The sequence below is a fragment of the Anomaloglossus baeobatrachus genome, chromosome 4 (assembly GCF_048569485.1).
Source record: "Anomaloglossus baeobatrachus isolate aAnoBae1 chromosome 4, aAnoBae1.hap1, whole genome shotgun sequence".
In the NCBI taxonomy this organism is placed as follows: domain Eukaryota; kingdom Metazoa; phylum Chordata; class Amphibia; order Anura; family Aromobatidae; genus Anomaloglossus; species Anomaloglossus baeobatrachus.
Window position 1 is genome coordinate 703,570,197 of NC_134356.1, and position 144,179 is coordinate 703,714,375.

Consider the following 144,179-nt stretch of genomic DNA (forward strand, 5'->3'; position numbering starts at 1 on the left):
TGCAGTGTATATATACAGAATAATACAGACACTGAGGATTACACCCAGTATACAGGACAGGAGAAGTGGTACTGTGCAGTGTATATATACAGAATAATACAGATACTGAGGATTACACCCAGTATACAGGACAGGAGAAGTGGTACTGTGCAGTGTATATATACAGAATAATACAGATACTGAGGATTACACCCAGTATACAGGACAGGAGAAGTGGTACTGTGCAGTGTATATATACACAGAATAATACAGATACTGAGGATTACACCCAGTATACAGGACAGGAGGAGTGGTACTGTGCAGTGTATATATACAGAATAATACAGACACTGAGGATTACACCCAGTATACAGGACAGGAGAAGTGGTACTGTGCAGTGTATATATACAGAATAATACAGACACTGAGGATTACACCCAGTATACAGGACAGGAGAAGTGGTACTGTGCAGTGTATATATACAGAATAATACAGACACTGAGGATTACACCCAGTATACAGGACAGGAGAAGTGGTACTGTGCAGTGTATATATACACAGAATAATACAGATACTGAGGATTACATCCAGTATACAGGACAGGAGGAGTGGTACTGTGCAGTGTGTATATACAGAATAATACAGGTACTGAGGATTACACCCAGTATACAGGACAGGAGAAGTGGTACTGTGCAGTGTATATATACAGAATAATACAGATACTGAGGATTACACCCAGTATACAGGACAGGAGAAGTGGTACTGTGCAGTGTATATATACAGAATAATACAGATACTGAGGATTACACTTAGTATACAGGACAGGAGAAGTGGTACTGTGCAGTGTATATATACAGCATAATACAGGTACTGAGGATTACACCCAGTATACAGGACAGGAGAAGTGGTACTGTGCAGTGTATATATACAGAATAATACAGACACTGAGGATTACACCCAGTATACAGGACAGGAGAAGTGGTACTGTGCAGTGTATATATACAGAATAATACAGATAATGAGAATTACACCCAGTATACAGGACAGGAAAAGTGGCACTGTGCAGTGTATATATACAGAATAATACAGATACTGAGGATTACATCCAGTATACAGGACAGGAGGAGTGGTACTGTGCAGTGTGTATATACAGAATAATACAGGTACTGAGGATTACACCCAGTATACAGGACAGGAGAAGTGGTACTGTGCAGTGTATATATACAGAATAATACAGATACTGAGGATTACACCCAGTATACAGGACAGGAGAAGTGGTACTGTGCAGTGTATATATACAGAATAATACAGGTACTGAGGATTACACCCAGTATACAGGACAGGAAAAGTGGTACTGTGCAGTGTATATATACAGAATAATACAGGTACTGAGGATTACACCCAGTATACAGGACAGGAGGAGTGGTACTGTGCAGTGTATATACACAGAATAATACAGACACTGAGGATTACACCCAGTATACAGGACAGGAGAAGTGGTACTGTGCAGTGTATATATACAGAATAATACAGGTACTGAGGATTACACACAGTATACAGGACAGGAGAAGTGATACTGTGCAGTGTATATATACAGAATAATACAGATACTGAGGATTACACCCAGTATACAGGACAGGAGAAGTGGTACTGTGCAGTGTATATATACAGAATAATACAGGCACTGAGGATTACACCCAGTATACAGGACAGGAGAAGTGGTACTGTGCAGTGTATATATACAGAATAATACAGGTACTGAGGATTACACCCAGTATACAGGACAGGAGAAGTGGTACTGTGCAGTGTATATATACAGAATAATACAGACACTGAGGATTACACCCAGTATACAGGACAGGAGAAGTGGTACTGTGCAGTGTATATATACAGAATAATACAGATACTGAGGATTACACCCAGTATACAGGACAGGAAAAGTGGCACTGTGCAGTGTATATATACAGAATAATACAGATACTGAGGATTACATCCAGTATACAGGACAGGAGGAGTGGTACTGTGCAGTGTGTATATACAGAATAATACAGGTACTGAGGATTACACCCAGTATACAGGACAGGAGAAGTGGTACTGTGCAGTGTATATATACAGAATAATACAGATACTGAGGATTACACCCAGTATACAGGACAGGAGAAGTGGTACTGTGCAGTGTATATATACAGAATAATACAGGTACTGAGGATTACACCCAGTATACAGGACAGGAAAAGTGGTACTGTGCAGTGTATATATACAGAATAATACAGGTACTGAGGATTACACCCAGTATACAGGACAGGAGGAGTGGTACTGTGCAGTGTATATACACAGAATAATACAGACACTGAGGATTACACCCAGTATACAGGACAGGAGAAGTGGTACTGTGCAGTGTATATATACAGAATAATACAGGTACTGAGGATTACACACAGTATACAGGACAGGAGAAGTGATACTGTGCAGTGTATATATACAGAATAATACAGATACTGAGGATTACACCCAGTATACAGGACAGGAGAAGTGGTACTGTGCAGTGTATATATACAGAATAATACAGGCACTGAGGATTACACCCAGTATACAGGACAGGAGAAGTGGTACTGTGCAGTGTATATATACAGAATAATACAGGCACTGAGGATTACACCCAGTATACAGGACAGGAGAAGTGGTACTGTGCAGTGTATATATACAGAATAATACAGATACTGAGGATTACACCCAGTATACATGACTGATGGACTAGTGAATTGCGCTCCTGGTAACCTAATAAATAAGACACCACACACTGCGTGACATGGATTAAAATTTTGGCCACAGCAGCCCTTTATTTTTTATAAGAAAAAACATCAACAAGAAAAAACAAGATTATCGGCCCAGAGATGTGGTTGTTATAAATCCCAGCCCCATATCCCCCTCCGCCGTGTACACCTAGCTCAAGGGGGAATCTGGGTATACCCCTTGATCATTTTCCTTGTGTCCGCTGAGCTCCTCCCCAGGGACCCATATTCCACTGTCCACTGAGCTCCTCCCCAGGGACCCATATTCCACTGTCCGCTGAGCTCCTCCCCAGGGACCCATCTATTCCACTGTCCACTGAGCTCCTCCCCAGGGACCCATATTCCACTGTCCGCTGAGCTCCTCCCCAGGGACCCATCTATTCCACTGTCCGCTGAGCTCCTCCCCAGGGACCCATATTCCACTGTCCGCTGAGCTCTGGCCCAGGGACCCCATTAAAAACATAATTCTCCAACCAACAAAGAGGGGGTTTAAACAACCACATCCCGCCAAGACTCGCTCTTGTGACACCTTACAAGAGTGAGTTCCTCCACAACTTAATGGCTCGTTCTACTCCTTCTTGTATTCCCAACATCCATATATCAATGCCAATGTCATTAAGATGTACCTTATCATCTCTCCAAAAATGTTCCTTTGTATTTTCCAGCATCTGGTGACGTATGGCCACCCCTCCGTTTTCCAACACAAATTTTGTTATTTTTTTATTAACCTTTATCCTTGTATTATTGATGCGAGCCACTGATCGCGCTGTTCTCCACATTTGTCTAGCTACTATATCCGACCAGACCACCACTGTTTCTGGGTAAGACCTCCATAAATTCAACATATCGAGCTTTATGTTCCTAACTAAATGTCTTGATGTTCTTATTGCTAAATCATTACCACCTAAATGGATAAGTAAGACGCCCGGGGGCGGTAGAACTCCACATGATACTGGATTTCTTTCAACAGCTGATGCCACTGCATTCCCCTCTTTCCTATCCATGTCACCCGTGCCAAGGAACTGGGCAACCCCAACTGTTTGCCATTAGGCCTGACTGCCGCACGTAAGGCCCCCCAAAAAACAAATGAATGTCCCATGATCCAAACCAGGCATTGCTGTTCAGCTAAAACAAAAAACAAAAAACACAATTATCACACAATTGTCTAAATGAAGACACAACTACTATAAGATTACCAAAATGTACACATATATATACATGTACGCCATTTATAATAAATGCAATCGAATGTAACTCTTAAATCTGCTCGATTCCCATCTCCCGATTTGTGTAACTATGTCAGGCTCTAAGCCCCATCTACAGCTTCTGTGGCTGCTCCTATCCTAAATGAGTGTGAAGTGAATGCATTTGGAGACTCTCCCAATATTGTCAGGCATTTTTTAAGAACTGCTGCGAATTGAAATTGTGACAATGACTTACAATCCTCATGAATTAGTAATGAACCTTGGATATTTGGCCTTATTGAGACATAGTTTCTAAAACAGATGACCGGGCAGGCCCTGGAACCGCTTAAAGGAAACAATGTGATCCATTTTCCTCTACCCTGTTGATCAGTTTTTGACTTTGCCAGAAAACATTCCAATCTATCTGTGTACTGATGCATGTCCTCGGCTTGTAGACCCCCTCTGTCTGTGTACTGATGCACGTCCTCGGCTTGTAGACCCCCTCTGTCTGTGTACTGATGCACGTCCTCGGCTTGTAGACCCCCTCTGTCTGTGTACTGATGCACGTCCTCAGCTTGTAGACCCCCTCTGTCTGTGTACTGATGCACGTCCTCAGCTTGTAGACCCCCTCTGTCTGTGTACTGATGCATGTCCTCGGCTTGTAGACCCATCTGTCTGTGTACTGATGCACGTCCTCGGCTTGTAGACCCCCTCTGTCTGTGTACTGATGCACGTCCTCGGCTTGTAGACCCCCTCTGTCTGTGTACTGATGCACGTCCTCGGCTTGTAGACCCCCTCTGTCTGTGTACTGATGCACGTCCTCGGCTTGTAGACCCCCTCTGTCTGTGTACTGATGCACGTCCTCGGCTTGTAGACCCCCTCTGTCTGTGTACTGATGCATGTCCTCAGCTTGTAGACCCCCTCTGTCTGTGTACTGATGCATGTCCTCAGCTTGTAGACCCATCTGTCTGTGTACTGATGCATGTCCTCAGCTTGTAGACCCCCTCTGTCTGTGTACTGATGCATGTCCTCAGCTTGTAGACCCCCTCTGTCTGTGTACTGATGCACGTCCTCAGCTTGTAGACCAGTCTGTCTGTGTACTGATGCATGTCCTCAGCTTGTAGACCCCGTCTGTCTGTGTACTGATGCATGTCCTCAGCTTGTAGACCCCGTCTGTCTGTGTACTGATGCACGTCCTCAGCTTGTAGACCCCCTCTGTCTGTGTACTGATGCATGTCCTCAGCTTGTAGACCCCGTCTGTCTGTGTACTGATGCATGTCCTCAGCTTGTAGACCCCGTCTGTCTGTGTACTGATGCACGTCCTCGGCTTGTAGACCCCGTCTGTCTGTGTACTGATGCACGTCCTCGGCTTGTAGACCCCGTCTGTCTGTGTACTGATGCATGTCCTCAGCTTGTAGACCCCCTCTGTCTGTGTACTGATGCATGTCCTCAGCTTGTAGACCCCCTCTGTCTGTGTACTGATGCATGTCCTCAGCTTGTAGACCCCCTCTGTCTGTGTACTGATGCATGTCCTCAGCTTGTAGACCCCGTCTGTCTGTGTACTGATGCACGTCCTCAGCTTGTAGACCCCCTCTGTCTGTGTACTGATGCATGTCCTCAGCTTGTAGACCCCCTCTGTCTGTGTACTGATGCATGTCCTCGGCTTGTAGACCCCCTCTGTCTGTGTACTGATGCATGTCCTCAGCTTGTAGACCCCCTCTGTCTGTGTACTGATGCACGTCCTCAGCTTGTAGACCCCCTCTGTCTGTGTACTGATGCACGTCCTCAGCTTGTAGACCCCCTCTGTCTGTGTACTGATGCATGTCCTCAGCTTGTAGACCCCGTCTGTCTGTGTACTGATGTACGTCCTCAGCTTGTAGACCCCCTCTGTCTGTGTACTGATGCATGTCCTCAGCTTGTAGACCCCCTCTGTCTGTGTACTGATGCACGTCCTCAGCTTGTAGACCCCCTCTGTCTGTGTACTGATGCACGTCCTCAGCTTGTAGACCCCCACTTCTGGTGGAGCTACTCGCCACCAACTCGCTGATTCTAAAAGCTCCAAAAAAGGCCAGTGTGAATGCACAACTAAAGAGTAACACTTCAAACGGACTGCTCCAGACTCGGCCTCGTACACTCAGTATCTGCTGCAATAACTGGAAAGAAATCGGACGCCGTTTATCTCTGGTCTTCTTACAACTTTTCCTGTAACCCTTTAGGGCCTGCTTAACTAAAAAATGCTTTGTGTAATCAGTGAAGTCGTGCAACTTAAACCAAAAAGCTAATCCAGACATTTTACTATCAATACTGGACAATGAAGTACCGTCCACAAAGGCCCTGCTAATGTAAAATAACAACAAGGAAACATTGTCATGTACACTGGCATCATGTGCCACTAGAGCACACAAGTCTTCCCATTCCCTCCATGCTGACTGGTACCTCTGCCATGTGCTTACACCCACAGACCGTTCTATCAGAGCGTATGCGGTGTCACTGGCAGTGACCACAGAAAAACCGGACACTTCTTGCCTTGTACCTCTGCCATCGGGGCTAACGAACGGAATCTGTCCCACTGAAAACGAGCCCGAGCATCAGCCACAGAATTGTAAACACCGGGGACATGCACAGCTGTAATCTGACAATTTGACTTTAAGCAGCGCAGCACTAGATGACGCAGCAACGTAACAACAGGCAGGGAAGACGCTGATTGTTTGTTGATGACTTCTACAACTCCCAAGTTATCACAATGAAATCTCACTTTTCGGTTTTGGAAAATATTGCACCAAATTTCACAAGCAACCACTATGGGGAACAATTCAAGGAGTACTAAGTTTCATGTTAACCCCTTGTTTCTCCAACTCTCTGGCCACCTATCTGCACACCACTGTCCCGAACAATATGCACCAAAACCAGTTGACCCCGCTGCATCAGTGTGGATGTCTAGATCAAAATTTGAAACCGGTGGTCTGATCCACAATGACCTCCCATTAAACTCCATTAAGAACTGTTCCCATACCGCCAGATCGTCCTTTAATGTTCTAGCCAGCCGCACAAAGTGATGTGGAAAGGTTATGCCTGAGGTAGCTGCAGCTAGGCGCCTACAAAAAACTCTACCCATTGGAATAATGCGACACGCAAAGTTCATTTTTCCTAACAGCGATTGTAGATCCTTTAATCTGATCTTACGGTGAGATCTAGCTTCTCTGACTGCCTCCAGCAGATCACTGACCTTGTCATCCGGTAATCTGCACTCCATGGCCTCACTGTCAATAAAAATTCCTAAAAACTTGATAAGTGTAGACGGGCCTTCTGTTTTATCTGATGCTAACGGTACTCCGAAACGCTTAAAAACCGACTGAATCACTGACAATAATGAAGCACAAACAAATGACTTTGGTGGACCAATACATAGGAAATCATCTAGATAATGCAGGACAGAACGCACGCCGGCTTCCTTCTTTACTACCCACTCCAAAAATGTGCTAAATGATTCAAACAAGGAGCATGAGATGGAGCAGCCCATCGGTAAACACAAGTCTACATAAAACCTGCCACTGACAACCCAAGAGATGGAAGCTTTCTGGATGGACTGGTAAGAGTCTAAAGGCAGCTTCAATGTCTGTTTTTGCCATTAAAGCTCCTCTGCCGTACTTCTGTACCCATGCAATCGCTGTATCAAATGAAGTATACGAGACTGTGCAAAGTTCCTGATCGATTCCATCATTAACTGAGCTTCCATGAGGGAAGGACAGATGATGGATCAGCCTAAACTTATTGGGTTCCTTCTTTGGGACCACCCCCAATGGAGATACCCTTAAGTTTTCTATTGGCATTTTGGGGAATGGGCCTGCCATGCGGCCCAGGTCAATTTCTTTGTTTAGTTTTGTGGAGACAATGTGAGAATATGTATAAGCTGAAGCAAGGTTACGAGAACAGGTTAATGGGCCCGAAGTAGATGGGATCTTAAAACCTTCTGAGAAACCCTCCCCCAGCAATTGTGCTGCTTTTCTATCTGGGTACCTGCTTAGATAGCCCACCATCTCCCCGAGTCTAATTGGGGTTTCCCCCTTTTTGGTTAATCTCTGCTGTTGGGGTTTTATTTCGTGTAAAGCATTTTGATAGGCTATGGTTTCCACTACAGAAGGTGCATTCATGTCTGTACCTGCATGTGTTTCCGAATCTGCACTGGCTATCATTGAACTGCCAGCAGCAACCTTTTCTGTTTGCTGCCGACAATCCGATTGCTGATGATCTGCCGACATAGCCCTGAAAGGGCTGATTAACCCCACGTGGCGCTGTCATGAGACGCATCCATAAACCAATATCTTTGTGATCCCAACGAATCCCTTGGCGACCAGCCTTTCGTTGGCGAAACTGCTCATCATAGCGCAGCCATGCTAAACCTCCATACACACGGTGCGCCTCCCCGATAGAATTCATGTAACAAAATAAGGCAGAGCAATGTTCAGGAGTTTTTTGGCCTATTACACTTGCTAATATGGCAAAGGCCTGGAACCAATTGGCAAATGTTTGGGGGATGAGACGATACCGTCTTTCTTGTTCCTCTCTTTTCCTCTCATCAAACCTGACTCTATCCAAGTTATATTTTTCTAAGGGCAATAATGAAAATATTTCCACATATTCGTCGGCCCAAATCTTCTCCCTAACCTCCTGTTTCAAATGAATTCCTAGAGGACCCTCAAAACATACATATAATTCTCCTTTTGCTGCATCAGATAATGTAACCCCTTGTGAAATGACTGCGTCCTCCTGTGTCTCTGGGTCAGCACACGCCTGACTTACCACCTCCGATGTCCGGCGACCATTTCCACACCATGCAGCAATAGGAGAAGAAGTTATGGGTAAGCTAGACTGACTCAAAGCCTCCTTAACCCCTGACACTAATTGCTGTACTACTGAATTAAGATCCCATCCTACATTGCCGGGAACTGTACCCCCAACTGCGCCCACTGGACTCATTACAGGTGTTGTTACACTAGATATAGGACAAGAAAAAAAGTGTTCTCACCAATACCTGGCTGCGTCCTAGGTTGACCAGCCGTCCCTCACCAATACCTGGCTGCGTCCTAGGTTGACCAGCCGTCCGTGACGTATTAGTTATAGTCTCTACAGCCCCTTCATTATTGAAGTGCTGCGTGCTGCTGCCCTCTACTGGGGAGTCGTTATCTGTGTCATAGTCATTGTCTGGAATCTCTTCTGAGTCTTGTAGCTGTAGATTTATTGCCTGACTCACATCCTGAGCCGGCCGATGAAGTCTTTGTCTGGTTAAAGTACTTTTGCGCAGTTGTCTTTTTGGATTCCTACCACTCCTCGTGTAATGAGAACCCGGATCCGGAAATGTTGTGTGTCCTAAGCCCATCCCCCCGTGTTGGTTAAGTTCCTGGGGTGAGGCCGTATGATGTCCTCTAGAATGATGCAAAGATTGTTGAGGAAGTTCTAAGGATTCATGGTGGGCTGTGGTCACGTCAGTTGTAGCTTGTGTGGCTGCTTCTCTGGCTGGCACCTCAGTAGAGCTGGACTTTCTCCTTGCACTTCTTGGTGTCTCTCTGGTTAGATGATCTGGCTCTTTTCTCTGTACCTTGTTATTCTTGTACTGTAGTTTCCTTCCTGGTTTGTAAGAAGGATCAGAGGCCGTGCTGCGCTTTGCTCTTTTCCTAGAAGTAACAGAAGGACTTATGATCCTATTGTGAGTCCTATTGGCCATTTCAGAAGTTAGTCTCTCAGGAGGTCTTGATCTTCTTAGAGTTTGATGTTCAGAAAGTTCAGAAGGGACAGATGCTGTATCCCGGGCATTCTTCAGCAATTCGTCTAGCTGGGCCTGAATCCATTCGGGCCTACACGTCAAAGCCGCAGCCTGAACCCTCCTCAGCAAGGCATCCATACTGCTGGTTCAGTCTTTGAGTCCAGGACAAAGGAATGACACCTTAACATGGGACCTATTTCTTATATGGCCCCTGCCCCCCATCTCTCCTCCTGCTCGCTGACCCCCCACCACATTCCTTAGGTAAAAACCCCATCCCTTACTCCTTAACCCTTTCCCGGATCTATCACTGCCTCAGTCATGTACGTTACGGCTATCTGCCTTCACTCTGCTGGACAGGAGAAGTGGTACTGTGCAGTGTATATATACAGATACTGAGGATTACACCCAGTATACAGGACAGGAGAAGTGATACTGTGCAGTGTGTATATACAGAATAATACAGATACTGAGCATTACACCCAGTATACAGGACAGGAGAAGTGGTACTGTGCAGTGTATATATACAGAATAATACAGATACTGAGGATTACACCCAGTATACAGGACAGGGGAAGTGGTACTGTGCAGTGTATATATACAGAATAATACAGATACTGAGGACTACACCCAGTATACAGGACAGGAGAAGTGATACTGTGCAGTGTATATATACAGAATAATACAGATACTGAGGATTACACCCAGTATACAGGACAGGAGAAGTGGTACTGTGCAGTGTATATATACAGATACTGAGGATTACACCCAGTATACAGGACAGGGGAAGTGGTACTGTGCAGTGTATATATACAGAATAATACAGATACTGAGGACTACACCCAGTATACAGGACAGGAGAAGTGATACTGTGCAGTGTATATATACAGAATAATACAGATACTGAGTATTACACCCAGTATACAGGACAGGAGAAGTGGCACTGTGCAGTGTATATATACAGAAAAATACAGATACTGAGGATTACACCCAGTATACAGGACAGGAGAAGTGGTACTGTGCAGTGTATATATACATAATAATACAGATACTGAGGATTACACCCAGTATACAGGACAGGAGAAGTGGTACTGTGCAGTGTATATATACAGATACTGAGGATTACACCCAGTATACAGGACAGGGGAAGTGGTACTGTGCAGTGTATATATACAGAATAATACAGATACTGAGGATTACACCCAGTATACAGGGCAGGAGAAGTGGTACTGTGCAGTGTATATATACAGATACTGAGGATTACACCCAGTATACAGGACAGAAGAAGTGGTACTTTGCAGTGTATATATACACAGAATAATACAGATACTGAGGATTACACCCAGTATACAGGACAGGAGAAGTGGTACTGTGCAGTGTGTATATACAGAATAATACAGATACTGAGCATTACACCCAGTATACAGGACAGGAGAAGTGGTACTGTGCAGTGTATATATACACAGAATAATACAGATACTGAGGATTACACCCAGTATACAGGACAGGGGAAGTGGTACTGTGCAGTGTATATATACAGAATAATACAGATACTGAGGATTACACCCAGTATACAGGACAGGAGAAGTGGTGCTGTGCAGTGTATATATACAGAATAATACAGATACTGAGGATTACACCCAGTATACAGGACAGGAGAAGTGGTGCTGTGCAGTGTATATATACAGAATAATACAGACACTGAGGATTACACCCAGTATACAGGACAGGAGAAGTGGCACTGTGCAGTGTATATATACAGAATAATACAGATACTGAGGATTACACCCAGTATACAGGACAGGAGAAGTGGTACTGTGCAGTGTATATACACAGAATAATACAGGTACTAAGGATTACACCCAGTATACAGGACAGGAGAAGTGGTACTGTGCAGTGTATATATACAGAATAATACAGATACTGAGGATTACACCCAGTATACAGGACAGGAGAAGTGGTACTGTGCAGTGTATATACACAGAATAATACAGATATTGAGGATTACACCCAGTATACAGGACAGGAGAAGTGGCACTGTGCAGTGTATATATATACAGATACTGAGGATTACACCCAGTATACAGGACAGGAGAAGTGGTACTTTGCAGTGTATATATACAGAATAATACAGATACTGAGGATTACACCCAGTATACAGGACAGGAGAAGTGATACTGTGCAGTGTATATATACAGAATAATACAGATACTGAGGATTACACCCAGTATACAGGACAGGAGAAGAGGTACTGTGCAGTGTATATATACAGAATAATACAGATACTGAGGATTACACCCAGTATACAGGACAGGAGGAGTGGTACTGTGCAGTGTATATATACATAATAATACAGATACTGAGGATTACACCCAGTATACAGGACAGGAGAAGTGGTACTGTGCAGTGTATATATACAGAATAATACAGATACTGAGGATTACACCCAGTATACAGAACAGGAGGAGTGGCAATGTGCAGTGTATATATACAGAAAAATACAGATACTGAGGATTACACCCAGTATACAGGACAGGAGAAGTGGTACTGTGCAGTGTATATATACACAGAATAATACAGATACTGAGGATTACACCCAGTATACAGGACAGGAGAAGTGGTACTGTGCAGTGTATATATACAGAATAATACAGATACTGAGGATTACACCCAGTATACAGGACAGGAGAAGTGGTACTGTGCAGTGTATATATACAGAATAATACAGATACTGAGGATTACACCCAGTATACAGGACAGGAGAAGTGGTACTGTGCAGTGTATATATACAGAATAATACAGATACTGAGGACTACACCCAGTATACAGGACAGGAGAAGTGGTACTGTGCAGTGTATATATACAGAATAATACAGATACTGAGGATTACACCCAGTATACAGGACAGGAGAAGTGGTACTGTGCAGTGTATATATACAGAATAATACAGATACTGAGGATTACACCCAGTATACAGGACAGGGGAAGTGGTACTGTGCAGTGTATATATACAGAATAATACAGATACTGAGGATTACACCCAGTATACAGGGCAGGAGAAGTGGTACTGTGCAGTGTATATATACAGATACTGAGGATTACACCCAGTATACAGGACAGGAGAAGTGGTACTTTGCAGTGTATATATATACAGAATAATACAGATACTGAGGATTACACCCAGTATACAGGACAGGAGAAGTGATACTGTGCAGTGTATATATACAGAATAATACAGATACTGAGGATTACACCCAGTATACAGGACAGGAGGAGTGGTACTGTGCAGTGTATATATACAGAATAATACAGATACTGAGGATTACACCCAGTATACAGGACAGGGGAAGTGGTACTGTGCAGTGTATATATACAGAATAATACAGATACTGAGGATTACACCCAGTATACAGGACAGGAGAAGTGGTACTGTGCAGTGTATATATACAGAATAATACAGGTACTGAGGATTACACCCAGTATACAGGACAGGAGAAGTGGTACTGTGCAGTGTATATATACAGAATAATACATGTACTGAGGATTACACCCAGTATACAGGACAGGAGAAGTGGTACTGTGCAGTGTATATATACAGAATAATACAGATACTGAGGATTACACCCAGTATACAGGACAGGAGAAGTGGTACTGTGCAGTGTATACTGTATATATAGAATAATATAGATGCTGATTACATCTAGTAAGTTTGCAGATTTTCCGAATACCCTGATTAGATTTGTGTTTTATCTTCTTTCGTAGAAAAAAAAATTTTTTTTTTGTAACATGGGAAATAAGTTGCATAGTAAAGAATGTGCACTCTCAGCTATTTATATATAAACTTGGCTTTTATTGATACAAAACATTTAAGCCAAGTTTATCTATAAAGATAAATGTCCGTCTCCTGGTATATATGTCCCTTTCTTGGGCCCTTCCTTGTTTATATACGTCCACCGCCTGGTATATACCAAGAGAAGCCAAGGATGGGGTATACCGTGGGGAAAAAGTCATTAGTCAGCCCCCAATTGTGCAGGTTCTCCCCCTTATAAAGATGAGATTCTCCTGTAATTGACATCAGAGGTGACCACAACTAGGAGAGGGAAACTGAGAAACTCCAGGAAATCCCCGCATCTGATTTGTCAATATTTTTTTTTTTTTTTTAAATTATGGTAGAAAATAAGTATTTGGTCAATAACAAAAGTTGATCTCAATATTTTGTTCTCTATTCTTTGTTGGCAATGACAGAGGTGACACGTTTTCTGTCTTCACAAGGTTGGCACACACTGTTGGGGGTATGTTGGCCCATTCCTCCGGTTGGCCCATTTCTCCGGTTGGCACACACTGTTGGGGGTATGTTGGCCCATTCCTCCGGTTGGCACACACTGTTGGGGGTATGTTGGCCCATTCCTCCGGTTGGCACACACTGTTGGGGGTATGTTGGCCCATTCCTCCGGTTGGCACACACTGCTGGGGGTATGTTGGCCCATTCCTCCGGTTGGCACACACTGCTGGGGGTATGTTGGCCCATTCCTCCGGTTGGCACACACTGCTGGGGGTATGTTGGCCCATTTCTCCGGTTGGCACACATTGTTGGGGGTATGTTGGCCCATTCCTCCGGTTGGCACACACTGTTGGGGGTATGTTGGCCCATTCCTCCATGCAGATCTCCTCTAGAGCAGTGATGTTTTGGGCCTGTCACTGGGCAACACAGACTTTCAACTCCCTCCAGAGGTTTTCTATGGGGTTGAGATCTGGAGACTGGCTAGGCCACTCCAGGACCTTCATGTGCTTCTTATGAAGCCACTTCTTTGTTGCCCTGATGGTGTGCTAGGGATCATTATCATGCTGAAAGACCCAGCCACGTGTCATCTTCAATGCCCTTGCTGATGGATGGAGATTTGCACTCAAAATATCACGATACATGGTCCCATTTATTCTTTCATGTACACGGATCAGTCGTCCTGGTCCCTTTGCAGAGAAACAGCCCCAAAGCATGATGTTGCCACCTCCATTTCTTCACAGTAGGTATGGTGTTCTTTGGATGCAACTCATCATTCTGTCTCCTCCAAACACTACGAGTTGTGTTTCTACCAAACAGTTCTACTTTGGTTTCAGACCATATGACAGTCTCCCAATACTCTTCTGGATAATCCAAATGCTCTCTAGCAAACTTCAGACGGACATGTACTGGCTTAAGCAGGGGCTACGTCTGGCACTGCAAGATCTCAGTCCCTGGTGGCATAGTGTGTTACTGATGGTATCCTTTGTTACAATGGTCCCAGCTCTATGCTGGTCATTCACTAGACCCCCCGTGTGGTGTGGGATGTTTGCTCACCGTTCTTGTGACCATTTGGACCCCATGGGGTGAGAGCTTGCGTGGAGCCCCAGATCGAGGGAGATTATTAGTGGTCTTGTATGTCTTCCACTTTCTTATTATTGCTCCCACAGTTGATTTCATCAGACCAAGCTGCTTGCCTATTGCAGATTCAGTCTTCCCAGCCTGGTATAGGACTACAATTTTTTTCTCTGGTGTCCTTGGACAGCTCTTTGGTCTTCACCATAGTGGAGTTTGGAGTGTGACTGTTTGAGGTTGTGGACAGGAGTCTTTTATACTGATAAGTTCAAACAGGAGCCATTACTACAGGTAATGAGTGGAGGACAGAGGAGCCTCTTAAAGAACACGTCAAAGGTCTGTGAGAGACAGAAATCTTGAATGTTTTTAGGTGACTAAATTCTTATTTTCCACCATAATTTGCAAAAGAAAACCTTCCCAAATCAGACGCGGTGATTTTTTGGATTTTCTCATTTTGTCTCTCATAGTTGTGGTCACCTCTGATGGCAATTACAGGCAAATCTCATCTTTACAAGGGGGAGAACCTGCACAACTGAGGGCTGAATATTATGACTCACCCCCCCCCCACTGTATATACCAAGAGTAGCCCAGGATGGGGGCATATGTATATGTCCCCCTCCTGGTGTATATGTCCCCCTCCTGGTATATATGTCCCCATGGCAGTTAATGTCTCTGTTCTGTTTAGAATGCAAAAAGAAACAAGAAAAATCATTTTACTCGCCCTCGTTGACTTCTTCGTTGCACGGCTTCCTCTTTGCTGCAATGCATTTCAGCTGCATGGGCGCCCTCAAATGCACGTCCAGCTGAGGCTAGGGATGGGGACCCATCATTACCCCTAAGAATGTGAAAAGAGCGTCAGCACACCAATAATGAAATAAAATGGTAGATGATCAAAAACTGGTTTGGTTTATGGGCAGGTGTCTCAAAGTATCAGTCTAACCTTTCGACCCTCTATGGGTCTTTTTCAAGGACACAGAATCTCTGCTGAATAGGGAAAAAAAATAATAAAATAAATAATATTTTCTTTCGGACGAGGTGTGCATAAATATTTCTGTTCACATTAGGGTTTCAGCTCCTTCATGGAGTGCTTACCGTTTCCCACCACGTCCGCACCATCTTCACGTTGTCTGCTGCAGTGTGATGAGGTGGTAGAGTGATGACCTCATCTCACTGCTGCACGCTGGCTTGTGGGATGATGCGCCCTGCTCTGCCCCTGGTGCCAAATGGCTAATTTGCATATGATGCACCTAAAGCGCTTCACATGCAAATTAACAATGTGTAGTGCGACACATTGGGCCACCTCTGCTGCAGCCATAATTTTTTTTTTTTTTTTTTTTTTTTATACAGTGCATGGCCTGGGGCTTAATAAAGCATCCTGGACCCGGTCAAGCCCCCCCCCCTTTACACTGGGCCCCATATACCAGTATGGGCTGTAATACACTGACTGAGGTCCTGGGAGCAACGATCACATAACCATGGATGTGCAGGCAATGTATCCATCCATCTCTCACAGTGTAGCCATCACTGCTCATTATGGATGAAGTGATCGCCAGTGGATAACCATGGATGTGCAGGCAATGTGTCCATCCATCTCTCACACTGTAGCCATCACTGCTCATTATGGATGAAGTGATCACCAGTGGATAACCATGGATGTGCAGGCAATGTATCCATCCATCTCTCACACTGTAGCCATCACTGCTCATTATGGATGAAGTGATCACCAGTGGATAACCATGGATGTGCAGGCAATGTGTCCATCCATCTCTCACACTGTAGCCATCACTGCTCATTATGGATGAAGTGATCACCAGTGGATAACCATGGATGTGCAGGCAATGTATCCATCCATCTCTCACACTGTAGCCATCACTGCTCATTATGGATGAAGTGATCACCAGTGGATAACCATGGATGTGCAGGCAATGTGTCCATCCATCCCTCACACTGTAGCCATCACTGCTCATTATGGATGAAGTGATTGCCAGTGGATAACCATGGATGTGCAGGCAATGTGTCCATCCATCTCTCACACTGTAGCCATCACTGCTCATTATGGATGAAGTGATCGCCAGTGGATAACCATGGATGTGCAGGCAATGTATCCATCCATCTCTCACAGTGTAGCCATCACTGCTCATTATGGATGAAGGGATGGCCAGTGGATAACCATGGATGTGCAGGCAATGTATCCATCCATCTCTCACAGTGTAGCCATCACTGCTCATTATGGCTGAAGTGATCGCCAGTGGATAACCATGGATGTGCAGGCAATGTGTCCATCCATCCCTCACACTGTAGCCATCACTGCTCATTATGGATGAAGTGATCGCCAGTGGATAACCATGGATGTGCAGGCAATGTATCCATCCATCTCTCACACTGTAGCCATCACTGCTCATTATGGATGAAGTGATCGCCAGTGGATAACCATGGATGTGCAGGCAATGTATCCATCCATCTCTCACAGTGTAGCCATCACTGCTCATTATGGATGAAGGGATGGCCAGTGGATAACCATGGATGTGCAGGCAATGTATCCATCCATCTCTCACAGTGTAGCCATCACTGCTCATTATGGCTGAAGTGATTGCCAGTGGATAACCATGGATGTGCAGGCAATGTGTCCATCCATCCCTCACACTGTAGCCATCACTGCTCATTATGGCTGAAGTGATCGCCAGTGGATAACCATGGATGTGCAGGCAATGTATCCATCCATCCCTCACACTGTAGCCATCACTGCTCATTATGGATGAAGTGATTGCCAGTGGATAACCATGGATGTGCAGGCAATGTATCCATCCATCCCTCACAGTGTAGCCATCACTGCTCATTATGGCTGAAGTGATGGCCAGTGGATAACCATGGATGTGCAGGCAATGTATCCATCCATCTCTCACAGTGTAGCCATCACTGCTCATTATGGCTGAAGTGATGGCCAGTGGATAACCATGGATGTGCAGGCAATGTATCCATCCATCTCTCACAGTGTAGCCATCACTGCTCATTATGGCTGAAGTGATCGTCAGTGGATAACCATGGATGTGCAGGCAATGTGTCCATCCATCCCTCACAGTGTAGCCATCACTGCTCATTATGGCTGAAGTGATGGCCAGTGGATAACCATGGATGTGCAGGCAATGTGTCCATCCATCCCTCACAGTGTAGCCATCACTGCTCATTATGGATAACCACGGATGTGAAGTCATGAAATATACAGATTATTCTGTGATACATTGTTTCAGTCATGTGACAATTTTTATTGCAAAATAATTATTTCATTTTTCTGACTGGTTTAATCTTCATGGTCATCGCTGCAGCACGGGGGCCAAGATGTCACCAGCACTCGCAAACCTATACATAGCTACATAGGTGAATGAAGCCCCCGCTCCGTCCTGGTCACCTTCCTCCACCATTATACATTTCATCACAAAATCATTTATATCCAACAATGCACTGAGGAATCCTCCGCCCTGATATAAAGCTGTTATAGTATCGGCCATTACTACCTCTTGTGGTCGCATTCCACAGTCTGACTGCTCTAACTGTAAAGAACCCTTCCTATTCAGCTGCTGGAATCGCTTTTCTTCCCCCGCAGTGACTGCCCCTGGTCCTTAGTATTGTCTTCCCCCGCAGTGACTGCCCCTGGTGCTTAGTATTGTCTTCCCCCGCAGTGACTGCCCCTGGTACTTAGTATTGTCTTCCCCCCGCAGTGACTGCCCCTGGTCCTTAGTATTGTCTTCCCCCGCAGTGACTGCCCCTGGTCCTTAGTATTGTCTTCCCCCGCAGTGACTGCCCCTGGTCCTTAGTATTGTCTTCCCCCGCAGTGACTGCCCCTGGTCCTTAGTATTGTCTTCCCCCCGCAGTGACTGCCCCTGGTCCTTAGTATTGTCTTCCCCCGCAGTGACTGCCCCTGGTCCTTAGTATTGTCTTCCCCCCGCAGTGAGTGCCCCTGGTCCTTAGTATTGTCTTCCCCCGCAGTGAGTGCCCCTGGTCCTTAGTATTGTCTTCCCCCCGCAGTGAGTGCCCCTGGTCCTTAGTATTGTCTCCCCCGCAGTGACTGCCCCTGGTCCTTAGTATTGTCTTCCCCCGCAGTGAGTGCCCCTGGTCCTTAGTACTGTCTTCCCCCGCAGTGACTGCCCCTGGTCCTTAGTATTGTCTTCCCCCGCAGTGACTGCCCCTGGTCCTTAGTACTGTCTTCCCCCACAGTGACTGCCCCTGGTCCTTAGTACTGTCTTCCCCCTGGTCCTTAGTATTGTCTTCCCCCCGCAGTGACTGCCCCTGGTCCTTAGTACTGTCTTCCCCCTGGTCCTTAGTATTGTCTTCCCCCCGCAGTGAGTGCCCCCTGGTCCTTAGTATTGTCTTCCCCCGCAGTGAGTGCCCCTGGTCCTTAGTATTGTCTTCCCCCCGCAGTGACTGCCCCTGGTCCTTAGTATTGTCTTCCCCCCGCAGTGACTGCCCCTGGTCCTTAGTATTGTCTTCCCCCCGCAGTGACTGCCCCTGGTCCTTAGTATTGTCTTCCCCCCGCAGTGACTGCCCCTGGTCCTTAGTATTGTCTTCCCCCCGCAGTGACTGCCCCTGGTCCTTAGTATTGTCTTCCCCCCACAGTGACTGCCCCTGGTCCTTAGTATTGTCTTCCCCCGCAGTGACTGCCCCTGGTCCTTAGTATTGTCTTCCCCCCGCAGTGACTGCCCCTGGTCCTTAGTATTGTCTTCCCCCCGCAGTGAGTGCCCCTGGTCCTTAGTACTGTCTTCCCCCGCAGTGAGTGCCCCTGGTCCTTAGTATTGTCTTCCCCCCGCAGTGACTGCCCCTGGTCCTTAGTATTGTCTTCCCCCCGCAGTGACTGCCCCTGGTCCTTAGTATTGTCTTCCCCCCGCAGTGAGTGCCCCTGGTCCTTAGTACTGTCTTCCCCCGCAGTGAGTGCCCCTGGTCCTTAGTATTGTCTTCCCCCCGCAGTGACTGCCCCCTGGTCCTTAGTGTTGTCTTCCCCCGCAGTGACTGCCCTTGGTCCTTAGTATTGTCTTCCCCCGCAGTGAGTGCCCCTGGTCCTTAGTATTGTCTTCCCCCGCAGTGAGTGCCCCTGGTCCTTAGTATTATCTTCCCCCGCAGTGACTGCCCCTGGTCCTTAGTATTGTCTTCCCCCGCAGTGACTGCCCCCTGGTCCTTAGTATTGTCTTCCCCCGCAGTGACTGCCCCTGGTCCTTAGTATTGTCTTCCCCCGCAGTGAGTGCCCCTGGTCCTTAGTATTGTCTTCCCCCGCAGTGACTGCCCCTGGTCCTTAGTATTGTCTTCCCCCGCAGTGACTGCCCCTGGTCCTTAGTATTGTCTTCCCCCGCAGTGACTGCCCCTGATCCTTAGTATTGTCTTCCCCCGCAGTGACTGCCCCTGGTCCTTACTATTGTCTCCCCCCGCAGTGAGTGCCCCTGGTCCTTAGTATTGTCTCCCCCCGCAGTGACTGCCCCTGGTCCTTAGTATTGTCTTCCCCCGCAGTGACTGCCCCTGGTCCTTAGTATTGTCTTCCCCCGCAGTGACTGCCCCTGGTCCTTAGTATTGTCTTCCCCCGCAGTGAGTGCCCCCTGGTCCTTAGTATTGTCTTCCCCCGCAGTGACTGCCCCTGATCCTTAGTATTGTCTTCCCCCGCAGTGACTGCCCCTGGTCCTTAGTATTGTCTTCCCCCGCAGTGACTGCCCCTGGTCCTTAGTATTGTCTTCCCCCCGCAGTGACTGCCCCTGGTCCTTAGTATTGTCTTCCCCCGCAGTGACTGCCCCTGGTCCTTAGTATTGTCTTCCCCCCGCAGTGACTGCCCCTGGTCCTTAGTATTGTCTTCCCCCGCAGTGACTGCCCCTGGTCCTTAGTATTGTCTTCCCCCCGCAGTGACTGCCCCTGGTCCTTAGTACTGTCTTCCCCCGCAGTGACTGCCCCTGGTCCTTAGTATTGTCTTCCCCCGCAGTGACTGCCCCTGGTCCTTAGTACTGTCTTTGGAAGAAATAAGTCATGTGCCAGTCCTTTATATTGACCACACATGTATTTATACATATAAATGAGATCTCCTCTGAGACGGCTTTTTCCACCTCCCATCGCACGGGCAGCCTCCAATTCCTCATCATGCATGCGGGCGGCCTCCATTCCTCATCATGCATGCGGGCGGCCTCCATTCCTCATCATGCATGCGGGCGGCCTCCATTCCTCATCATGCATGCGGGCGGCCTCCATTCCTCATCATGCATGCGGGCGGCCTCCATTCCTCATCATGCATGCGGGAGGCCTCCATTCCTCATCATGCATGCGGGAGGCCTCCATTCCTCATCATGCATGCGGGAGGCCTCCATTCCTCATCATGCATGCGGGCGGCCTCCATTCCTCATCATGCATGCGGGCGGCCTCCATTCCTCATCATGCATGCGGCCGGCCTCCATTCCTCATCATGCATGCGGGCGGCCTCCATTCCTCATCATGCATGCGGGCGGCCTCCATTCCTCATCATGCATGCGGGCGGCCTCCATTCCTCATCATGCATGCGGGCGGCCTCCATTCCTCATCATGCATGCGGGCGGCCTCCATTCCTTGTAGTAGTCTAGTTGCCGCCTTTGAGCTGACTATTTTTTTATGTCCTTTTCAAAATCTGGAGCCCACAACTGGATCCCATATTCCGGATGTGGCCTCACCAGTGATCTATAGAGGGGTAACAATACGTTGGGATCACGGGATCTTCTCTTTTTCTTCTTCCTTTTGCAGCTGCTGCTCAACTTACTTGTCACCAGAATCCCCCTGGTCTTTCTCCTGTTCTGTGGTCCCCCGCCGCTCCCGGCACAGATCCCCGCGGTCCCCACGTTGTTCTCGGCACAGATCCCCGTGGTCCCCCGCCGCTCCCGGCACAGATCCCCGCGGTCCCCACACCGCTCCCGGCACAGATCCCCGCGGTCCCCACACCGCTCCCGGCACAGATCCCCGCGGTCCCCACACCGCTCCCGGCACAGATCCCCGCGGTCCCCACGCTACTCCCGGCACAGATCCCCGCGGTCCCCACGCTACTCCCGGCACAGATCCCCGCGGTCCCCACGCTACTCCCGGCACAGATCCCCGCGGTCCCCACGCTACTCCCGGCACAGATCCCCGCGGTCCCCACGCTACTCCCGGCACAGATCCCCGCGGTCCCCACGCTACTCCCGGCACAGATCCCCGCGGTCCCCACGCTACTCCCGGCACAGATCCCCGCGGTCCCCACGCTACTCCCGGCACAGATCCCCGCGGTCCCCATGCTACTCCCGGCACAGATCCCCGCGGTCCCCATGCTACTCCCGGCACAGATCCCCGCGGTCCCCATGCTACTCCCGGCACAGATCCCCGCGGTCCCCATGCTACTCCCGGCACAGATCCCCGCGGTCCCCATGCTACTCCCGGCACAGATCCCCGCGGTCCCCACTGCTCCCGGCACAGATCCCCGCGGTCCCCACTGCTCCCGGCACAGATCCCCGCGGTCCCCATGCTACTCCCGGCACAGATCCCCGCGGTCCCCATGCTACTCCCGGCACAGATCCCCGCGGTCCCCATGCTACTCCCGGCACAGATCCCCGCGGTCCCCATGCTACTCCCGGCACAGATCCCCGCGGTCCCCACTGCTCCCGGCACAGATCCCCGCGGTCCCCACTGCTCCCGGCACAGATCCCCGCGGTCCCCACTGCTCCCGGCACAGATCCCCGCGGTCCCCACTGCTCCCGGCACAGATCCCCGCGGTCCCCACTGCTCCCGGCACAGATCCCCGCGGTCCCCACTGCTCCCGGCACAGATCCCTGTGCTCCCCACTGCTCCCAGTACAGATCCCTGCGGCCCCCACTGCTCCCAGCACAGATCCCTGTGCTCCCCACTGCTCCCAGTACAGATCCCTGCGGTCCCCACTGCTCCCGGCACAGATCCCCGCGGTCCCCACTGCTCCCGGCACAGATCCCCGCGGTCCCCACTGCTCCCGGCACAGATCCCCGCGGTCCCCTCTGCTGACCATAGCCCATTTAGGGAATGGACCATTTATGACGACTCTTTGTTTCCTCTTGTACCTCACCCATCTGCTTATAGTTTCGCCCGGTCGCGGCTTCTGGAGCGTCAGTATAAGTTATGTAGCGCTGGGTCAGATGGCTTTACTCGTACACACAACACTCACAACAGAAAATATGTGTACAGGGGGAACAGAGAAAAAGGGGAGGCAGTAACACACAACAGGGGAACGTACACACCACTCAACATCGCAACACAACTCACCATGATCCCCACCAAGCTCAGGATCACTGGAGACACCATCGGCACACACTGGAAGAAAGCCATGCTTAATATAGGAAGCAGACAGCTCACATGGCAATTACCAACCTGAGCTCATAGCTCCTACTCACCATTCTGCAGGAATTAACTCCTGCAGAGCTGAAGACCAGTGAACCTGAATCAGCCGACGCCCGGCTCTGGCTGAACAATTCAAGCCTTAGGGTATGTGCGCACGTTGCTTTTTACCTGCTTTTTACCTGCTTTTTTGCTGCTTTTTCTTCTGCGCTGTTTAATGCCAAAACGGATGTGTTCTTCTATTCAAGCAAAGTCTATGGGAATTTGGGTTTCTTGTTCACACTATGTTGTTCAAAATGCTGCCTTTTTGTGGCAGAACTTTGGTCAAAAACTCAGCTTTTCAAAGAAGCAACATGTCAATTGTTTTTGCCATTTGGGTTTTGCACTGCAAAGCTGAGTTTTTGACCAAAGTTCTGCCACAAAAAGGCAGCATTTTGAACAACAATAGTGTGAACAAGAAACCCAAATTCCCATAGACTTTGCTTGAATAGAAGAACACGTCCATTTTGGCATTAAACAGCGCAGAAGAAAAAGCAGCAAAAAAGCAGGTAAAAAGCAGGTAAAAAGCAACGTGCGCACATACCCTTAGGCTATGTGTGCACAGTGCGTTTTTCGCGGCCAAAAACGCAGCGTCAAAAAGACGCAGTGTGCGAACCTAGCCTTAGGTTGCTTGGCAGATTTTGTGGTGTGAAACGACGCCATACCACCAGGTGCGTGTCTAGCACCCCACGGGGCAGGTGGTTAACCTGTCACGGGGTTGTTTCGGGTCGGGTCAGATGTTGTCACGGATGGCCTTGCCCAGTTCCGTTGCCCCGAGGCGTACAGTAAATGGTGGGGAAGCGGGGTGTTGGGGAGAGTTTGTTGTGACGCCCCCTGTGGTATGCGGCCAGTTGTAGCCACCGCTGCAGGATTTCTCTCCGGGGCAGGTGTTATGGCAGAGCGTGCTCCGGGTGGATGATGAGGGTTGTAATGGCCATTGGCATCTAAGCACTGGGCGGTGGCGCTGGTAAGGATGAGCCAACACGGTCTCTGCAGGTTCAGGGTGTAGATTACTCACAGCTTCAGCTGCCAGCCACGTCACACTGGTCACTGCGGTGATGGGCTCCGGTCAGTCCCAGATCCGGTCACACTGGTCACTGCCGTGATGGGCTCCGGTCAGACCCGGATCCGGTCACACTGGTCACTGCGGTGATGGGCTCCGGTCAGTCCCAGATCCGGTCACACTGGTCACTGCCGTGATGGGCTCCGGTCAGACCCGGATCCGGTCACACTGGTCACTGCGGTGATGGGCTCCGGTCAGTCCCAGATCCGGTCACACTGGTCACTGCGGTGATGGGCTCCGGTCAGTCCCGGATCCGGTCACACTGGTCACTGCGGTGATGGGCTCCGGTCAGTCCCAGATCCGGTCACACTGGTCACTGCCGTGATGGGCTCCGGTCAGACCCGGATCCGGTCACACTGGTCACTGCGGTGATGGGCTCCGGTCAGTCCCGGATTCGGTCACACTGGTCACCGCCATGATGGGCTCCGGTCAGTCCCGGATCCGGTCACACTGGTCACTGCCGTGATGGGCTCCAGTCAGTCCCGGATCCGGTCACACTGGTCACTGCCGCGATGGGCTCCGGTAAATCCCAGATCTGGTCACACTGGTCACTGCCGTGATGGGCTCCGGTCAGTCCCAGATCCGGTCACACTGGTCACTGCCGTGATGGGCTCCGGTAAATCCCAGATCCGGTCACACTGGTCACTGCCGTGATGGGCTCCGGTCAGTCCCAGATCCGGTCACACTGGTCACTGCCGTGATGGGCTCCGGTCAGTCCCGGATCCGGTCACACTGGTCACTGCCGTGATGGGCTCCAGTCAGTCCCAGATCCGGTCACACTGGTCACTGCCGTGATGGGCTCCGGTCAGTCCCAGATCCGGTCACACTGGTCACTGCCGTGATGGGCTCCGGTCAGTCCCGGATCCGGTCACACTGGTCACTGCCGTGATGGGCTCCGGTCAGTCCCGGATCCAGTCACTGCCGTGATGGGCTCCGGTCAGTCCCGGATCCGGTCACTGCCGTGATGGGCTCTGGTCAGTCCCAGATCCGGTCACACTGGTCACTGCCGTGATCGGCTCCGGTCAGTCCCAGATCTGGTCACACTGGTCACTGCCATGATGGGCTCCGGTCAGTCCCAGATCCAGTCACACTGGTCACTGCCGTGATCGGCTCCAGTCAGTCCCGGATTCGGTCACACTGGTCACTGCCGTGATCGGCTCCAGTCAGTCCCGGATTCGGTCACACTGGTCACTGCCGTGATGGGCTCTGGTCAGTCCCAGATCCGGTCCCACTGGTCACTGCCGTGATGGGCTCCGGTCAATCCCAGATCCGGTCACACTGGTCACTGCCGTGATGGGCTCCGGTCAGTCCCAGATCCGGTCACAGTGGTCACTGCCGTGATGGGCTCCGGTCAGACACGGATCCGGTCACACTGGTCACTGCCGTGATGGGCTCCGGTCAGTCCCGGATCTGGTCAGTCCCGGATCTGGTCACACTGGTCACTGCCGTGATCGGCTCCGGTCAGTCCCAGATCCGGTCACACTGGTCACTGCCATGATGGGCTCCGGTCAGTCCCAGATCCAGTCACACTGGTCACTGCCGTGATGGGCTCCGGTCAGTCCCGGATCCGGTCACACTGGTCAGTGCCGTGATGGGCTCCGGTCAGTCCCGGATCCGGTCACACTGGTCACTGCCGTGATGGGCTCCGGTCAGTCCAGGATCCGGTCACACTGGTCACTGCCGTGATGGGCTCCGTCCGGTCAGTCCCGGATCTGGTCACACTGGTCACTGCCGTGATGGGCTCCGGTCAGTCCCGGATCCGGTCACACTGGTCACTGCTGTGATGGGCTCCGGTCAGTCCCGGATCCGGTCACACTGGTCACTGCCGTGATGGGCTCCGGTCAGTCCCGGATCCGGTCACACTGGTCACTGCCGTGATGGGCTCCGGTCAGTCCCGGATCCGGTCACACTGGTCACTGCCATTAAGGAATAACGTTTGGAACTCCATTCTATGTCTGAACTGGGTGCAAAAAACCTAAAAAACATCACTATGGGGAGATAAGGTATGCACACCAGTGACTATGGAAGGGGAATACATGGAATAGCAGAAACTGCTGTGTGAATACTGACATGAAAAATTCAATAGCTATTTGTAAGAATGAAATGTGAAAAATGGAACCTGCATTACTGCCATGAATATATGAATAAAGAGAAATTTAGCTACTGAATTGATCAATGCAGAAGACCCCAACACTACGCCAAAGTATTTCTCTACGTTGGGGTCCCTAGCTTGTGTGTGTCCTCTCATGCAGTTAAAAAACTTACCGTGTATGGGACGCTGAGACCCAGGCTATATATGCGTATAATGTGGATTGGCAATAGGTGTGTATGGGGAGGGTTCACAAACGAAAAACTACTAACATTAAGGAATAACGTTTGGAACTCCATTCTATGTCTGAACTGGGTGCAAAAAACCTAAAAAACATCACTATGGGGAGATAAGGTATGCACACCAGTGAAATAGCAGTTTCTGCTATTCCATGTATTCCCCTTCCATAGTCACTGGTGTGCATACCTTCTCTCCCCATAGTGATGTTTTTTAGGTTTTTTGCACCCAGTTCAGACATAGAATGGAGTTCCAAACGTTATTCCTTAATGTTAGTAGTTTTTCGTTTGTGAACCCTCCCCATACACACCTATTGCCAATCCACATTATACGCATATATAGCCTGGGTCTCAGCGTCCCATACACGGTAAGTTTTTTAACTGCATGAGAGGACACACACAAGCTAGGGACCCCAACGTAGAGAAATACTTTGGCGTAGTGTTGTGGCTCTATTGCATTGATCAATTCAGTAGCTAAATTTCTCTTGATTCATATATTCATGGCAGTAATGCAGGTTCCATTTTTCACATTTCATTCTTACATATAGCTATTGGATTTTTCATGTCAGTATTCACACAGCAGTTTCTGCTATTCCATGTATTCCCCTTCCATAGTCACTGGTGTGCATACCTTATCTCCCCACACTGGTCACTGCCGTGATGGGCTCCGGTCAGTCCCGGATCCGGTCACACTGGTCACTGCTGTGATGGGCTCTGGTCAGGGGCCACCACCGGTGTTTTTGAGAAGGAAGGAGAGAGACAGTCCTATTTCTAAGGTGTCCCCGGCTAAGCTCCTGCTCCAAGCCCCGGGCCCAGTGAAGTCCCAGTTTTCCAGAGATGTCTGCCGGAACAATGGTCCCGACAGATCTGTTGTTGATGTGTGTGCGTTGAGCCTATTTCTACCCTCAGGCGGCTGCTTCAGAGACCAGGAAGTCCCATGTATCATGATGACCACCCTCCGTCTACCCTGAGCCAACCCACCCTGTGTGAAGGCTCCTGAGCTGTATGTAGTGTGTGAATGTGGAGCACCAGTGATTAACCCCCTCCTTACCTGTTATAGACACCGCACCTTAACTGAGGCGCAGTACCCTGTGGCAACCAGAGCCTCAGGGGCGCCACACGTGCAGAGCCAAACATCACATGACAGGAACATAACGAGTGGCAAAGTAGAGTGTGGCTGGTGCAGAAACACGTGGAACTCTGCTACTCACACAGGGGTCACCTTACATTGTATTGTAACGCTCTGGTGGGCGAGTATGTGAGCACGCGCGTGCTACCCCTCTGTGTGCAGGAACACACAATCATAGATAGCCGCCTGCTACACAGCGGATACAGCACGGCCATTACAAGACAGCAGGATGGAAACGGAGATGTGAGATCCCTACAAGTGATCACATTGGAGCGAGATCACACAGTGCGGAGATGTGAGATCCCTACGAGTGATCACATTAGAGAGAGATCACACAGTGCGGAGATGTGAGATCCCTACGAGTGATCACATTGGAGCAAGATCACATAGTGCGGAGATGTGAGATCCCTACGAGTGATCACATTGGAGGGAGATCACACAGTGCGGAGATGAGCGCACCCTACGAGTGATCACATTGGAGGGAGATCACGCAGTGCGGAGATGTGAGATCCCTACAAGTGATCACATTGGTGGGAGATCACACAATGCGGAGATGTGCGCTCCCTACAAGTGATCACATTAGAGGGAGACCACACAGTGTGGAGATGTGAGATCCCTACGAGTGATCACATTGGAGCAAGATCACACAGTGCGGAGATGTTAGATCCCTACGAGTGATCACATTGGAGCAAGATCACACAGTGCGGAGATGTTAGATCCCTACGAATGATCACATTGGAGGGAGATCACACAGTGCGGAGATGTGCGCTCCCTACGAGTGATCATATTGGAGGGAGATCACACAGTGCGGAGATGTGAGATCCCTACGAGTGATCACATTGGAGCGAGATCACACAGTGCGGAGATGTTAGATCCCTACGAATGATCACATTGGAGCGAGATCACACAGTGCGGAGATGTGCGCTCCCTACGAGTGATCATATTGGAGGGAGATCACACAGTGCGGAGATGTGCGCTCCCTACGAGTGATCATATTGGAGGGAGATCACACAGTGCGGAGATATGTGCTCCCTACGAGTGATCACATTGGAGGAAGATCACACAGTGCGGAGATGTGCGCTCCCTACGAGTGATCACATTGGAGGGAGATCACACAGTGCGGAGATGTGAGATCCCTACGAGTGATCCCATAGGAGCGAGATCACACAGTGCGGAGATGTGCGCTCTCCACGAATGATCACATTGGAGGGAGATCACACAGTGCGGAGATGTGAGATCCCTACGAGTGATCCCATTGGAGCGAGATCACACAGTGCGGAGATGTGAGATCCCTACGAGTGATCACATTGGAGCGAGATCACACAGTGTGGAGATGTGAGATCCCTACGAGTGATCACATTGGAGGGAGATCACACAGTGCGGAGATGTGAGAGCCCTACGAGTGATCCCATTGGAGCGAGATCACACAGTGCGGAGATGTGAGATCCCTACGAGTGATCACATTGGAGCGAGATCACACAGTGTGGAGATGTGAGATCCCTACGAGTGATCACATTGGAGGGAGATCACACAGTGCGGAGATGTGAGAGCCCTACGAGTGATCACATTGGAGGGAGATCACACAGTGCGGAGATGTGAGAGCCCTACGAGTGATCACATTGGAGGGAGATCACACAGTGCGGAGATGTGAGAGCCCTACGAGTGATCACATTGGAGGGAGATCACACAGTGAGGAGATGTGAGATCCCTATGAGTGATCACATTGAAGCGAGATCACACAGTGCGGAGAGGACACAATACCCTGCAGATGATCCCTATCTCCAGTGACAGTGAGAGTGGGAGTGAGAGAAAGAAAAGTGAGAAAGAGCGAGAGACGGCACGAGGAAGGAAAAGAGCGAGAGACGGCACGAGGAAGTAAAGAGCGAGAGACGGCACGAGGAAGGAAAGAGCGAGAGACGGCACGAGGAAGGAAAAGAGCGAGAGACGGCACGAGGAAGAAAAGAGCGAGAGACGGCACGAGGAAGGAAAAGAGCGAGAGACGGCACGAGGAAGAAAAGAGCGAGAGACGGCACGAGGAAGGAAAAGAGCGAGAGACGGCACGAGGAAGAAAAGAGCGAGAGACGGCACGAGGAAGGAAAAGAGCGAGAGACGGCACGAGGAAGGAAAAGAGCGAGAGACGGCACGAGGAAGGAAAAGAGCGAGAGACGGCACGAGGAAGAAAAGAGCGAGAGACGGCACGAGGAAGAAAAGAGCGAGAGACGGCACGAGGAAGAAAAGAGCGAGAGACGGCACGAGGAAGGAAAAGAGCGAGAGACGGCACGAGGAAGAAAAGAGCGAGAGACGGCACGAGGAAGAAAAGAGCGAGAGACGGCACGAGGAAGGAAAAGAGCGAGAGACGGCACGAGGAAGGAAAAGAGCGAGAGACGGCACGAGGAAGGAAAAGAGCGAGAGACGGCACGAGGAAGGAAAAGAGCGAGAGACGGCACGAGGAAGAAAAGAGCGAGAGACGGCACGAGGAAGAAAAGAGCGAGAGACGGCACGAGGAAGGAAAAGAGCGAGAGACGGCACGAGGAAGGAAAAGAGCGAGAGACGGCACGAGGAAGGAAAAGAGCGAGAGACGGCACGAGGAAGAAAAGAGCGAGAGACGGCACGAGGAAGAAAAGAGCGAGAGACGGCACGAGGAAGGAAAGAGCAAGAGACGGCACGAGGAAGGAAAAGAGCGAGAGGCGGCACCAGGAAGAAAAGAGCGAGAGACGGCACGAGGAAGAAAAAGAGCGAGAGACGGCACGAGGAATAAAAAGAGCGAGAGAAGGCACGAGGAAGAAAAGAGCGAGAGACGGCACGAGGAAGAAAAAGAGCGAGAGACGGCACGAGGAAGGAAAAGAGCGAGAGACGGCACGAGGAAGGAAAGAGCGAGAGACGGCACGAGGAAGAAAAAAGCGAGAGACGGCACGAGGAAGAAAAGAGCGAGAGACGGCACGAGGAAGAAAAGAGCGAGAGACGGCACGAGGAAGAAAAAGAGCGAGAGACGGCACGAGGAAGGAAAGAGCGAGAGACGGCACGAGGAAGGAAAGAGCGAGAGACGGCACGAGGAAGAAAAGAGCGAGAGACGGCACGAGGAAGAAAAGAGCGAGAGACGGCACGAGGAAGAAAAAGAGCGAGAGACGGCACGAGGAAGGAAAAGAGCGAGAGACGGCACAAGGAAGGAAAGAGCGAGAGACGGCACGAGGAAGAAAAGAGCGAGAGACGGCACGAGGAAGGAAAGAGCGAGAGACGGCACGAGGAAGGAAAGAGCGAGAGACGCCACGAGGAAGAAAAAGAGCGAGAGACGGCACGAGGAAGAAAAAGAGCGAGAGACGGCACGAGGAAGGAAAGAGCGAGAGACGGCACGAGGAAGAAAAGAGCGAGAGACGGCACGAGGAAGAAAAGAGCGAGAGACGGCACGAGGAAGAAAAAGAGCGAGAGACGGCACGAGGAAGGAAAAGAGCGAGAGACGGCACAAGGATGGAAAGAGCGAGAGACGGCACGAGGAAGAAAAGAGCGAGAGACGGCACGAGGAAGGAAAGAGCGAGAGACGGCACGAGGAAGGAAAGAGCGAGAGATGCCACGAGGAAGAAAAAGAGCGAGAGACGGCACGAGGAAGAAAAAGAGCGAGAGACGGCACGAGGAAGAAAAGAGCGAGAGACGGCACGAGGAAGGAAAGAGCGAGAGACGCCACGAGGAAGGAAAAGAGCGAGAGGCGGCACCAGGAAGAAAAGAGCGAGAGACGGCACGAGGAAGAAAAAGAGCGAGAGACGGCACGAGGAAGAAAAGAGCGAGAGACGGCACGAGGAAGAAAAAGAGCGAGAGACGGCACGAGGAAGAAAAGAGCGAGAGACGGCACGAGGAAGAAAAGAGCGCGAGACGGCACGAGGAAGGAAAGAGCGAGAGGCGGCACCAGGAAGAAAAGAGCGAGAGACGGCACGAGGAAGGAAAAGAGCGAGAGACGGCACGAGGAAGGAAAAGAGCGAGAGACGGCACGAGGAAGAAAAGAGCGAGAGACGGCACGAGGAAGGAAAGAGCGAGAGAAGGCACGAGGAAGGAAAGAGCGAGAGACGGCACGAGGAAGGAAAATAGCGAGAGACGGCACGAGGAAGAAAAGAGCGAGAGACGGCACGAGGAAGGAAAAGAGCGAGAGACGGCACGAGGAAGGAAAAGAGCGAGAGACGGCACGAGGAAGGAAAGAGCGAGAGACGGCACGAGGAAGAAAAGAGCGAGAGACGGCACGAGGAAGGAAAGAGCGAGAGACGGCACAAGGAAGGAAAGAGCGAGAGACGCCACGAGGAAGAAAAAGAGCGAGAGACGGCACGAGGAAGAAAAAGAGCGAGAGACGGCACGAGGAAGAAAAGAGCGAGAGACGGCACGAGGAAGGAAAGAGCGAGAGACGGCACGAGGAAGGAAAGAGCGAGAGACGCCACGAGGAAGGAAAAGAGCGAGAGACGGCACGAGGAAGAAAAAGAGCGAGAGAAGGCACGAGGAAGAAAAAGAGCGAGAGACGGCACGAGGAAGAAAAAGAGCGAGAGACGGCACGAGGAAGAAAAAGAGCGAGAGAAGGCACGAGGAAGAAAAAGAGCGAGAGAAGGCACGAGGAAGAAAAAGAGCGAGAGACGGCACGAGGAAGAAAAAGAGCGAGAGACGGCACGAGGAAGAAAAAGAGCGAGAGACGGCACGAGGAAGAAAAGAGCGAGAGACGGCACGAGGAAGGAAAGAGCGAGAGACGGCACGAGGAAGGAAAGAGCGAGAGACGCCACGAGGAAGGAAAAGAGCGAGAGACGGCACGAGGAAGAAAAAGAGCGAGAGAAGGCACGAGGAAGAAAAAGAGCGAGAGACGGCACGAGGAAGAAAAAGAGCGAGAGACGGCACGAGGAAGAAAAAGAGCGAGAGAAGGCACGAGGAAGAAAAGAGCGAGAGACGGCACGAGGAAGAAAAAGAGCGAGAGACGGCACAAGGAAGGAAAGAGCGAGAGACGCCACGAGGAAGGAAAAGAGCGAGAGGCGGCACCAGGAAGAAAAGAGCGAGAGACGGCACGAGGAAGAAAAAGAGCGAGAGACGGCACGAGGAAGAAAAGAGCGAGAGACGGCACGAGGAAGAAAAAGAGCGAGAGACGGCACGAGGAAGAAAAGAGCGAGAGACGGCACGAGGAAGAAAAGAGCGCGAGACGGCACGAGGAAGGAAAGAGCGAGAGACGGCACGAGGAAGAAAAGAGCGAGAGACTGCACGAGGAAGAAAAGAGCGAGAGACGGCACGAGGAAGGAAAGAGCGAGAGACGGCACGAGGAAGGAAAAGAGCGAGAGACGGCACGAGGAAGAAAAAGAGCGAGAGACAGCACGAGGAAGGAAAGAGCGAGACACGGCACGAGGAAGGAAAGAGCGAGAGACGGCACGAGGAAGGAAAAGAGCGAGAGGCGGCACCAGGAAGAAAAGAGCGAGAGACGGCACCAGGAAGAAAAAGAGCGAGAGACGGCACGAGGAAGAAAAAGAGCGAGAGACGGCACGAGGAAGAAAAGAGCGAGAGACGGCACGAGGAAAAAAAGAGCGAGAGACGGCACGAGGAAGAAAAGAGCGAGAGACGGCACGAGGAAGAAAAGAGCGAGAGACGGCACGAGGAAGGAAAGAGCGAGAGACGGCACGAGGAAGGAAAGAGCGAGAGACGGCACGAGGAAGAAAAAGAGCGAGAGACGGCACGAGGAAGAAAAAGAGCGAGAGACGGCACGAGGAAGGAAAGAGCGAGAGACGGCACGAGGAAGGAAAGAGCGAGAGACGGCACGAGGAAGGAAAAGAGCGAGAGACGGCACGAGGAAGAAAAGAGCGAGAGACGGCACGAGGGACAAAAGAGCGAGAGACGGCACGAGGAAGGAAAGAGCGAGAGACGGCACGAGGAAGGAAAAGAGCGAGAGACGGCACGAGGAAGAAAAAGAGCGAGAGACGGCACGAGGAAGAAAAGAGCGAGAGACGGCACGAGGAAGAAAAAGAGCGAGAGACGGCACGAGGAAGAAAAAGAGCGAGAGACGGCACGAGGAAGAAAAGAGCGAGAGACGGCACGAGGAAGAAAAGAGCGAGAGACGGCACGAGGAAGGAAAAGAGCGAGAGACGACACGAGGAAGGAAAAGAGCGAGAGACGGCACGAGGAAGCAAAAGAGCGAGAGACGGCACGAGGAAGGAAAAGAGCGAGAGACGGCACGAGGAAGAAAAGAGCGAGAGACGGCACGAGGAAGAAAAAGAGCGAGAGACGGCACGAGGAAGGAAAAGAGCGAGAGACGGCACGAGGAAGAAAAGAACGAGAGACGGCACGAGGAAGGAAAGAGCGAGAGACGGCACGAGGAAGGAAAGAGCGAGAGACGGCACGAGGAAGAAAAGAACGAGAGACGGCACGAGGAAGAAAAAGAGCGAGAGACGGCACCAGGAAGAAAAGAGCGGGAGACGGCACGAGGAAGAAAAGAGCGCGAGAGTAAGAGAAAGTAAGGCTGTATCAGACGACTGTGTTTAATCAGGTACAAGTCACACGCATGGTTAAGGTCATACGTGTCATCAGTCACACGTACCGGAGAAAACAAAGGTTTTTAAATAAAAAGATGTTCTATATTTCACCTGTATCCAGCGATGATGTCTTGGGCTCTGCTGCCTCCCGCTCATTATATTCATTATTCAAGCAGTGAGAAGCTGGAAGCCGGAGCATCGCGGGAACTGCACCGCCGAGGACAGCACCGCCGAGGACAGCACCGCCAAGGACAGCACCGCCAAGGACAGGTGAGTATTCACAAGGCAATGTGTGTGCAGTGACATCCAGGAGGTTATTGGAGTTCCAAATGACCTCTGATGACCCCCCCATGCTACAGCTTCATGGGTTCATCAGAGTTCATTGGGAACTGATGAGTCCCCGATGCTCTGGCTTCCAAGTCCTCATCACTACACACACACACACACACTATGTTATACACACATGGATACAGCGCGCGCACACACACACACACACACACACACACACACACACAGCTGGATACTCACCTGTCCCTGAAGTCCCCGGGATGCTCCGGCTTCCAGACCCACAGGGCACTGAATATTCAGTGGGTATAATGAGCGTGGGTGAGGAGCGGGAGGCAGCAGAGCCGGAGACAGCATCGCTGGATACAGGTGAATATAGAAAATATTTTTATTTAAAAGACCCGTGTTTTCTCCGGTACGTGTCACACTGATGTCACATGGATCACTTCAGTGTGCGATCCCTGTGACGCCCGTGCTGCCGGAGAAAAAACGGATGTCTGTGTGTGCAGGGGCATGAGAGGTCACACAGTCCATGTGAAAAAACGGCCGTGTGAGTAACAGAACAGAATAACATGGGTACGTGTAGCATCCGTGTTAAAAACGGATGTCACATGTACCTGAAACACGGACGTCTGAAAGAGGCCTAAAGCAGAGGGAGTGGGACAGAGAATGAGACAGATTGAGAAAAAGAGATGGAGGGGGAGAGAAAGCGAGAGAAAGAGAAAGACAGATGGAGGGGGAGAGACAGAGAGAGACTCAGAGAGAGAGAAAGACAGATGGAGGGGGAGAGACAGAGAAAGACAGAGAGAGAGATGGAGGGGGAGAGACAGAGAGAGAGACAGATGGAGGGGGAGAGACTCAGAGAGACAGAGAGAGAGATGGAGGGGGAGAGACAGAGAGAGAGATGGAGGGGGAGAGACAGAGAGAGAGACAGATGGAGGGGGAGAGACTCAGAGAGAGACTCAGAGAGAGAGAAAGACAGATGGAGGGGGAGAGACAGAGAGAGAGATGGAGGGGGAGAGACTCAGAGAGAGACAGATGGAGGGGGAGAGACTCAGAGAGACAGAGAGAGAGATGGAGGGGGAGAGACAGAGAGAGAGATGGAGGGGGAGAGACAGAGAGAGAGACAGATGGAGGGGGAGAGACTCAGAGAGACAGAGAGAGAGATGGAGGGGGAGAGACAGAGAGAGAGATGGAGGGGGAGAGACAGAGAGAGATGGAGGGGGAGAGACAGAGAGAGAGACAGATGGAGGGGGAGAGACTCAGAGAGAGACTCAGAGAGAGAGAAAGACAGATGGAGGGGGAGAGACAGAGAGAGAGATGGAGGGGGAGAGACAGAGAGAGAGACAGATGGAGGGGGAGAGACTCAGAGAGAGACTCAGAGAGAGAGAAAGACAGATGGAGGGGGAGAGACAGAGAGAGAGATGGAGGGGGAGAGACTCAGAGAAACAGAGAGAGAGATGGAGGGGGAGAGACAGAGAGAGAGACAGATGGAGGGGGAGAGACTCAGAGAGACAGAGAAAGAGATGGAGGGGGAGAGACAGAGAGAGAGACAGATGAGGGGGAGAGACTCAGAGAGAGACTCAGAGAGAGAGAGAAAGACAGATGGAGGGGGAGAGACAGAGAGAGACAGATGGAGGGGGAGAGACTCAGAGAGACAGAGAGAGAGATGGAGGGGGAGAGACAGAGAGAGAGACAGATGGAGGGGGAGAGACTCAGAGAGAGACTCAGAGAGAGAGAGAAAGACAGATGGAGGGGGAGAGACAGAGAGAGATGGAGGGGGAGGGACAGAGAGAGATGGAGGGGGAGGGACAGAGAGAGATGGAGGGGGAGGGACAGAGAGAGAGAGAGAAAGACTGATGGAGAGAGAGAGAGAGAGAGAAAGACTGATGGAGAGAGAGAGAGAGAGAGAGAAAGACAGATGGAGGGGGAGAAAGAGAGAGAAGGAGGGGGAGAGACTTAGAGAGAGACAGACAGATGGAGGGGGAGAGAGACTGATGGGGAGAGATGGAGGGGGAGAGACTCAGAGAGAGAGAGAGAGAGAGAAAGACTGATGGAGAGAAAGAGAGCCAGATGGATGGGGAGAGAGAGACAGATGGAGGGGGAGAGAGAGAGAGAAGGAGGGGGAGAGACTCAGAGAGAGAGAGAGACAGATGGAGGGGGAGAAAGACAGATGGGGAGAGAGAGAGGGAGAGAAGGACAGCTGGAGGGGGAGAGACAGAGAGAGAAAGACTGATGGAGAGAGAGAGAGAGCCAGATGGAGGGGGGAGAGAGAGAAAGACAGATGGAGGGGGAGAGTCTCAGAGGGAGAGACAGATGGAGGGGGAGAGACAGAGAGAGAGATGGAGGGGGAGAGACTCAGAGAGAGAGACAGATAGAGGGGGAGGGACAGAGAGAGAGAGAGAGAGAGAGAGAGAGAGAGAAAGACAGATGGAGGGGGAGAGACAGAGAGAGATGAAGGGGGAGAGACTCAGAGAGAGAGACAGATGGAGGGGGAGGGACAGAGAGAGAGAGAGAGAGAGAGAGAGAGAGAGAGAAAGACTGATGGAGAGAGAGAGAGAGACAGATGGAGGGGGAGAGAGAGAGAGAAGGAGGGGGAGAGACTTAGAGAGAGACAGACAGATGGAGGGGGAGAAAGACAGATGGGGAGAGAGAGAGAGAGGAAGACAGATGGAGGGGGAGAGAGAGACAGACAGATGGAGGGGGAGAAAGACAGATGGGGAGAGAGAGAGGGAGAGGAGAGATGGAGGGGGAGAGACAGAGAGAGAGAGAGAAAGAATGATGGAGAGAGAGAGAGAGAGAGACCGAAAGACAGATGGAGGGGAGAGACTCAGAGAGAGAGAGAGAGAGAGAGAGACAGATGGAGGGGGAGAAAGACAGATGGGGAGAGAGAGAGGGAGAGAAGGACAGATGGAGGGGGGGAGAGAGAGAGAGAGAGAGAGAGAGAGAGAGAGAGAGAGAGAGAGAAAGACTGATGGAGAGAGAGAGAGAGAGAGAGAGCCAGATGGAGGGGGAGAGACTCAGAGAGAGAGAGAGAGAGAGAGAGAAAGACAGATGGAGGGGGAGAGACAGAGAAAGACTGATGGAGAGAGAGAGAGCCAGATGGAGGGGGAGAGAGAGAGAAAGAAAGAGAGATGGAGGGGAGAGACTCAGAGAGAGAGAGAGCCATATGGAGGGAGAGAGAGAGACAGATGGAGGGGGGAGAGAGAGAGAGAGAGAGAGACACAGATGGAGGGGGAGAGAGAGAGAAAGACAGATGGAGGGGGATAGACTCAGAGAGAGAGAGAGCCATATGGAGGGAGAGAAAGACAGATGGAGGGGGAGAGACTCAGAGAGAGAGAGAGAGCCATATGGAGGGAGAGAGAGAGAGAGACAGATGGAGGGGGAGAGAGAGAGAGAGCCATATGGAGGGAGAGAGAGAGACAGATGGAGGGGGAGAGAGAGAGAGAAAGACAGATGGAGGGGGATAGACTCAGAGAGAGAAAGACAGATGGGGAGATAGAGAGGGAGAGAAGGAGAGATGGAGGGGGAGAGAGAGAGAGGAAGACAGATGGAGGGGGAGAGAGAGAAAGACAGATGGAGGGGGAGAGAGAGAGAGAGAGAGAGAGAGAGGAAGACAGATGGAGGGGGAGAGAGAAAGACAGATGGAGGGGGAGAGAGAGAGAGAGAGAGAAAGACAGATGGAGAGAGAGAGGGAGAGAAGGACAGATGGAGGGGGAGAGACCCAGAGAGAGAGAGAGAGCCAGATGGAGGGGGAGAGAGAGAGAGAGAGAGAGAGAGAGACAGATGGAGAGAGAGAGGTAGAGGAAGACAGATGGAGGGGGGGAGAGAGAGAGGAAGACAGATGGAGGGGGAGAGAGAGAGAGAGAGAGAGAGACAGATGGAGGGGGAGAGACTCAGAGAGAGAGACAGATGGAGGGGGAGAGACTCAGAGAGAGAGAGAGAGAGACAGATGGAGAGAGAGAGAGAGAGAAAGACAGATGGAGAGAGAGAGAGGGAGAGAAGGATAGATGGAGGGGGAGAGAGAGAGGGGAAGACAGATGGAGGGGGGGAGGGAGAGAGAGAGGAAGACAGATGGAGGGGGAGAGAGAGAGAGAGAGAGAGACAGATGGAGAGAGAGAGAGAAAGAGAGATGGAGGGGAGAGACTCAGAGAGAGAGAGAGAGAGAGAGAGAGAGCCAGATGGAGGGGGAGAGAGAGAGAGACACAGATGGAGGGGGAAAGACACAGAGAGAGAGAGAGAGAGAGAGAGAGAGAGCCAGATGGAGGGGGAGAGACTCAGAGAGAGAGAGAGCCATATGGAGGGGTAGAGAGAGAGAGAGACACAGATGGAGGGGGAAAGACACAGAGAGAGAGAGAGAGAGAGAAAGACAGATGGAGAGAGAGGGAGAGAAGGACAGATGGAGGGGGAGAGAGAGAGAGAGCCAGATGGAGGGGAGAAAGAGAGAGAGAGAGAAAGACAGATGGAGGGGGAGAGACAGAGAGGGAGAGAAGGACAGATGGAGGGGGAGAAAGAGAGGGAGAGAGAGGAAGACAGATGGAGGGGGAGAGACTCAGAGAGAGAGAGAGAGAGAGAGAGAGAGAAAGACAGATGGAGGGGGAGAGACTCAGAGAGAGAGAGAGAGAGAGAGGAAGACAGATGGAGGGGGAGAGACAGAGAGAGAGAGAAAGACAGATGGAGGGGGAGAGACTCAGAGAGAGAGAGAGAGAGAGAGAGAGAGAGAGGAAGACAGATGGAGGGGGAGAGACTCAGAGAGAGAGAGAGAGAGAGAGAGAGAGAGAGAGAGAGAGAGAGAGAGGAAGACAGATGGAGGGGGAGAGACTCAGAGAGAGAGAGAGAGAGAGCCAGATGGAGGGGAGAAAGAGAGAGAGAGAGAGAGAGAGAGAGAGAGAAAAAAAGACAGATGGAGGGGGAGAAACTCAGAGAGACAGAAAAAGAGAGAAAGATGGAGGGGGAGAGAGAGACAGACAGAATAACAGGTGGAGGTAGAAGAGACAGACATCCTAATTCTATGGAGAATACGTAGCAAAGCTAAAGGCACAAAGGCAGCGGATTACTGCAGAGAGGAGGAGGCGTGCTGAGGGCGGGTCCGGTTGCTTCCTCTATCGTGCTGTGCGTTCGTCCCATCACCGCTGTGTCCGGATCATATCGGCGGCAGATACTGCTGGACTTTCCGCCGCTCGGTGATGCGCCGTTACCATGGTGATAACAGAGTAATAACCTTTATTGTCAGTATATATAATATAATAGACTAGTCGGTAGAAAACACGGCAGCTCATACAGATAAGTGTAAACGTCAGAGTACATGAGTGGGGAGGGGGACACGGGTGTAAACTGCAGATATGAAGATGGCGGCAGCACAAGGCGGCATTAGCCGATCACCGTGTGGCGCTCCTTCTTACTTCTTGACCTCTCAAAGAACGCGTAATCCTGGAAAGAGAGGAAAAATATGGTGTCACCAAGGACGAATCCACCGGAGGGCAGACAAAGACATAGTCGTGTGCCACGGATACTGCGGCCACCACGTATATGGCAACCACAGCCCACACCAACCAATAGAGCGCAACATTAATAGCCACATCTCACATAGTACAGAGTGATGGATACATGGTATATTACACAAATGCTGATAATGATACACACAGTATATACAGTACCGACCAAAAGTTTGGACACACCTTCTCATTCAAAAAGTTTTCTTTATTTTCATGACTCTGAAAATTGTAGATTCACATTGAAGGCATCAAAACTATGAATTACGACATGTGGAATGCAAAGAAGATCTGGGCGGTCGGGGAGACGCCAGGGAGTGTCGCCGAGAAGTTGGAGAAGCTCTGGGTACCAGACTCTCCTGGGCCATTCCAGGGCCACGAGGATCACCGGGATTCCCTCCGCTTTGATTTTCTTGATTACTCTCGGAATGAGAGAAAACGGAGGGAAGATGTAGGGCAGGCGAAACTGCGACCACGGAAAGACTAGAGCGTTGGAGCCGAGCGCTAGCGGGTCTCTCGACTGGGATATGAAGGGATGTATTTTGGCGTTCATCCGAGACGCCATGGAGGTCCACATCTGGGAGTGGAGGGACCATTCCCCTGCCGCTAGACCTTGCCTGCTGAGGAAGTCTGCGGCCCAGTTGTCTACCCCCGGAATATGGACAGCTGAAATAATGGGAATGTGCATCTCTGCCTATCTCCTCTGAATCCTGGATACTTCTTTCATCACTGCCCTGCTGCGAGTTCCTCCCTGATGGTTGATGTAAGCCACAGCCGTGGCATTGTCTGACTGGATCCGAACAGGGAGGCCCAATAGCAAGGGCTGAAAGTTCTGAAGGGCCAGAAATATGGCTCTGATCTCTAGAACGTTGATATGAAGGGAGCGCTCGGAAGGAGACCGGCATCCGTGAACAGTGTGGTGGAGAAACACCGCCCCCAGCCTAACAGGATGGCATCCGTCGTGACTACTTGCCAGTGGACAGGGCGGAAGGACTTCCCTTGAGATAGGGATGAGGCTTGAGTCCAACAGACGAGGGAGCTGAGCGCAGACCGAGATAGGCGGACTGACCGGTCTAGGGAAGCTGGATTCTTGTCCCAGGAGGATAGAAGATCCAGTTGTAGAGGGCGCAGATGGAATTGGGCAAAAGACACGGCTTCCATGACTGCCACCATCTTGCCTAACACTCTCATCCCATTCCGAAGGGATGTGGGACGGCGGGAGCGGAGGGATTGGGCGGCCCGGATCAGGGAAGACCTCTTGTCTTCTGGAAGAAAAACCGGGACTGAGCCGTGTCTATCAGCATACCTAAAAAGGTGATGCGCTGATGAGGAATGAGGGATGACTTGTTGAAGTTGATAAGCCACCCTAGGCTTGACAGCGTGTCTAGGCAAATCTGCACACTTTCTGAGCAAACTTGAGGCGAGCTCCCCTTGACAAGTAGGTCGCTCAGATAGGGAACGACCAGGGCGCCTCTGGGGTGCAAAATGGACATGACAGCCGCCATGACCTTTGTGAAGACCCGAGGCGCAGTGGCCAGTCCAAAGGGGAGGGCCCTGAATAGGAAATGACAGTGTCCTACGGCAAAACGAAGGAACCGTTGATGAGAGACACATATGGGAATGTATAAATAAGCATCTTGAACGTCTATGGAAGCTAGGAATTCTCCCGGTTCCATGGCGGCTAGCACTGCTCTTAATGATTCCATTCGGAAGGTCTGAATCCGTACGGACCTGTTTAGCCTTTTGAGGTCCAAGATAGGGCGGACAGAGCCATCTTTTTTGGGAACGACAAAAAGGTTTGAATAGAAACCTTTGCCGCGCTGTTCCAGGGGCACTGGAATTATAACATTTGCTTTCTGTAAGGAGGCTATGGCCTGAAATAAGGCCTGGCTTTGCGTTTTGGACTTTGGAAGACGAGAACACAGAAACCTGTTGGCCGGCAGGGAATGGAAATCGATCTTGTAACCTGAGGTGACGATTTCTCGAACCCAAGCATCGTGAGTGTGGTCTAGCCAGATATCCCGAAAAAGCAGAAGCCGCCCTCCCACAGGAATCGGATCTGAGGGATACCTGGCGTCATGCTGAGGGGGCCTGTACAGGGCGAGGTCCCTTAGGTTTAGGTTGCTTGCAGTGGGAACGCCAGGAAGAGCCCCTTGAGGGACCGGATCCACGAGCTGAGCATTGGGATGATCCTTGTGCTGATGGTTTTTGGGCAGTGGGCCGAAAGGACTGCCTGCGCCAAGAAGATTTTTTTAAAATTTCTGGATACAGGCCGCTTTTGTGGTAGAATGGTACTTTTTCCACCCGTCGTCTCAGATATGAGTTTGTCCAGGGATTCTCCAAACAGACGAAGGTCATGGAAGGGGAGTGTGGACAGGGATTTCTTGGAGGCACTGTCCGCATTCCATATCTTTAGCCAAAGGACTCTGCGGGCAAAGACAGCATTGGCTGCAAAATAATTAGAGGCTAGAGAGAACAAATCAAGGATCTCAAAAGCCTCTAGAGGAATATTACAAGAGCGAAGCATCCTGCGTAGGTTCTTACTCCACACACCTATTGCTCTCGTGACCCATGTCAAGGCAAACAGGGGACGAAGAGAGGAGCACGAAGCCTGGAAAATAGATTTGACCGCAGCATCGACTGCGCGGTCGGACGAATCCTTGAGAGACGCGTTGTCTGAAAGAGACATAACCGTGTGTTTAGCCAGCCTGGAAACTGGCGGATCCACAACGGGGGGTACTGACCAGGTCTTAACCATTTCAGATGGAAAGGGATAAGCGAATGAAGAGAAGGGTTTTTTATTAAACCTTCTATTAGGGTGATCCCACCGTTTAGATATGATTTGACGAAAAACCAGATCCTGGGCAAAGGAATTAGGAAACTTCTTGGCCCGCTTGATTGCCGACTGAGAAGTCGGGTACGGAGGCTGATCAGAAATCGACAGAGTGATTGACAGCCGAAATTAGTATGTCTTCTATATGCCTAGACTCAGAAGGGACATCTGAATCAGAATCTTGGGAATTGTGACTACTAAAAGCCACGGAGCCTGGGTCAGACTGGCCATCGTCCGAGTCAGAAGAGGCGTAGAGGTCGCAATGGCACCTTTTGGAAACAGCCTTTTTACGTTCTGGGGAAGAGAGACCAGACGAAGCAGGCGGGCTCCTCTGAGGGAGCTGAGCCGGGGGAAGGCTGTGGGAGCCTGAGGACGGCTGGGATATCTGAGCGGCAAGGTCATCTAACCTTTTAGACATTAGAAGAGCCCATGCAGGAATAACGTCATCAGACGGGGTGCTGCCTGGCCGGTGGCTGGAGCAGAATCCAAAGACTGCGCGGCCTCCTGGTCAGACAACGGGGTCTGTTGTAACACGGTAGTAGGGGCATCGCAGCCCCGGCATAGTGGATAGCTTCGGCCATTAGAAAACGAGCGTCCACAGGTGGTACAGGCATAGTACAGGTCAGTAGAGGACGCCTGGGAAGCTTTATCACCCTTGCGGTTACGCATGTCAGCAACAGAGTCCTACAGCCCTATAGGTGATAGGGATACTGTTTCTATGAGTGAGGAGCCACTAGCAGTATTATACAGTGACTGCTATGCACAGCCGGTATATACCGTAGCAAAATGGCATATACTGTCAAACAGCCGGCATATACCTGCAAGCAGAGCCAGTATATACCGCTAATAGCTGATATACACAGCTAGCCAGCAGACACACACCGCTAGAGAGACAGCGATATACCGCTGAGCAGAGCGGTATATAGTGCTGCAGAAGTGCAGAGCCAAGGAGGCGATCTCACCCGTGTCTGCTCCCCATGTGGAAAATGGCGTCCAGTGTTCCTGGCAGCATGGAGGAGAAAGACGGCCCCCGGAGACTGATTGGTCCCAGGGCTGGGACTAAGCGTGACGGCCAATCGGAAAGGAGCTGCTCCTGAGTGAGGGAGCGGCTTCCAGAGCAGTGAGAGGGGGCGTTGCTAGAATGCAGGCCGAAGCCGGGGGCTAAATTAATGATGCTTCCCCGGGATCACGGCCTGCATCGCCCCACCGGCGCCTTTTTAGGCGGCGGTTTGGATGCAGGGGACAGATGACACGTCGTCTCCCCACCTGCTCCTGGCTCCGTCTGAAGACGCGTCGGTGATGGATGCGGGGATCTCGGGGATGCATCTTCGGCTCAAGGCTGAAGCAGGTCCTCGGCTCTGCTAACCCTCTGGAGCTACCTTGGTGTGCGGTGCTTCCAGGGAGCCTGGAGGGGTACACAAACCCGACCACTTGGGCGCGAGGGAAGACTGACTGCTTGTGCACGCCAGGTTTCCTCTGCCCGTATACGGGGTAACGGGGGTGGCAAGGCACCCTGGTATTGCCCCATAATAAAAATAGGAAAAAACAAAATAAAAATAATCTGGCCTGGGGCTCAGTCCAGACATGTCAGCCTCCCTGCTGACACTAGAAAAAACTGAGCTAGTTCCCGCCTAGCTGGGGTATATGCTGTGGGGGGAGGAGCTAACACTTTTTCAATCTAGTGTCACGCCTCCCCTGGAGACACCATAATACCCACTGTCTGGACCCCCCCAATGAAAAGGCGAGAAAGGAACAGTATATATATAGTATGGAGGGATGGATATGTGGTATATTATACAACTGCTGATAATGATATAAACAGTATATATAATATGGAGTCATCGATACATGGTATATTACACAGCTGCTGAAAATGTTATATATCGTACTGGTATATATATAGTATGGAGTGATGGATACATTTTATATTACACAACTGTTGACAATGATATATAGTCTGGAGTGATAGATATGTGGTACATTACATAACTGTTGATAATGGCATCCAAAGTATATCTAATATGGATTGATGGATATGTGATATATTACACAACTGCTGATAATAACATACAGTATATATAGAATAGAATGATGGATATGTGATATATTACACAACTGCTGATAATAACATGCAGTATATATAGAATAGAATGATGGATATGTGGTATATTACACATCTGCTGATAATAACATACAGTATATATAGAATAGAATGATGGATATGTGGTATATTACACATCTGCTGATAATAACATATACAGTATATATACTGTAGTATGCAGTGGTGAATATGTGGTATATTACCCAACTGCTGATAATGATATAAAAAGTATGTATAGTATGGAGTGATGGATATGTGATATATTACACAACTGCTGATAATAACATACAGTATATATAGAATAGAATGATGGATATGTGGTATATTACACATCTGCTGATAATAACATATACAGTATATATACTGTAGTATGCAGTGGTGAATATGTGGTATATTACCCAACTGCTGATAATGATATAAAAAGTATGTATAGTATGGAGTGATGGATATGTGATATATTACACAACTGCTGATAATAACATACAGTATATATAGAATAGAATGATGGATATGTGGTATATTACACATCTGCTGATAATAACATATACAGTATATATACTGTAGTATGCAGTGGTGAATATGTGGTATATTACCCAACTGCTGATAATGATATAAAAAGTATGTATAGTATGGAGTGATGGATATGTGATATATTACACAACTGCTGATAATAACATACAGTATATATAGAATAGAATGATGGATATGTGATATATTACACAACTGCTGATAATAACATGCAGTATATATAGAATAGAATGATGGATATGTGGTACATTACACATCTGCTGATAATGACATATACAGTATATATTACGTAGTATGCAGTGGTGGATATGTGGTATATTACCCAACTGCTGGTAATGATATACACAGTATACATAGTATGGAGTGATGGATACATGGTATATTGCACAACTGCTGATAATGACACATAGTACACAGTGGGAAAAAAAGTCATTATTCAGCCCAATTGTGCAGGTTCTCCCACTTATAAGGATGAGATTTGCCTGTAACTGACATCAGAGGTGACCACGACTAGGAGAGGATTGTCTGATTTATAAATACTCTGCACATTATTACAGGAAATAAAGGCCGCTTTACACACTGCGATATCGGTACCGATATCGCCAGCGTGCGTACCCGCTCCCATCGGTTGTGCGACACAGGCAAATCTCTGCCCGTGTCGCACAACATCGCCCGGACTTACCTTCCTTGCGACGTCGCTGTGACCAGCGAACCGCCTTCTTTCTAAGGGGGCGGTTCGTTCAACGTCACAGCGACGTCACAGCTGCGTCACTGAACCACCGCCCAATAGAAGCGGAGGGGCGGAGATGAGTGGGACGAACATCCCGCCCACCTCCTTCCTTCCGCATTGTGGCCGGGAGGCAGGTAAGGAGACCTTTCCCGTTCCTGCGGTGTCACACGGAGCGATGTGTGCTGCCACAGGAACGAGGAACAACCTCATTACTGCTGCAGTAACGATATTTGAGAATGGACCCCCATGTCACCGATGAGCGATTTTGCACGTTTTTGCAACGATGCAAAATCGCTCATAGGTGTCACACGCAACGGCATCGCTAATGCGGCCGGATGTGCGTCACAAAATCCGTGACCCCAACGAGATAACTTGAGCGATGTTGCAGCGTGTAAAGCCCGCTTTAGTATCTGACACAATAAAAATCAAAACTGAATATTTGGTAGAATCTTTGCAGTTACAGAGGTCAGACGTTTCCGGTAGATCTTCACCAGGTTTACACACACTGCCGTAAGGGTTTTGGTGACGCCTCCATACAGATCTTCTCCACATCTTTCAGGTCACTCCTCCATACAGATCTTCTCCACATCTTTCAGGTCACTCCTCCATACAGATCTTCTCCACATCTTTCAGGTCACTCCTCCATACAGATCTTCTCCACATCTTTCAGGTCACGCCTCCATACAGATCTTCTCCACATCTTTCAGGTCACTCCTCCATACAGATCTTCTCCAGATCTTTCAGGTCACTCCTCCAAACAGATCTTCTCCACATCTTTCAGGTCTCTCCTCCATACAGATCTTCTCCACATCTTTCAGGTCACTCCTCCATACAGATCTTCTCCACATCTTTCAGGTCTCTCCTCCATACAGATCTTCTCCAGATCTTTCAGGTCACTCCTCCATACAGATCTTCTCCACATCTTTCAGGTCTCTCCTCCATACAGATCTTCTCCAGATCTTTCAGGTCACTCCTCCATACACATCTTCTCCAGATCTTTCAGGTCTGTCCTCCATACAGATCTTCTCCAGATCTCTCTGGTCACTCCTCCATACAGATCTTCTCCACATCTTTCAGGTCACTCCTCCATACAGATCTTCTCCACATCTTTCAGGTCACTCCTCCATACAGATCTTCTCCACATCTTTCAGGTCTCTCCTCCATACAGATCTTCTCCAGATCTTTCAGGTCACTCCTCCATACAGATCTTCTCCACATCTTTCAGGTCTCTCCTCCATACAGATCTTCTCCAGATCTTTCAGGTCACTCCTCCATACAGATCTTCTCCAGATCTTTCAGGTCACTCCTCCATACAGATCTTCTCCAGATCTTTCAGGTCACTCCTCCATACAAATCTTCTCCAGATCTTTAAGGTCACTCCTCCATACAGATCTTCTCCAGATCTTTCAGGTCACTCCTCCATACACAGATCTTCTCCACATCTTTCAGATCTCTCCTCCATACAGATCCTCTCCAGATCTCTCAGATCACTCCTCCATACAGATCCTCTCCAGATCTTTCAGGTCACTCCTCCATACAGATCTTCTCCAGATCTTTCAGGTCACTCCTCCATACAGATCTTCTCCAGATCTTTCAGATCACTCCATACAGATCCTCTCCAGATCTTTCAGATCACTCCTCCATACAGATCCTCTCCAGATCTTTCAGGTCACTCCTCCATACAGATCTTCTCCAGATCTTTCAGGTCACTCCTCCATATAGATTCTCTCCAGATCTTTCAGATCTCTCCTCCATACAGATACTCTCCAGATCTTTCAGGTCACTCCTCCATACAGATCTTCTCCAGATCTTTCAGGTCACTCCTCCATATAGATTCTCTCCAGATCTTTCAGATCTCTCCTCCATACAGATACTCTCCAGATCTTTCAGGTCACTCCTCCATACAGATCTTCTCCAGATCTTTCAGGTCACTCCTCCATACAGATCTTCTTCGGAGTTTTCAGGTCACTCCTCCATACAGATCTTCCAGGTTTCGTGGCTGTCACTGGACAACATTGAGTTTCAGCTCCTCTAGAGATTTTCTATTGCGTTAAAGTCTGGAGACTGGCTAGGCCACTCCAGGACCTTGGAATGCATCTTATGGAGCCGCTCCTTAGTTGTTCTGGCTGTGTGTTTCAGCTGATTTTCATGCTGGAAGACCCAGCCATGACCCACCTTCAATGCTCTTCCTGAGGGAAGGAGGTTGCTGGTCAAAATCTCACTCACGACACTTGACCCCTTCCACCCTCCCTTCTTTACAGTGCAATCGTCCTGTCCCCTTTCCAGAAAAAAAACCTCCCCCCAAAGTATGTTTCTACACCGTCGTGTGAGGACATCAACTCTATTAGAATATTGTCACAGCCAGGTGCTTTGCTTTTTGACAGGAGCTTTATTGCAGTAATGACTTCTTCAGGATGCTCAGCTCTCTATCATTTCCAGTCTCAGTTTCTTCGTGTATCCCTGAGTCTTTCTTGTACAGGTGCTCGGTGTATACTTTCCATTCTTCCTTGATCTCTTCTGGCTCGGTTACTTTCTTCCCGTTGGTGTCTCCCCACAGTCGCACTCTTGGTTGAAGCTTTCATCATCTCTGATGTCTGGTGCCTTCTGGTCTTGCCCTTGTTCGTTTTTGATCTCTATACATGTCTTTTGGTTATATAGTTGTTTGCTCAAATGGCTCTTTGGTCTTTTGCTGATGTGGTCTATGTCCTGCTTGTTACCTTGTGGTTTTACCTTGTGGTTTTGCGATTTGTCTTTATTAGATGATCTTCTTCAGTTATGTTGGTCAAATTGAAGTTGGAATCGACCTGTTTTCTAGTCCTTTTGCGCAGCCTGACTTTATTCTTTGCTGTCAAAGGTTCATGATCAGCTAATGGCCTGGCTTCAAAGTAATGATCGACGATCTCCACCGCTGGCGAGCATAAGTAGCCAATCTGATTCTTATTGGCCCGATTCTATGATCTCCATGAGTAGAGTCTCAGTTTGTGATTTTGGAAGAGGGAGTTCATGGACAGTTGATTTGTCGTACAAAGGTCAATGATTCGTCCTCCAGCCTTGATTTGGTCTAAAGTTTCCAATGATGAATCCTTGTTTGCTGTGGCCAGTCTGGCATTCTAGTCCCCCATGATAATGAGTAAAGGCCCTGTCACACACAGAGATAAATCTGCGGCAGATCTGTGGTTGCAGTGAAATTGTGGACAATCAGTGGCAGGTTTGTGGCTGTGTACAAATGGAACAATATGTCCATGATTTCTCTGCAACCACAGATCTGCCAAAGATTTATCTGTGTGTGTGACAGGGCCTTAAGTCTTGTCCATTTCTTCTGCCGTTGATGGTAGAATTGCTCACCGTCCTCCTCGGAACCTGTTGTCAGTGTGTAGACTGTATACCTGTGACATGGATCGGTTCCTTGTAGTCGTACTAAGATGACCATCACTGACTGCATTGTCTTCAGGACATGGCCGGACAATCTTCGGATGATAATAGAAGGAACACAGTTTCCTCTTTGGTAGAGATAAGTGGACTCGTGGAAGTTCGGTGGGTTCATCCGCACTTTAGATAAAGTTTGGTTTGGGACCCGAACTAGACCTGAACTGTGATGGAAGTCACCAATTGGGCAGTTCAGGTCTCCGTCTACACTTCCGGGTGAGGGTGGGCAGAGTTTTTCCATTTTTTGTGTGGTGCACGCTACAGCCGATCATGCTGTGCGAGACGTCCTGGGCTGAGCACCGAGCGTACCCGAGCAGTTAGCGTACTCAAGGACAATGATGCTCCTGCGAGTGGTGCTCATACGTAAAGCACCAGAACTCAGGGTTTTGGTTTTTTATGATAAGTCGGTGTTTGGCACACTTTGGGTCACTCATGTCTGCTCTTCAGTTATCATTGCCAGAATAGGAGCCCCGATGGTAGTTTGACTTGGAATGTCCGGATTGTGTCCATCTTAGTTCGCTAAGTCCTCTCCGTCTCGGCAGTGACCACCTTCACTTTACCTTGGTTCATGGTTCGCACATTCCAAGTTACAAACTTTATTATATCTTTGCAGCTTTTGACCAAGTGATATCAGCACCGACATGTCCTCAGCCTTGACTGAAACGTGATCACACTCGGGTCCACCATCAGCTCTTCTCCAGGAGCTTGTTAAGGGTCTTCTGACCTATGGGAGCATCTGCCAGCACAGTATTGACTTCTCTTAGCTGTGTTCTCCATTAAGCTTTCTTCTTGACTCTTGACATCATATCAGCAGTTATGTAATATACCGCATATCTATCACTCCTTACTATATATACTGTATATGTCATTATCAGCATGACTCACCATAGGCCTCCATACATGATAACGTCTCACCATAGGCCTCCATACATGATAACATGTCACAGTAAGCCTCCACACATGATAACATCTCACCATAGGCCTCCATACATGATAACGTCTCACCATAGGCCTCCATACATGATAACGTCTCCCAGTAGGCCTCCATACATGATAACATCTCACAGTAGGCCTCCATACATGATAACGTCTCACAGTAAGGGTACCTTCACACTTTAGCGATGCAGCAGCGATCCGACCAGCGATCTGACCTGGTCAGGATCACTGCTGCATCGCTACATGGTCGCTGGTGAGCTGTCAAACAGGCAGATCTCACCAGCGACCAGTGACCAGCCCCCAGCCAGCAGCGACGTGCAAGCAACGCTGCGCTTGCACGGAGCCGGCGTCTGGAAGCTGTGTACACTGGTAACTAAGGTAAAACATCGGGTATGGTTACCCGATGTTTACATTAGTTACCAGCGCACACCGCTTAGCTTAGCGCTGGCTCCTTGCTCTCCTAGCTACAGTACACATCGGGTTAATTAACCCGATGTGTACTGCAGCTACATGTGCAGAGAGCCGGAGCCGGCAGCACAGGCAGCGTGAGAGCTGCGGAGGCTGGTAACTAAGGTAAATATCGGGTAACCACCTTGGTTACCCGATGTTTATCTTGGTTACAGCTTACCGCAGCTGCCAGATGGCGGCTCCTGCTCGCTTCATTTGTCGCTCTCTCGCTGTCACACACAGCGATCTGTGTGTCACAGCAGGAGAGCGCCTTTGAAGAAAACGAACCAGGGCTGTGTGTAACGAGCAGCGATCTCGCAGCAGGGGCCAGATCCAGTGTCACACACAGCGAGATCGCTAATGAGGTCACTGCTGCGTCACAAAAAGCGTGACTCAGCAGCGATCTCGGCAGCGAGCTCGCTGTGTGTGAAGCACCCCTAAGCCTCCACACATGATAAGATCTCACAGTAGGCCTCCACATATGATAAGATCTCACAGTAGGCCTCCACACATGATAAGATCTCACAGTAGGCCTCCACACATGATAAGATCTCACAGTAAGCCTCCATACATGATAACGTTTCACAGCAAGTCTCCATACATGATAACGTCTCATAGTAGGCCTCCACACATGATAAGATCTCACAGTAGGCCTCCACACATGATAAGATCTCACAGTAGGCCTCCACACATGATAAGATCTCACAGTAAGCCTCCATACATGATAACGTCTCACAGTAAGGGGTGCTTCACACACAGCGAGCTCGCTGCCGAGATCGCTGCTGAGTCACGCTTTTTGTGACGCAGCAGTGACCTCATTAGCGATCTCGCTGTGTGTGACACTGGATCTGGCCCCTGCTGCGAGATCGCTGCTCGTTACACACAGCCCTGGTTCGTTTTCTTCAAAGCCGCTCTCCTGCTGTGACACACAGATCGCTGTGTGTGACAGCAAGAGAGCGACAAATGAAGCGAGCAGGGAGCAGGAGCCGGCGTCTGACAGCTGAGGTAAGCTGTATCCAAGATAAATATCGGGTAACCAAGGTGGTTACCCGATATTTACCTTAGTTACCAGCCTCTGCAGCTCTCACGCTGCCTGTGCTGCCGGCTCCGGCTCTCTGCACATGTAGCTGCTGTACACATCGGGTTAATTAACCCGATGTGTACAGCAGCTAGGAGAGCAAGGAGCCAGCGCTAAGCAGTGTGCGCGGCTCCCTGCTCTCTGCACATGTAGCTGCATTACACATCGGGTTAATTAACCCGATGTGTACTGTAGCTAGGAGAGCAAGGAGCCAGCGCTCAGTGTGCGCGACTCCCTGCTCCCTGCACACACAGCTGTGCGCTGGTAACTAATGTAAACATCGGGTAACCATACCCGATGTTTACCTTAGTTACCAGTCTCCGCAGCTTCCAGACGGCAGCTCCGTGCAAGCGCAGCGTCGCTTGCACGTCGCTGCTGGCTGGGGGCTGTTCACTGGTCGCTGGTGAGATCTGCCTGTTTGACAGCTCACCAGCGACCATGTAGCGATGCAGCAGCGATCCTGACCAGGTCAGATCGCTGGTCGGATCGCTGCTGCATCGCTAAGTGTGAAGGTACCCTAAGCCTCTTTTTGTGATGATATTTCCTCATTATCTCGGCAACCTGGCAGGTTGTGTAATGACTCATGGTCCCCATACACTCATTCTTCTGGTAGGCATGCCCCATATAATATTTCTCACCAGTAAGAAGCAGGCACCGATGAGCACGGCCTTCATCTTTACATCCAGATCTTTGGGGAACTGGATTCCAAAGTTATCGGCATCTGTGAATATTTCCTTGGGTAGCCCACTCCACTGCTTACTGATTCGGCCCACGCTGCGTGACTCGCATAGTGGTTTAACCTGGAGAAAGAGTGGGGGGATGAAATGGCATCAATGGATGAAAAGATGTGTGGGAGGCAAAACGAACAGTGAGGGTGAGAGGAGGAAGAATGCCCGGACTAGCTGGACACACCGGCTGTGGTAAAGACGAAGAGAATACTACATGAGGAACATGAGGACAAGGCTCTGGAGGATGGTGGACCGCTGAAGAGAAGGAGGCAACTAAGGAGGAAACCAAGGAAGTGAAGAAAGAAGAAGAGAAGGAGGAGGCAGAGGAGGAAGGACAGATGAAGCGCAAGGCACAGCATGGAGGAGGAAGATGAGATGGCGCGCAAGGCACAGCATGGAGGAGGAAGATGAGATGGCGAGCAAGGCACAGCATGGAGGAGGAAGATGAGATGGCGAGCAAGGCACAGTATGGAGGAGGAAGATGAGATGGCGAGCAAGGCACAGCATGGAGGAGGAAGATGAGATGGCGAGCAAGGCACAGCATGGAGGAGAAAGATGAGATGGCGAGCAAGGCACAGTATGGAGGAGGAAGATGAGATGGCGAGCAAGGCACAGCATGGAGGAGGAAGATGAGATGGCGAGCAAGGCACAGCATGGAGGAGGAAGATGAGATGGAGCGCAAGGCACAGCATGGAGGAGGAAGATGAGATGGAGCGCAAGGCACAGCATGGAGGAGGAAGATGAGATGGCGAGCAAGGCACAGCATGGAGGAGGAAGATGAGATGGCGAGCAAGGCACAGCATGGAGGAGGAAGAGGAGGAAGGACAGATGGAGAGTATGGCACAGCATGGAGGAGAAAGATGAGATGGAGCGCAAGGCACATTATGGAGGAGACAGAGGAGAAAGACGAGATGGAGTTCTTCCATTTCCATACTCTGTAGAAGAGCATGCAGGAGGAAGATAACGAGAAGAAGAGCATGGAGAATGAAGACTCTAGAAGACAAGTCGTAGGACACTGATGGATATAAAGGAAGAAGGATAAAGAAGAGATGCAGGACACAGACAACATGGAGGAGGAGGAGGAGGAAGATCAAGTGAGAATTGTTATTATATAAAGTTGGTGGAGGAGCGCGGTGCAGTCAGCAGAAGATTTGAGGAGAAGCTTGGACACCTCCATCCTCACCTGGAAATTCACATCTCCGCAACAACTGGACATCAGACATGGCCCGACCACCTTCAGCACCGGCTCCCGGCTCTCGGTGAGGAGGCAATACTTAGGGACAAAAGGATGCCAGCTCTGCACAATGTACCCAATAGTGTGACCCGGGGGGCTCTGAACCTCGAGCTGTGGACATAGAGACAAGGCATTCAGAGGGTGGGGAGCAGAGCTGTGAATGCGAGGAGCAGTAGAGTGCTACCGGATGGCGGTGTAGAGCAGAGGTTACCTCTTGTAAACAGCAGGGGAAGCAGCAGCTGGTACATTTCAGGGGGCGGATGAAGTGGATGACCTCCCGTCCAGTGTAGTCGCACACCTGCAGGGTTAGCGGGCGGAGAGACCCGCAGCACCACCGGGCGCACACTGTACTCCTCTCCTGCGCAGTGAAGATCCGCTGACCCATGATATTTCGTAACTCATACTGATTGCACGTCTCAAAGCCCGTGACCGCTGGAAAAGAAGAGGGGACAGGTCACTGCAGGATGAGGGTCTATCACATAGGAGGGTAGGGGGATGAGAAAAGTATGTGCCCCCTCCTGACCCCGGTGTTGGGGAGACGCCGGGCTCACAGTCTCCATTATAGGAGGGGGCGGGGGTCCGGGGTCACAGTCTCCATTATAGGATGGGGCGGGGGTCCGGGCTCACAGTCTCCATTATAGGAGGGGGCGGGGGTCCGGGCTCACAGTCTCCATTATAGGATGGGGTCCAGGCTTACAGTCTCCATTATAGGATGGGGCGGGGGTCCGGGCTCACAGTCTCCATTATAGGATGGGGCGGGGGTCCGGGCTCACAGTCTCCATTATAGGATGGGGAGGGGGTCCGGGCTCACAGTCTCCATTATAGGATGGGGCGGGGGTCCGGGCTCACAGTCTCCATTAAAGGATGGGGAGGGGGTCCGGGCTCACAATCTCCATTATAGGACGGGGAAGGGGTCTGGGCTCACAGTCTCCATTATAGGAGGGGCGGGGGTCCGGGCTCACAGTCTCCATTATAGGAGGGGCGGGGGTCCGGGCTCACAGTCTCCATTATAGGACGGGGCAGGGGTCTGGCCTCACAGTCTCCATTATAGGAGGGGCGGGGGTCCGGGCTCACAGTCTCCATTATAGGAGGGGCGGAGGTCCGGGCTCACAGTCTCCATTATAGGAGGGGGCGGGGGTCCGGGCTCACAGTCTCCATTATAGGAGGGGCGGAGGTCCGGGCTCACAGTCTCCATTATAGGATGGGGCGGGGGTCCGGGGTCACAGTCTCCATTATAGGATGGGGAGGGGGTCCGGGCACACAGTCTCCATTATAGGATGGGGAGGGGGTCCGGGCTCACAGTCTCCATTATAGGATGGGGTCCAGGCTTACAGTCTCCATTATAGGATGGGGCGGGGGTCCGGGCTCACAGTCTCCATTATAGGATGGGGCGGGGGTCCGGGCTCACAGTCTCCATTATAGGATGGGGCGGGGGTCCGGGCTCACAGTCTCCATTATAGGATGGGGCGGGGGTCCGGGCTCACAGTCTCCATTATAGGATGGGGAGGGGGTCCGGGCTCACAATCTCCATTATAGGACGGGGCAGGGTTCTGGGCTCACAGTCTCCATTATAGGAGGGGCGGGGGTCCGGGCTCACAGTCTCCATTATAGGAGGGGGCGGGGGTCCGGGCTCACAGTCTCCATTATAGGAGGGGGCGGGGGTCCGGGCTCACAGTCTCCATTATAGGAGGGGGCGGGGGTCCGGGCTCACAGTCTCTATTATAGGAGGGGGTGGGGGTCCGGGCTCACAGTCTCCATTATAGGAGGGGGCGGGGGTCCGGGCTCACAGTCTCCATTATAGGAGGGGGAGGGGGTCCGGGCTCACAGTCTCCATTATAGGATGGGGTCCAAGCTTACAGTCTCCATTATAGGATGGGGCGGGGGTCCGGGCTCACAGTCTCCATTATAGGATGGGGCGGGGGTCCAGGCTCACAGTCTCCATTATAGGATGGGGAGGGGGTCCGGGCTCACAGTCTCCATTATAGGATGGGGCGGGGGTCCGGGCTCACAGTCTCCATTATAGGATGGGGAGGGGGTCCGGGCTCACAATCTCCATTATAGGACGGGGCAGGGGTCTGGGCTCACAGTCTCCATTATAGGAGGGGCGGGGGTCCGGGCTCACAGTCTCCATTATAGGAGGGGCGGGGTCCGGGCTCACAGTCTCCATTATAGGAGGGGCGGGGGTCCGGGCTCACAGTCTCCATTATAGGAGGGGCGGAGGTCCGGGCTCACAGTCTCCATTATAGGATGGGGCGGGGGTCCGGGGTCACAGTCTCCATTATAGGATGGGGAGGGGGTCCGGGCACACAGTCTCCATTATAGGATGGGGAGGGGGTCCGGGCTCACAGTCTCCATTATAGGATGGGGTCCAGGCTTACAGTCTCCATTATAGGATGGGGCGGGGGTCCGAGCTCACAGTCTCCATTATAGGATGGGGCGGGGGTCCGGGCTCACAGTCTCCATTATAGGATGGGGAGGGGGTCCGGGCTCACAATCTCCATTATAGGACGGGGCAGGGGTCTGGGCTCACAGTCTCCATTATAGGAGGGGCGGGGGTCCGGGCTCACAGTCTCCATTATAGGAGGGGCGGGGGTCCGGGCTCACAGTCTCCATTATAGGAGGGGCGGAGGTCCGGGCTCACAGTCTCCATTATAGGAGGGGGTGGGGGTCCGGGCTCACAGTCTCCATTATAGGAGGGGGCGGGGGTCCGGGTTCACAGTCTCCATTATAGGAGGGGGCGGGGGTCCGGGCTCACAGTCTCCATTATAGGAGGGGGCGGGGGTCCGGGCTCACAGTCTCCATTATAAGAGGGGGCGGGGGTCCGGGCTCACAGTCTCCATTATAGGAGGGGGCGGGGGTCCGGGCTCACAGTCTCCATTATAGGATGGGGCGGGGGTCCGGGCTCACAGTCTCCATTATAGGATGGGGCGGGGGTCCTGGCTCACAGTCTCCATTATAGGATGGGGCGGGGGTCCGGGGTCACAGTCTCCATTATAGGAGGGGGCGGGGGTCCGGGCTCACAGTCTCCATTATAGGATGGGGCAGGGGTCCGGGCTCACAGTCTCCATTATAGAATGGGGCGGGGGTCCGGGCTCACAGTCTCCATTATAGGAGGGGGCGGGGGTCCGGGCTCACAATCTCCATTATAAAATGGGGCGGGGGTCCGGGGTCACAGTCTCCATTATAGGAGGGGGCGGGGGTCCTGGCTCACAGTCTCCATTATAGGATGGGGCTGGGGTCCTATCTCACAGTCTCCATTATAGGATGGGCAGGGGTCCGGGGTCACAGTCTCCATTATTTGATGGGGCGGGGGTCCGGCCTCACAGTCTCCATTATAGGATGGGGCTGGGGTCCGGGGTCACAGTGTCTATTATAGGATGGGGCGGGGGTCCGGGCTCACAGTCTCCATTATAGGAGGGGGCGGGGGTCCGGGCTCCCAGTCTCCATTATAAGAGGGGGCGGGGGTCCGGGCTCACAGTCTCCATTATAGGATGGGGCAGGGGTCCGGGGTCACAGTCTCCATTATAGGATGGGGCAGGGGTCCGGGGTCACAATCTCCATTATAGGATGGGGCGGAGGTCCGGGCTCACAGTCTCCATTATAGAATGGGGCGGGGGTCCGGGCTCACAGTCTCCATTATAGGATGGGGAGGGGGTCCGGGGTCACAGTCTCCATTATAGGATGGGGCGGGGGTCCGGGCTCACAGTCTCCATTATAGGAGGGGCGGGGGTCCGGGCTCACAGTCTCCATTATAGGATGGGGCGGGGGTCCGGGCTCACAGTCTCCATTATAGGATGGGGCGGGGGTCCGGGCTCACAGTCTCCATTATAGGAGGGGGCTGGGGTCCGTGCTCACAGTCTCCATTATAGGAGGGGGCTGGTGTCCTATCTCACAGTCTCCATTATAGGATGGGGCGGGGGTCCGGGCTCACAGTCTCCATTATAGGATGAGGCGGGGGTCCGGGCTCACAGTCTCCATTATAGGATGGGGCAGGGGTCCGGGGTCACAGTCTCCATTATAGGATGGGGCGGGGGTCCGGGGTCACAATCTCCATTATAGGATGGGGCGGAGGTCCGGGCTCACAGTCTCCATTATAGAATGGGGCGGGGGTCCGGGCTCACAGTCTCCATTATAGGATGGGGAGGGGGTCCGGGGTCACAGTCTCCATTATAGGATGGGGCGGGGGTCCGGGCTCACAGTCTCCATTATAGGAGGGGCGGGGGTCCGGGCTCACAGTCTCCATTATAGGATGGGGCGGGGGTCCGGGCTCACAGTCTCCATTATAGGATGGGGCGGGGGTCCGGGCTCACAGTCTCCATTATAGGAGGGGGCTGGGGTCCGTGCTCACAGTCTCCATTATAGGAGGGGGCTGGTGTCCTATCTCACAGTCTCCATTATAGGATGGGGCGGGGGTCCGGGCTCACAGTCTCCATTATAGGATGAGGCGGGGGTCCGGGCTCACAGTCTCCATTATAGGATGGGGCTGGTGTCCTATCTCACAGTCTCCATTATAGGATGGGGCAGGGGTCCGGGCTCACAGTCTCCATTATAGGATGGGGCAGGGGTCCGGGGTCACAGTCTCCATTATAGGATGGGGCAGGGGTCCGGGTTCACAGTCTCCATTATAGGATGGGGCGGGGGTCCGGGTTCACAGTCTCCATTATAGGATGGGGCGGGGGTCCGGGTTCACAGTCTCCATTATAGGATGGGGCGGGGGTCCGGGCTCACAGTCTCCATTATAGGAAGGGGCGGGGGTCGGGGCTCAGTCTCCATTACAGTATGAGGCGGGGGTCCATTATAGGAGGGGGCTGGGGTCCGGGCTCACAGTCTCCATTATAGGATGGGGCTAGGGTCCGGTCTCACAGTCTCCATTATAGGAGGGGGCTGGGGTCCGGGCTCACAGTCTCCATTATAGGAGGGGGCTGGGGTCCGGGCTCACAGCTTCCATTATAGGAGGGGGCTGGGGTCCGGGCTCACAGTCTCCATTATAGGATAGAGAAGTGCGATTGGACTCCGCAGTTATGGGGTCCGTAGAGCGGTGGGGATTTTTAAGTCCTGTGCTCCTCAGCACTCAGTGACCCTGCTCTTTGGGCTATGGTGCCGGATGTTATACACTGGGAGTGGGGACAGTGGAGTCGAATGTTATATACCGGGAGTGGGGGCAATGTTGGTGGTTGTTAGAGACTGAAAGAGAAGCTGGAATTCCATGATGAATATGTAGTCCCAGGACTTTTTACCATACAATCTTAGGATTAGCAGTGTATTCTTCTGCCCTCTTTCTCCCTCGTACCCCGCCTCCGAGGAGTGAGGTGTAATTGATCTCCCGTACCCCACCTCCGAGGAGTGAGGTGTAATTGATCTCCCGTACCCCGCCTCCGAGGCATGAGGTGTAATTACGCTCCCATACCCCGCCCTCAAGGGGTGTAATTGCTTCCTGTACCCTGCCCCCGAGGAGTGGGGTGTAATTAATCCCCCCATACCCCACCCATGAGGAGTGGGATGTAATTGCTCCCCCCATAACCAGCCCCTGAGCAGTGGGTGTAATTGCTCCCCCATACCCACCCCAAGGAGTGAGGTGTAATTGCTCCTCGTACCCCTCCCCCGATGAGTGGGGTGTATTTGATCCCCATACCCCACCGAGGACTGAGATGTAATTCCTTCTTGTGTTGCGCCCCTGAGGAGTGGGGTGTAATGCTTCCCCATACCCTGTCCCCAAGGAGTAGGGTGTAATTGTGCCCCCGTACCCTAAGGAAAGGGATGCAATTGCTCCCCTCGTACCCAAGGAGTGAGGTGTAATTGCCCCCCTTACCCCGCCCCTGAGGAGTGGGGTGTAATTGCTCTCCATGCCCCACCCCTGAGGAGTGGGGTGTAAATGCTTCCCCTGTACCCCGCCCCTGAGGAGCATAGTGTAATTGCTCCCCCCCGTACCCCGCCCCTGCTCAGTCACGTACCTTCCAGCAGCTCTGTCTTTTGATGGATTAATATTTGGTCTATCTGCAGAGAGAAGATTGTACAATGATCAGCTGATAATATACACAGATCATGTGACATAGATGGGGGTCAGTGACTAGAACCTGTCCTCGGCATGCGCCACTGACAGTTCGCTGTCCTTATGACAACTCTGATTGGCAAACTATAGAGCAGCTCTTCCTATTAGTTCTCAAAATGCTGGTAGACTCATTACAACTCCCATCATCCAGAGAGGCCTGCAGCAAGGGAGGTGATTGTTCCCTCCGCCCACTGACAAAGCTCTGTGCTCAGTGAGGAACGTCCCCCTCCCCCGCACTTATAATAAACAGAGAAACAGTGAAATCTGAGTGCAAAAAGGAGGAAGTGGCCCACGAGCGAGAGCCGAGACCGAGCGAGAGCGGAGACCGCGAGCAGAGACTTAGTGAGAGCCAGAGACCGAGCGAGAGCCAGAATCCGAGCCGATACCCGAGCGAGAGCCGAGACCGAGCGAGAGCCAGAATCCGAGCCGATACCCAAGCGAGAGCCGAGACCGAGAACCATGGACCGAGCGAGAGCCAGAATCCGAGCCGAGATCCGAGCGAGAGCCCGAGCCAGAGACCGAGCGAGAGCCAGAGACCGAGCGAGAGCCAGAGACCGAGCGAGAGCCCGAGACCGAGCGAGAGCCCGAGACCGAGCGAGAGCCCGAGACCGAGCGAGAGCCAGAGCCCGAGCGAGAGCCAGAGCCCGAGACCGAGCGAGAGCCAGAGACCGAGCGAGAGCCAGAGACCGAGCGAGAGCCAGAGACCGAGCGAGAGCCAGAGACCGAGCGAGAGCCAGAGACCGAGCGAGAGCCAGAGACCGAGCGAGAGCCAGAGACCGAGCGAGAGCCAGAGACCGAGCGAGAGCCAGAGACCGAGCGAGAGCCAGAGACCGAGCGAGAGCCAGAGACCGAGCGAGAGCCAGAGCCAGAGACCGAGCCCGAGCCAGAGACCGAGCCCGAGCCAGAGACCGAGCCCGAGCCAGAGACCGAGCCAGAGACCGAGCCCGAGCCAGAGACCGAGCCCGAGCCCGAGCCAGAGACCGAGCCCGAGCCAGAGACCGAGCCCGAGCCAGAGACCGAGCGAGAGCCAGAGACCGAGCGAGAGCCAGAGACCGAGCGAGAGCCAGAGACCGAGCGAGAGCCAGAGACCGAGCGAGAGCCAGAGACCGAGCGAGAGCCAGAGACCGAGCGAGAGCCAGAGACCGAGCGAGAGCCAGAGACCGAGCGAGAGCCAGAGACCGAGCGAGAGCCAGAGACCGAGCGAGAGCCAGAGACCGAGCGAGAGCCAGAGACCGAGCGAGAGCCAGAGACCGAGCGAGAGCCAGAGACCGAGCGAGAGCCAGAGACCGAGCGAGAGCCAGAGACCGAGCGAGAGCCAGAGACCGAGCGACAGCCAGAGACCGAGCGACAGCCAGAGACCGAGCGACAGCCAGAGACCGAGCGACAGCCAGAGACCGAGCGACAGCCAGAGACCGAGCGACAGCCAGAGACCGAGCGACAGCCAGAGACCGAGCGACAGCCAGAGACCGAGCGACAGCCAGAGACCGAGCCAGAGCCAGAGACCGAGCCAGAGCCAGAGACTGAGCCAGAGACTGAGCCAGAGCCCGAGCCAGAGACCAAGCCCGAGCCAGAGACCGAGCCAGAGACCGAGCCAGAGACCGAGACCGAGCGAGAGACCGAGCGAGAGACCGAGCGAGAGACCGAGCGAGAGACCGAGCGAGAGACCGAGACCGTGACAGAGACCATGACTGAGCCAGAGACCGAGACCGTGCCAGAGACTGTGCCAGAGATCGAGACAAAGACCGAGCCCAAGCCCAAAACCGAGCCCCAATCAGAGACAGAGACCGAGCTCGAGCCCGAGCCAGAGCCTGAGTCAGTGCCAGAGACCGAGCCAAAGACCGAGACCGAGCCAAACACCGAGCCCTAGCCAGAGACCGAGCCCTAGCCAGAGACCGAGCCCTAGCCAGAGACCGAGCCCTAGCCAGAGACCGAACCCTAGCCAGAGACCGAGACCTAGCTAAAGACCGTGCCAGAGACCGAGACCGTGCCAGAGATCGAGACCGAGCGAGAGCCAAAGACCGAGCCAGAGACCCGAGCAAGAGCCGAGACTAAAAGACCGAGCCAGAACCAGAGACCGAGAGCCAAGTTATAAACCGAGCCCGAGACCTAGCCCAAGACCGAGACCGAGACAGAGCCAGAGACAGAGAGCCAGAGACCGAGACCGAGCCAGAGACCGAGCCAGAGACCGAGACCGAGCCAGAGACCGAGCCAGAGACCGAGACCGAGCCAGAGACCGAGACCGAGCCAGAGACCGAGACCGAGCCAGAGACCGAGCCAGAGACCGAGACCGAGCCAGAGACCGAGACCGAGCCAGAGACCGAGACCGAGCCAGAGACCGAGACCGAGCCAGAGACCGAGACCGAGCCAGAGACCGAGACCGAGCCAGAGACCGAGACCGAGCCAGAGACCGAGACCGAGCCAGAGACCGAGCCAGAGACCGAGCCAGAGACCGAGACCGAGCCAGAGACCGAGCCAGAGACCGAGACCTAGCTAAAGACCTGCCAGAGAACGAGACCGTGCCAGAGACCGAGACCGAGCCAGAGACCGAGACCGAGACCGAGACCGAGCCAGAGACCGAGACCGAGCCAGAGACCGAGCCAGAGACCGAGACCGAGACCGAGACCGAGCCAGAGACCGAGACCGAGCCAGAGACCGAGACCGAGCCAGAGACCGAGACCGAGCCAGAGACCGAGACCGAGCCAGAGACCGAGACCGAGCCAGAGACCGAGACCGAGCCAGAGACCGAGACCGAGCCAGAGACCGAGCCAGAGACCGAGCCAGAGACCGAGCCAGAGACCGAGCCAGAGACCGAGCCAGAGACCGAGACCGAGCCAGAGACCGAGCCAGAGACCGAGCCAGAGACCGAGACAGAGACTGAGACCGAGCCAGAGACCGAGCCAGAGACCGAGACCGAGCCAGAGACCGAGCCAGAGACCGAGCCAGAGACCGAGCCAGAGACCGAGCCAGAGACCGAGCCAGAGACCGAGACAGAGACCGAGACCGAGCCAGAGACCGAGCGACAGCCAGAGACCGAGCGACAGCCAGAGACCGAGCGACAGCCAGAGACCGAGCGACAGCCAGAGACCGAGCGACAGCCAGAGACCGAGCGACAGCCAGAGACCGAGCGACAGCCAGAGACCGAGCGACAGCCAGAGACCGAGCGACAGCCAGAGACCGAGCGACAGCCAGAGACCGAGCGACAGCCAGAGACCAAGCCAGAGCCAGAGACCGAGCCAGAGCCAGAGACTGAGCCAGAGACTGAGCCAGAGCCCGAGCCAGAGACCAAGCCCGAGCCAGAGACCGAGCCAGAGACCGAGCCAGAGACCGAGACCGAGCGAGAGACCGAGCGAGAGACCGAGCGAGAGACCGAGCGAGAGACCGAGCGAGAGACCGAGCGAGAGACCGAGACCGTGACAGAGACCATGACTGAGCCAGAGACCGAGACCGTGCCAGAGACTGTGCCAGAGATCGAGACAAAGACCGAGCCCAAGCCCAAAACCGAGCCCCAATCAGAGACAGAGACCGAGCTCGAGCCCGAGCCAGAGCCTGAGTCAGTGCCAGAGACCGAGCCAAAGACCGAGACCGAGCCAAACACCGAGCCCTAGCCAGAGACCGAGCCCTAGCCAGAGACCGAGCCCTAGCCAGAGACCGAGCCCTAGCCAGAGACCGAACCCTAGCCAGAGACCGAGACCTAGCTAAAGACCGTGCCAGAGACCGAGACCGTGCCAGAGATCGAGACCGAGCGAGAGCCAAAGACCGAGCCAGAGACCCGAGCAAGAGCCGAGACTAAAAGACCGAGCCAGAACCAGAGACCGAGAGCCAAGTTATAAACCGAGCCCGAGACCTAGCCCAAGACCGAGACCGAGACAGAGCCAGAGACAGAGAGCCAGAGACCGAGACCGAGCCAGAGACCGAGCCAGAGACCGAGACCGAGCCAGAGACCGAGCCAGAGACCGAGACCGAGCCAGAGACCGAGACCGAGCCAGAGCCAGAGACCGAGCCAGAGACCGAGCCAGAGCCCGAAACCGCAGCCATCAGCTGGATCACAGCGTGCTGCACGACCGAGCACGATACCATACAACAGCGCTCTCCACAGTGCCCCCATAATAACAGCGCCCTCCACAGTGCCCCCATAATAACAGCGCCCTCCACAGTGCCCCCATAATAACAGCGCCCTCCACAGTGCCCCCATAATAACAGCGCCCTCCACAGTGCCCCCATAATAACAGCGCCCTCCACAGTGCCCCCATAATAACAGCGCCCTCCACAGTGCTCCCATAATAACAGCACCCTCCACAGTGCCCCCGTAAAAACAGCGACCTCCACAATACTCCATAATAACATATAGCAGGTGCGTGGTGCAGTAGGTGGGTGATGTATACCTGGCTGAGGTACTCCAGTGCACTGGGGGTGCTCCCGCTGCTCACTGGCATATACGGGGCTCCCCCAGCGGGAGGGTCCGGCTGGGGATGAGGAGCGGGGTGCATGTGATGCTGAGGGGGGATGCTGCAGCCCGGTCCAGGGTAGTCATGGAAACCAGGAGTTGGAGGTGGTGGTGGAGCAGAGGGGCTGCTGGGATATGGAGCGGATGGATATGGAGGGCTCGGGTATCCAGCAGCGGGTGAAGGGTAACCTGGGTAATAAGAATAGACAGACCCTGAGTCACTGCCCTCCTGGGGACGAGACCCCCGCCCAGCACCGGTGTGTTACCTGGAGCCGCCATGGTTAGTCCTGGTCTCTGTGATGCATCCGGTGACCTGAAGAATGAAGAGAAGAGAAGTGATGACCTCAGGCGAGAGGCGGCCATTGGAGCCAGGGTTCCTAGTCACACCAGGCCTCTGAGATAGTTTTGCAGCTGCCCCCTGGCATTCTCCTGGACAGATACTATCTGGGGACAGACGGGGCCTCACTTAACCCACCGCTGTCCTGGTTAAAAGAAACAAGGACCATGTTTTGTGCCCTCAGCTGCATGATCACCCATCATCTGCTCTCCACCCACAATGATCCCCAACCGGTTCGGCGAGGTTTCTGTGGGTGAAGCCAGATCAGTCAGCAGCTTCCCTGGCCGGCGAAAAAATCAGCAGCCTGATACTGCTGATCTCAGGGAGCACTGGAGGTACTGCCACCACGAGACTGCCGGCTGTTCTGTGTGGACTGTCATGTGGCCGATCTCTCGGGTGTGCGGTGTCTCTGGACAGGAGGTGCTTCAGGTTTGGTTCATCAAACTTAAAGAGCAAAATGATGCGAGTGAGGTGAAGGGGAGTGTGAAAGCCCCCACAAAGGATATATGCAGACTGACCAGAGGTACTGAAGGTGATGACATCGAAAATGGGAGCGGGAGAATAAAAAGACAATCGGGAGAGGGAGCGAGAGCCACTGCCGTCATCGAGAAAGGGTGCCGCTAATAACATTGAGAGAGAGAACAAGAGCCAACGACAACATCGAAAAAGGGAGCGGGAACCCATGACAACATGAAGAGACGAAGCAAGAGCCACGGACGTTATCAAGAGAGGGTTCCACTAATATCATCGAGAGAGAGAGAACAAGAGCCAACGACGACATCCAAAAAGGGAGCGGGAACCTATGACGACATGAATAGACAAAGAAAGAGCCATGGCCATCATCAAGAGAGGGTGCCACTAATAACATCGAGAGAGAGAACAAGAGCCAATGACGACATCGAAAAAGGGAGCGGGAACCTATGACAACATGAAGAGACGAAGCAAGAGCCACGGCCGTCATCAAGAGAGGGTGCCGCTAATAACATCGAGAGAGAGAACAAGAGCCAATGACGACATCGAAAAAGGGAGCGGGAACCTATGACATGAAGAGACGAAGCAAGAGCCACGGCCGTCATCACGGGAGGGTGCCGCTAATAACATCGAGAGAAAGAACAAGAGCCAACGACGACATCGGAAAAGGGAGCGGGAACCTATGAAGACAATCAGGAGAGGGAGCAAGAGCCACGGCCGTCATCGAGAGATGGTGCCACTAATAACATCAATAAATATAAAAATAAGAAGCGCTGATAGTGTAACACCAGATGAACAAGTGCAGTATATAGGAGATATACACTCACCTAATTAGGTTGTAAGAGTCACAACCACTGATAAGCATAAGATAATGGCGTCTGCTGCAGCCCCACGTGGATGAGCGTTCAAAATGGAGTAGAGAAGGGGTTAACGCCACGCATCAGCCAAATGAAACGGTAGAGAAGTTGATGAATAATATCTTTCTTTTATTTCATCGGTCTACGCGTTTCGAGATCGAAACCTGTTCCTCAGGACCAGTACATCAACAGTTGATGTACTGGTCCTGAGGAAGAGGTTTCGACCTCGAAACGCGTAGACCGATGAAATAAAAGAAAGATATTATTCATGAACTTCTCTACAGTTTCATTTGGCTGATGTGCGGCGATAACTCCTTCTCTACTCCATTTTGAATGCCAATAACATCGAGAAAGAGAACAAGAGCCAATGACGACATCGAAAAAGGGAGCGGGAACCTATGACGACATGAAGAGATGAAGCAAAAGCCACGGCCATCATCAAGAGAGGGTGCCGCTAATAACATCGAGAGAGAGAACAAGAGGCAATGACATCGAAAAATGGAGCGGGAACCTATGAAGACAAATCAGGAGAGGGAGCGAGAGCCTATGATGAAATCAGGAGAGGGAGCGAGAGCCTATAATGAAATCGAGAGGGGGTGGGAACTACCACCGACATCAAGAGATGGAGCTGGAGATGGCATTGAGAGGAGTGGGTGCCAATGATGACATTCAGAGCGAGCGAGAGCCATCGCCGTCATCACGAGAAGGTTTTGCTAATAACATTGAAAGAGGGTGCAGGAGCCTATGACGACAATGAGATACAGTGGGAACTGCCACCGACAATGAGAGCGAGCGCAGGAGCCGACATTGAAAAAGGGAGCGGGAACTGAAGACAAGATCGAGAGAGAGAGTGGGAGCTGATGACATTGAGAGTGGAAACTGTTATCGACATAGAGAGACGGAGCAAGAGACGACATCAAGAGAAGGATCGGGAACAAATGGCGACATCGAAAGAAACAGCAGAAACCGACAACGAGGCAGTTAGAACTGCTATCGACATCAAGAGAGGGATCATATGTTGACATCGAGAGGGAGCGGGAACTGCCAACGACATCGAGGGAGGGAGCAGATATCGAAAGAGGGAGCAGGAACCAAAGACAATATCGAGAGAAAGAGTGGGAGCCGATGACATTGAGAAGGAGTGGGAGACAAAGTCGACATTGAGAGGGAGCAGGCGCCAACGACAACATTGAAACAGAGAGTGGGAGCAGAAGATGACAGACAGGAAGCCGGAGGCACCACCATCATCGAGAGAAGGTGCTGCTACTGATTACATCAAAAAGGGAACTGCCGCTGACGACATCGAGAGAGAGAGAGAGAGAGAGAGAGCAGGAGCCGCCATCGAGAGGGAGTGTTAACTGCTATTTATACCAAGAGAGAAAGCTTGAGCCTATAACGACATCAAGAGAGGGAACAAGAGGGAACAAGAGCCAAAAACGACATCGAAAAAGAGAGCGTTAGCTTATGAAACAAATCGAAAGAGGGAGCGGGAGCTTATGATGACATCGAGAGGGAGAGGGAACTCCTACCGACCTCAAGAAACGGAGCAGGAGCAGACATCAAAAGAAGGAGCAGGCGCTGAAGACGACATCGAGAGATGACAACATTCAGAAGGAGCGAGAGCCACCGCCATCATCAAGAGAAGGTGCCACTAATACAGAGATGGAGCAGGAGCCGACAATGACATCGAAAGAGGGAGCAGGAGCAGATATCGAAGAAGGGAGCGGGAACCGATGACAATATCGAGAGAAAGAGCGGGACCAAATGACAACACTGAGAGGAAGCCACCACCAACATCGAGAGAGGGAGCACAAGCCAACGACAACATCGAAAGAGGGTGCAGACGCCGCTGCTCACATTGAGAGAGGAAGCGGTAGGCGACGACGACATCGAGAGAAAGTGGGAACTGACATAGAGAGGGAGCAGTAGCCATCATTTGCTCCCTCTCTGCAATGTCATTGTCGTCGCCTTCCCCTCCCTCTCTCTCTCAATGTTGTTGACAGTTCCCACATACTCTAGATTTCGGCAGCTCCTACTCACTCTCTCGATGTGGTGGCTAATGGCACCTTCTCTCGATGATGGCATTGGTTCTCACCGCTCAATTTTGTCATTGGTTCCTGCTCCCTCTTGGGTAGGAGCGGGAGGCAACGACATTGAGAGGGAGTGGGAGGCGACGACATTGAGAGAGGGAATGGGAGGAGACATCAAGAGAGGGAGCGGGAGTCGACAACGACATCATCGAGAGAGGGAGCTGCAGTCAACGACGACATCATCGAGAGAGGAAACGGGAGGCAACAAAGACATTGAGAGAGGGAGTGGGAGGAGACGACAATATCGAGAGAGGAAGAGGGAGGCGACGACAATATCGAGAGAGGAAGAGGGGGGCGACGACAATATTGAGAGAGAGAGGAAGGCGACGACAATATTGAGAGAGAGAGGAAGGCGACGACAATATTGAGAGAGAGAGGGAGGGAGGCGACGACAATATAGAGAGAGAGAGAGGGAGGCGACGACAATATAGAGAGAGAGAGAGGGAGGCGACGACAATATAGAGAGAGAGAGAGAGAGGGAGGCGACGACAATATAGAGAGAGAGAGAGGGAGGCGACGACAATATAGAGAGAGAGAGAGGGAGGCGACGACAATATAGAGAGAGAGAGGGAGGCGACGACAATATAGAGAGAGAGAGGGAGGCGACGACAATATAGAGAGAGAGAGGGAGGCGACGACAATATAGAGAGAGAGAGGGAGGCGACGACAATATAGAGAGAGGGAGGCGACGACAATATAGAGAGAGAGGGAGGCGACGACAATATAGAGAGAGAGAGGGAGGCGACGACAATAGAGAGAGAGAGGGAGGCGACGACAATATAGAGAGAGAGAGGGAGGCGACGACAATATCGAGAGAGGAAGAGGGAGGCGATGACAATATCGAGAGAGGAAGAGGGAGGCGATGACAATATCGAGAGAGGAAGAGGGAGGCGACGACGACATCGAGAGAGGGAGCGGGAGGCGGCGACGACATCGAGAGAGGGAGCGGGAGGCGGCGACGACATCATCGAGAGAGGGAGCGGGAGGCGACAACGACATCATCGAGAGAGGAAGAGGGAGGCGACGACGACATCGAGAGAGGGAGCGGGAGGCAACGACGACATCATCGAGAGAGGGAGCGGGAGGCGACGACAATATCGAGAGAGGAAGAGGGAGGCGACAACGACATCAAGAGAGGGAACGAGAGGCGATGACGACATCATGAGAGGGAGCGAGAGGAGGCGGCGACGACGACATCGAGAGAGGCAGCGGGAGGCGACGACGACATCATCGAGAGAGGAAACGGGAGGCAACAAAGACATTGAGAGAGGGAGCGGGAGGCGACAACGACATCATCGAGAGAGGGAACGAGAGGCGATGACAATATCGAGAGAGGAAGAGGGAGGCGACAATGACATCAAGAGAGGGAACGAGAGGCGACGACATCGAGAGAGGGAGCCAGAGGAGGCGATGACGACATCGATAAAGGGAGCAGGAGGCGACGACGATATCAAGAGAAAGTGGGAACTGACATAGAGAGAGGGAGCAGTAGCCATCATTTGCTCCCTCTCGATGTCATTGTCGTCGCCTTCCCCTCCCTCCCTCAATGTCATTGACAGTTCCCACATACTCTAGATTTCGACAGCTCCTACTCACTCCCTCGATGTGGTCGCTAATGGCACCTTCTCTCGATGATGGTGGTGGTCCTCAATTTCGTCATTGGTTCCTGCTCCCTCTTCGGTAGGAGCGGGAGGCAACAACGACATCGAGAGAGGGAACGGGAGGCAACAACGACATCGAGAGAGGGAGCAGGAGGCGACGACGACATCATCGAGAGAGGGAGAGGGAGGCGACGATGACATCATCAAGAGAGGGAGAGGGAGGCGACGATGACATCATCAAGAGAGGGAGACGACAATGACATCATCGAGAGAGGGAGAGGGAGGCGATGATGACATCATCGAGAGAGGGAGAGGGAGGCGATGATGACATCATCGAGAGAGGGAGAGGGAGGCGATGATGACATCATCGAGAGAGGGAGAGGGAGGCGATGATGACATCATCGAGAGAGGGAGCGGGAGGCGACAACATAATAGTTTTATTTCTATAGCGCCAACATATTCCGCAGCGCTTTACAATTAAGAGGGGACATGTACAGACAATATGAGACAATACAAAATAACAAAATTAAGATCCCAGGAGGAGTGAGGGCCCTGCTCATAAGCTACAGTCTATGAGGAAATAGGGGGGCACAAAAGGAGAATGGGGGGGGGGAAAGCTTGTCATATATGGTCCAGCCATCGATTTAATAGGGGATTCACACCCAGCTGCATGGACCTGTCATTGGCCAGAATTTATACCGGTACAGAGTGTAAAAAAGTACATCATCGAGAGAGGGAGCGGGAGGTGACGACTACATCGAGAGAGGGGGCATAGGAGACGGGGTGTAGTACGGGGGCTGCGTACACGAGACGGGGTGTAGTACGGGGGCTGCGTACACGAGACTGGGTGTAGTACGGGGGCTGCGTACACGAGACGGGGTGTAGTACGGGAGCTGCGTACACGAGACGGGGTGTAGTACGGGGGCTGCGTACACGAGACGGGGTGTAGTACGGGGGCTGCGTACACGAGACGGGGTGTAGTACGGGGGCTGCGTACACGAGACTGGGTGTAGTACGGGAGCTGCGTACACGAGACGGGGTGTAGTACAGGAGCTGCGTACAGGAGACTGGGTGTAGTACGGGAGCTGCGTACACGAGACGGGGTGTAGTACGGGGGCTGCGTACACGAGACGGGGTGTAGTACGGGAGCTGCGTACACGAGACGGGGTGTAGTACGGGAGCTGCGTACACGAGACGGGGTGTAGTACGGGAGCTGTGTACACGAGACGGGGTGTAGTACGGGGGCTGCGTACAGGAGACGGGGTGTAGTACGGGGGCTGCGTACAGGAGACGGGGTGTAGTACGGGGGCTGCGTACAGGAGACGGGGTGTAGTACGGGGGCTGCGTACAGGAGACGGGGTGTAGTACGGGGGCTGCGTACAGGAGACGGGGTGTAGTACGGGGGCTGCGTACACGAGACGGGGTGTAGTACGGGAGCTGCGTACACGAGACTGGGTGTAGTACGGGAGCTGCGTACACGAGACTGGGTGTAGTACGGGAGCTGCGTACAGGAGACGGGGTGTAGTACGGGAGCTGCGTACAGGAGACGGGGTGTAGTACGGGAGCTGCGTACAGGAGACGGGGTGTAGTACGGGGGCTGCGTACACGAGACGGGGTGTAGTACGGGGGCTGCGTACACGAGACGGGGTGTAGTACGGGGGCTGCGTACACGAGACGGGGTGTAGTACGGGGGCTGCGTACACGAGACGGGGTGTAGTACGGGGGCTGCGTACAGGAGACGGGGTGTAGTACGGGGGCTGCGTACAGGAGACGGGGTGTAGTACGGGGGCTGCGTACAGGAGACGGGGTGTAGTACGGGGGCTGCGTACAGGAGACGGGGTGTAGTACGGGGGCTGCGTACAGGAGACGGGGTGTAGTACGGGGGCTGCGTACAGGAGACGGGGTGTAGTACGGGGGCTGCGTACAAGAGACGGGGTGTAGTACGGGGGCTGCGTACAAGAGACGGGGTGTAGTACAGGGGCTGCGTACACGAGACGGGATGTAGTACTGGGGCTGCGTACACGAGACGGGGTGTAGTACGGGAGCTGCGTACACGAGACGGGGTGTAGTACGGGGGCTGCGTACGCGAGACGGGGTGTAGTACGGGGGCTGCGTACGCGAGACGGGGTGTAGTACGGGAGCTGCGTACATGAGACGGGGTGTAGTACGGGGGCTGCGTACACGAGACGGGGTGTAGTACGGGGGCTGCGTACAGGAGACGGGGTGTAGTACGGGGGCTGCGTACAGGAGACGGGGTGTAGTACGGGGGCTGCGTACAGGAGACGGGGTGTAGTACGGGGGCTGCGTACAGGAGACGGGGTGTAGTACGGGGGCTGCGTACTTTAGATGGGCTGGCTATGGACAGTACAGAATGTAGGGGGGTACTTAGCAGTGAAAACTAAGTAGAGTTGGGGCAGGGGCTTTAGAGTTGGGGCAGGGGCTTCAGAGTTGGGGCAGGGGCTTTAGAGTTGGGGCAGGGGCTTCAGAGTTGGGGCAGGGGCTTTAGAGTTGGGGCAGGGGCTTCAGAGTTGGGGCAGGGGCTTCAGAGTTGGGGCAGGGGCTTTAGAGTTGGGGCAGGGGCTTTAGAGTTGAGTTGGGGCAGGGGCTTCAGAGTTGGGGCAGGGGCTTCAGAGTTGGGGCAGGGGCTTCAGAGTTGGGGCAGGGGCTTTAGAGTTGGGGCAGGGGCTTTAGAGTTGGGGCAGGGGCTTTAGAGTTGGGGCAGGGGCTTTAGATTTGGGGCAGGGGCTTCAGAGTTGGGGCAGGGGCTTTAGAGTTGGGGCAGGGGCTTCAGAGTTGGGGCAGGGGCTTTAGAGTTGGGGCAGGGGCTTCAGAGTTGGGGCAGGGGCTTCAGAGTTGGGGCAGGGGCTTTAGAGTTGGGGCAGGGGCTTCAGAGTTGGGGCACTTCCTACCTTGTGTCCCTCCCCCCAGGGTGCAGCTGTGGGGTCCCCCCTGAAGGTCTCGCTCCTGTGTCTCTTGGTGTCGCTCTATTTTTGCTTTGTTGGGGGAGGTGTCAGGAGAAAGAGGAGGCGCAGGGCGAGGCCCCCCCTCAGGGAGGAAGACTGCAGGGGGCGGGGGACAGCCGAGACACGGAGGAGGGCAGAGACATGGAGGAGGGCAGAGACATGGAGGAGGGCAGAGACATGGAGGAGGGCAGAGACATGGAGGAGGGCAGAGACTAATGAAGGAGGGCAGAGGAGACGTAATGGAGGGAGGACAGAGACTAATGGAGGGAGGGCAGAGACATGGAGGAGGGCAGAGACATGGAGGAGGGCAGAGGAGACGTAATGGAGGGAGGACAGAGACTAATGGAGGGAGGGCAGAGACATGGAGGAGGGCAGAGACATGGAGGAGGGCAGAGACATGGAGGAGGGCAGAGGAGACGTAATGGAGGGAGGACAGAGACTAATGGAGGGAGGGCAGAGACATGGAGGAGGGCAGAGACATGGAGGAGGGCAGAGGAGACGTAATGGAGGGAGGACAGAGACTAATGGAGGGAGGGCAGAGACATGGAGGAGGGCAGAGACTAATGAAGGAGGGCAGAGGAGACGTAATGAAGGAGGGCAGAGGAGACGTAATGGAGGGAGGGCAGAGGCTGCTGGGGCGCGGCAGAGACTAATGGAGGAGGGCAGAGGCTGCAGGAGGAGGGGAGACAGCCGAGACATGGAGGAGGGCAGAGGAGACGTAATGGAGGCAGGACAGAGACACAATGGAGGGAGGGCAGAGGCTGCGGCCAGGGTGTGGGGTCCGGAGGGAGGGGACAGCTATTCCTTATACCAGGGCTCCCTCCAGTGGCCATTCCTGGGATTGCCGCCATTATCACCTCAGTTTCTCAATCAGGGATTTTGCAGGAATGAAATCTTTTTGTACTCCCCACTAGAGAAAATGCCACAGATCATTGGTGCCCCCCGGATCCAGCTCTTCACCGCTGCCTCTGATGTTTCATGACAGGCTGCAGTGGTGACATCAACAGCGCTGCAACCAATCATTAACCCCCCATCACTGAGAAGTGGCAATTGCAGTTTAATGTAGATAAATGTAAGGTCATGCACTTGGGTAGAGGAAATAACATTTATGATTATGTACTTAATTGTAGAACACTGGGTAAAACAGACACAGAAAAAGACTTGGGTGTATGGGGGGATGGTAAACTTCACTTTAGTGGCCAGTGTCAGGCAGCTGCTGCCAGGGCTAATAAAATAATGGGATGTATTAAAAGAGGTATAAGTGTTCATGAAAAAAATATAGTTCTACCTCTGTACAAGTCACTAGTGCGACCGCACTTATATACTGTGTACAATTCTGGTCACCGATATATAAGAAGGACATAGCTGAACTGGAGAGGGTGCAGAGAAGACCACCAAGATTATTAGAGGAATGGGTGGGCTGCAATACCAAGACAGGAAAAACGAAGGCTTAGGGGGGATCTAATCACAATGTATAAATATATGAGGGGACAGTACAGAGACCTTTCCAAAGATCTTTTTACACCTAGGCCTGCGACTGGAACACGGGGGCATCCGCTACGTCTTCAGGAAAGAAGGTTTAATCATAATCACAGACGAGGATTCTTTACTGTACGAGCAGTGAGACTATGGAGCTCTCTGCCGCATGATGTTGTAATGAGGGATTCACTACTAACATTAAGCAGAGCCTGGACGCCTTTCCTGAAAAATGTAATATTACCAGTTATGTATATTAGATTTTATGACAGGGTATTGATCCAGGGAACTAGTCTGATTGCCGGATGTGGACCAAGGAAGGACATTTTTTCCCCATTGGAACTTGTTTGCCACATTGGGGTTTTTTTGCCTTCTTCTGGATCAACATGTTAGGCTACGGGGTGAACTAGATAGACTTAGGGGTACTTTACACACTAAGACATGGCAAGCCGATGCTGAGCGCGATAGGCCCCGCCCCCGTCACAGCTGCGATATCATTGTGATATCTGCCGTAGCGAATATTATCGCTACAGCAGCTACACATGGACTCACCTGTCCTGCGACGTTGCTCTGGCCGGCGACCCGTCTCCTTCTTAAGGGGACCGGTCGTGTGGCGTCACTGCGACGTCACGCAGCAGGCGGCTAATAGGAGCAGAGGGGCAGAGATGAGCGGGATGTAAACATCCCGCCCACCTCCTTCCTACCGCATATCCTACGGGAGCCGCAGTGATGCAGGTAGATGTTCCTCGCTCCTGCGACTTCACACACAGCGATGTGTACTGCCGCAGGAACGAGGAACAACATCGGACCATCGCGTCAGCATAATTATGGAATTCGACGACGCTGCACCGATGATACGATTACGACGCATTTGCGCTCGTTAATCGTATCATCTAGGATTTACACACTACGATATCGCCTGCGAGAGCGGCCTCAGATATACTCTCATCACTCTGCCCTCGTCCTGTGCTGTAGAGTGTGGAGAGGAGAGCGGCCTCAGATATACTCTCATCACTCTGCTCCCGTCCTGTGCTGTAGAGTGTGGAGAGGAGAGCGGCCTCAGATATACTCTCATCACTCTGCCCCCGTCCTGTGCTGTAGAGTGTGGAGAGGAGAGCGGCCTCAGATATACTCTCATCACTCTGCCCCCGTCCTGTGCTGTAGAGTGTGGAGAGGAGAGCGGCCTCAGATATACTCTCATCACTCTGCCCCCGTCCTGTGCTGTAGAGTGTGGAGAGGAGAGCGGCCTCAGATATACTCTCATCACTCTGCCCCCATCCTGTGCTGTAGAGTGTGGAGAGGAGAGCGGCCTCAGATATACTCTCATCACTCTGCCCCCGTCCTGTGCTGTAGAGTGTGGAGAGGAGAACGGCCTCAGATATACTCTCATCACTCTGCCCCCATCCTGTGCTGTAGAGTGTGGAGAGGAGAGCGGCCTCAGATATACTCTCATCACTCTGCCCCCGTCCTGTGCTGTAGAGTGTGGAGAGGAGAGCGGCCTCAGATATACTCTCATCACTCTGCCCCCGTCCTGTGCTGTAGAGTGTGGAGAGGAGAGCGGCCTCAGATATACTCTCATCACTCTGCCCCCGTCCTGTGCTGTAGAGTGTGGAGAGGAGAGCGGCCTCAGATATACTCTCATCACTCTGCCCCCATCCTGTGCTGTATAGTGTGGAGAGGAGAGCGGCCTCAGATATACTCTCATCACTCTGCCCCCGTCCTGTGCTGTAGAGTGTGGAGAGGAGAGCGGCCTCAGATATACTCTCATCACTCTGCCCCCGTCCTGTGCTGTAGAGTGTGGAGAGGAGAGCGGCCTCAGATATACTCTCATCACTCTGCCCCATCCTGTGCTGTAGAGTGTGGAGAGGAGAGCGGCCTCAGATATACTCTCATCACTCTGCCCCCGTCCTGTGCTGTAGAGTGTGGAGAGGAGAGCGGCCTCAGATATACTCTCATCACTCTGCCCCCGTCCTGTGCTGTAGAGTGTGGAGAGGAGAGCGGCCTCAGATATACTCTCATCACTCTGCCCCCATCCTGTGCTGTATAGTGTGGAGAGGAGAGCGGCCTCAGATATACTCTCATCACTCTGCCCCCGTCCTGTGCTGTAGAGTGTGGAGAGGAGAGCGGCCTCAGATATACTCTCATCACTCTGCCCCCGTCCTGTGCTGTAGAGTGTGGAGAGGAGAGCGGCCTCAGATATACTCTCATCACTCTGCCCCCGTCCTGTGCTGTAGAGTGTGGAGAGGAGAGCGGCCTCAGATATACTCTCATCACTCTGCCCCCGTCCTGTGCTGTAGAGTGTGGAGAGGAGAGCGGCCTCAGATATACTCTCATCACTCTGCCCCCGTCCTGTGCTGTAGAGTGTGGAGAGGAGAGCGGCCTCAGATATACTCTCATCACTCTGCCCCCATCCTGTGCTGTATAGTGTGGAGAGGAGAGCGGTCTCAGATATACTCTCATCACTCTGCCCCCATCCTGTGCTGTATAGTGTGGAGAGGAGAGCGGCCTCAGATATACTCTCATCACTCTGCCCCGTCCTGTGCTGTAGAATGTGGAGAGGAGAGCGGCCTCAGATATACTCTCATCACTCTGCCCTCGTCCTGTGCTGTAGAGTGTGGAGAGGAGAGCGGCCTCAGATATACTCTCATCACTCTGCCCCCGTCCTGTGCTGTAGAGTGTGGAGAGGAGAGCGGCCTCAGATATACTCTCATCACTCTGCCCCCGTCCTGTGCTGTAGAGTGTGGAGAGGAGAACGGCCTCAGATATACTCTCATCACTTTCCCCCGTCCTGTGCTGTAGAGTGTGGGGAGGAGAGCGGTCTCAGATATACTCTCATCACTCTGCCCCCGTCCTGTGCTGTAGAGTGTGGAGAGGAGAGCGGTCTCAGATATACTCTCATCACTCTGCCCCCGTCCTGTGCTGTATAGTGTGGGGAGGAGAGCGGCCTCAGATATACTCTCATCACTCTGCCCCCCTCCTGTGCTGTATAGTGTGGAGAGGAGAGCGGCCTCAGATATACTCTCATCACTCTGCCCCCCTCCTGTGCTGTATAGTGTGGAGAGGAGAGCGGCCTCAGATATACTCTCATCACTCTGCCCCCGTCCTGTGCTGTAGAGTGTAGAGAGGAGAGCGGCCTCAGATATACTCTCATCACTCTGCTCCCGTCCTGTGCTGTAGAGTGTGGGGAGGAGAGCGGCCTCAGATATACTCTCATCACTCTGCCCCCCTCCTGTGCTGTATAGTGTGGAGAGGAGAGCAGCCTCAGATATACTCTCATCACTCTGCCCCCATCCTGTGCTGTATAGTGTGGAGAGGAGAGCGGCCTCAGATATACTCTCATCACTCTGCCCCCGTCCTGTGCTGTATAGTGTGGGGAGTTGAGCGGCCTCAGATATACTCTCATCACTCTGCCCCCGTCCTGTGCTGTAGAGTGTGGAGAGGAGAGCGGCCTCAGATATACTCTCATCACTCTGCCCCCGTCCTGTGCTGTATAGTGTGGAGAGGAGAGCGGCCTCAGATATACTCTCATCACTCTGCCCCCGTCCTGTGCTGTAGAGTGTGGAGAGGAGAGCGGCCTCACATATACTCTCATCACTCTGCCCCCGTCCTGTGCTGTATAGTGTGGGGAGTTGAGCGGCCTCAGATATACTCTCATCACTCTGCCCCCGTCCTGTGCTGTATAGTGTGGAGAGGAGAGCGGCCTCAGATATACTCTCATCACTCTGCCCCCGTCCTGTGCTGTATAGTGTGGGGAGTTGAGCGGCCTCAGATATACTCTCATCACTCTGCCCCCGTCCTGTGCTGTATAGTGTGGAGAGGAGAGCGGCCTCAGATATACTCTCATCACTCTGCCCCCGTCCTGTGCTGTATAGTGTGGGGAGTTGAGCGGCCTCAGATATACTCTCATCACTCTGCCCCCGTCCTGTGCTGTATAGTGTGGAGAGGAGAGCGGCCTCAGATATACTCTCATCACTCTGCCCCCGTCCTGTGCTGTATAGTGTGGGGAGTTGAGCGGCCTCAGATATACTCTCATCACTCTGCCCCCGTCCTGTGCTGTATAGTGTGGAGAGGAGGGCGGCCTCAGATATACTATCATCACTCTGCCCCCGTCCTGTGCTGTAGAGTGTGGAGAGGAGAGCGGTCTCAGATATACTCTCATCACTCTGCCCCCGTCCTGTGCTGTAGAGTGTGGAGAGGAGAGCGGTCTCAGATATACTCTCATCACTCTGCCCCCGTCCTGTGCTGTAGAGTGTGGAGAGGAGAACGGTCTCAGATATACTCTCATCACTCTGCCCCCGTCCTGTGCTGTAGAGTGTGGGGAGGAGAGCAGCCTCAGATATACTCTCATCACTCTGCGCCCGTCCTGTGCTGTAGAGTGTGGAGAGGAGAGCGGCCTCAGATATACTCTCATCACTCTGCCCCCGTCCTGTGCTGTAGAGTGTGGAGAGGAGAGCGGCCTCAGATATACTCTCATCACTCTGCTCCCGTCCTGTGCTGTAGAGTGTGGAGAGGAGAACGGCCTCAGATATACTCTCATCACTCTGCTCCCGTCCTGTGCTGTAGAGTGTGGAGAGGAGAGCGGCCTCAGATATACTCTCATCACTCTGCCCCCGTCCTGTGCTGTAGAGTGTGGAGAGGAGAGCGGCCTCAGATATACTCTCATCACTCTGCTCCCGTCCTGTGCTGTAGAGTGTGGAGAGGAGAACGGCCTCAGATATACTCTCATCACTCTGCCCCCGTCCTGTGCTGTAGAGTGTGGAGAGGAGAGCGGCCTCAGATATACTCTCATCACTCTGCCCCCATCCTGTGCTGTAGAGTGTGGAGAGGAGAGCGGCCTCAGATATACTCTCATCACTCTGCCCCCGTCCTGTGCTGTATAGTGTGGAGAGGAGAGCGGCCTCAGATATACTCTCATCACTCTGCCCCCGTCCTGTGCTGTAGAGTGTGGGGAGGAGAGTGGCCTCAGATATACTCTCATCACTCTGCCCCCATCCTGTGCTGTAGAGTGTGGAGAGGAGAGCGGCCTCAGATATACTCTCATCACTCTGCCTCCGTCCTGTGCTGTAGAGTGTGGAGAGGAGAGCGGCCTCAGATATACTCTCATCACTCTGCCCCCCTCGTGTGCTGTATAGTGTGGAGAGGAGAGCGGCCTCAGATATACTCTCATCACTCTGCCCCCGTCCTGTGCTGTATAGTGTGGAGAGGAGAGCGGCCTCAGATATACTCTCATCACTCTGCCCCCGTCCTGTGCTGTAGAGTGTGGAGAGGAGAGCGGCCTCAGATATACTCTCATCACTCTGCCCCCGTCCTGTGCTGTATAGTGTGGAGAGGAGAGTGGCCTCAGATATACTCTCATCACTCTGCCCCCGTCCTGTGCTGTAGAGTGTGGGGAGGAGAGCGGCCTCAGATATACTCTCATCACTCTGCCCCCGTCCTGTGCTGTAGAGTGTGGAGAGGAGAGCGGCCTCAGATATACTCTCATCACTCTGCCCCCGTCATGTGCTGTAGAGTGTGGAGAGGAGAGTGGCCTCAGATATACTCTCATCACTCTGCCCCCGTCCTGTGCTGTAGAGTGTGGAGAGGAGAGCGGCCTCAGATATACTCTCATCACTCTGCCTCCGTCCTGTGCTGTAGAGTGTGGAGAGGAGAGCGGCCTCAGATATACTCTCATCACTCTGCCCCCGTCCTGTGCTGTAGAGTGTGGGGAGGAGAGCGGCCTCAGATATACTCTCATCACTCTGCCCCCGTCCTGTGCTGTAGAGTGTGGAGAGGAGAGCGGCCTCAGATATACTCTCATCACTCTGCCCCCGTCCTGTGCTGTAGAGTGTGGAGAGGAGAGTGGCCTCAGATATACTCTCATCACTCTGCCCTCGTCCTGTGCTGTATAGTGTGGAGAGGAGAGCGGCCTCAGATATACTCTCATCACTCTGCCCCCGTCCTGTGCTGTATAGTGTGGGGAGGAGAGCGGTCTCAGATATACTCTCATCACTCTGCCCCCATCCTGTGCTGTAGAGTGTGGAGGGGAGAGCGGCCTCAGATATACTCTCATCACTCTGCCCCCGTCCTGTGCTGTAGAGTGTGGAGGGGAGAGCGGCCTCAGATATACTCTCATCACTCTGCCCCCGTCCTGTGCTGTAGAGTGTGGGGAGGAGAGCGGCCTCAGATATACTCTCATCACTCTGCCCCCGTCCTGTGCTGTAGAGTGTGGAGGGGAGAGCGGCCTCAGATATACTCTCATCACTCTGCTCCCGTCCTGTGCTGTAGAGTGTGGAGAGGAGAGCGGTCTCAGATATACTCTCATCACTCTGCTCCCGTCCTGTGCTGTAGAGTGTGGAGAGGAGAGCGGTCTCAGATATACTCTCATCACTCTGCCCCCGTCCTGTGCTGTAGAGTGTGGAGAGGAGAGCGGTCTCAGATATACTCTCATCACTCTGCCCCCGTCCTGTGCTGTAGAGTGTGGGGAGGAGAGCAGCCTCAGATATACTCTCATCACTCTGCCCCCGTCCTGTGCTGTAGAGTGTGGAGAGGAGAGCGGCCTCAGATATACTCTCATCACTCTGCCCCGTCCTGTGCTGTAGAGTGTGGGGAGGAGAGCGGCCTCAGATATACTCTCATCATTCTTCCCCCGTCCTGTGCTGTAGAGTGTGGGGAGGAGAGCGGCCTCAGATATACTCTCATCACTCTGCCCTAGTCCTGTGCTGTATAGTGTGGAGAGGAGAGCGGCCTCAGATATACTCTCATCACTCTGCCCCCGTCCTGTGCTGTATAGTGTGGAGAGGAGAGCGGTCTCAGATATACTCTCATCATTCTTCCCCCGTCCTGTGCTGTATAGTGTGGGGAGGAGAGTGGCCTCAGATATACTCTCATCACTCTGCCCTTGTCCTGTGCTGTATAGTGTGGAGAGGAGAGCGGCCTCAGATATACTCTCATCACTCTGCCCCCGTCCTGTGCTGTATAGTGTGGAGAGGAGAGCGGCCTCAGATATACTCTCATCACTCTGCTCCCATTCTGTGCTGTAGAGTGTGGAGAGGAAAGCGGCCTCAGATATACTCTCATCACTCTGCCCCCATCCTGTGCTGTAGAGTGTGGAGAGGAGAGCAGCCTCAGATATACTCTCATCACTCTGCCCCTGTCCTGTGCTGTAGAGTGTGGGGAGGAGAGCGGCCTCAGATATACTCTCATCACTCTGCCCTCGTCCTGTGCTGTAGAGTGTGGAGAGGAGAGCGGCCTCAGATATACTCTCATCACTCTGCCCCCATCCTGTGCTGTAGAGTGTGGAGAGGAGAGCAGCCTCAGATATACTCTCATCACTCTGCCCCTGTCCTGTGCTGTAGAGTGTGGAGAGGAGAGCGGCCTCAGATATACTCTCATCACTCTGCCCCCGTCCTGTGCTGTAGAGTGTGGAGAGGAGAGCGGCCTCAGATATACTCTCATCACTCTGCCCCCGTCCTGTGCTGTATAGTGTGGGGAGGAGAGCGGCCTCAGATATACTCTCATCACTCTGCCCCTGTCCTGTGCTGTAGAGTGTGGGGAGGAGAGCGGCCTCAGATATACTCTCATCACTCTGCCCCCGTCCTGTGCTGTAGAGTGTGGAGAGGAGAACAGCCTCAGATATACTCTCATCACTCTGCCCTCGTCCTGTGCTGTAGAGTGTGGAGAGGAGAGCGGCCTCAGATATACTCTCATCACTCTGCCCCCGTCCTGTGCTGTAGAGTGTGGAGAGGAGAGCGGCCTCAGATATACTCTCATCACTCTGCCCCCGTCCTGTGCTGTAGAGTGTGGAGAAGAGAGCGGTCTCAGATATACTCTCATCACTCTGCTCCCGTCCTGTGCTGTAGAGTGTGGAGAGGAGAGCGGCCTCATATATACTCTCATCACTCTGCTCCCGTCCTGTGCTGTATAGTGTTGAGAGGAGAGCGGCCTTAGATATACTCTCATCACTCTGCCCCCGTCCTGTGCTGTAGAGTGTGGAGAGGACAGCGGCCTCAGATATACTCTCATCACTCTGCCCCCGTCCTGTGCTGTAGAGTGTGGAGAGGAGAGCGGCCTCAGATATACTCTCATTACTCTGCCCCCGTCCTGTGCTGTAGAGTGTGGAGAGGAGAGCGGCCTCAGATATACTCTCATCACTCTGCCCCCGTCCTGTGCTGTAGAGTGTGGAGAGGAGAGCGGCCTCAGATATACTCTCATCACTCTGCCCCCGTCCTGTGCTGTAGAGTGTGGGGAGGAGAGCGGCCTCAGATATACTCTCATCACTCTGCCTCCATTCTGTGCTGTAGAGTGTGGAGAGGAGAGCGGCCCCAGATATACTCTCATCACTCTGCCCCCCTCCTGTGCTGTATAGTGTGGAGAGGAGAGCAGCCTCAGATATACTCTCATCACTCTGCCCCCGTCCTGTGCTGTAGAGTGTGGAGAGGAGAGCGGCCTCAGATATACTCTCATCACTCTGCCCCTGTCCTATGCTGTAGAGTGTGGAGAGGAGAGCGGCCTCAGATATACTCTCATCACTCTGCCCCCGTCCTGTGCTGTAGAGTGTGGGGAGGAGAGCGGCCTCAGATATACTCTCATCACTCTGCCCCCATCCTGTGCTGTAGAGTGTGGAGAGGAGAGCGGCCTCAGATATACTCTCATCACTCTGCCCCCGTCCTGTGCTGTAGAGGGTGGAGAGGAGAGCGGCCTCAGATATACTCTCATCACTCTGCCCCCGTCCTGTGCTGTAGAGTGTGGAGAGGAGAGCGGCCTCAGATATACTCTCATCACTCTGCCCCCATCCTGTGCTGTAGAGTGTGGAGAGGAGAGCGGCCTCAGATATACTCTCATCACTCTGCCCCCGTCCTGTGCTGTAGAGTGTGGGGAGGAGAGCGGTCTCAGATATACTCTCATCACTCTGCCCCCGTCCTGTGCTGTATAGTGTGGGGAGGAGAGCGGTCTCAGATATACTCTCATCACTCTGCCCCCGTCCTGTGCTGTATAGTGTGGGGAGGAGAGCGGTCTCAGATATACTCTCATCACTCTGCCTCCATTCTGTGCTGTAGAGTATGGGGAGGAGAGCGGCCTCAGATATACTGTCATCACTCTGCCCTCGTCCTGTGCTGTAGAGTGTGGGGAGGAGAGCGGCCTCAGATATACTCTCATCACTCTGCCCTCGTCCTGTGCTGTATAGTGTGGGGAGGAGAGCGGTCTCAGATATACTCTCATCACTCTGCCTCCATTCTGTGCTGTAGAGTGTGGAGAGGAGAGCGGCCTCAGATATACTCTCATCACTCTGCCCTCGTCCTGTGCTGTAGAGTGTGGAGAGGAGAGCGGTCTCAGATATACTCTCATCACTCTGCCCCCATCCTGTGCTGTATAGTGTGGAGAGGAGAGCGGCCTCAGATATACTCTCATCACTCTGCCCTCGTCCTGTGCTGTATAGTGTGGGGAGGAGAGCGGTCTCAGATATACTCTCATCACTCTGCCTCCATTCTGTGCTGTAGAGTGTGGAGAGGAGAGCGGCCTCAGATATACTCTCATCACTCTGCCCTCGTCCTGTGCTGTAGAGTGTGGAGAGGAGAGCGGTCTCAGATATACTCTCATCACTCTGCCCCCATCCTGTGCTGTATAGTGTGGAGAGGAGAGCGGCCTCAGATATACTCTCATCACTCTGCCCCCGTCCTGTGCTGTAGAGTGTGGGGAGGAGAGCGGCCTCAGATATACTCTCATCACTCTGCTCCCGTCCTGTGCTGTAGAGTGTGGAGAGGAGAGCGGCCTCAGATATACTCTCATCACTCTGCCCCCGTCCTGTGCTGTAGAGTGTGGAGAGGAGAGCAGCCTCAGATATACTCTCATCACTCTGCCCCCGTCCTGTGCTGTAGAGTGTGGACAGGAGAGCGGCCTCAGATATACTCTCATCATTCTGCCCCTGTCCTATGCTGTAGAGTGTGGAGAGGAGAGCGGCCTCAGATATACTCTCATCACTCTGCCCCCGTCCTGTGCTGTAGAGTGTGGAGAGGAGAGCGGCCTCAGATATACTCTCATCACTCTGCCCCCGTCCTGTGCTGTAGAGTGTGGGGAGGAGAGCGGCCTCAGATATACTCTCATCACTCTGCCCCCGTCCTGTGCTGTAGAGTGTGGGGAGGAGAGCGGCCTCAGATATACTCTCATCACTCTGCCCCCGTCCTGTGCTGTAGAGTGTGGGGAGGAGAGCGGCCTCAGATATACTCTCATCACTCTGCCCCCGTCCTGTGCTGTAGAGAGTGGGGAGGAGAGCGGTCTCAGATATACTCTCATCACTCTGCCCCCGTCCTGTGCTGTATAGTGTGGGGAGGAGAGCGGTCTCAGATATACTCTCATCACTCTGCCCCCGTCCTGTGTTGTATAGTGTGGGGAGGAGAGCGGTCTCAGATATACTCTCATCACTCTGCCTCCATTCTGTGCTGTAGAGTATGGGGAGGAGAGCGGCCTCAGATATACTCTCATCACTCTGCCCTCGTCCTGTGCTGTAGAGTGTGGGGAGGAGAGCGGCCTCAGATATACTCTCATCACTCTGCCCTCGTCCTGTGCTGTATAGTGTGGGGAGGAGAGCGGTCTCAGATATACTCTCATCACTCTGCCTCCATTCTGTGCTGTAGAGTGTGGAGAGGAGAGCGGCCTCAGATATACTCTCATCACTCTGCCCTCGTCCTGTGCTGTAGAGTGTGGAGAGGAGAGCGGTCTCAGATATACTCTCATCACTCTGCCCCCATCCTGTGCTGTATAGTGTGGAGAGGAGAGCGGCCTCAGATATACTCTCATCACTCTGCTCCCGTCCTGTGCTGTAGAGTGTGGAGAGGAGAGCAGCCTCAGATATACTCTCATCACTCTGCCCCCGTCCTGTGCTGTAGAGTGTGGAGAGGAGAGCGGCCTCAGATATACTCTCATCACTCTGCCCTTGTACTGTGCTGTAGAGTGTGGAGAGGAGAGCAGCCTCAGATATACTCTCATCACTCTGCCCCCGTCCTGTGCTGTAGAGTGTGGAGAGGAGAGCGGCCTCAGATATACTCTCATCACTCTGCCCTTGTACTGTGCTGTAGAGTGTGGAGAGGAGAGCGGCCTCAGATATACTCTCATCACTCTGCTCCCGTCCTGTGCTGTAGAGTGTGGAGAGGAGAGCAGCCTCAGATATACTCTCATCACTCTGCCCCCGTCCTGTGCTGTAGAGTGTGGAGAGTAGAGCGGCCTCAGATATACTCTCATCACTCTGCCCTTGTACTGTGCTGTAGAGTGTGGAGAGGAGAGCAGCCTCAGATAAACTCTCATCACTCTGCCCCCGTCCTGTGCTGTAGAGTGTGGAGAGGAGAGCGGCCTCAGATATACTCTCATCACTCTGCCCTTGTACTGTGCTGTAGAGTGTGGAGAGGAGAGCGGTCTCAGATATACTCTCATCACTCTGCCCCCGTCCTGTGCTGTAGAGTGTGGACAGGAGAGCGGCCTCAGATATACTCTCATCACTCTGCCCCCATCCTGTGCTGTATAGTGTGGAGAGGAGAGCAGCCTCAGATATACTCTTATCACTCTGCCCCCGTCCTGTGCTGTAGAGTGTGGACAGGAGAGCGGTCTCAGATATACTCTCATCACTCTGCCTCCATTCTGTGCTGTAGAGTGTGGAGAGGAGAGCGGCCTCAGATATACTCTCATCACTCTGCCCCCGTCCTGTGCTGTATAGTGTGGGGAGGAGAGCGGCCTCAGATATACTCTCATCACTCTGCCCCCGTCCTGTGCTGTAGAGTGTGGAGAGGAGAGCGGCCTCAGATATACTCTCATCACTTTGCCCCCGTCCTGTGCTGTGGAGTGTGGAGAGGAGAGCGGCCTCAGATATACTCTCATCACTCTGCCCCCGTCCTGTGCTGTAGAGTGTGGGGAGGAGAGCGGCCTCAGTTATACTCTCATCACTCTGCCCCCGTCCTGTGCTGTATAGTGTGGAGAAGAGAGCGGCCTCAGATATACTCTCATCACTCTGCTCCCGTCCTGTGCTGTAGAGTGTGGAGAAGAGAGCGGTCTCAGATATACTCTCATCACTCTGCTCCCGTCCTGTGCTGTAGAGTGTGGAGAGGAGAGCGGCCTCAGATATACTCTCATCACTCTGCCCCCGTCCTGTGCTGTAGAGTGTGGGGAGGAGAGCGGCCTCAGATATACTCTCATTACTCTGCCCCCATCCTGTGCTGTAGAGTGTGGAGAGGAGAGCGGCCTCAGATATACTCTCATCATTCTGCCCACGTCGTGTGCTGTAGAGTGTGGGGAGGAGAGCGGCCTCAGATATACTCTCATCACTCTGCCTCCATTCTGTGCTGTAGAGTGTGGAGAGGACAGCGGCCTCAGATATACTCTCATCACTCTGCCCCCGTCCTGTGCTGTAGAGTGTGGGGAGGAGAGCGGCCTCAGACATACTCTCATCACTCTGCCCCCGTCCTGTGCTGTAGAGTGTGGGGAGGAGAGCGGCCTCAGATATACTCTCATCACTCTGCCCCCGTCCTGTGCTGTAGAGTGTGGGGAGGAGAGCGGCCTCAGATATACTCTCATCACTCTGCCCCCATCCTGTGCTGTAGAGTGTGGAGAGGAGAGCGGCCTCAGATATACTCTCATCATTCTGCCCACGTCGTGTGCTGTAGAGTGTGGGGAGGAGAGCGGCCTCAGATATACTCTCATCACTCTGCCTCCATTCTGTGCTGTAGAGTGTGGAGAGGAGAGCGGCCCCAGATATACTCTCATCACTCTGCCCCCCTCCTGTGCTGTATAGTGTGGAGAGGAGAGCAGCCTCAGATATACTCTCATCACTCTGCCCCTGTCCTGTGCTGTAGAGTGTGGAGAGGAGAGTGGCCTCAGATATACTCTCATCACTCTGCCCCGTCCTGTGCTGTAGAGTGTGGGGAGGAGAGCGGCCTCAGATATACTCTCATCACTCTGCCCCTGTCCTATGCTGTAGAGTGTGGAGAGGAGAGCGGCCTCAGATATACTCTCATCACTCTGCCCCCGTCCTGTGCTGTATAGTGTGGGGAGGAGAGCGGCCTCAGATATACTCTCATCACTCTGCCCCCGTCCTGTGCTGTAGAGTGTGGAGAGGAGAGCGGCCTCAGATATACTCTCATCACTTTGCCCCCGTCCTGTGCTGTGGAGTGTGGAGAGGAGAGCGGCCTCAGATATACTCTCATCACTCTGCCCCCGTCCTGTGCTGTAGAGTGTGGGGAGGAGAGCGGCCTCAGTTATACTCTCATCACTCTGCCCCCGTCCTGTGCTGTATAGTGTGGAGAGGAGAGCGGCCTCAGATATACTCTCATCACTCTGCTCCCGTCCTGTGCTGTAGAGTGTGGAGAAGAGAGCGGTCTCAGATATACTCTCATCACTCTGCTCCCGTCCTGTGCTGTAGAGTGTGGAGAGGAGAGCGGCCTCAGATATACTCTCATCATTCTGCCCACGTCGTGTGCTGTAGAGTGTGGGGAGGAGAGCGGCCTCAGATATACTCTCATCACTCTGCCTCCATTCTGTGCTGTAGAGTGTGGAGAGGAGAGCGGCCTCAGATATACTCTCATCACTCTGCCCCCGTCCTGTGCTGTAGAGTGTGGGGAGGAGAGCGGCCTCAGATATACTCTCATTACTCTGCCCCCATCCTGTGCTGTAGAGTGTGGAGAGGAGAGCGGCCTCAGATATACTCTCATCATTCTGCCCACGTCGTGTGCTGTAGAGTGTGGAGAGGAGAGCGGCCTCAGATATACTCTCATCACTCTGCCCCCATCCTGTGCTGTAGAGTGTGGAGAGGAGAGCGGCCTCAGATATACTCTCATCACTCTGCCCCCATCCTGTGCTGTAGAGTGTGGAGAGGAGAGCGGCCTCAGATATACTCTCATCATTCTGCCCACGTCGTGTGCTGTAGAGTGTGGGGAGGAGAGCGGCCTCAGATATACTCTCATCACTCTGCCTCCATTCTGTGCTGTAGAGTGTGGAGAGGAGAGCGGCCTCAGATATACTCTCATCACTCTGCCCCCGTCCTGTGCTGTGGAGTGTGGAGAGGAGAGCGGCCTCAGATATACTCTCATCACTCTGCCCCCGTCCTGTGCTGTAGAGTGTGGGGAGGAGAGCGGCCTCAGATATACTCTCATTACTCTGCCCCCATCCTGTGCTGTAGAGTGTGGGGAGGAGAGCGGCCTCAGATATACTCTCATCACTCTGCCTCCATTCTGTGCTGTAGAGTGTGGAGAGGACAGCGGCCTCAGATATACTCTCATCACTCTGCCCCCGTCCTGTGCTGTAGAGTGTGGGGAGGAGAGCGGCCTCAGATATACTCTCATCACTCTGCCCCCGTCGTGTGCTGTAGAGTGTGGGGAGGAGAGCGGCCTCAGATATACTCTCATCATTCTGCCCACGTCGTGTGCTGTAGAGTGTGGGGAGGAGAGCAGCCTCAGATATACTCTCATCACTCTGCCCCCATCCTGTGCTGTAGAGTGTGGGGAGGAGAGCGGCCTCAGATATACTCTCATCACTCTGCCCCCGTCCTGTGCTGTAGAGTGTGGGGAGGAGAGCGGCCTCAGATATACTCTCATCACTCTGCCTCCATTCTGTGCTGTAGAGTGTGGAGAGGAGAGCGGCCCCAGATATACTCTCATCACTCTGCCCCCCTCCTGTGCTGTATAGTGTGGAGAGGAGAGCAGCCTCAGATATACTCTCATCACTCTGCCCCTGTCCTGTGCTGTAGAGTGTGGAGAGGAGAGTGGCCTCAGATATACTCTCATCACTCTGCCCCGTCCTGTGCTGTAGAGTGTGGGGAGGAGAGCGGCCTCAGATATACTCTCATCACTCTGCCCCTGTCCTATGCTGTAGAGTGTGGAGAGGAGAGCGGCCTCAGATATACTCTCATCACTCTGCCCCCGTCCTGTGCTGTAGAGTGTGGGGAGGAGAGCGGCCTCAGATATACTCTCATCACTCTGCCCCCGTCCTGTGCTGTAGAGTGTGGGGAGGAGAGCGGCCTCAGATATACTCTCATCACTCTGCCCCCGTCCTGTGCTGTAGAGTGTGGGGAGGAGAGCGGCCTCAGATATACTCTCATCACTCTGCCCCCGTCCTGTGCTGTAGAGTGTGGGGAGGAGAGCGGCCTCAGATATACTCTCATCACTCTGCCCCCGCCCTGTGCTGTAGAGTGTGGGGAGGAGAGCGGTCTCAGATATACTCTCATCACTCTGCCCCCGTCCTGTGCTGTATAGTGTGGGGAGGAGAGCGGTCTCAGATATACTCTCATCACTCTGCCCCCGTCCTGTGCTGTATAGTGTGGGGAGGAGAGCGGTCTCAGATATACTCTCATCACTCTGCCTCCATTCTGTGCTGTAGAGTATGGGGAGGAGAGCGGCCTCAGATATACTCTCATCACTCTGCCCTCGTCCTGTGCTGTAGAGTGTGGGGAGGAGAGCGGCCTCAGATATACTCTCATCACTCTGCCCTCGTCCTGTGCTGTATAGTGTGGGGAGGAGAGCGGTCTCAGATATACTCTCATCACTCTGCTCCCGTCCTGTGCTGTAGAGTGTGGAGAGGAGAGCAGCCTCAGATATACTCTCATCACTCTGCCCCCGTCCTGTGCTGTAGAGTGTGGACAGGAGAGCGGCCTCAGATATACTCTCATCACTCTGCCCCCATCCTGTGCTGTATAGTGTGGAGAGGAGAGCAGCCTCAGATATACTCTCATCACTCTGCCCCCGTCCTGTGCTGTAGAGTGTGGACAGGAGAGCGGCCTCAGAAAAACTCTCATCACTCTGCCCCCATCCTGTGCTGTATAGTGTGAAGAGGAGAGCGGTCTCAGATATACTCTCATCACTCTGCCTCCATTCTGTGCTGTAGAGAGTGGAGAGGAGAGCGGCCTCAGATATACTCTCATCACTTTGCCCCCGTCCTGTGCTGTAGAGTGTGGGGAGGAGAGCGGCCTCAGATATACTCTCATCACTCTGCCCCCGTCCTGTGCTGTGGAGTGTGGAGAGGAGAGCGGCCTCAGATATACTCTCATCACTCTGCCCCCGTCCTGTGCTGTAGAGTGTGGGGAGGAGAGCGGTCTCAGATATACTCTCATCACTCTGCTCCCGTCCTGTGCTGTAGAGTGTGGAGAGGAGAGCAGCCTCAGATATACTCTCATCACTCTGCCCCCGTCCTGTGCTGTAGAGTGTGGACAGGAGAGCGGCCTCAGATATACTCTCATCACTCTGCCCAAGTCCTGTGCTGTAGAGTGTAGAGAGGAGAGCGGCCTCAGATATACTCTCATCACTCTGCCCCCGTCCTGTGCTGTATAGTGTGGAGAGGAGAGCGGCCTCAGATATACTCTCATCACTCTGCCCCCATCCTGTGCTGTAGAGTGTGGAGAGGAGAGCAGCCTCAGATATACTCTCATCACTCTGCCCCCGTCCTGTGCTATAGAGTGTGGAGAGGAGAGCGGCCTCAGATATACTCTCATCACTCTGCCCCCATCCTATGGTGTAGAGTGTGGAGAGGAGAGCGGCCTCAAATATACTCTCATCACTCTGCCCCCGTCCTGTGCTGTAGAGTGTGGACAGGAGAACGGCCTCATATATACTCTCATCACTCTGCCCCCATCCTGTGCTGTAGAGTGTGGAGAGGAGAGCAGCCTAATATATACTCTTATCACTCTGCCCCCGTCCTGTGCTGTAGAGTGTGGAGAGGAGAGCGGCCTCAGATATACTCTCATCACTCTGCCCCCATCCTGTGCTGTAGAGTGTGGAGAGGAGAGCGGTCTCATATATACTCTCATCACTCTGCCCCCGTCCTGTGCTGTAGAGTGTGGAGAGGAGAGCGGCCTCAGATATACTCTCATCACTCTGTCCCTGTCCTGTGCTGTAGAGTGTGGGGAGGAAAGCGGCCTCAGATATACTCTCATCACTCTGCCCCCATCCTGTGCTGTAGAGTGTGGAGAGGAGAGCGGCCTCAGATATACTCTCATCACTCTGCCCCCATCCTGTGCTGTAGAGTGTGGAGAGGAGAGCGGCCTCAGATATACTCTCATCACTCTGCTCCCGTCCTGTGCTGTAGAGTGTGGGGAGGAGAGCGGCCTCAGATATACTCTCATCACTCTGCCCCCGTCCTGTGCTGTAGAGTGTGGAGAGGAGAGCGGCCTCAGATATACTCTCATCACTCTGCCCTCGTCCTGTGCTGTATAGTGTGGGGAGGAGAGCGGTCTCAGATATACTCTCAACACTCTGCCTCCATTCTGTGCTGTAGAGTGTGGGGAGGAGAGCGGCCTCAGATATACTCTCATCACTCTGCCCTCGTCCTGTGCTGTAGAGTGTGGAGAGGAGAGCGGTCTCAGATATACTCTCATCACTCTGCCCCCATCCTGTGCTGTATAGTGTGGAGAGGAGAGCTGCCTCAGATATACTCTCATCACTCTGCTCCCGTCCTGTGCTGTAGAGTGTGGGGAGGAGAGCGGCCTCAGATATACTCTCATCACTCTGCCCCCGTCCTGTGCTGTATAGTGTGGGGAGGAGAGCGGCCTCAGATATACTCTCATCACTCTGCCCCCGTCCTGTGCTGTAGAGTGTGGAGAGGAGAGCGGTCTCAGATATACTCTTATCACTCTGCCCCCGTCCTGTGCTGTATAGTGTGGAGAAGAGAGCGGCCTCAGATATACTCTCATCACTCTGCCCCCGTCCTGTGCTGTAGAGTGTGGAGAGGAGAGCGGCCTCAGATATACTCTCATCACTCTGCCCCCGTCCTGTGCTGTAGAGTGTGGAGAGGAGAGCGGCCTCAGATATACTCTCATCACTCTGCTCCCGTCCTGTGCTGTAGAGTGTGGAGAGGAGAGCGGCCTCAGATATACTCTCATCACTCTGCCCTCGTCCTGTGCTGTAGAGTCTGGAGAGGAGAGCGGTCTCAGATATACTCTCATCACTCTGCCCCCGTCCTGTGCTGTAGAGTGTGGAGAGGAGAGCGGTCTCAGATATACTCTCATCACTCTGCCTCCGTCCTGTGCTGTAGAGTGTGGAGAGGAGAGCAGCCTCAGATATACTCTCATCACTCTGCTCCCGTCCTGTGCTGTAGAGTGTGGAGAGGAGAGCGGCCTCAGATAAACTCTCATCACTCTGCCCCCATCCTGTGCTGTATAGTGTGGAGAGGAGAGCAGCCTCAGATATACTCTCATCACTCTGCTCCCGTCCTGTGCTGTAGAATGTGGGGAGGAGAGCGGCCTCAGATATACTCTCATCACTCTGCCCCCGTCCTGTGCTGTATAGTGTGGAGAGGAGAGCGGCCTCAGATATACTCTCATCACTCTGCTCCCGTCCTGTGCTGTAGAGTGTGGAGAGGAGAGCGGCCTCAGATATACTCTCATCACTCTGCCCTCGTCCTGTGCTGTAGAGTCTGGAGAGGAGAGCGGTCTCAGATATACTCTCATCACTCTGCCCCCGTCCTGTGCTGTAGAGTGTGGAGAGGAGAGCGGTCTCAGATATACTCTCATCACTCTGCCTCCGTCCTGTGCTGTAGAGTGTGGAGAGGAGAGCGGCCTCAGATAAACTCTCATCACTCTGCCCCCATCCTGTGCTGTAGAGTGTGGAGAGGAGAGCAGCCTCAGATATACTCTCATCACTCTGCTCCCGTCCTGTGCTGTAGAATGTGGGGAGGAGAGCGGCCTCAGATATACTCTCATCACTCTGCCCCCATCCTGTGCTGTAGAGTCTGGAGAGGAGAGCGGTCTCAGATATACTCTCATCACTCTGCCCCCGTCCTGTGCTGTAGAGTGTGGAGAGGAGAGCAGCCTCAGATATACTCTCATCACTCTGCTCCCGTCCTGTGCTGTAGAGTGTGGAGAGGAGAGCGGCCTCAGATAAACTCTCATCACTCTGCCCCCATCCTGTGCTGTATAGTGTGGAGAGGAGAGCAGCCTCAGATATACTCTCATCACTCTGCTCCCGTCCTGTGCTGTAGAATGTGGGGAGGAGAGCGGCCTCAGATATACTCTCATCACTCTGCCCTCGTCCTGTGCTGTAGAGTGTGGAGAGGAGAGCGGTCTCAGATATACTCTCATCACTCTGCCTCCGTCCTGTGCTGTAGAGTGTGGACAGGAGAGCGGCCTTAGATATACTCTCATCACTCTGCCCCCGTCCTGTGCTGTATAGTGTGGGGAGGAGAGCGGCCTCAGATATACTCTCATCACTCTGCCCCCGTCCTGTGCTGTATAGTGTGGGGAGGAGAGTGGCCTCAGATATACTCTCATCACTCTGCCCCCGTCCTGTGCTGTAGAGTGTGGAGAGGAGAGCGGCATCAGATATACTCTCATCACTCTGCCCCCGTCCTGTGCTGTATAGTGTGGGGAGGAGAGCGGCCTCAGATATACTCTCATCACTCTGCCCCTGTCCTATGCTGTAGAGTGTGGGGAGGAGAGCGGTCTCAGATATACTCTCATCACTCTGCCCCCGTCCTGTGCTGTAGAGTGTGGGGAGGAGAGCGGCCTCAGATATACTCTCATCACTCTGCCCCTGTCCTATGCTGTAGAGTGTGGAGAGGAGAGCGGCCTCAGATATACTCTCATCACTCTGCCCCCGTCCTGTGCTGTAGAGTGTGGAGAGGAGAACGGTATCAGATATACTCTCATCACTCTGCCCCCATCCTGTGCTGTAGAGTGTGGACAGGAGAGCGGCCTCAGATATACTCTCATCACTCTGCCCCCGTCCTGTGCTGTAGAGTGTGGAGAGGAGAGCAGCCTCAGATATACTCTCATCACTCTGCCCCCGTCCTGTGCTGTAGAGTGTGGGGAGGAGAGCGGCCTCAGATATACTCTCATCACTCTGCCCCCGTCCTGTGCTGTAGAGTGTGGGGAGGAGAGCGGTCTCAGATATACTCTCATCACTCTGCCCCCATCCTGTGCTGTATAGTGTGGGGAGGAGAGCGGTCTCAGATATACTCTCATCACTCTGCCTCCATTCTGTGCTGTAGAGTGTGGAGAGGAGAGCAGCCTCAGATATACTCTCATCACTCTGCCCTCGTCCTGTGCTGTAGAGTGTGGGGAGGAGAGCGGCCTCAGATATACTCTCATCACTCTGCCCCCATCCTGTGCTGTATAGTGTGGGGAGGAGAGCGGTCTCAGATATACTCTCATCACTCTGCCTCCATTCTGTGCTGTAGAGTGTGGAGAGGAGAGCAGTTTCAGATATACTCTCATCACTCTGCTCCCGTCCTGTGCTGTATAGTGTGGGGAGGAGAGCGGCCTCAGATATACTCTCATCACTCTGCCCCCGTCCTGTGCTGTAGAGTGTGGAGAGGAGAGCAGCCTCAGATATACTCTCATCACTCTGCCCTCGTCCTGTGCTGTTAGTGTGGGGAGGAGAGCGGCCTCAGATATACTCTCATCACTCTTCCCTCGTCCTGTGCTGTAGAGTGTGGGGAGGAGAGCGGCCTCAGATATACTCTCATCACTCTGCCCTCGTCCTGTGCTGTTAGTGTGGGGAGGAGAGCGGTCTCAGATATACTCTCATCACTCTGCCCCCATCCTGTGCTGTATAGTGTGGAGAGGAGAGCGGCCTCAGATATACTCTCATCACTCTGCTCCCGTCCTGTGCTGTAGAGTGTGGAGAGGAGAGCAGCCTCAGATATACTCTCATCACTCTGCCCCCGTCCTGTGCTGTAGAGTGTGGACAGGACAGCGGCCTCAGATATACTCTCATCACTCTGCCCCCATCCTGTGCTGTAGAGTGTGGAGAGGAGAGCGGCCTCAGATATACTCTCATCACTCTGCCCCCATCCTGTGCTGTAGAGTGTGGAGAGGAGAGTGGCCTCAGATATACTCTCATCACTCTGCTCCCGTCCTGTGCTGTAGAGTGTGGAGAGGAGAGCGGCCTCAGATATACTCTCATCACTCTGCCCCGTCCTGTGCTGTAGAGTGTGGGGAGGAGAGCAGCCTCAGATATACTCTCATCACTCTGCCCCCGTCCTGTGCTGTATAGTGTGGGGAGGAGATTGGCCTCAGATATACTCTCATCACTCTGCTCCCGTCCTGTGCTGTATAGTGTGGGGAGTTGAGCGGCCTCAGATATACTCTCATCACTTTCCCCCGTCCTGTGCTGTATAGTGTGGGGAGGAGAGTGGCCTCAGATATACTCTCATCACTCTGCCCTCGTCCTGTGCTGTATAGTGTGGAGAGGAGAGCGGCCTCAGATATACTCTCATCACTCTGCTCCCGTCCTGTGCTGTAGAGTGTGGAGAGGAGAGCAGCCTCAGATATACTCTCATCACTCTGCCCCCGTCCTGTGCTGTAGAGTGTGGAGAGGAGAGCGGCCTCAGATATACTCTCATCACTCTGCCCCCATCCTGTGCTGTAGAGTGTGGAGAGGAGAGCGGCCTCAGATATACTCTCATCACTCTGCCCCCATCCTGTGCTGTAGAGTGTGGAGAGGAGAGCGGCCTCAGATATACTCTCATCACTGTGCCCCCAACCTGTGCTGTATAGTGTGGGGAGGAGAGCGGCCTCAGATATACTCTCATCACTCTTCCCCGTCCTGTGCTGTAGAGTGTGGAGAGGAGAGCAGCCTCAGATATACTCTCATCACTCTGCCCTAGTCCTGTGCTGTAGAGTGTGGGTAGGAGAGCGGTCTCAGATATACTCTCATCACTCTGCCCCCGTCCTGTGCTGTAGAGTGTGGAGAGGAGAGTGGCCTCAGATATACTCTCATCACTCTGCCCTCGTCCTGTGCTGTAGAGTGTGGGGAAGAGAGCGGCCTCAGATATACTCTCATCACTCTGCCCTCGTCCTGTGCTGTAGAGTGTGGGGAAGAGAGCGGCCTCAGATATACTCTCATCACTCTGCCCCCGTCCTGTGCTGTAGAGTGTGGAGAGGAGAGCGGCCTCAGATATACTCTCATCACTCTGCCCCCGTCCTGTGCTGTATAGTGTGGAAAGGAAAGCGGCCTCAGATATACTCTCATCACTCTGCCCTCGTCCTGTGCTGTAGAGTGTGGGGAGGAGAGTGGCCTCAGATATACTCTCATCACTCTGCCCCCGTCCTGAGCTGTATAGTGTGGAGAGGAGAACAGCCTCAGATATACTCTCATCACTCTGCCCCCGTCCTGTGCTGAATAGTGTGGAGAGGAGAGCGGCCTCAGATATACTCTCATCACTCTGCCCCCGTCCTGAGCTGTATAGTGTGGAGAGGAGAACGGCCTCATATATACTCTCATCACTCTGCCCCCATCCTGTGCTGAATAGTGTGGGGAGGAGAGTGGCCTCAGATATACTCTCATCACTCTGCCCCCGTCCTGTGCTGAATAGTGTGGAGAGGAGAGCGGCCTCAGATATACTCTCATCACTCTGCCCCCGTCATGTGCTGTATAGTGTGGAGAGGAGAGCGGCCTCAGATATACTCTCATCACTCTGCTCCCGTCCTGTGCTGTAGAGTGTGGGGAGGAGAGCGGCCTCAGATATACTCTCATCACTCTGCCCCTGTCCTGTGCTGTATAGTGTGGAGAGGAGAGCGGCCTCAGATATACTCTCATCACTCTGCCCCCGTCCTGTGCTGTAGAGTGTGGAGAGGAGAGTGGCCTCAGATATACTCTCATCACTCTGCCCCCGTCCTGTGCTGTAGAGTGTGGAGAGGAGAGTGGCCTCAGATATACTCTCATCACTCTGCCCCCGTCCTGTGCTGTAGAGTGTGGAGAGGAGAGCAGCCTCAGATATACTCTCATCACTCTGCTCCCGTCCTGTGCTGTAGAGTGTGGAGAGGAGAACGGTATCAGATATACTCTCATCACTCTGCCCCCGTCCTGTGCTGTAGAGTGTGGAGAGGAGAGCGGCCTCAGATATACTCTCATCACTCTGCCCCCGTCCTGTGCTGTAGAGTGTGGAGAGGAGAGCGGCCTCAGATATACTCTCATCACTCTGCTCCTGTCCTGTGCTGTAGAGTGTGGAGAGGAGAGCGGCCTCAGATATACTCTCATCACTCTGCTCCCGTCCTGTGCTGTAAAGTGTGGAGAGGAGAGCGGCCTCAGATATACTCTCATCACTCTGCTCCCGTCCTGTGCTGTAGAGTGTGGAGAGGAGAACGGCCTCAGATATACTCTCATCACTCTGCTCCCGTCCTGTGCTGTAGAGTGTGGAGAGGAGAACGGCCTCAGATATACTCTCATCACTCTGCCCCCGTCCTGTGCTGTAGAGTGTGGAGAGGAGAGCGGCCTCAGATATACTCTCATCACTCTGCCCCCGTCCTGTGCTGTAGAGTGTGGAGAGGAGAGCGGCCTCACATATACTCTCATCACTCTGCCCCAATCCTGTGCTGTAGAGTGTGGAGAGGAGAGCGGCTTCAGATATACTCTCATCACTCTGCCCCCGTCCTGTGCTGTAGAGTGTGGAGAGGAGAGCGGCCTCAGATAAACTCTCATCACTCTGTCCTCATCCTGTGCTGTATAGTGTTGAGAGGAGAGTGGCCTCTGATATACTCTCATCACTCTGCCCCCGTCCTGTGCTGTAGAGTGTAGAGAGGAGAGCGGCCTCAGATATACTCTCATCACTCTGCCCCCGTCCTGTGCTGTAGAGTGTGGAGAGGAGAGCGGCCTCAGATATACTCTCATCACTCTGCCCCCGTCCTGTGCTGTAGAGTGTGGGGAGGAGAGCGGCCTCAGATATACTCTCATCACTCTGCGCCCGTCCTGTGCTGTAGAGTGTGGAGAGGAGAGCGGCCTCAGATATACTCTCATCACTCTGCCCCCGTCCTGTGCTGTAGAGTGTGGGGAGGAGAGCGGCCTCAGATATACTCTCATCACTCTGCCCTTGTCCTGTGCTGTAGAGTGTGGAGAAGAGAGCAGCCTCAGATATACTCTCATCACTCTGCCCCCGTCCTGTGCTGTAGAGTGTGGAGAGGAGAGCGGCCTCAGATATACTCTCATCACTCTGCCCCCGTCCTGTGCTGTAGATTGTGGAGAGGAGAACAGCCTCAGATATACTCTCATCACTCTGCCCTTGTCCTGTGCTGTAGAGTGTGGAGAGGAGAGCGGTCTCAGATACACTCTCATCACTCTGCCCTTGTCCTGTGCTGTAGAGTGTGGAGAGGAGAGCGGCCTCAGATATACTCTCATCACTCTGCCCCCGTCCTGTGCTGTAGAGTGTGGGGAGGAGAGCGGTCTCAGATATACTCTCATTACTCTGCCCCCATCCTGTGCTGTAGAGTGTGAGGAGGAGAGCGGTCTCAGATATACTCTCATCACTCTGCCCCCATCCTGTGCTGTATAGTGTGGGGAGGAGAGCGGCCTCAGATATACTCTCATCACTCTGCCCCCGTCCTGTGCTGTATAGTGTGGGGAGGAGAGCGGCCTCAGATATACTCTCATCACTCTGCCTCCATTCTGTGCTGTATAGTGTGGAGAGGAGAGCAGCCTCAGATATACTCTCATCACTCTGCCCTCGTCCTGTGCTGTAGAGTGTGGAGAAGAGAGCAGCCTCAGATATACTCTCATCACTCTGCCCCCGTCCTGTGCTGTAGAGTGTGGAGAGGAGAGCGGCCTCAGATATACTCTCATCACTCTGCCCCCGTCCTGTGCTGTAGAGTGTGGGGAGTTGAGCGGCCTCAGATATACTCTCATCTTTCTGCCCCCGTCCTGTGCTGTAGAGTGTGGAGAGGAGAGCGGTCTCAGATATACTCTCATCACTCTGCCCCCATCCTGTGCTGAATAGTGTGGAGAGGAGAACAGCCTCAGATATACTCTCATCACTCTGCCCTTGTCCTGTGCTGTAGAGTGTGGAGAAGAGAGCAGCCTCAGATATACTCTCATCACTCTGCCCTCGTCCTGTGCTGTAGAGTGTGGAGAGGAGAGCGGCCTCAGATATACTCTCATCACTCTGCCCCCGTCCTGTGCTGTAGAGTGTGGGGAGTTGAGCGGCCTCAGATATACTCTCATCACTCTGCGCCCGTCCTGTGCTGTAGAGTGTGGAGAGGAGAGCGGTATCAGATATACTCTCATCACTCTGCCCCCATCCTGTGCTGTAGAGTGTGGAGAGGAGAGCGGCCTCAGATATACTCTCATCACTTTGCCCCCGTCCTGTGCTGTAGAGTGTGGAGAGGAGAGCAGCCTCAGATATACTCTCATCACTCTGCTCCCGTCCTGTGCTGTAGAGTGTGGAGAGGAGAACGGTATCAGATATACTCTCATCACTCTGCCCCCGTCCTGTGCTGTAGAGTGTGGAGAGCAGAGCGGCCTCAGATATACTCTCATCACTCTGCCCCCGTCCTGTGCTGTAGAGTGTGGAGAGGAGAGCGGCCTCAGATATACTCTCATCACTCTGCTCCTGTCCTGTGCTGTAGAGTGTGGAGAGGAGAGTGGCCTCAGATATACTCTCATCACTCTGCCCCCGTCCTGTGCTGTAGAGTGTGGGGAGAAGAGCGGTCTCAGATATACTCTCATCACTCTGCCCCCGTCCTGTGCTGTAGAGTGTGGAGAGGAGAGTGGCCTCAGATATACTCTCATCACTCTGCCCCCGTCCTGTGCTGTAGAGTGTGGAGAGGAGAGCGGCCTCAGATATACTCTCATCACTCTGCTCCCGTCCTGTGCTGTAAAGTGTGGAGAGGAGAGCGGCCTCAGATATACTCTCATCACTCTGCTCCCGTCCTGTGCTGTAGAGTGTGGAGAGGAGAGCGGCCTCAGATATACTCTCATCACTCTGCCCCCGTCCTGTGCTGTAGAGTGTGGACAGGAGAGCGGCCTCAAATATACTCTCATCACTCTGCCCCCGTCCTGTGCTGTAGAGTGTGGACAGGAGAACGGCCTCATATATACTCTCATCACTCTGCCCCCGTCCTGTGCTATAGCGTGTGGAGAGGAGAGCGGCCTCAGATATACTCTCATCACTCTGCCCTCGTCCTGTGCTGTAGAGTGTGGAGAGGAAAGCGGCCTCAGATATACTCTCATCACTCTGCCCCTGTCCTATGCTGTAGAGTGTGGAGAGGAAAGCGGCCTCAGATATAGTCTCATCACTCTGCCCCCATCCTGTGCTGTAGAGTGTGGAGAGGAGAGCGGCCTCAGATATACTCTCATCACTCTGCCCTCGTCCTGTGCTGTAGAGTGTGGAGAGGAGAGCGGCCTCAGATATACTCTCATCACTCTGCCCCCGTCCTGTGCTGTAGAGTGTGGAGAGGAGAGCAGCCTCAGATATACTCTCATCACTCTGCCCCCCTCCTGTGCTGTATAGTGTGGAGAGGAGAGCAGCCTCAGATATACTCTCATCACTCTGCCCTCGTCCTGTGCTGTAGAGTGTGGAGAGGAGAGCGGCCTCAGATATACTCTCATCACTCTGCCCTCGTCCTGTGCTGTAGAGTGTGGAGAGGAGAGCGGCCTCAGATATACTCTCATCACTCTGCCCCCGTCCTGTGCTGTAGAGTGTGGAGAGGAGAGCAGCCTCAGATATACTCTCATCACTCTGCCCCCCTCCTGTGCTGTATAGTGTGGAGAGGAGAGCAGCCTCAGATATACTCTCATCACTCTGCCCCCGTCCTGTGCTGTAGAGTGTGGAGAGGAGAGCGGCCTCAGATATACTCTCATCACTCTGCCCCCCTCCTGTGCTGTATAGTGTGGAGAGGAGAGCAGCCTCAGATATACTCTCATCACTCTGCCCCCCTCCTGTGCTGTAGAGTGTGGAGAGGAGAGCGGCCTCAGATATACTCTCATCACTCTGCCCTCGTCCTGTGCTGTAGAGTGTGGAGAGGAGAGCGGCCTCAGATATACTCTCATCACTCTGCCCCCGTCCTGTGCTGTAGAGTGTGGAGAGGAGAGCAGCCTCAGATATACTCTCATCACTCTGCCCCCCTCCTGTGCTGTATAGTGTGGAGAGGAGAGCAGCCTCAGATATACTCTCATCACTCTGCCCCCGTCCTGTGCTGTAGAGTGTGGAGAGGAGAGCGGCATCAGATATACTCTCATCACTCTGCCCCTGTCCTATGCTGTAGAGTGTGGGGAGGAGAGCGGCCTCAGATATACTCTCATCACTCTGCCCCCGTCCTGTGCTGTAGAGTGTGGGGAGGAGAGCGTCCTCAGATATACTCTCATCACTCTGCCCCCGTCCTGTGCTATAGCGTGTGGAGAGGAGAGCGGCCTCAGATATACTCTCATCACTCTGCCCTCGTCCTGTGCTGTAGAGTGTGGAGAGGAAAGCGGCCTCAGATATACTCTCATCACTCTGCCCCTGTCCTATGCTGTAGAGTGTGGAGAGGAAAGCGGCCTCAGATATAGTCTCATCACTCTGCCCCCATCCTGTGCTGTAGAGTGTGGAGAGGAGAGCGGCCTCAGATATACTCTCATCACTCTGCCCTCGTCCTGTGCTGTAGAGTGTGGAGAGGAGAGCGGCCTCAGATATACTCTCATCACTCTGCCCCCGTCCTGTGCTGTAGAGTGTGAGGAGGAGAGCGGCCTCAGATATACTCTCATCACTCTGCCCCCGTCCTGTGCTGTAGAGTGTGAGGAGGAGAGCGGCCTCAGATATACTCTCATCACTCTGCCCCCGTCCTGTGCTGTAGAGTGTGGAGAGGAGAGCGGCCTCAGATATACTCTCATCACTCTGCCCCCGTCCTGTGCTGTAGAGTGTGGGAGGAGAGCGGTCTCAGATATACTCTCATCACTCTGCCCCCGTCCTGTGCTGTATAGTGTGGGGAGGAGAGCGGTCTCAGATATACTCTCATCACTCTGCCTCCATTCTGTGCTGTAGAGTGTGGGGAGGAGAGCGGCCTCAGATATACTCTCATCACTCTGCCCTCGTCCTGTGCTGTATAGTGTGGGGAGGAGAGCGGTCTCAGATATACTCTCAACACTCTGCCTCCATTCTGTGCTGTAGAGTGTGGAGAGGAGAGCGGCCTCAGATATACTCTCATCACTCTGCCCTCGTCCTGTGCTGTAGAGTGTGGAGAGGAGAGCGGCCTCAGATATACTCTCATCACTCTGCCCCCGTCCTGTGCTGTATAGTGTGGGGAGGAGAGCGGTCTCAGATATACTCTCAACACTCTGCCTCCATTCTGTGCTGTAGAGTGTGGAGAGGAGAGCGGCCTCAGATATACTCTCATCACTCTGCCCTCGTCCTGTGCTGTAGAGTGTGGAGAGGAGAGCGGCCTCAGATATACTCTCATCACTCTGCCCCCGTCCTGTGCTGTAGAGTGTGGAGAGGAGAGCGGCTTCAGATATACTCTCATCACTCTGCCCCCGTCCTGTGCTGTAGAGTGTGGAGAGGAGAGCGGTCTCAGATATACTCTCATCACTCTGCTCCCGTCCTGTGCTGTAGAGTGTGGGGAGGAGAGTGGCCTCAGATATACTCTCATCACTCTGCCCCCGTCCTGTGCTGTATAGTGTGGGGAGGAGAGTGGCCTCAGATATACTCTCATCACTCTGCCCCCGTCCTGTGCTGTATAGTGTGGGGAGGAGAGTGGCCTCAGATATACTCTCATCACTCTGCCCCCGTCCTGTGCTGTAGAGTGTGGAGAGGAGAGCGGCCTCAGATATACTCTCATCACTCTGCTCCCGTCCTGTGCTGTAGAGTGTGGAGAGGAGAGCGGTCTCAGATATACTCTCATCACTCTGCCCTCGTCCTGTGCTGTAGAGTGTGGAGAGGAGAGTGGCCTCAGATATACTCTCATCACTCTGCCCCCGTCCTGTGCTGTAGAGTGTGGAGAGGAGAGCAGCCTCAGATATACACTCATCACTCTGCCCCCGTCCTGTGCTGTAGAGTGTGGAGAGGAGAGTGGCCTCAGATATACTCTCATCACTCTGCCCCCGTCCTGTGCTGTATAGTGTGGGGAGGAGAGTGGCCTCAGATATACTCTCATCACTCTGCTCCCGTCCTGTGCTGTAGAGTGTGGGGAGGAGAGTGGCCTCAGATATACTCTCATCACTCTGCCCCCGTCCTGTGCTGTATAGTGTGGGGAGGAGAGTGGCCTCAGATATACTCTCATCACTCTGCCCCCGTCCTGTGCTGTAGAGTGTGGAGAGGAGAGCGGCCTCAGATATACTCTCATCACTCTGCCCCCGTCCTGTGCTGTATAGTGTGGGGAGGAGAGCGGTCTCAGATATACTCTCAACACTCTGCCTCCATTCTGTGCTGTAGAGTGTGGAGAGGAGAGCGGCCTCAGATATACTCTCATCACTCTGCCCTCGTCCTGTGCTGTAGAGTGTGGAGAGGAGAGCGGCCTCAGATATACTCTCATCACTCTGCCCCCGTCCTGTGCTGTAGAGTGTGGAGAGGAGAGCGGCTTCAGATATACTCTCATCACTCTGCCCCCGTCCTGTGCTGTAGAGTGTGGAGAGGAGAGCGGTCTCAGATATACTCTCATCACTCTGCTCCCGTCCTGTGCTGTAGAGTGTGGGGAGGAGAGTGGCCTCAGATATACTCTCATCACTCTGCCCCCGTCCTGTGCTGTATAGTGTGGGGAGGAGAGTGGCCTCAGATATACTCTCATCACTCTGCCCCCGTCCTGTGCTGTATAGTGTGGGGAGGAGAGTGGCCTCAGATATACTCTCATCACTCTGCCCCCGTCCTGTGCTGTAGAGTGTGGAGAGGAGAGCGGCCTCAGATATACTCTCATCACTCTGCTCCCGTCCTGTGCTGTAGAGTGTGGAGAGGAGAGCGGCCTCAGATATACTCTCATCACTCTGCCCTCGTCCTGTGCTGTAGAGTGTGGAGAGGAGAGTGGCCTCAGATATACTCTCATCACTCTGCCCCCGTCCTGTGCTGTAGAGTGTGGAGAGGAGAGCGGTCTCAGATATACTCTCATCACTCTGCTCCCGTCCTGTGCTGTAGAGTGTGGGGAGGAGAGTGGCCTCAGATATACTCTCATCACTCTGCCCCCGTCCTGTGCTGTATAGTGTGGGGAGGAGAGTGGCCTCAGATATACTCTCATCACTCTGCCCCCGTCCTGTGCTGTATAGTGTGGGGAGGAGAGTGGCCTCAGATATACTCTCATCACTCTGCCCCCGTCCTGTGCTGTAGAGTGTGGAGAGGAGAGCGGCCTCAGATATACTCTCATCACTCTGCTCCCGTCCTGTGCTGTAGAGTGTGGAGAGGAGAGCGGCCTCAGATATACTCTCATCACTCTGCCCTCGTCCTGTGCTGTAGAGTGTGGAGAGGAGAGTGGCCTCAGATATACTCTCATCACTCTGCCCCCGTCCTGTGCTGTAGAGTGTGGAGAGGAGAGCAGCCTCAGATATACACTCATCACTCTGCCCCCGTCCTGTGCTGTAGAGTGTGCAGAGGAGAGCGGCCTCAGATATACTCTCATCACTCTGCCCCCGTCCTGTGCTGTAGAGTGTGGGGAGGAGAGCGGCCTCAGATATACTCTCATCACTCTGCTCCCGTCCTGTTCTGTAGAGTGTGGAGAGGAGAGCGGCCTCAAATATACTCTCATCACTCTGCCCCCATCCTGTGCTGTAGATTGTGGGGAGGAGAGCGGCCTCAGATATACTCTCATCACTCTGCCCTCGTCCTGTGCTGTAGAGTCTGGAGAGGAGAGCGGTCTCAGATATACTCTCATCACTCTGCCCTCGTCCTGTGCTGTAGAGTCTGGAGAGGAGAGCGGCCTCAAATATACTCTCATCACTCTGCCCCCATCCTGTGCTGTAGATTGTGGGGAGGAGAGCGGCCTCAGATATACTCTCATCACTCTGCCCTCGTCCTGTGCTGTAGAGTCTGGAGAGGAGAGCGGTCTCAGATATACTCTCATCACTCTGCCCCCGTCCTGTGCTGTAGAGTGTGGAGAGGAGAGCGGTCTCAGATATACTCTCATCACTCTGCCTCCGTCCTGTGCTGTAGAGTGTGGACAGGAGAGCGGCCTCAGATATACTCTCATCACTCTGCCCCCATCCTGTGCTGTATAGTGTGGAGAGGAGAGCAGCCTCAGATATACTCTCATCACTCTGCTCCCGTCCTGTGCTGTAGAATGTGGGGAGGAGAGCAGCCTCAGATATACTCTCATCACTCTGCCCCCGTCCTGTGCTGTATAGTGTGGAGAGGAGAGCGGCCTCAGATATATTCTCATCACTCTGCCCCTGTCCTGTGCTGTAGAGTGTGGAGAGGAGAGCGGCCTCAGATATACTCTCATCACTCTGCCCCCGTCCTGTGCTGTATAGTGTGGAGAGGAGAGCGGCCTCAGATATACTCTCATCACTCTGCCCCCGTCCTGTTCTGTAGAGTGTGGAGAGGAGAGCGGCCTCAAATATACTCTCATCACTCTGCCCCCATCCTGTGCTGTAGAGTGTGGGGAGGAGAGCGGCCTCAGATATACTCTCATCACTCTGCCCTCGTCCTGTGCTGTAGAGTCTGGAGAGGAGAGCGGTCTCAGATATACTCTCATCACTCTGCCCCCGTCCTGTGCTGTAGAGTGTGGAGAGGAGAGCGGTCTCAGATATACTCTCATCACTCTGCCTCCGTCCTGTGCTGTAGAGTGTGGACAGGAGAGCGGCCTCAGATATACTCTCATCACTCTGCCCCCATCCTGTGCTGTATAGTGTGGAGAGGAGAGCAGCCTCAGATATACTCTCATCACTCTGCTCCCGTCCTGTGCTGTAGAATGTGGGGAGGAGAGCAGCCTCAGATATACTCTCATCACTCTGCCCCCGTCCTGTGCTGTAGAGTGTGGAGAGGAGAGCGGCCTCAGATATACTCTCATCACTCTGCCCCCGTCCTGTGCTGTATAGTGTGGAGAGGAGAGCGGCCTCAGATATATTCTCATCACTCTGCCCCCGTCCTGTGCTGTAGAGTGTGGAGAGGAGAGCGGCCTCAGATATACTCTCATCACTCTGCCCCCGTCCTGTGCTGTATAGTGTGGAGAGGAGAGCGGCCTCAGATATACTCTCATCACTCTGCCCTCGTCCTGTGCTGTAGAGTGTGGGGAGGAGAGCGGTCTCAGATATACTCTCATCACTCTGCCCCCGTCCTGTGCTGTAGAGTGTGGGGAGGAGAGCGGTCTCAGATATACTCTCATCACTCTGCCTCCGTCCTGTGCTGTAGAGTGTGGACAGGAGAGCGGCCTTAGATATACTCTCATCACTCTGCCCCCGTCCTGTGCTGTATAGTGTGGGGAGGAGAGCGGCCTCAGATATACTCTCATCACTCTGCCCCCGTCCTGTGCTGTATAGTGTGGGGAGGAGAGTGGCCTCAGATATACTCTCATCACTCTGCCCCCCTCCTGTGCTGTATAGTGTGGAGAGGAGAGCAGCCTCAGATATACTCTCATCACTCTGCCCCCGTCCTGTGCTGTAGAGTGTGGAGAGGAGAGCGGCATCAGATATACTCTCATCACTCTGCCCCCGTCCTGTGCTGTATAGTGTGGGGAGGAGAGCGGCCTCAGATATACTCTCATCACTCTGCCCCCGTCCTGTGCTGTATAGTGTGGGGAGGAGAGCGGCCTCAGATATACTCTCATCACTCTGCCCCCGTCCTGTGCTGTATAGTGTGGGGAGGAGAGTGGCCTCAGATATACTCTCATCACTCTGCCCCCCTCCTGTGCTGTATAGTGTGGAGAGGAGAGCAGCCTCAGATATACTCTCATCACTCTGCCCCCGTCCTGTGCTGTAGAGTGTGGAGAGGAGAGCGGCCTCAGATATACTCTCATCACTCTGCCCCTGTCCTATGCTGTAGAGTGTGGGGAGGAGAGCGGCCTCAGATATACTCTCATCACTCTGCCCCCGTCCTGTGCTGTAGAGTGTGGGGAGGAGAGCGGCCTCAGATATACTCTCATCACTCTGCCCCCGTCCTGTGCTGTAGAGTGTGGGGAGGAGAGCGGCCTCAGATATACTCTCATCACTCTGCCCCCGTCCTGTGCTGTAGAGTGTGGGGAGGAGAGCGGCCTCAGATATACTCTCATCACTCTGCCCCCGTCCTGTGCTGTAGAGTGTGGGGAGGAGAGCGGTCTCAGATATACTCTCATCACTCTGCCCCCATCCTGTGCTGTATAGTGTGGGGAGGAGAGCGGCCTCAGATATACTCTCATCACTCTGCCTCCGTCCTGTGCTGTAGAGTGTGGAGAGGAGAGCGGTCTCAGATATACTCTCATCACTCTGCCTCCATTCTGTGCTGTAGAGTGTGGAGAGGAGAGCGGCCTCAGATATACTCTCATCACTCTGCCCTCGTCCTGTGCTGTAGAGTGTGGGGAGGAGAGCGGTCTCAGATATACTCTCATCACTCTGCCCCTGTCCTGTGCTGTAGAGTGTGGGGAGGAGAGCGGCCTCAGATATACTCTCATCACTCTGCCTCCGTCCTGTGCTGTAGAGTGTGGAGAGGAGAGCGGTCTCAGATATACTCTCATCACTCTGCCTCCGTCCTGTGCTGTAGAGTGTGGACAGGAGAGCGGCCTTAGATATACTCTCATCACTCTGCCCCCGTCCTGTGCTGTATAGTGTGGGGAGGAGAGCGGCCTCAGATATACTCTCATCACTCTGCCCCCCTCCTGTGCTGTATAGTGTGGAGAGGAGAGCAGCCTCAGATATACTCTCATCACTCTGCCCTCGTCCTGTGCTGTTAGTGTGGGGAGGAGAGCGGTCTCAGATATACTCTCATCACTCTGCCTCCATTCTGTGCTGTAGAGTGTGGGGAGGAGAGCGGCCTCAGATATACTCTCATCACTCTGCCCTCGTCCTGTGCTGTAGAGTGTGGGGAGGAGAGCGGCCTCAGATATACTCTCATCACTCTGCCCTCGTCCTGTGCTGTTAGTGTGGGGAGGAGAGCGGTCTCAGATATACTCTCATCACTCTGCCCCCATCCTGTGCTGTATAGTGTGGAGAGGAGAGCGGCCTCAGATATACTCTCATCACTCTGCTCCCGTCCTGTGCTGTAGAGTGTGGAGAGGAGAGCGGCCTCACATATACTCTCATCACTCTGCCCCCGTCCTGTGCTGTAGAGTGTGGGGAGGAGAGCGGCCTCAGATATACTCTCATCACTCTGCCCCCATCCTGTGCTGTAGAGTGTGGGGAGGAGAGCGGTCTCAGATATACTCTCATCACTCTGCTCCCGTCCTGTGCTGTAGAGTGTGGAGAGGAGAGCGGTCTCAGATATACTCTCATCACTCTGCCCCCGTCCTGTTCTGTATAGTGTGGAGAGGAGAGCGGCCTCAGATATACTCTCATCACTCTGCCCCCGTCCTGTGCTGTAGAGTGTGGGGAGGAGAGCAGCCTCAGATATACTCTCATCACTCTGCCCTCGTCCTGTGCTGTAGAGTGTGGGGAGGAGAGCGGCCTCAGATATACTCTCATCACTCTGCCCTCGTCCTGTGCTGTTAGTGTGGGGAGGAGAGCGGTCTCAGATATACTCTCATCACTCTGCCCCCATCCTGTGCTGTATAGTGTGGAGAGGAGAGCGGCCTCAGATATACTCTCATCACTCTGCCCCCGTCCTGTGCTGTAGAGTGTGGGGAGGAGAGCGGTCTCAGATATACTCTCATCACTCTGCCCCCGTCCTGTGCTGTAGAGTGTGGGGAGGAGAGCGGCCTCAGATATACTCTCATCACTCTGCCCCCATCCTGTGCTGTAGAGTGTGGGGAGGAGAGCGGCCTCAGATATACTCTCATCACTCTGCTCCCGTCCTGTGCTGTAGAGTGATGAGAGGAGAGCAGCCTCAGATATACTCTCATCACTCTGCCCCCGTCCTGTGCTGTAGAGTGTGGGGAGGAGAGCGGTCTCAGATATACTCTCATCACTCTGCCCCCGTCCTGTGCTGTAGAGTGTGGACAGGAGAGCGGCCTCAGATATACTCTCATCACTCTGCCCCCATCCTGTGCTGTAGAGTGTGGAGAGGAGAGCGGCCTCAGATATACTCTCATCACTCTGCCCCCATCCTGTGCTGTAGAGTGTGGGGAGGAGAGCAGCCTCAGATATACTCTCATCACTCTGCCCCCATCCTGTGCTGTAGAGTGTGGAGAGGAGAGCGGCCTCAGATATACTCTCATCACTCTGCCCCCATCCTGTGCTGTAGAGTGTGGGGAGGAGAGCGGCCTCAGATATACTCTCATCACTCTGCCCCCGTCCTGTGCTGTAGAGTGTGGGGAGGAGAGCGGCCTCAGATATACTCTCATCACTCTGCCCCCGTCCTGTGCTGTATAGTGTGGGGAGGAGATTGGCCTCAGATATACTCTCATCACTCTGCTCCCGTCCTGTGCTGTATAGTGTGGGGAGTTGAGCGGCCTCAGATATACTCTCATCACTTTCCCCCGTCCTGTGCTGTATAGTGTGGAGAGGAGAGCGGCCTCAGATATACTCTCATCACTCTGCCCTCGTCCTGTGCTGTAGAGTGTGGGGAAGAGAGCGGCCTCAGATATACTCTCCCCACTCTGCCCCTGTCCTGTGCTGTAGAGTGTGGAGAGGAGAGCGGCCTCAGATATACTCTCATCACTCTGCCCCCATCCTGTGCTGTAGAGTGTGGACAGGAGAGCGGCCTCAGATATACTCTCATCACTCTGCCCCCGTCCTGTGCTGTAGAGTGTGGAGAGGAGAGCGGCCTCAGATATACTCTCATCACTCTGCCCCCGTCCTGTGCTGTAGAGTGTGGAGAGGAGAGTGGCCTCATATATACTCTCATCACTCTGCCCCCATCCTGTGCTGTAGAGTGTGGACAGGAGAACGGCCTCATATATACTCTCATCACTGTGCCCCCAACCTGTGCTGTATAGTGTGGGGAGGAGAGCGGCCTCAGATATACTCTCATCACTCTGCCCCGTCCTGTGCTGTAGAGTGTGGAGAGGAGAGCGGCCTCAGATATACTCTCATCACTCTGCCCTAGTCCTGTGCTGTAGAGTGTGGACAGGAGAACGGCCTCATATATACTCTCATCACTGTGCCCCCAACCTGTGCTGTATAGTGTGGGGAGGAGAGTGGCCTCAGATATACTCTCATCACTTTCCCCCGTCCTGTGCTGTAGAGTGTGGGGAGGAGAGTGGCCTCAGAGATACTCTCATCACTCTGCCCTCGTCCTGTGCTGTAGAGTGTGGGGAAGAGAGCGGCCTCAGATATACTCTCCCCACTCTGCCCCTGTCCTGTGCTGTAGAGTGTGGAGAGGAGAGCGGCCTCAGATATACTCTCATCACTCTGCCCCCGTCCTGTGCTGTAGAGTGTGGGGAAGAGAGCGGCCTCAGATATACTCTCCCCACTCTGCCCCTGTCCTGTGCTGTAGAGTGTGGAGAGGAGAGCGGCCTCAGATATACTCTCATCACTCTGTCCCCGTCCTGTGCTGTAGAGTGTGGAGAGGAGAGCGGCCTCAGATATACTCTCATCACTCTGCCCCCGTCCTGTGCTGTAGAGTGTGGACAGGAGAACGGCCTCATATATACTCTCATCACTGTGCCCCCAACCTGTGCTGTATAGTGTGGGGAGGAGAGCGGCCTCAGATATACTCTCATCACTCTGCCCCCCTCCTGTGCTGTATAGTGTGGAGAGGAGAGCGGCCTCAGATATACTCTCATCACTCTGCCCCCGTCCTGTGCTGTAGAGTGTGGGGAGGAGAGCGGCCTCAGATATACTCTCATCACTCTGCCCCGTCCTGTGCTGTAGAGTGTGGAGAGGAGAGCGGCCTCAGATATACTCTCATCACTCTGCCCTAGTCCTGTGCTGTATAGTGTGGAGAGGAAAGCGGCCTCAGATATACTCTCATCACTCTGCCCCCGTCCTGTGCTGTAGAGTGTGGAGAGGAGAGCGGCCTCAGATATACTCTCATCACTCTGCCTCCGTCCTGTGCTGTAGAGTGTGGAGAGGAGAGCGGCCTCAGATATACTCTCATCACTCTGCCCTAGTCCTGTGCTGTATAGTGTGGAGAGGAAAGCGGCCTCAGATATACTCTCATCACTCTGCCCTCGTCCTGTGCTGTAGAGTGTGGGGAGGAGAGTGGCCTCAGATATACTCTCATCACTCTGCCCTCGTCCTGTGCTGTAGAGTGTGGGGAAGAGAGCGGCCTCAGATATACTCTCATCACTCTGCCCCCGTCCTGTGCTGTAGAGTGTGAGGAGGAGAGCGGCCTCAGATATACTCTCATCACTCTGCCCCTGTCCTGTGCTGTAGAGTGTGGAGAGGAGAGCGGCCTCAGATATACTCTCATCACTCTGCCCCCGTCCTGTGCTGTAGAGTGTGGACAGGAGAACGGCCTCATATATACTCTCATCACTGTGCCCCCAACCTGTGCTGTATAGTGTGGGGAGGAGAGTGGCCTCAGATATACTCTCATCACTCTGCCCCCGTCCTGTGCTGTAGAGTGTGGAGAGGAGAGCGGCCTCAGATATACTCTCATCACTCTGCCCCCGTCCTGTGCTGTAGAGTGTGGAGAGGAGAGCGGCCTCAGATATACTCTCATCACTCTGCCCCCGTCCTGTGCTGTAGAGTGTGGAGAGGAGAGCGGCCTCAGATATACTCTCATCACTCTGCCCTAGTCCTGTGCTGTATAGTGTGGAGAGGAAAGCGGCCTCAGATATACTCTCATCACTCTGCCCCCGTCCTGTGCTGTAGAGTGTGGGGAGGAGAGTGGCCTCAGATATACTCTCATCACTCTGCCCCCGTCCTGTGCTGTAGAGTGTGGAAAGGAAAGCGGCCTCATATATACTCTCATCACTCTGCCCCCGTCCTGTGCTGAATAGTGTGGAGAGGAGAGCGGCCTCAGATATACTCTCATCACTCTGCCCCCGTCCTGAGCTGTATAGTGTGGAGAGGAGAACGGCCTCATATATACTCTCATCACTCTGCCCCCATCCTGTGCTGAATAGTGTGGGGAGGAGAGTGGCCTCAGATATACTCTCATCACTCTGCCCCCGTCCTGTGCTGAATAGTGTGGAGAGGAGAGCGGCCTCAGATATACTCTCATCACTCTGCCCCCGTCCTGTGCTGTAGAGTGTGGGGAGGAGAGCGGCCTCAGATATACTCTCATCACTCTGCCCCTGTCCTGTGCTGTATAGTGTGGAGAGGAGAGCGGCCTCAGATATACTCTCATCACTCTGCCCCCGTCCTGTGCTGTAGAGTGTGGAGAGGAGAGTGGCCTCAGATATACTCTCATCACTCTGCTCCCGTCCTGTGCTGTAGAGTGTGGGGAGGAGAGCGGCCTCAGATATACTCTCATCACTCTGCTCCCGTCCTGTGCTGTAGAGTGTGGGGAGGAGAGCGGCCTCAGATATACTCTCATCACTCTGCCCCTGTCCTGTGCTGTATAGTGTGGAGAGGAGAGCGGCCTCAGATATACTCTCATCACTCTGCCCCCGTCCTGTGCTGTAGAGTGTGGAGAGGAGAGTGGCCTCAGATATACTCTCATCACTCTGCCCTCGTCCTGTGCTGTAGAGTGTGGAGAGGAGAGCAGCCTCAGATATACTCTCATCACTCTGCTCCCGTCCTGTGCTGTAGAGTGTGGAGAGGAGAACGGCCTCAGATATACTCTCATCACTCTGCTCCTGTCCTGTGCTGTAGAGTGTGGAGAGGAGAGTGGCCTCAGATATACTCTCATCACTCTGCCCTCGTCCTGTGCTGTAGAGTGTGGAGAGGAGAGCAGCCTCAGATATACTCTCATCACTCTGCTCCCGTCCTGTGCTGTAGAGTGTGGAGAGCAGAGCGGCCTCAGATATACTCTCATCACTCTGCCCCCGTCCTGTGCTGTAGAGTGTGGAGAGGAGAGCGGCCTCAGATATACTCTCATCACTCTGCTCCCGTCCTGTGCTGTAAAGTGTGGAGAGGAGAGCGGCCTCAGATATACTCTCATCACTCTGCTCCCGTCCTGTGCTGTAGAGTGTGGAGAGGAGAGCGGCCTCAGATATACTCTCATCACTCTGCCCCCGTCCTGTGCTGTAGAGTGTGGAGAGGAGAGCGGCCTCACATATACTCTCATCACTCTGCCCCAATCCTGTGCTGTAGAGTGTGGAGAGGAGAGCGGCTTCAGATATACTCTCATCACTCTGCCCCCGTCCTGTGCTGAATAGTGTGGAGAGGAGAGCGGCCTCAGATATACTCTCATCACTCTGCCCCCCTCATGTGCTGTATAGTGTGGAGAGGAGAGTGGCCTCAGATATACTCTCATCACTCTGCCCCCGTCCTGTGCTGAATAGTGTGGAGAGGAGAGCGGCCTCAGATATACTCTCATCACTCTGCCCCCCTCATGTGCTGTATAGTGTGGAGAGGAGAGCGGCCTCAGATATACTCTCATCACTCTGCTCCCGTCCTGTGCTGTAGAGTGTGGGGAGGAGAGCGGCCTCAGATATACTCTCATCACTCTGCCCCTGTCCTGTGCTGTATAGTGTGGAGAGGAGAGCGGCCTCAGATATACTCTCATCACTCTGCCCCCGTCCTGTGCTGTAGAGTGTGGGGAGGAGAGTGGCCTCAGATATACTCTCATCACTCTGCCCTCGTCCCTGTGCTGTAGAGTGTGGAGAGGAGGAGCAGCCTCAGATATACTCTCATCACTCTGCTCCCGTCCTGTGCTGTAGAGTGTGGAGAGGAGAACGGCCTCAGATATACTCTCATCACTCTGCTCCTGTCCTGTGCTGTAGAGTGTGGAGAGGAGAGTGGCCTCAGATAAACTCTCATCACTCTGCCCTCGTCCTGTGCTGTAGAGTGTGGAGAGGAGAGCAGCCTCAGATATACTCTCATCACTCTGCTCCCGTCCTGTGCTGTAGAGTGTGGAGAGCAGAGCGGCCTCAGATATACTCTCATCACTCTGCCCCCGTCCTGTGCTGTAGAGTGTGGAGAGGAGAGCGGCCTCAGATATACTCTCATCACTCTGCTCCCGTCCTGTGCTGTAAAGTGTGGAGAGGAGAGCGGCCTCAGATATACTCTCATCACTCTGCTCCCGTCCTGTGCTGTAGAGTGTGGAGAGGAGAGCGGCCTCAGATATACTCTCATCACTCTGCCCCCGTCCTGTGCTGTAGAGTGTGGAGAGGAGAGCGGCCTCACATATACTCTCATCACTCTGCCCCAATCCTGTGCTGTAGAGTGTGGAGAGGAGAGCGGCTTCAGATATACTCTCATCACTCTGTCCTCATCCTGTGCTGTATAGTGTTGAGAGGAGAGTGGCCTCTGATATACTCTCATCACTCTGCCCCCGTCCTGTGCTGTAGAGTGTAGAGAGGAGAGCGGCCTCAGATATACTCTCATCACTCTGCCCCCGTCCTGTGCTGTAGAGTGTGGAGAGGAGAGCGGCCTCAGATATACTCTCATCACTCTGCCCCCGTCCTGTGCTGTAGAGTGTGGGGAGTTGAGCGGCCTCAGATATACTCTCATCACTCTGCGCCCGTCCTGTGCTGTAGAGTGTGGAGAGGAGAGCGGCCTCAGATATACTCTCATCACTCTGCCCCCGTCCTGTGCTGTAGAGTGTGGGGAGGAGAGCGGTCTCAGATATACTCTCATCACTCTGCCTCCATTCTGTGCTGTATAGTGTGGAGAGGAGAGCAGCCTCAGATATACTCTCATCACTCTGCCCCCGTCCTGTGCTGTAGAGTGTGGAGAGGAGAGCGGCCTCAGATATACTCTCATGACTCTGCCCCCGTCCTGTGCTGTAGAGTGTGGGGAGTTTAGCGGCCTCAGATATACTCTCATCACTCTGCCCCCGTCCTGTGCTGTAGAGTGTGGAGAGGAGAGCGGTCTCAGATATACTCTCATCACTCTGCCCCCATCCTGTGCTGAATAGTGTGGAGAGGAGAGCAGCCTCAGCTATACTCTCATCACTCTGCCCCCGTCCTGTGCTGTAGAGTGTGGGGAGGAGAACAGCCTCAGATATACTCTCATCACTCTGCCCTCGTCCTGTGCTGTAGAGTCTGGAGAGGAGAGCGGCCTCAGATATACTCTCATCACTCTGCCCCCGTCTGTGCTGTAGAGTGTGGGGAGGAGAACAGCCTCAGATATACTCTCATCACTCTGCCCCCGTCCTGTGCTGTAGAGTGTGGGGAGGAGAACAGCCTCAGATATACTCTCATCACTCTGCCCCCGTCCTGTGCTGTAGAGTGTGGAGAGGAGAGCGGTATCAGATATACTCTCATCACTCTGCCCCATCCTGTGCTGAATATGTGTGGAGAGGAGAGCGGCCTCAGATATACCCTCATCACTTTGCCCCCGTCCTGTGCTGTAGAGTGTGGGGAGGAAAGCGGCCTCAGATATACTCTCATCACTCTGCCCCCGTCCTGTGCTGTAGATTGTGGGGAGGAGAACAGCCTCAGATATACTCTCATCACTCTGCCCTTGTCCTGTGCTGTAGAGTGTGGAGAAGAGAGCAGCCTCAGATATACTCTCATCACTCTGCCCCCGTCCTGTGCTGTAGAGTGTGGAGAGGAGAGCGGCCTCAGATATACTCTCATCACTCTGCCCCCGTCCTGTGCTGTAGAGTGTGGGGAGGAGAGCGGCCTCAGATATACTCTCATCACTCTGCCCTTGTCCTGTGCTGTAGAGTGTGGAGAGGAGAGCAGCCTCAGATATACTCTCATCACTCTGCCCCCGTCCTGTGCTGTAGAGTGTGGAGAGGAGAGCGGCCTCAGATATACTCTCATCACTCTGCCCCGTCCTGTGCTGTAGAGTGTGGGGAGTTGAGCGGCCTCAGATATACTCTCATCACTCTGCCCCCGTCCTGTGCTGTAGAGTGTGGGGAGGAGAGCGGTCTCAGATATACTCTCATCACTCTGCCCCCATCCTGTGCTGAATAGTGTGGAGAGGAGAACAGCCTCAGATATACTCTCATCACTCTGCCCTTGTCCTGTGCTGTAGAGTGTGGAGAAGAGAGCAGCCTCAGATATACTCTCATCACTCTGCCCTCGTCCTGTGCTGTAGAGTGTGGAGAGGAGAGCGGCCTCAGATATACTCTCATCACTCTGCCCCCGTCCTGTGCTGTAGAGTGTGGAGAGGAGAGCGGCCTCAGATATACTCTCATCACTCTGCCCCCGTCCTGTGCTGTAGAGTGTGGGGAGGAGAGCGGCCTCAGATATACTCTCATCACTCTGCCCCCATCCTGTGCTGTAGAGTGTGGGGAGGAGAGCGGTCTCAGATATACTCTCATCACTCTGCCCTCGTCCTGTGCTGTAGAGTGTGGAGAGGAGAGCGGCCTCAGATATACTCTCATCACTCTGCCCTCGTCCTGTGCTGTATAGTGTGGAGAGGAAAGCGGCCTCAGATATACTCTCATCACTCTGCCCCCGTCCTGTGCTGTAGAGTGTGGGGAGGAGAGCGGCCTCAGATATACTCTCATCACTCTGCTCCTGTCCTGTGCTGTAGAGTGTGGAGAGGAGAGTGGCCTCAGATATACTCTCATCACTCTGCCCTCGTCCTGTGCTGTAGAGTGTGGAGAGGAGAGCAGCCTCAGATATACTCTCATCACTCTGCTCCGTCCTGTGCTGTAGAGTGTGGAGAGCAGAGCGGCCTCAGATATACTCTCATCACTCTGCTCCCGTCCTGTGCTGTAAAGTGTGGAGAGGAGAGCGGCCTCAGATATACTCTCATCACTCTGCTCCCGTCCTGTGCTGTAGAGTGTGGAGAGGAGAGCGGCCTCAGATATACTCTCATCACTCTGCCCCCGTCCTGTGCTGTAGAGTGTGGAGAGGAGAGCGGCCTCACATATACTCTCATCACTCTGCCCCAATCCTGTGCTGTAGAGTGTGGAGAGGAGAGCGGCTTCAGATATACTCTCATCACTCTGTCCTCATCCTGTGCTGTATAGTGTTGAGAGGAGAGTGGCCTCTGATATACTCTCATCACTCTGCCCCCGTCCTGTGCTGTAGAGTGTAGAGAGGAGAGCGGCCTCAGATATACTCTCATCACTCTGCCCCCGTCCTGTGCTGTAGAATGTGGAGAGGAGAGCGGCCTCAGATATACTCTCATCACTCTGCCCCCGTCCTGTGCTGTAGAGTGTGGGGAGTTGAGCGGCCTCAGATATACTCTCATCACTCTGCGCCCGTCCTGTGCTGTAGAGTGTGGAGAGGAGAGCGGCCTCAGATATACTCTCATCACTCTGCCCCCGTCCTGTGCTGTAGAGTGTGGGGAGGAGAGCGGCCTCAGATATACTCTCATCACTCTGCCTCCATTCTGTGCTGTATAGTGTGGAGAGGAGAGCAGCCTCAGATATACTCTCATCACTCTGCCCCCGTCCTGTGCTGTAGAGTGTGGAGAGGAGAGCGGCCTCAGATATACTCTCATCACTCTGCCCCCGTCCTGTGCTGTAGAGTGTGGGGAGTTGAGCGGCCTCAGATATACTCTCATCACTCTGCCCCCGTCCTGTGCTGTAGAGTGTGGAGAGGAGAGCGGTCTCAGATATACTCTCATCACTCTGCCCCCATCCTGTGCTGAATAGTGTGGAGAGGAGAACAGCCTCAGATATACTCTCATCACTCTGCCCTCGTCCTGTGCTGTAGAGTGTGGAGAGGAGAGCGGTATCAGATATACTCTCATCACTCTGCCCCGTCCTGTGCTGTAGAGTGTGGAGAGGAGAGCGGTATCAGATATACTCTCATCACTCTGCCCCCATCCTGTGCTGAATAGTGTGGAGAGGAGAGCGGCCTCAGATATACTCTCATCACTTTGCCCCCGTCCTGTGCTGTAGAGTGTGGGGAGGAAAGCGGCCTCAGATATACTCTCATCACTCTGCCCCCGTCCTGTGCTGTAGATTGTGGGGAGGAGAACAGCCTCAGATATACTCTCATCACTCTGCCCTTGTCCTGTGCTGTAGAGTGTGGAGAAGAGAGCAGCCTCAGATATACTCTCATCACTCTGCCCCCGTCCTGTGCTGTAGAGTGTGGAGAGGAGAGCGGCCTCAGATATACTCTCATCACTCTGCCCCCGTCCTGTGCTGTAGAGTGTGGGGAGGAGAGCGGCCTCAGATATACTCTCATCACTCTGCCCTTGTCCTGTGCTGTAGAGTGTGGAGAGGAGAGCGGTCTCAGATATACTCTCATCACTCTGCCCTTGTCCTGTGCTGTAGAGTGTGGAGAGGAGAGCGGCCTCAGATATACTCTCATCACTTAGCCCCCGTCCTGTGCTGTAGAGTGTGGGGAGGAGAGCGGTCTCAGATATACTCTCATCACTCTGCCCCCATCCTGTGCTGTAGAGTGTGAGGAGGAGAGCGGTCTCAGATATACTCTCATCACTCTGCCTCCATTCTGTGCTGTATAGTGTGGAGAGGAGAGCAGCCTCAGATATACTCTCATCACTCTGCCCCCGTCCTGTGCTGTAGAGTGTGGAGAGGAGAGCGGCCTCAGATATACTCTCATCACTCTGCCCCCGTCCTGTGCTGTAGAGTGTGGAGAGGAGAGCGGTCTCAGATATACTCTCATCACTCTGCCCCCATCCTGTGCTGAATAGTGTGGAGAGGAGAACAGCCTCAGATATACTCTCATCACTCTGCCCTTGTCCTGTGCTGTAGAGTGTGGAGAAGAGAGCAGCCTCAGATATACTCTCATCACTCTGCCCTCGTCCTGTGCTGTAGAGTGTGGAGAGGAGAGCGGCCTCAGATATACTCTCATCACTCTGCCCCCGTCCTGTGCTGTAGAGTGTGGAGAGGAGAGCGGCCTCAGATATACTCTCATCACTCTGCCCCCGTCCTGTGCTGTAGAGTGTGGGGAGGAGAGCGGCCTCAGATATACTCTCATCACTCTGCTCCCGTCCTGTGCTGTAAAGTGTGGAGAGGAGAGCGGCCTCAGATATACTCTCATCACTCTGCTCCCGTCCTGTGCTGTAGAGTGTGGAGAGGAGAGCGGCCTCAGATATACTCTCATCACTCTGCCCCCGTCCTGTGCTGTAGAGTGTGGAGAGGAGAGCGGCCTCACATATACTCTCATCACTCTGCCCCAATCCTGTGCTGTAGAGTGTGGAGAGGAGAGCGGCTTCAGATATACTCTCATCACTCTGTCCTCATCCTGTGCTGTATAGTGTTGAGAGGAGAGTGGCCTCTGATATACTCTCATCACTCTGCCCCCGTCCTGTGCTGTAGAGTGTAGAGAGGAGAGCGGCCTCAGATATACTCTCATCACTCTGCCCCCGTCCTGTGCTGTAGAGTGTGGAGAGGAGAGCGGCCTCAGATATACTCTCATCACTCTGCCCCCGTCCTGTGCTGTAGAGTGTGGGGAGTTGAGCGGCCTCAGATATACTCTCATCACTCTGCGCCCGTCCTGTGCTGTAGAGTGTGGAGAGGAGAGCGGCCTCAGATATACTCTCATCACTCTGCCCCCGTCCTGTGCTGTAGAGTGTGGGGAGGAGAGCGGCCTCAGATATACTCTCATCACTCTGCCTCCATTCTGTGCTGTATAGTGTGGAGAGGAGAGCAGCCTCAGATATACTCTCATCACTCTGCCCCCGTCCTGTGCTGTAGAGTGTGGAGAGGAGAGCGGCCTCAGATATACTCTCATCACTCTGCCCCCGTCCTGTGCTGTAGAGTGTGGGGAGTTTAGCGGCCTCAGATATACTCTCATCACTCTGCCCCCGTCCTGTGCTGTAGAGTGTGGAGAGGAGAGCGGTCTCAGATATACTCTCATCACTCTGCCCCCATCCTGTGCTGAATAGTGTGGAGAGGAGAACAGCCTCAGATATACTCTCATCACTCTGCCCTTGTCCTGTGCTGTAGAGTGTGGGGAGGAGAACAGCCTCAGATATACTCTCATCACTCTGCCCTCGTCCTGTGCTGTAGAGTGTGGAGAGGAGAGCGGTATCAGATATACTCTCATCACTCTGCCCCCGTCCTGTGCTGTAGAGTGTGGAGAGGAGAGCGGTATCAGATATACTCTCATCACTCTGCCCCCATCCTGTGCTGAATAGTGTGGAGAGGAGAGCGGCCTCAGATATACTCTCATCACTTTGCCCCCGTCCTGTGCTGTAGAGTGTGGGGAGGAAAGCGGCCTCAGATATACTCTCATCACTCTGCCCCCGTCCTGTGCTGTAGATTGTGGGGAGGAGAACAGCCTCAGATATACTCTCATCACTCTGCCCTTGTCCTGTGCTGTAGAGTGTGGAGAAGAGAGCAGCCTCAGATATACTCTCATCACTCTGCCCCCGTCCTGTGCTGTAGAGTGTGGAGAGGAGAGCGGCCTCAGATATACTCTCATCACTCTGCCCCCGTCCTGTGCTGTAGAGTGTGGGGAGGAGAGCGGCCTCAGATATACTCTCATCACTCTGCCCTTGTCCTGTGCTGTAGAGTGTGGAGAGGAGAGCAGCCTCAGATATACTCTCATCACTCTGCCCCGTCCTGTGCTGTAGAGTGTGGAGAGGAGAGCGGCCTCAGATATACTCTCATCACTCTGCCCCCGTCCTGTGCTGTAGAGTGTGGGGAGTTGAGCGGCCTCAGATATACTCTCATCACTCTGCCCCCGTCCTGTGCTGTAGAGTGTGGAGAGGAGAGCGGTCTCAGATATACTCTCATCACTCTGCCCCCATCCTGTGCTGAATAGTGTGGAGAGGAGAACAGCCTCAGATATACTCTCATCACTCTGCCCTTGTCCTGTGCTGTAGAGTGTGGAGAAGAGAGCAGCCTCAGATATACTCTCATCACTCTGCCCTCGTCCTGTGCTGTAGAGTGTGGAGAGGAGAGCGGCCTCAGATATACTCTCATCACTCTGCCCCCGTCCTGTGCTGTAGAGTGTGGAGAGGAGAGCGGCCTCAGATATACTCTCATCACTCTGCCCCCGTCCTGTGCTGTAGAGTGTGGGGAGGAGAGCGGCCTCAGATATACTCTCATCACTCTGCCCCCATCCTGTGCTGTAGAGTGTGGGGAGGAGAGCGGTCTCAGATATACTCTCATCACTCTGCCCTCGTCCTGTGCTGTAGAGTGTGGAGAGGAGAGCGGCCTCAGATATACTCTCATCACTCTGCCCTCGTCCTGTGCTGTATAGTGTGGAGAGGAAAGCGGCCTCAGATATACTCTCATCACTCTGCCCCCGTCCTGTGCTGTAGAGTGTGGGGAGGAGAGCGGCCTCAGATATACTCTCATCACTCTGCTCCTGTCCTGTGCTGTAGAGTGTGGAGAGGAGAGTGGCCTCAGATATACTGTCATCACTCTGCCCTCGTCCTGTGCTGTAGAGTGTGGAGAGGAGAGCAGCCTCAGATATACTCTCATCACTCTGCTCCCGTCCTGTGCTGTAGAGTGTGGAGAGCAGAGCGGCCTCAGATATACTCTCATCACTCTGCTCCCGTCCTGTGCTGTAAAGTGTGGAGAGGAGAGCGGCCTCAGATATACTCTCATCACTCTGCTCCCGTCCTGTGCTGTAGAGTGTGGAGAGGAGAGCGGCCTCAGATATACTCTCATCACTCTGCCCCCGTCCTGTGCTGTAGAGTGTGGAGAGGAGAGCGGCCTCACATATACTCTCATCACTCTGCCCCAATCCTGTGCTGTAGAGTGTGGAGAGGAGAGCGGCTTCAGATATACTCTCATCACTCTGTCCTCATCCTGTGCTGTATAGTGTTGAGAGGAGAGTGGCCTCTGATATACTCTCATCACTCTGCCCCCGTCCTGTGCTGTAGAGTGTAGAGAGGAGAGCGGCTCAGATATACTCTCATCACTCTGCCCCCGTCCTGTGCTGTAGAATGTGGAGAGGAGAGCGGCCTCAGATATACTCTCATCACTCTGCCCCCGTCCTGTGCTGTAGAGTGTGGGGAGTTGAGCGGCCTCAGATATACTCTCATCACTCTGCGCCCGTCCTGTGCTGTAGAGTGTGGAGAGGAGAGCGGCCTCAGATATACTCTCATCACTCTGCCCCCGTCCTGTGCTGTAGAGTGTGGAGAGGAGAGCGGCCTCAGATATACTCTCATCACTCTGCCTCCATTCTGTGCTGTATAGTGTGGAGAGGAGAGCAGCCTCAGATATACTCTCATCACTCTGCCCCCGTCCTGTGCTGTAGAGTGTGGAGAGGAGAGCGGCCTCAGATATACTCTCATCACTCTGCCCCCGTCCTGTGCTGTAGAGTGTGGGGAGTTGAGCGGCCTCAGATATACTCTCATCACTCTGCCCCCGTCCTGTGCTGTAGAGTGTGGAGAGGAGAGCGGTCTCAGATATACTCTCATCACTCTGCCCCCATCCTGTGCTGAATAGTGTGGAGAGGAGAACAGCCTCAGATATACTCTCATCACTCTGCCCTCGTCCTGTGCTGTAGAGTGTGGAGAGGAGAGCGGTATCAGATATACTCTCATCACTCTGCCCCCGTCCTGTGCTGTAGAGTGTGGAGAGGAGAGCGGTATCAGATATACTCTCATCACTCTGCCCCCATCCTGTGCTGAATAGTGTGGAGAGGAGAGCGGCCTCAGATATACTCTCATCACTTTGCCCCCGTCCTGTGCTGTAGAGTGTGGGGAGGAAAGCGGCCTCAGATATACTCTCATCACTCTGCCCCCGTCCTGTGCTGTAGATTGTGGGGAGAAGAACAGCCTCAGATATACTCTCATCACTCTGCCCTTGTCCTGTGCTGTAGAGTGTGGAGAAGAGAGCAGCCTCAGATATACTCTCATCACTCTGCCCCCGTCCTGTGCTGTAGAGTGTGGAGAGGAGAGCGGCCTCAGATATACTCTCATCACTCTGCCCCCGTCCTGTGCTGTAGAGTGTGGAGAGGAGAGCGGCCTCAGATATACTCTCATCACTCTGCCCCCGTCCTGTGCTGTAGAGTGTGGGGAGGAGAGCAGCCTCAGATATACTCTCATCACTCTGCCCTTGTCCTGTGCTGTAGAGTGTGGAGAGGAGAGCGGTCTCAGATATACTCTCATCACTCTGCCCTTGTCCTGTGCTGTAGAGTGTGGAGAGGAGAGCGGCCTCAGATATACTCTCATCACTTAGCCCCCGTCCTGTGCTGTAGAGTGTGGGGAGGAGAGCGGTCTCAGATATACTCTCATCACTCTGCCCCCATCCTGTGCTGTAGAGTGTGAGGAGGAGAGCGGTCTCAGATATACTCTCATCACTCTGCCTCCATTCTGTGCTGTATAGTGTGGAGAGGAGAGCAGCCTCAGATATACTCTCATCACTCTGCCCCCGTCCTGTGCTGTAGAGTGTGGAGAGGAGAGCGGCCTCAGATATACTCTCATCACTCTGCCCCCGTCCTGTGCTGTAGAGTGTGGAGAGGAGAGCGGTCTCAGATATACTCTCATCACTCTGCCCCCATCCTGTGCTGAATAGTGTGGAGAGGAGAACAGCCTCAGATATACTCTCATCACTCTGCCCTTGTCCTGTGCTGTAGAGTGTGGAGAGGAGAGCGGCCTCAGATATACTCTCATCACTCTGCCCTCGTCCTGTGCTGTAGAGTGTGGAGAAGAGAGCAGCCTCAGATATACTCTCATCACTCTGCCCTCGTCCTGTGCTGTAGAGTGTGGAGAGGAGAGCGGCCTCAGATATACTCTCATCACTCTGCCCCCGTCCTGTGCTGTAGAGTGTGGAGAGGAGAGCGGCCTCAGATATACTCTCATCACACTGCCCCCGTCCTGTGCTGTAGAGTGTGGGGAGGAGAGCGGCCTCAGATATACTCTCATCACTCTGCCCCCATCCTGTGCTGTAGAGTGTGGGGAGGAGAGCGGTCTCAGATATACTCTCATCACTCTGCCCTCGTCCTGTGCTGTAGAGTGTGGAGAGGAGAGCGGCCTCAGATATACTCTCATCACTCTGCCCTCGTCCTGTGCTGTATAGTGTGGAGAGGAAAGCGGCCTCAGATATACTCTCATCACTCTGCCCCCGTCCTGTGCTGTATAGTGTGGGGAGGAGAGCAACCTCAGATATACTCTCATCACTCTGCCCTCGTCCTGTGCTGTAGAGTGTGGAGAGGAGAGCGGCCTCAGATATACTCTCATCACTCTGCCCTCGTCCTGTGCTGTAGAGTGTTGAGAGGAGAGCGGCCTCAGATATACTCTTTTCACTCTGCCCCCGTCCTGTGCTGTAGAGTGTGGAGAGGAGAGCGGCCTCAGATATACTCTCATCACTCTGCCCCCGTCCTGTGCTGTAGAGTGTGGAGAGGAGAGCGGCCTCAGATATACTCTCATCACTCTGCCCCCGTCCTGTGCTGTAGAGTGTGGGGAGGAGAGCGGTCTCAGATATACTCTCATCACTCTGCCCCCGTCCTGTGCTGTAGAGTGTGAGGAGGAGAGCGGTCTCAGATATACTCTCATCACTCTGCCCCCGTCCTGTGCTGTAGAGTGTGGAGAGGAGAGCGGCCTCAGATATACTCTCATCACTCTGCTCCCGTCCTGTGCTGTAGAGTGTGGAGAGGAGAGCGGTCTCAGATATACTCTCATCACTCTGTCCTCGTCCTGTGCTGTAGAGTGGGGAGAGGAGAGCGGCCTCAGATATACTCTCATCAATCTGCCCCCGTCCTGTGCTGTAGAGTGTGGGGAGGAGAGCGGTCTCAGATATACTCTCATCACTCTGTCCTCGTCCTGTGCTGTAGAGTGTGGAGAGGAGAGCGGTCTCAGATATACTCTCATCACTCTGCCCCCGTCCTGTGCTGTAGAGTGTGGAGAGGAGAGCGGCCTCAGATATACTCTCATCATTCTTCCCCCGTCCTGTGCTGTATAGTGTGGAGAGGAGAGCGGCCTCAGATATACTCTCATCACTCTGCCCCCGTCCTGTGCTGTAGAGTGTGGAGAGGAGAGCGGCCTCAGATATACTCTCATCACTCTGCCCTCGTCCTGTGCTGTATAGTGTGGAGAGGAAAGCGGCCTCAGATATACTCTCATCACTCTGCCCCCGTCCTGTGCTCTAGAGTGTGGAGAGGAGAGCAACCTCAGATATACTCTCATCACTCTGCCCCCGTCCTGTGCTGTAGAGTGTGGAGAGGAGAGCGGCCTCAGATATACTCTCATCACTCTGCTCCCGTCCTGTGCTGTAGAGTGTGGAGAGGAGAGCGGCCTCAGATATACTCTCATCACTCTGCCACCATCCTGTGCTGTCGAGTGTGGAGAGGAGAGCGGCCTCAGATATACTCTCATCACTCTGCCCCCGTCCTGTGCTGTAGAGTGTGGACAGGAGAACGGCCTCAGATATACTCTCATCACTCTGCCCCCATCCTGTGCTGTATAGTGTGGGGAGGAGAGCGGCCTCAGATATACTCTCATCACTCTGCCCCCATCCTGTGCTGTAGAGTGTGGGGAGGAGAGCGGCCTCAGATATACTCTCATCACTCTGCCCCCGTCCTGTGCTGTAGAGTGTGGAGAGGAGAGTGGCCTCAGATATACTCTCATCACTCTGCCCCCATCCTGTGCTGTATAGTGTGGAGAGGAGAACAGCCTCAGATATACTCTCATCACTCTGCCCCCGTCCTCTGCTGAATAGTGTGGAGAGGAGAGCGGCCTCAGATATACTCTCATCACTCTGCCCCCGTCCTGAGCTGTATAGTGTGGAGAGGAGAACGGCCTCATATATACTCTCATCACTCTGCCCCCGTCCTGTGCTGTATAGTGTGGAGAGGAGAGCGGCCTCAGATATACTCTCATCACTCTGCTCCCGTCCTGTGCTGTAGAGTGTGGGGAGGAGAGCGGCCTCAGATATACTCTCATCACTCTGCCCCTGTCCTGTGCTGTATAGTGTGGAGAGGAGAGCGGCCTCAGATATACTCTCATCACTCTGCCCTCGTCCTGTGCTGTATAGTGTGGGGAGGAGAACGGCCTCATATATACTCTCATCACTCTGCCCCCGTCCTGTGCTGTATAGTGTGGGGAGGAGAGTGGCCTCAGATATACTCTCATCACTCTGCCCCCGTCCTGTGCTGTAGAGTGTGGAGAGGAGAGTGGCCTCAGATATACTCTCATCACTCTGCCCCCGTCCTGTGCTGTATAGTGTGGAGAGGAGAACGGTATCAGATATACTCTCATCACTCTGCCCCCGTCCTGTGCTGTAGAGTGTGGAGAGCAGAGCGGCCTCAGATATACTCTCATCACTCTGCCCCCGTCCTGTGCTGTAGAGTGTGGAGAGGAGAGCGGCCTCAGATATACTCTCATCACTCTGCTCCTGTCCAGTGCTGTAGAGTGTGGAGAGGAGAGCGGCCTCAGATATACTCTCATCACTCTGCCCCCGTCCTGTGCTGTAGAGTGTGGAGGGGAGAGCGGCCTCAGATATACTCTCATCACTCTGCTCCCGTCCTGTGCTGTAGAGTGTGGAGAGGAGAGCGGCCTCAGATATACTCTCATCACTCTGCTCCCGTCCTGTGCTGTAGAGTGTGGAGAGGAGAGCGGCCTCAGATATACTCTCATCACTCTGCCCCTGCCCTGTGCTGTAGAGTGTGGAGAGGAGAGCGGCCTCACATATACTCTCATCACTCTGCCCCCGTCCTGTGCTGTAGAGTGTGGAGAGGAGAGCGGCTTCAGATATACTCTCATCACTCTGTCCTCGTCCTGTGCTGTATAGTGTTGAGAGGAGAGCGGCCTCAGATATACTCTCATCACTCTGCCCCCGTCCTGTTCTGTAGAGTGTAGAGAGGAGAGCGGCCTCAGATATACTCTCATCACTCTGCCCCCGTCCTGTGCTTTAGAGTGTGGAGAGGAGAGCGGCCTCAGATATACTCTCATCACTCTGCCCCCATCCTGTGCTTTAGAGTGTGGAGAGGAGAGCGGCCTCAGATATACTCTCATCACTCTGCCCCCGTCCTGTGCTGTAGAGTGTGTGGAGTTAAACGGCCTCAGATATACTCTCATCACTCTGCCCCCGTCCTGTGCTGTAGAGTGTGGAGAGGAGAGTGGTCTCAGATATACTCTCATCTCTCTGCCCCCATCCTGTGCTGAATAGTGTGGAGAGGAGAACAGCCTCAGATATACTCTCATCACTCTGCCCTTGTCCTGTGCTGTAGAGTGTGGAGAAGAGAGCAGCCTCAGATATACTCTCATCACTCTGCCCCCGTCCTGTGCTGTAGAGTGTGGAGAAGAGAGCAGCCTCAGATATACTCTCATCACTCTGCCCTTGTCCTGTGCTGTAGAGTGTGGAGAGGAGAGCGGCCTCAGATATACTCTCATCACTCTGCCCCTGTCCTGTGCTGTAGAGTGTGGAGAGGAGAGCGGCCTCAGATATACTCTCATCACTCTGCCCCCGTCCTGTGCTGTAGAGTGTGGGGAGGAGAGCGGTCTCAGATATACTCTCATCACTCTGCCCCCATCCTGTGCTGTAGAGTGTGAGGAGGAGAGCGGTCTCAGATATACTCTCATCACTCTGCCTCCATTCTGTGCTGTAGAGTGTGGAGAGGAGAGCGGCCTCAGATATACTCTCATCATTCTTCCCCCGTCCTGTGCTGTATAGTGTGGAGAGGAGAGCGGCCTCAGATATACTCTCATCACTCTGCCCCCGTCCTGTGCTGTAGAGTGTGGAGAGGAGAGCGGCCTCAGATAAACTCTCATCACTCTGCCCCCATCCCGTGCTGTAGAGTGTGGGGAGGAGAGCGGTCTCAGATATACTCTCATCACTCTGCCCCCGTCCTGTGCTGTAGAGTGTGAGGAGGAGAGCGGTCTCAGATATACTCTCATCACTCTGCCTCCATTCTGTGCTGTAGAGTGTGGAGAGGAGAGCGGCCTCAGATATACTCTCATCATTCTTCCCCCGTCCTGTGCTGTATAGTGTGGAGAGGAGAGCGGCCTCAGATATACTCTCATCACTCTGCCCCCGTCCTGTGCTGTAGAGTGTGGAGAGGAGAGCGGCCTCAGATATACTCTCATCACTCTGCCCCCGTCCTGTGCTGTAGAGTGTGGGGAGTTGAGCGGCCTCAGATATACTCTCATCACTCTGCCCCCGTCCTGTGCTGTAGAGTGTGGAGAAGAGAGCAGCCTCAGATATACTCATCACTCTGCCCTTGTCCTGTGCTGTAGAGTGTGGAGAGGAGAGCGGCCTCAGATATACTCTCATCACTCTGCCCCTGTCCTGTGCTGTAGAGTGTGGAGAGGAGAGCGGCCTCAGATATACTCTCATCACTCTGCCCCCGTCCTGTGCTGTAGAGTGTGGGGAGGAGAGCGGTCTCAGATATACTCTCATCACTCTGCCCCCGTCCTGTGCTGTAGAGTGTGGGGAGGAGAGCGGTCTCAGATATACTCTCATCACTCTGCCCCCATCCTGTGTTGTAGAGTGTGAGGAGGAGAGCGGTCTCAGATATACTCTCATCACTCTGCCTCCATTCTGTGCTGTAGAGTGTGGAGAGGAGAGCGGCCTCAGATATACTCTCATCACTCTGCCCTCGTCCTGTGCTGTAGAGTGTGGAGAAGAGAGCAGCCTCAGATATACTCTCATCACTCTGCCCTTGTCCTGTGCTGTAGAGTGTGGAGAGGAGAGCGGCCTCAGATATACTCTCATCACTCTGCCCCTGTCCTGTGCTGTAGAGTGTGGAGAGGAGAGCGGCCTCAGATATACTCTCATCACTCTGCCCCCATCCTGTGCTGTAGAGTGTGGAGAAGAGAGCAGCCTCAGATATACTCTCATCACTCTGCCCTTGTCCTGTGCTGTAGAGTGTGGGGAGGAGAGCGGTCTCAGATATACTCTCATCACTCTGCCCCCGTCCTGTGCTGTAGAGTGTGGGGAGGAGAGCGGCCTCAGATATACTCTCATCACTCTGCCCCCGTCCTGTGCTGTAGAGTGTGGGGAGGAGAGCGGTCTCAGATATACTCTCATCACTCTGCCCCCATCCTGTGCTGTAGAGTGTGAGGAGGAGAGCGGTCTCAGATATACTCTCATCACTCTGCCCCGTCCTGTGCTGTAGAGTGTGGAGAGGAGAGCGGTCTCAGATATACTCTCATCACTCTGCCCCCATCCTGTGCTGTAGAGTGTGAGGAGGAGAGCGGTCTCAGATATACTCTCATCACTCTGCCCCGTCCTGTGCTGTAGAGTGTGGGGAGGAGAGCGGTCTCAGATATACTCTCATCACTCTGCCCCCGTCCTGTGCTGTAGAGTGTGGGGAGGAGAGCGGCCTCAGATATACTCTCATCACTCTGCCCCCGTCCTGTGCTGTAGAGTGTGGGGAGGAGAGCGGTCTCAGATATACTCTCATCACTCTGCCCCCGTCCTGTGCTGTAGAGTGTGGGGAGGAGAGCGGCCTCAGATATACTCTCATCACTCTGCCCCCGTCCTGTGCTGTAGAGTGTGGAGAGGAGAGCGGCCTCAGATATACTCTCATCACTCTGCCCCCATCCTGTGCTGTAGAGTGTGAGGAGGAGAGCGGTCTCAGATATACTCTCATCACTCTGCCCCGTCCTGTGCTGTAGAGTGTGGAGAGGAGAGCGGTCTCAGATATACTCTCATCACTCTGCCCCCATCCTGTGCTGTAGAGTGTGAGGAGGAGAGCGGTCTCAGATATACTCTCATCACTCTGCCCCGTCCTGTGCTGTAGAGTGTGGGGAGGAGAGCGGTCTCAGATATACTCTCATCACTCTGCCTCCATTCTGTGCTGTAGAGTGTGGAGAGGAGAGCGGCCTCAGATATACTCTCATCATTCTTCCCCCGTCCTGTGCTGTATAGTGTGGAGAGGAGAGCGGTCTCAGATATACTCTCATCACTCTGCCCCCATCCTGTGCTGTAGAGTGTGAGGAGGAGAGCGGTCTCAGATATACTCTCATCACTCTGCCCCGTCCTGTGCTGTAGAGTGTGGGGAGGAGAGCGGTCTCAGATATACTCTCATCACTCTGCCTCCATTCTGTGCTGTAGAGTGTGGGGAGGAGAGCGGTCTCAGATATACTCTCATCACTCTGCCCCCGTCCTGTGCTGTAGAGTGTGGGGAGGAGAGCGGTCTCAGATATACTCTCATCACTCTGCCCCCATCCTGTGTTGTAGTGTGTGAGGAGGAGAGCGGTCTCAGATATACTCTCATCACTCTGCCTCCATTCTGTGCTGTAGAGTGTGGAGAGGAGAGCGGCCTCAGATATACTCTCATCACTCTGCCCTCGTCCTGTGCTGTAGAGTGTGGAGAAGAGAGCAGCCTCAGATATACTCTCATCACTCTGCCCTTGTCCTGTGCTGTAGAGTGTGGAGAGGAGAGCGGCCTCAGATATACTCTCATCACTCTGCCCCTGTCCTGTGCTGTAGAGTGTGGAGAGGAGAGCGGCCTCAGATATACTCTCATCACTCTGCCCCCATCCTGTGCTGTAGAGTGTGGAGAAGAGAGCAGCCTCAGATATACTCTCATCACTCTGCCCTTGTCCTGTGCTGTAGAGTGTGGGGAGGAGAGCGGTCTCAGATATACTCTCATCACTCTGCCCCCATCCTGTGCTGTAGAGTGTGAGGAGGAGAGCGGTCTCAGATATACTCTCATCACTCTGCCCCGTCCTGTGCTGTAGAGTGTGGAGAGGAGAGCGGTCTCAGATATACTCTCATCACTCTGCCCCCATCCTGTGCTGTAGAGTGTGAGGAGGAGAGCGGTCTCAGATATACTCTCATCACTCTGCCCCGTCCTGTGCTGTAGAGTGTGGGGAGGAGAGCGGTCTCAGATATACTCTCATCACTCTGCCTCCATTCTGTGCTGTAGAGTGTGGAGAGGAGAGCGGCCTCAGATATACTCTCATCATTCTTCCCCCGTCCTGTGCTGTATAGTGTGGAGAGGAGAGCGGCCTCAGATATACTCTCATCACTCTGCCCCTGTTACGGGGGGCTGTCTGATAATAACCGAAAGGAGTATCAGACAGTCAGGGTCCACCGTGCAAAGACTTTGCTGCAGACTATGGCAGAGTGCAATACCTCTGTTAACTCACAGAAGGATATAATAAGAAAGTAAAGCAATTCCTCCCTTACTTGGAGGGTGTGTGGAATGATCTCTGTTAATAATCACAGAGACAAAGGCAATGTGTGCGAAATGGCACCTATCTAGGTCCGCTCTTCTAGTGGTGCAAAAGAGACGAACAGCAGCGTAAGCCGCACAAAGCTCCTACCTGCGTTCGCTCCACTAGTGTGCGAGGACACGAACCACTAGATATGGCACCTGCCTAGGTCCGCTCTTCTAGTGGTGCAAAAGAGACGAACAGCAGCGTAAGCCGCACAAAGCTCCTACCTCTGTTCGCTCCCCTAGTGTGCGAGGATACGAACAACTGCCAGACGCAGTATAAGGAACGTTACCCTAGCGGCAACGTCCACCTACGAGTAGAATCACAAGGCCCAGCCAGACCATGTGCCTCAGGCACCTGCCTATGTCCGCTCCCCTAAGAGGTAAGGATACGGACAGCAGCCGAAGCTGTAAGGTATAAGAACGCTACCCTGCCGGTAGCGCTCACCTAGCATAGACAGAGGAATGCCTAGAGGAACGCGCACAGAGCGTCTACTCATATGCATGAACCAAGAGGACTGAGCACCATGCGGCGTGTGTCAGGGTCTTATATAGACTCTGTGCCTCATCCAAGATGGAGGACACCAGAGCCAATCCGCTGCCAGAACGACAGGAGGGACGTCATGCTGGCCTATTGTGAAGCCCCACAGGTGTTGTGTCGGTGCATTACCTTCAGGGACTCCACTCGGCTGGATCTCGTCACTGGTAGGAAATCTTCTGTTTGTCGTGACGCCACTCTCAGAATTGCGGTCAGTGGGGACCGCCACTGCAGGTTAAGGGATGCCTGGGGCTGATGGTGGGTGCAGTCAGTTGGAATAGCCTCCTGAGAGTGAGGCAAGCCCCAGGGCCCTGTGTAGATGTGTAGAACCACAAGGCGCAGAATAACTCCACACAAGCAGAAGGTCTTTCAGGGGTTTTACTCACTTTAGATGGCAGGGTGAGTAACCCGGGCGTAGCTGGGATGAACCAGGCGGGAACCAGGTATCCTTCAGGCTGACTTCTGATGGTGACTACCAACTCGCCTTCCTTAGCCCTTGGTGGTTTGGGGTAACCCCGACGTTTAGTCCCTATGGGGGTCACCCAGGGAAGTTGCTGAAGCCTCTCTCCCCTTCGATTGCCGTTTGCTTGTTGCCTGGGCCAGATCACTCCAGCTGCTTGCCTCCTGTGAACTGTGGGCCCTAACTGTGGCTACGTGGCTGCGGCTTTTAGGTGTTGTGGTGTGGGCTTTGAGGGCCCCACACCGGCAGGTTTAGCAGGGAAAGGTGGATCTATCCCCGCTCCGGGATCTGCCGCCCGTTTGGGCCTGGTTCTCCCTAGCAGTCTCCTTACTTCCCACTCTGTGCTCTCTCTAGCTGGAGATGGGTTTCGGGTAGCACTCCTAGGTGACCGTTCTCCCCCGTCGGTAGCCACTGCGCGGACGCTGTCAGACTGCAACAGCCCCAGGGGTAGGGGTCTGCTCTCTTCGGAGCTCCCTGGACTCTGCACTGAACCGGCTCACTGCTCCTCCTCTCCTGTTCTTGCCTACGCCACCTAGCAACCAGGCTCTCTTACCACACCCCTTGAGAGGAGATGGAGGCTTTTGGCCCCCTCCACTATTCCAGTGGAGGTGAAGGCTTTTCCCCCTCCTGGGATCCCCAGGGGTCCTCTCAAAGGTACATGTGTGAGACCTGATCACTATGCGCCTGTGTAGTCACACCTCGGTCAGCCTTCTGGATTACCTGTATTGTACTGTCCCCAGCATGGGTGCAGTACTCAGTGGTGCCTGACCAGGTCAGGGGCGCCACATTCCCCCTTAGTTATCACCAGCACGTCCTCGGGCTGCAAGACAACATTTTAAAATGCATAAAACATTAAAACATGGTAAAACATTTTTAAAAGCACCAGGTACCATACATCACCACCCTCCACCCACAAGTCCGTTAACCCACCCAAAACCCTCTCACGTTGACCGCGCCTTCAGCCACTTCTGGCAGGATGTAGAGGCGGCTTTCATGGGCTGGTGGTCTTCAGGGTATACCTGGCCTGGTGGATCCGCGCCTTCAGCCTCTTCTGGCAGGATGTAGAGGCGGCCTCCACAGTTGGTGCTGACCAGGTACCCTCTTTGTGGTGGAGAGCCAGGCCCCATAAACAGGCATGCTCTCTGGTTGCAGGTGAGCCAAGGCCCTATATACGGACGTGCTCCCTGGTTGCAGACGAGCCAAGCCCCTAAACAGGCTGGCTCTGGTGGTGGTGCCCTCTGGTGTAACTATTTACACTGCGAGAGTTTGTGGCTATAGCCAGTTCATAGCCTTAAGGTTCATTTCTCACATTAGTTTATGTGGGCACATACTTAAACTTTAAAACGTTGCAAAAACTTCAAAACTGGTAACTTGCTTTACTTTACATGAACTTTATGCAGACTCCTCCTCACCAGGGCTTGGGCCTGTAGGGCTGCGGCACCTGTTGCTTCCTTGACCTCTTTCTTCATCAGTGGTAGTCTCGTCAGTAGGTCCTTTGTCTTTTCTTTCTTCTTCTTTAGGACATGGTGCTACATCTAGCGCATACCAGCCTCTTTCTCCTTGATGCATGGTAAATTGTACTGTGTCTCCCATTCTCAGGTTTCTTCCAGGATGTCCTCTGGGCAAGTGGGCTCTGACGTCTCGTCTATTGACAAAAATGCCCTCTTTCATACCTGATGCCACTATAAAGCCGTATCCGCTCTTCAAGTTAAAGTCTTCCACAACTCCTCTACAAAGGGGTCCTCTGACCTGTGCTTTGGCTCTTCTCAGGAACCGTTTTTCTTCTAGGTCTCGGGCCGTGACTTCTCTCTGCTCTGGGGATGGCGGTGCAGGGAAAGACTGGGTTCTACTACGGCGCCGTGTCTTGCGGACTGGATTCTGCGAGGTACAGCTTACAAGCTCCCAGGTAAGGCTTTTAGGCAAATCTTCTTCAGCAGACGGTGTCAGGTCTTCTTCATCCCAGCGGGAGTATGGCAACATCTCCGGCTCTGGGCATGGATCCACTGCTGGTGGCTCCTGAGTCAGCTCCTCAGCTTTCTGGCCTCCCCTCCCCCTTAGTTCTCCTGAGCACTCCTTCGGTGGCAGTGCTGGGGATGGGCTTTCTTCAGCAGGCCCAGGCGGGGGACTCTTTGGCGTGGTTGCTGCAGGAGTTGTCGGAATCCTCTTGGGGGTGTGCGGAGGGAGCATGTACTGATCCACCATCTCCTGTGGGAACTTGGCCTCCATGTCAGCCTTCAGCTGCCAGTATGCAGGGTCCTCCCCCAGCGTGGGCTTCCTAGCAGGGACCTCCTTGGACTGGGGAGCGGTGTCTGCTCTGGCCTTGCAGGCCGGGGTAAATGATGATGCAATCTTGTCTTGGCGGGCCGCGCCTGACATGGCGGCGGCCTGGTCTTGGCGGGCCGCGCCCTGCATGGCGGCGGCCTGGATCGGCGTCGCTGTCGCGATGGGATCGGTGCAGGCTGGGCTGGGCGTCGCTGCAGCGATCGGAGCTTGGCGGGCCGCACCTGGCGGGGCTGCGGCCTGGTTCAGCACCTCACTTGCGGCGCGGACGAGCGTTGCTGCTGCGGTGGGGTCTCGGCGGGCCGGGCCTAGCATGGCGGCGGCCTGGGTCAGCGTCACACCCGCGGCATGGATGAGGGTCGCGGTGGCAGCCGGTTCTTTGAGGGCCGGGCAGGGCATCGCTGCAGGGACCGGGTCTTGGTGGGCCGAGCAGGGCATCGCTGCGGCGGCCTGGGCTTGGCGGGCCGCACCTGGCGTGGTGGCGGCCTGGCTCAGCGTCGCCGCGCCGGGCGCCTCCTCAGGGACTGCAGACGTGGCAGCAGGGGTCGGGGCACTCGCGCTGGCAGGGGCATCACTGGACTCACCCATCGGTGGCAGCATCGGGGTCTGAGTCGTCACCGCCCGGTCTGGCACTCGGCGCGCGGCTCTCCCCTCATAGGCCTGAACCGCCGCGGTCATCCACAGAAACTCCGTCCGTCCCTCTCTGATCAGCCTTCCGACCCTGGCCTCCAGTTGATCGCAGAACTCGGCGAGCTCCCGACACCACCAGGCAGCGGAGCCTGGCTCTGGGTCTCTGCATTCAGACGCCATTTTCTCTAACAACAAGCTGCTGGCTTCTTTTCCGTTCCGCCGTCTCTGGACGCTTCCGCTCTCTTCACAAGCGAGGTCAGAACTCTGCAGGGGATCTCTGGGTAGCCACACCTCTTCGTGGGCGGTAACTTCTCCCAGCGCGGGCTGCTGTTGTTTTTCAGCGCGCTTTTCATGGTGGCAATATGGCGGCGCTTCCAATTTTTCAAGCGGACCGCCCAGGCACATGGTCACCTGTCTGAACAGGTCTAGTCCTTATCCTGTTCGTGACGCCAGATGTGAAGCCCCACAGGTGTTGTGTCGGTGCATTACCTTCAGGGACTCCACTCGGCTGGATCTCGTCACTGGTAGGAAATCTTCTGTTTGTCGTGACGCCACTCTCAGAATTGCGGTCAGTGGGGACCGCCACTGCAGGTTAAGGGATGCCTGGGGCTGATGGTGGGTGCAGTCAGTTGGAATAGCCTCCTGAGAGTGAGGCAAGCCCCAGGGCCCTGTGTAGATGTGTAGAACCACAAGGCGCAGAATAACTCCACACAAGCAGAAGGTCTTTCAGGGGTTTTACTCACTTTAGATGGCAGGGTGAGTAACCCGGGCGTAGCTGGGATGAACCAGGCGGGAACCAGGTATCCTTCAGGCTGACTTCTGATGGTGACTACCAACTCGCCTTCCTTAGCCCTTGGTGGTTTGGGGTAACCCCGACTTTTAGTCCCTATGGGGGTAACCCAGGGAAGTTGCTGAAGCCTCTCTCCCCTTCGATTGCCGTTTGCTTGTTGCCTGGGCCAGATCACTCCAGCTGCTTGCCTCCTGTGAACTGTGGGCCCTAACTGTGGCTACGTGGCTGCGGCTTTTAGGTGTTGTGGTGTGGGCTTTGAGGGCCCCACACCGGCAGGTTTAGCAGGGAAAGGTGGATCTATCCCCGCTCCGGGATCTGCCGCCCGTTTGGGCCTGGTTCTCCCTAGCAGTCTCCTTACTTCCCACTCTGTGCTCTCTCTCTAGCTGGAGATGGGTTTCGGGTAGCACTCCTAGGTGACCGTTCTCCCCCGTTGGTAGCCACTGCGCGGACGCTGTCAGACTGCAACAGCCCCAGGGGTAGGGGTCTGCTCTCTTCGGAGCTCCCTGGACTCTGCACTGAACCGGCTCACTGCTCCTCCTCTCCTGTTCTTGCCTACGCCACCTAGCAACCAGGCTCTCTTACCACACCCCTTGAGAGGAGATGGAGGCTTTTGGCCCCCTCCACTATTCCAGTGGAGGTGAAGGCTTTTCCCCCTCCTGGGATCCCCAGGGGTCCTCTCAAAGGTACATGTGTGAGACCTGATCACTATGCGCCTGTGTAGTCACACCTCGGTCAGCCTTCTGGATTACCTGTATTGTACTGTCCCCAGCATGGGTGCAGTACTCAGTGGTGCCTGACCAGGTCAGGGGCGCCACACTATCACCGAGCAAGACGTCACAAGCACATGACCAGCGACCAATCGGCATAGAAGGTGTCAGAGACATGTGACCTCGTGTCAGCGATGATGTCACCCGCACATGTGCAATGGCTCCAAGATTGGACTTAGTCTCCGGCGCTCGCACATGTGCAGTAGAAAGAAATCTGGACTTAGTCTCCAGCGCTCGCACATGTGTGTGGCGCCCCTGACCCGGTCAGGCACCACAGAGTATTGCACCCATGCGGGGACAATGCTTCCAGGTAATTTCCAAAGGCCAGGATGAGGTGCACACACAAACATATAGTGACCAGGCCTCCCACACCACTAGAAGGGACCCTTGGGTAACCAGTAGGGGTTAACTTTCAATTCCCAGCTGGGGGTGTGTTCAGGGGCTAGTTGCTAGGAAGCAGGGCAGAGAGAGAGAGAGGAGAAAAGTCTGGAGGAAGAAGTTGAAGTGTGTGGAAGGGAGCAGAGGAGCTCTCGTGTCAGACAGGTCCTGAGGAGTGCAGTAGCTGAAAGCGGGGGAGAAAGGAGTACCGTGGGTCGGCCTGAAAATCATCCAGAGAGAAGGGTGGCTGAGTACGGAGATCCCGGTATCCGAGCACACAAGGGGAACTAGGTCCCCAGTACAGGCAGCAGATCATCCAGAGCTGCTTAACCTACAGGTGGGGGGGGGTACTTCATGCCCTCACCACGACTACACAGAGCTTGAGCCAAGCAGCAATCACCAGGCCCATAAGGGGACAGGGCCAGAAGCCATCCCACCAAGGCCACGCTGCCGGCAGACGAGCCAGAGAGAGGGGAGCAGGGTGGTAACAGCTTCCCTGGAGGGGTCCTACCACGCTTCAAGCAAAGGATCCTCCTAAAACAGAAAGAGTGCAAGGAAGGCGAGTGGACAGCTACCCTCAGAACGGCCTCCTGGAATTCCTGGTTCAACCTGGTTATCACAGTGTCGCCCGGGCATCTCACCGTGACCTCCAAACAGTGAGTAAACACGTTGAAAGACTTCTTGGACTGTGTTTGAGTCATTCTGCGACCTGTGGTCCCACACACATACACCGGGGCCTGGGGCTTGCCTCACTCTCAGGGGGCTAATATACTGACTGCACCCACCATCAGCCCCAGGCATCCCTTAATCTGCAGTGGCGGTCCCCGCTGACCGCAATACTGAGAGTGGCGTCACGACAATCCTAAAAGAAGGTTCCCTACCTGTGACCAGACTGTTCCATCCACGTGGAGTCCCTGAAGGTACTGCACCGACACATACTAGCGGGGCTTCACATCTCTGGCGTCACGAACAGGATAAGGACTAGACCTGTTCAGACAGGTGACCGTGTGCCTCAGAGGTCCGACCGCAAAAATTGAACCGCCGCCATATTGCCATCTTCAAAAGCGCGCGCTGCAGCCCGCGCGAGGGAGAAGAGCACCGCCCACGAAGAGGTGTGGCCGCCCCAGAACCCCCACAATTCAGAGAGCGTTCTGACCCAGGAAGTGAAAAGGGAGCGCGCAGATTTTTGAAGAAAAATGGACGCTGCAGGAGGTAATGCCCCTGGTCAGGGCGACGCAGCCCAAGCGATGCCAGCCCCCGTCGCGCTGGACGCAGCAGCGCCCGGTGCCGGTGCCGCGGTCGCAGCCGCGCCGGCCGAAGTCTCCCCCATAATGCCAGTTTCCTTACTGTATGTCCCAGGGGCGCAATGGCTGCCCCAATACGCCGGTAAAATAGACACGCTGACCGGGTTTAAGAAGAAGATCAACACCCTGCTAGACATGCACGCGATGACTGGTAAGCAGAGGGCCGCTGTGGTGCTGGGACAATTGACTGAAGCAGCAGAATTGGAGGCTGAGTCCTGGACCAATGATGACCGGGGCTCTGTTGAGACCATCTTTGCCAAACTAGCAGCTGCTTTTGAACACCGCACAGAGGGAGAGCTGAGGACGGACTTCTATAACTGCCGTCAGAAGCCCCAAGATAGTATAAGAGACTATGCCCTCAGGCTGCAGGCTGCACTACGGGCTCTCAAGCTGGTGGACCCTGTCAGTGATCAGGAAGGAAACCGGATGATGAAGGAACAATTCTTGCGGGGCCTGCGCTCTCCTGAGGATGGGAAGCAGATGAAGCTGTGGTCCCTGGAACACCCTGACGTGGACTTTGCCATTCTGAAAGACAGGGCAGTGAAAGCACTCCAACCTCCTGTGGACACAGACCCCGTCGCACCAGCATGGCCTGCCAGTTCCACGGCTGCAGGAGCGGAATCCTCCTCGCAGTCCCTGGTAACTGCAAAAGGACTCAACACGTCAGCAGAGACTATAAATACACTATCCTCCCAGGTGCAACAGCTCACTAAGGACGTCGCACAAATCCTGAAAGCAATGCAGTTGCCCTCAGACACCAAAGTCCCTCATCGGATCCTGCTAGCTGACAGCCCAGAGGACGTCCCGTGGATGCGGAGGAGAAGAGGTCCTACAACCCGAGGCAGGAGCAGTGATCGCTATGACTCATCTGGACAACCCATCTGTCGTCGTTGCCAGGAGGCAGGTCACTATGCAAGGGCTTGTCCTTTAAACGAGCCAAACCTGGGGCCGGGGGCCAGTCCTCAGGATTAAGAAGATCAGGCCCAGTTCGCTGCTGTGATCAGTACGTGGGTGGACGTCCTGTCCTGTCCATCGTCCTGGACGGGATCCCTACCCCGGCATTATTGGACACCGGCTCTCAGGTCACCACGATCCCGTATGTCCTTTATCGTAGGTTTTGGTCGGACGACGATCTCCGACCACCGGACCCCTCCCTCACCATCTATGCTGCCAACGGACAACCTATAGACCAGATCGGGGTCAAAGAGGTAACCATAAAGGTGGGAAGGCAGGAAATGAAGGGACAAGGACTGATTGTTGTGGACACTGATATTAGAGAAAGGAACCCGCAAATGATTTTAGGCACTAATGTCATAGAAAATTGCCTAGGGGAAGTGTTGTTGTTGCTTCACCAGATTGTTGAAGGTGCTGAGGGCAGGTCGCAAAGAGCCTTGCAAAAGGAGATCCGAATCATTCTGAGGAAGCAACAGGTAAAACAGACTGGCGGCGAGATTGGTAGTGTACGGGTGATGGATGCTAACCCCATTGTGATACCCCCACGGAGTGAAATGATGATGTGGTGTAGAGCAGCGGTAGGTCTCAGAGGACAGGATTACCAGGCTGTACTAGAGCCCACTCATTCAGACCACTGGCCCACGATTCTGACAGCCAGGGGGGTAGTTGATGTACACAAGGGACGAGTGCCTGTACGAGTGTTGAACTGTGGGGAGGAGGAAGCCAGACTACCAAGGTACGCTACCATAGCCAAACTGTTTACATGCTCAGATGACGCCATAACACCTGTAGGTCCCCTGACACAAGCTGACTCAAAAGAGGATGAGACCTCCCAAAAGCAGTTAGAGGACTGGTGCCAGAAACTACACGTGGGGACTGACTCTACACCCGTCTACCAGAAACATGGGGTTTACAGGGTCGTGCAGGAATACGAGCAGGTCTTTAGTAAGAACCCACTAGACTTTGGTAGGATCAAAGGGGTGCAACATCACATACCCACAGGCAGTCATCCTCCCATTAAGGAAAGACATAGGCCTATTCCACCAGCCCATTACCAGCGCACAAAGGACATGCTGAAGGACATGAAGGAGGCAGGAGTCATAAGGGACAGTTGCAGCCCCTGGGCGGCTCCCCTGGTCCTGGTAAGAAAGAAGGATGGCACGATGAGGATGTGTGTGGATTACAGACGGATAAATCAGATAACACACAAGGATGCCTACCCTTTGCCAAGGATAGAGGAATCCCTCGCTGCCTTGAAAACCTCTAACTACTTTTCTACCCTAGATCTTACTAGTGGCTACTGGCAAGTATCTGTAGCAGAAGAAGATCGGGAGAAGACGGCCTTCACCACCCCAATGGGCCTCTGTGAGTTCAACAGCATGCCATTTGGACTCTGCAATGCTCCCGGGACCTTCCAGAGGCTTATGGAATGCTGCCTAGGGCACCTCAACTTTGAAACCGTCCTGCTCTACCTGGATGATGTCATCGTGTACTCCAAGACCTACGAGGACCACCTGAAACACCTGGCTGAAGTCTTTGAAGCACTATCCCGATATGGAATGAAGCTGAAACCATCCAAGTGCCATTTACTGAAGCCAAAGGTCCAGTACCTAGGTCACGTGGTCAGTGCAGAAGGAGTAGCACCGGACCCAGAGAAGGTCACAGTCATCCAGGAATGGCCCACACCTACTACCGTTCGGGAGGTACGTCAGTTCCTTGGCTTGGTAGGCTACTACAGAAGGTTCATCAAGGGCTACACGAAAATGGCAGCGCCTTTGCAAGAGCTCCTGGTAGGCCACCCAAAGAAGAAAGGAAAGATCTCCGGCCCGCCATTTCACTGGGGAGAAGCAGAAGAACACTCCTTCAGACAAATGAAAGGGGCCTTGACGGGTGAAGAGATCCTAGCCTACCCTGACTACAGTCTACCATTTGTACTGTATACAGATGCCAGTAATGTGGGACTGGGAGCAGTGCTTTCACAGGTGCAGGAAGGCAAAGAGCGTGTGATTGCTTACGCCAGCAGGAAGCTCAGGCCTACTGAAAGAAACCCGGAGAATTATAGCTCATTCAAGCTAGAGTTCCTGGCCATGGTATGGGCTATCACAGAGCGGTTCAAGCACTACCTGGCAGCCACCAAATTCACTGTCTTCACGGACAACAACCCCCTGACCCACTTGGATACTGCTAAATTGGGTGCCATGGAGCAGCGTTGGGTAGCCCGACTGGCGAATTATGACTTTACTGTCAAGTATCGAGCTGGCCGCAAGAACGGCAACGCAGATGCTCTGTCCAGGATGCCTCACCTAGCAGACGAGGGTGAAGATGTAGATGATCTTGAAGAGATTGAGCTGCCAGCGTTCCATCGCCATGGAGCAAAACAGTGTCGGCAGTCGCGTGCCAACCGCCAAGAGGTGACCCTGAACCCACTACCTCACTACAACTGGAAGGAGACCCAGGAAAATGATCCAGCGGTAGGCTTGGTAAAGAAACTGATCAGCCAGCCGGGCGACAGCCTTGACAAAGGAGCCCCACCTGAGGCACAGTACCTATGGAAGGAGAGGGGTCGATTATTCATCTATCAAGACAAACTTTACAGGAGCATCATTGACCCGAGGACGCATGAGAAGGTGTGGCAAGTGATTGTACCACAGAAGGATACGAGGATGGTGCTAGAAGCCTATCACAATGGTGCAGGCCACTTTGGTTGGAAGAAACTGGAGGCCCTACTTAAAGTAAGATTCTACTGGGTGGGCATGAGATCTGCCCTAGAGAAGTGGTGTCGAAACTGCGGGCCCTGCAATCTTAGAAGAAAAGACCAGCACAGCCAGAGAGCACCACTCCAGCCAATCCAAACTAAACGGCCCCTGGAGATCGTGGCCCTGGACCATGTAAAGTTGGCACCCAGCAGACAAGGCTACAACTACGCTCTCACTATGGTTGACCACTACTCCAGATTCCTGGTGGTAGTACCAGTCAAGGACTTGACAGGTCAAACTGCAGCCAAAGCTTTCCAAACACACTTCTGTCGACCACATGGCTATCCAGATCAAGTGCTCACTGACCAAGGACCAGCCTTTGAAGCTGAAGTGTTTAAGGAGTTTTGTAACCTATACGGCTGCCAGAAGATCCGTACTACGCCTTACCATCCTCAGACCAATGGCATGTGTGAGAAGATGAACCACATCATTCTCGACCTTCTGAAGACGCTCCCACTAGAAGAACGAAGTCAGTGGCCGGAAAAACTGCCCGATCTAGTGGACATGTATAACAACATCCCTGTGAGTTCCACGAACTGCACACCGGCATACCTGATGAGGGCCAGACCAGGGAGATTGCCAGTAGATCTGGAAATGGGAGTTGAGACCCCTGAAGACCATCTACAAGGTGCTGATTGGGATTCCAACCGCCAAGCCCAATACAAGAAAGTACAAGAGTGTGTGGAGCGAAGCCTGACTCAGCAGCATGAGAAACAAGAAAAGGCCTACAATCGAAAAGCACCTGCTGTTCCTTTGATGCCAGGAGATATAGTTCTCAAAAGAAAGAGAAGACGTCATAAACTTGACAATCACTGGGAAGAAGAACCCTATACTGTGTTACCATCGATGCTTAGCAATGAAAAGACATGCCTTATCAGCAAAGATGGAGGAAAAACAACAGCTGTCGTTTCTAGAGATCGCCTAAAGAAATGTCCTGAACAACTAAGAATCCCTGAAGAAATTCCCAACCCTGTGCCAGTTCAAGAACCAAAAGAAAGGATGATCCATACTGCGCTTGGAGATTTTCCAGCAAGTTGGCCTCAATACAATGGAGCAGTAGTTATTCCAGTCATTACATTCCCTCAATCTAGAGAAGTAAGAGAACCAGAAGAACCTGTTCAGAACCTGGAAGAGCCAAATGTAGCTGAAGCAGAAGACCACGCATTGGTATCAATACCCAGTACACCCATTATTCACATTGAGACACATACATCGGGTGGGAGGACACAACCTCAGACAGATGACAGTGTAGTACTGCGTAGATCAACCCGCAGCAACTTTGGTCAGCTCCCATTACGCTATAGAGAAAGTACAGTTTAGTTCAAAGTGACGGGTATGAAATGTAATGTTTAACCTGTTTATAGTTAAAGAAACAACAAAGAGCCAGCACCAATGTGCACTAAGGCATCAAATATTCCAAACTGCATTATAAAAATTTTTTTTTTTTTTTTGAGATTTTTGGCAAAAAATTGCAATTTCTTGAGCTGCTTCGCCACGTCACGGCAAATCTCATTTGAAGCAGTCCTACACTAAAATATTTTTATAAAATGTGCCATGCGGCCTCACATATAAATAGCAGAACTGCTCTCAGCAGCACTCACCTGGTCTATTGCAGTCCCGTACCCATGACTGAGTCATGGCTGTGGGCGGGACAGGTCCAAGCAAATGCTGCATGAAGTATATATATAGCCTGTGGACAAAGCCTGATGACCCAATGTGAACAGTCACCAAACGCCAAAATCTATACAGATGGAATACATCCCAAATTGGGGTGCATAGCAAGGTGGAGGTCAACCACCGACCAATTCAACAAAGAAACAACAAAGAGCCAGCACCAATGTGCACTAAGGCATCAAATATTCCAAACTGCATTATAAAATTTTTTTTTTTTTTTTTGAGATTTTTGGCAAAAAATTGCAATTTCTTGAGCTGCTTCGCCACGTCACGGCAAATCTCATTTGAAGCAGTCCTACACTAAAATATTTTTATAAAATGTGCCATGCGGCCTCACATATAAATAGCAGAACTGCTCTCAGCAGCACTCACCTGGTCTATTGCAGTCCCGTACCCATGACTGAGTCATGGCTGTGGGCGGGACAGGTCCAAGCAAATGCTGCATGAAGTATATATATAGCCTGTGGACAAAGCCTGATGACCCAATGTGAACAGTCACCAAACG

At 53.5% G+C, this 144,179-nt stretch overlaps 1 protein-coding gene across 1 annotated transcript; it reads right to left on the reverse strand.

The window, feature by feature from the left end:
- Window positions 1–39,917: 39,917 nt before the first annotated feature.
- LOC142304424 (phospholipid scramblase 1-like) lies at window positions 39,918–73,541 on the reverse strand. The gene is made up of 8 exons (XM_075346763.1): window positions 73,003–73,541; window positions 65,004–65,050; window positions 64,676–64,926; window positions 60,196–60,238; window positions 54,456–54,676; window positions 54,194–54,355; window positions 52,921–53,082; window positions 39,918–40,141 (listed from the first exon to the last, which is right to left on the reverse strand). The coding sequence occupies exons 2-8, from the start codon at window positions 65,014–65,016 to the stop codon at window positions 40,082–40,084; spliced, it is 912 nt and encodes a 303-aa protein (XP_075202878.1). The 5' UTR covers window positions 65,017–65,050; window positions 73,003–73,541; the 3' UTR covers window positions 39,918–40,081.
- Between the last annotated feature and the right edge of the window lie 70,638 nt (window positions 73,542–144,179).

Bases quoted from the DNA above. Each gene is read 5' to 3' on its own strand.
- LOC142304424 (XM_075346763.1), bottom strand. The intron at 54,677-60,195 runs GTACGTGACTGA...CTTCTTTTCCAG, and splicing joins AAAGACAGAGCTGCTGGAAG to CGGTCACGGGCTTTGAGACG. The intron at 53,083-54,193 runs GTGAGGATGGAG...CTCTTTCTCCAG, and splicing joins GCGGAGATGTGAATTTCCAG to GTTAAACCACTATGCGAGTC.